Below are 121896 nucleotides of genomic sequence, written 5' to 3'. Positions count from 1 at the left end.
GAAAGGGAGATTGAAGTGCAGCTACCTTCGCATAGTTTTCGCCAGGGAATTAAACGTAAGGAAAAGAGGAGGACAAGGGGGTTGTCTCAGCTTTGGTGCTAGAGGGGAAACCGGAAGAAACCACTCTCAGAATCTGCTAGTGATTGAGGCAGACATGGATTTTGGACTTCAGCACTGTACATGGTTTTTGCAACCAATAAAACCTGTAAAAGGCAGGTCGGCTGTTTACCTCGGGAGCAACCATACTCATTCCTGACAAGAGCAAATAATTATAAACAGGCCATTTGTTAGCACCTAAAGTTGATTGTTAACAACTGGTCTTGAAATTTCTAGGAGTAAATTAAAATAAACCAATATCCTCTAGTAGTATAGGCAAAGCTGTGAAATTCTTCACAAGCATTGCAAAAACTGACTTGGGAGTTATAACTATGCAACAGCAATTCACAAAGTTTCACAAAAATGCAATTGGCTGGATCTAGATTTAGGCATATTTAACTCCCATTGAAATCAAGATGTTTGCTTTATTTTAAAAGATTTATATACATGCCTTCATCAGGATTTCCAGGGCAGTTTTAAAAGATAAGAGAGTGGTTTTTTTCTTTATTAAACAGGAATTATATACTGCTTAATTATTTTTTTAAAAAAACCCTAAGCAGTTTACAAAGAAAATGACAATGATTTATAAATCAGATGTTTAAAACAAGTCAACCTAAACATTTTTCAAAATGCAAGTAAAACCAGCAGTTATTAAAAAAATACATATTAAAATAAAATGACTGTGGGCCTTGGCAGGTGCCTAATGAAGCTTACTGCTCTCGGAATTAGCTCTCAAAATTAGGAGCATTTTCATCATGAGAGACTCTTTTATTTGTCCTTCCAAGCTAAAAACATAGAGAAAAAATAATCCTAAAAAACTCCCTACAAGACTGATGTTTTCTAAATTGGATCCCATCTCTTCCATGCATCTTACCTCCACTGCTGTGTAATCTTCCTGCAAAAAGTAAGAAAACATTTAGTCATAGGAAACGTTTAAGAACTTTGGATAAAAGTTACTTAAGTTCAGTTTCTCACGTTTGAGCTATATTGAGCCCTTCCTATTCCCCACTGAGCAATTATCTATGAAGCATCTTGGGTTTTAAAAGTTAGAAACCACAGCAGCCTTAGCCCCTGAAGACATTGTGATACCTTGTGGGATCTTACTTATCCATTCCTTTATTTATCTTTTAAACTTTTACATAAACTGTTAAATATCCTTTTACATATACAGTTTATGATGCATATCTAAACATTTCATTGGGCTGGATCCAGATTATGTTACTCCTGTGTTATGGAACATTCCCATACATGTCTACTCAGTAGTTAGCCCCACTGAATTCAAGTTAGTCCTAGGAATTAACTAATGCAGATTAACTAATAACTGAATACTTCAAAATTAATTACACCTGAAAGTGGCTTATAATTTCCTGGTGAACTGAACAAGAATTAAATTCCTTTAGCAGTGGAACTTTGGGCAATTTTTAATTCAATGCAGTTTAAGTTTTAATTTGTTAAAACTTAAGAAAATTTCATCGGATTTAGCTCTGTGTTTGATTGTGACCATTGTATTTACCATTTAATACGGCCTTGGCCCTGTATACCTGAAGGAGCGTCTCCAGCCCCATCGTTCAGTTCACTGATGTCCAGCTCCAATGGCATTCTGGCGGTTCCTTCACTGTGAAAAATGATGTTACAAGGAACGAGGGAGGGCCTTTTCGGTAGTGGTGCCTGCCCTGTGGAACACCCTCCCAAATAAACAACTATCTGACTTTTATAAGCCATCTGAAGGCAGCCCTGTATCAGGAAATGTCTGATGCTTTACAATTCTTTATATATGCTGTAAGCTGCCTAGAGTGGCTGGAGAAACCCAGCCAGATGGGTGGGGTGGTGGTATTATTATTATTATTATTATTATTATTATTATTATTATTATCTCTCTGAAAAGTGATTATTTTTAAGCTTAAAGATCAATTGTTGGGGAAAACAAATAAAACCATTGTTCACATTACACTGTGTGTGTGTGTGTGTGTGTGTGTGTGTGTGTGTGTTGATGCTTTCTTGATATTCTTAAGTATATTTTGTAATTTAGCAGAGCAGCTAGCAAAATTCTGAAGCCTGAAAAAAAAAACCTGCCAAGGACCACCTGGATGAATTGTGAATTGAATTGTGAATTGAACTGGAGCAGGATTAGTTCCTTTTTGGAGGGGGTGAACTTGAACTGGAATGAATTCCTTTTTGGAGGGAAGAATGGGAACGGGGAAAAATTCATTTTAAAAGTTAACTTTCCAAGCACTGGTTCAAAGTATGACTCAATTGGGATTCAAGTTTATCTACTTCAGCATGTGGGTCTTTTGGGGGGGAGCGGTTGGGTTTGTTTTTTCCTATGTCCATGCAGAGGTGGAGCTAGCTGCGCACCCGGGGCGGGGTAAGTGTCCCAGGAGGGGGGCGGGGCAGCGATGTCATCCCCCCTCAGTGATGACACCAGGGCTGGACCACACTCACCACACACCCCTTCCTCCGCCAGTGTGTCTGTGTGTGATTTCTGCATTGTTACTTGAGCGCCAAAGGAAAATATATGGTGACTGTGGAGATCTTCTCCACCTTAGTCTCCAATACTGCATTACCGGGCTTCATTTTTCTTCCCAAATGCTATATTATCGTTATGAGACTGGATGTAAACACCAGGCAGCTACTGAGAGGTAAAGAATTGTGCTTCTGAGCACAATTCAAAGTGTTGGTGTTGACCTTTAAAGCCCTAAACGGCCTTGGCCCAGTATACCTGAAGGAGCGTCTCCACCCCCATCATTCAGCCCAGACACTGAGGTCCACCTCTGAGGGCCTTCTGGTGGTTCCCTCACTGCAAGAAGCAGAGCTACAGGGAACCAGGCAGAGGGCCTTATCAGTAGTGGCACCCACCCTGTGGAACGCCCTCCCATCAGATGTCAAGGAAATAAACAACTACCTGACATTTAGAAGATATCTGAAGACAGCCCTGTTCAGGGAAGTTTTTAATGTGTAACATTTTAAGGTATTTTTAATCTTTGTTGGAAGCCGCCCAGAGTGGCTGGGGAAACCCAGCCAGACGGGCGGGATACAAATAATAAATTATTATTATTATTATTATTCACAAAATGATTGCAAGGTATGGTTTAAAATTTAGTTTTGTTTGTATTGTTACAAGTTAAGGTCATTCACAATGTTGCTTGTCCACTGCAACATTAGCTAAGTCCTCTCTTCCAACAAAAAATATCTTGCTCTTAGGCCACCTCCATAGTTCTAATGTCAAGATTGTGTCATGAATTCTGCTCATATTGATCCAGAGCAGAACTCCAGCGTATAGTTAGCAGAGTAAAAAAGACATAGCACTTTGCAGGATTCCCCCAAAATAGACCACAGGCAATTAATATTCCATCCAGCAGAGTTTTACTACTGCTACTGAAGGTAAATGCGCCTATTGGTCACAAATCCATACATTCAGGATTGGTACTGTCCATAAGAAATCCAGTTGCAGCAGACTTAACCTAAACTTACAACAACTTATAATAAGACTAAAACCTTAACACTAAGCATACTATGTACAGAACACCACACCAGAAGGAAAGAGAAAGATAGAAAGCAAAACTCAGGCTCTTGCTGGCCTTTTATTATATTCAGCATGACCACGAGTGGAAGAGATAATAGAATCAGTTTAAACCAGCTGTTCAGCTTCTCTGAAGGTAGAACCCAAACATCAGGAACCTTCTGCTTGTTTCTAGGCAGAATAGAAACTTACGTGTCAGCTAGAAACTTCAAGCTTGCACTAGTTTGTATCACACAGGGAAGCTTCCAGAACCCTCTTGAATCAATTAGAATAGGAAAGATCTTTACACGTCAGATCAATACTTTCTTCACCAAAAGATGCACACTGACAGATTGAAGATGCTTTTAAGACTTGGCATAAAATGGCTTCTAGAGCACATCTTTCAAATCTAGTTAGATCTCTTACAGAAAAATTAACTTGAACAAGCCCTTGCTGAAATTGTGCCTTCTGGTACCTGCGGCATTACTAAAGCAACATCCAATTCTTTAGCACAGTTGTACGTTATATTCGTTTTCAAAGTATGCCAAAATACAATTACGCTTTGTGTTCTTTTATGGCTTTAGCATTTTAATCCTCTATTTATTGGTGATGACATGTATTCATTTTGATACTTTAGTCTGGATTCTAATTTCTGTTGGTTAAAATAATAAACCAACTTATTCATTTCGTGAAGTAATAGTTGTATTTATACCATGTTGAAATGTGTTAAGTATGAAAAGCAGTTGTGATTGTGAGTTTATGTACCACTGGAAACATAATAGCAACCTCAAGCAACTGCTTGAGAAACAAAATGAATTAAATAATAATAATAATAAATGCACAGTGATTGAGGAAGACAATAATTATAGTTTTCTATAACTTGGGGTTGTCTTAAACTAAGTTATCCTCAGAGTAGACTGATTGAAAATAATGTACCTAGATTAATGATCGCCATTCATTTCAATAGGTCTATTCTGAAAATGATTAATATTGGTCACAACCTATGGTACCCAATGGGCATGATCAGAACCTTAACAAAAATGACATAATGGCTGAGAAGGTCTTTCCCAGAATGCCACTAGAACTTGTGTCATTCTGGGGCACTGGAGATAGTGGTGGCAAGCCACATACCCTACCCCAAGATAAAGCAGAATTTAATTTGATTCTGAATGAATAAAAATGCATGAAAATCCCTACTGTTATACTTTTTAAGAGGATGACTCCAATACTGTATTAGGTTTCCAATATGGCTGAAAGTATACCCCTTCTCTACTCCTCTGTGTCCTCCTCTTCATTTGTCAGTGTATTTTCTTTAAATAGTTTTTCCGTTTTACAACAAACATACAAGTTTAATTACAGAAGAAAGAAAGAAAACAAACCTACAATTTGATTATATTTCCTCTCTTTGGCTCCTTACATTTTATCTTTACTGCTACATATCCAAATTAATTCCTTATTAATTTGTTTTTCTCCTAAAAATTCTATTTCATTTATATCTTAACTGCTCAGTTTATGCTAAGCCTGCTAATGATTTAAGTTGTTCACAATAATTTTTCAAATAGTCCATAAATTTTCCCATTCTTTACTGAATTTTTTCCTTCCTGTTTCCTTATGTGAGTTTAGCCATCCCTGCATGTCCATCAATTTCATCTGCCAATCCCCTTTGGTTGGGACTGTTTCTTATTTCCATCTTTGTGCATAAATCATGCATTTGCAAACTCGGCCCTCCAGATGTTTTTGGCCTACAACTCCCATGATCCCTAGCTAGCAAGACCAGTGGTCAGGGATGATGGGAATTGTAGTCTCAAAACATCTGGAGGGCTGTGTTTGCCTGTGCCTGGCATAAATTGTCTGGGCAGCTGTTGCATAAATAAACAGTTTTTTCCTGATCTTTGGGTACATTTGTCACTGAGGAGGAAAAAAAAAATTTAATTGCTAATGTGCAAGTGCTCTCTAATGAACTACAGTACAGAGTGGATTATCTCCCTGTGGATAAGATGACAATCCTGGAAAGTGACCAAGTTAGAGAATGTTGTTATCTAAACCTTGAATGAATCATGAGTTTTTCGTCAGTTGTGAAAACTACCACAAACATGTCCTGTTCCTGGCTGCAGCTTCTTTCTTCCCTCACCCTAGATGGAGGCAATGCATTTTTTAAATTTCATTGATCTATGGGATAGTTGTGGACTTATTTAAAATGCCCAGACTATGGCACACAGTATCCTATTCTCTAATATTTGTAGGTAATTTGCATTTCTTTCATTTTTCACAAGTGATGGAAAATTTGTGAACAGGTGCCGAAAAACTCTGGAAGATTAAGGCATTGCTATGGTGAGTTACTGTCTTTCCTTTTCCTTCTAAGGATATTAAATGACAATTTAGGACAAGATGAGTTATTACTTTGTCTCCTGTAATAATATAATAAATGTCTTGATAGATCAGGCCAATGGTCCGTCTCGTCCGATACTCTTTGTTTCAAACAATGGTCACCCGTCATGGACCTCCTCCCTGATGCCACCATGAAACTGATGGCATTTCCCTTCCCTTGTAATTTGTCCTCAGCATGTGGTATACAGAGTCATACATCCTCTGCATGTTGATGTTTCATTATTATCTATTCTAGCTTATAGTTGGGGATACTTTGATCCACTGGGGGGGGCGTTTCTAATGTAATTCCCTATTATATTATTTTATTTTATTATGTATAGTTTTTATTAGATTTTTCTAATTTACATTTCAAAATATTTATTTAAACAACCTTAAATCAATGACTTCCCTTCTTCTCTTTTTGTGGTTCATTTTGCATACCGTACATCCCTGCATATTTTAAATGAACTAAACCATTCAGTAATCCATTGTTACACCATCCAAACTTGTTTACACTGTTGAAGTTATCTTAATGCTACCAGTGTTTTTAAATGTACACAATTTTCACCCATATAATCAGGAAACAGTTTCCAGTCTTCTTTCAATGAATATTCTGCTTGTTCTCTTATTTTCCAACTCCCTTTTAAAGTAGTCTAATGGCCATTGTGTCGCCTTGTGACAATAAAATTATGCACATTAATTATGTTTTTCATGGTGGTGGGGTGTTAGCGGACTTCCTTTCCTTTGTTGTAAATATACTGAGTTCAGTCTGAATTCAAGTTGCAATCCTAATTCAATCTGATCAGACAGAAGTAAATCGCTGGAGAAGTGCAGTCTGACTAAGTTGCATTTTCCAGACTTCTGCTGACATTATGATTAATATAAGTTTCATGGATTTCAGTGCTAGTTTCAGAGGTATGTATGTATGGGCTGATGATACAATGAGCTACCCACAGTGGGCTACATTAAAAAACACAATAATTGTATGTACTGTGCGTGTGTGTAATGGGTCTACTATAAGCATGACTAAATCTGGTTGTATTATTGAGTGGGAGGTGGTGGGGTTTTTTGATGCTGCCTCTCATTTTGTGTCTCCTACACAATTACTCATTGCATACCTTCTGCCTTCTGAAGCTCTTAATGAAATTTGATGGCTTCCAAGACTCATTCCCCACTCCCTGACTTCTTCAGCTCCCCCTCCTTGCAGTTTTTAGTTTGCTTCTAATATTGTGGGGTTTTCCTGATTCTTATTTTCCTCATTATTGCTTAGCAGCCTTGAGGCTTCAGCAATAATACAAGATGTAAGCCTCAATATAAATTAACACAAAACTATTGGGTCAGGTGAGGCTATTTACTTCCAATCTGTTTTCCTGTTTCAGTTCCAGCTAAGCTCTTAGAAGGAGATAACATGGGCAGAAGAGAGAATGAAACTACCATGATCGAATTCATCCTGCTGGGCCTCTCTAGTAACCCTCAGACGAAGATCGCCCTCTTTGGCCTCTTTCTCCTCATCTATCTCATCACTGTGGTGGGCAACGGTCTCCTCCTGCTGCTTGCTGTGGTGGACCCCCGCCTGCACACCCCCATGTACTTCTTCCTTGGGAACCTGTCTTTCCTTGACATCTGCTATACTACCAGCACCATCCCCCAGATGTTGGCTCATTGCCTGTCAGCCAAGACCACCATTTCCCATTCTGGCTGTTACGCCCAAATGTACATCTCCCTCTTCTTGGGGATGACAGAATGCCTCCTGCTGGCAATGATGTCCTACGACCGCTGGGTGGCTGTTTGCAACCCCCTGCGCTATAATATCATCATGAGCAATAAAGTTTGCATTGCTATGGCAACCATTTCATGGGGCAGCTCCTTCCTCCTGATCCTGGTACCTTCTGTCACCTCACAGGCCTCTCTATGTGGGCATAATGTTATCAACCACTTTTCGTGTGAGGTCCAGGCTATGCTCAAGTTGGCCTGCTCAGACACTAGTGGAAACCAGGTGACAATGTTTGCCACCAGTATCCTTACTCTGCTTCTTCCCTTCGGCTTCATCTTGGTCACCTATGCTCGTATTATCACTACCGTGTTGAAAATGCAATCCACAGAGAACAGGGCCAAGGCCTTCTCAACCTGTAGTTCACATCTCATGGTGGTCACGATATTCTATGGAACAGCCATGTCAATGTACTTACAGCCTCAAACCAAGACATCCTCAGATCTAGACAAATACATTGCTATATTCTATGGCACCATCACACCCATGCTGAATCCACTGATCTATAGCTTAAGGAACAAGGATGTGAAACAAGCTTTCCGGAAAGTGACAGGGAGGAAGAGAGACCTCTGATACCTACCAGCCCCCTCCCTTTAATATCAGAAATGCTGGCCTTTTCTTTTGATGTATATTTTTGTATAGGTGCACATTTGTACTGGTCCCCGCAAGTGTCTTTTCAACTAATACTTTTGTGTCTAGAAAAACCTATAATTTGTCACCTAAAGTCTTGCAAAATAGGAAAGCGAGGTTTAAGGATAGTGAAATAATGAAACACAAACATTTCTGATGTTGAGCACTGACTTTCTAGCTTGGGAATTCAGCTGTTGTGGAATTTTGAATGTTTGCCCTGGAGAAATGTAGTCACAGCATGAAGAACCTGAGGTAACAAATTCTAGAAGGGAACCTGTTTTAGTCTGCCACAACAAAAACATCAAAGACTCTTGTGGCACTTTAAAGTCTAGCTTATTTCTTCTTAGGTTTCCATATATTCCTTCATTTTCAGATGTCTGATGATATGGGCTAAAGTCCATTAAAGATTATGCCACAGGTCTGCACTTCCCTGGCCCATGTCCACGCAGTTTCCATTTTTTGTCCCTCCACATTCCCCAGGAAAACCCAGTCTCTACTGCTGAATTGGAACAAACAGCAATTTGGGTTTTCCTCAAATTGCCACTTGCTCCAATTCAGTGTCAAAGAGCGGGTTTTCATGGGGAAAGTGGTGGGGCAAAAATAAATACCGTATTTTTTGCTCTATAAGACTCACCTTTTCCCTCCAAAAAATTAAGGGGAAATGTGTGTGTGTCTTATGGAGCGAATGCAGGTTGCGCAGGCTATCCCAGAAGCTAGAACAGCAAGAGGTATCACTGCTTTCGCTGTGCAGCGATCCCTCTTGTTGTTCTGGCTTCTGAGATTCAGAATATTTTTTTTTCTTGTTTTCCTGCTCCAAATCTAGGTGCGTCTTATGGTCTGGTGCATCTTATACAGTGGAAAATACAGTGCATGCTTGGATATGGACTGGAAAGCCCAAATCTGTGCCTAGAAATGCAGCACAAAGGCAAGTGTTATGGAAACACAATTGTCTCAATTGAGCAGCTCCCTCAGAATCACAGAATTGTAGAGTTGGAAGGGACTCTGAGGATCACCTAGTCCAACCCCTACAATGCAGGAATAGGCAGCGGTCCCATAGGGGGATCAAACCTGCAACCTTGGCGTCATCAGCACCACGATCTAACCAACTGAGCTATGCATCTTCCACAAGCAGATGGTCCAGAATAGAGCTATGGGTGAGCCGGAGGACATGTCCCACCCAACTTTGCATGCAATGCCATTTCCTGATGTTGAAATGAAGATGGCATCCCTGGCTTATGTGCTGCCCTGTGTAACCTAAAGATCTGGAACTGGGAAGCAAGATTTTGAAATCCTGGCATGAAATCAAAACATGCTTTGAAATGTGTGGAACCAGTTGTGCACAGTCATGTTTATTAGGTTTTCAATATCTTAAATAAAAATGTTGCATGTCTCTGCAAATGTGTCAGTCTCTCCTTTTCCCTCTGAGCTCTTTTTGCCATGTGAGCAAAAAGAACCAAAGTGTAAACCAGGCATAGGCAAACTTGGCCCGCCAGATGTTTTTGACCTACAACTCCCATGATCCCTAGCTAGCAAGACCAGTGGTCAGGGATGATGGGTATTGTAGTCCCAAAACATCTGGAGGGCCGAGTTTGCCTGTGCTTAGCATAAATCATGTGGGCAGCTGTTGTTGCATACATAAACAGTTTTTTCCTGATCTTTGGGTACATTTGTCACTGAGGAGAAAGAAAAAACTATTTAATTGCTAATGTGCAAGTCCTCCCTAATGAACTACAGTACAGAGTGGATTATCTCCCTGTGGATAAGATGACAATCCTGGAAAATGACCAAGTTAGAGAATGTTGTTATCTAAACCTTCACGAATCAGGGGTTTTTCGTCAGTTGGGAAAACTACTGTAAACATGTCCTGTTCCTGGCTGCAGTTTCTCTCTCCCCCCACCCTAGATGGAGACAATGTATCTTTTTAATTTCATTGATCTATGGGATAGTTGTGGACTTATTTAAAATGCCCAGACTATGGCACACAGTATCCTATTCTCTAATATTTGTAGGTAATTTTCATGTCTTTCATTTTTCACAAGTGAGGGAAAATTTGTGAACGGGTGCCAAAAACTCTGGAAGATTAAGGCATTGCTATGGTGAGTTACTGTCTTTCCTTTTCCTTCTAAGGATGTTAAATGAGAATTTAGGACAAGATCAGTTATTACTTTGTCTCCTATAATAATATAATAAATGTCTTGATAGATCAGGCCAATGGTCCGTCTCGTCCGATACTCTTTGTTTCAAACAATGGTCGCCCCTCATGGACCTGCTCCCTGATGTCACCATGAAACTGATGGCATTTCCCTTGCCTTGTGATTTGTCCTCAGCATCTGGTATACAGAGTCATACATCCTCTGCATGTTGATGTTTCATTATTATCTATCCTGGCTTATAGTTCGGGATACTTTGATCCACTGGGGGGAGGCGGTTCCAATGTAATTCCACTTTGTTTTATTTTTTATGTATAGTTTTTATTAGATTTTTCTAATTTACATTTCAAAATATTTATTTAAACAACCTTAAATCAATGACTTCCCTTCCTCTCTTTCTGTGGTTCATTTTGCATACCATACATCCCTGTATATTTTAAATGAACTAAACCACTCAGCAATCCATTGTTACACCATCAAAACTTGTTTACACTGTTGAATTTATCTTAATGCTACCAGTGTTTTTAAATGTACACAATTTTCACCCATATAATCAGGAAACAGTTTCCAGTCTTCTTTCAAGGAATATTCTGCTTGTTCTCTTATTTTCCAACTCCCTTTTAAAGTAGTCTAATGGCCATTGTGTCGCCTTGTGACAATAAAATTATACATGTTAATTATGTTTTTCATGGTGGTGGGGTGTTAGAGGACTTCCTTTCCTTTGTTGTAAATATACTGAGTTCAGTCTGAATTCAAGTTGCAATCCTAATTCAATCTGATCAGACAGAAGTAAATCGCTGGAGAAGTGCAGTCTGACTAAGTTGCATTTTCCAGACTTCTGCTCACATTATGACTACTATAAGTTCCATGGATTTCAGTGCTAGTTTCAGATGTATGTATGCATGGGCTCATGAAACTGTGAGCTGCCCTCAGTGGACAACATTAAAAACAACAACAACAGTAATTGTATGTTGTGTGTGTGTGTGTGTGTGTGTGTGTGTGTGTATAAAATGGGTCTCCTCTAATCATGACTAAATCTGGATTGTTTTGTTGAGTGGGTGGTGGTGGGTTTTTTGATGCTGCCTCTCACTTTTGTGTCTCCTACACAATTACTCATTGCATCCCTTCAGCTCTTCTCAAGCTTTTACTGAAATTTGATGGCTTCCAAGACTCATTCCCCTCTTCCCACTCCCTCACTTCTTCAACTCCCGCTCCTTGCAGTTTTTAGTTTGCTTCTGCCAACCTAGCAGTTCGAAAGCACGTCAAAGTGCAAGTAGATAAATAGGTACCACTCCGGCGGGAAGGTAAACGGCGTTTCCATGCACTGCTCTGGTTCGCCAGAAGCAGCTTAGTCATGCTGGCCACATGACCTGGAAGCTGTACGCCGGCTCCCTTGGCCAATAAAGTGAGATGAGCGCCACAACCCCAGAGTCGGCCACGAATGGACTTAATGGTGCTTAATATTGTGAATGGTTTTCCTGATTCTTATTTTCCTCATTATTGCTTAGCAGCCTTGAAGCTTCAGCAATAATACAAGATGTAAGCCTCAATATAAATTAATGCAACACTCTTGGGTCAGGTGAGGCTATTTACTTCCAATCTGTTTTCCTGTTTCAGTTCCAGCTAAGCTCTTAGAGGGAGATAACATGGGCAGAAGAGAGAATGAGACTACCACGACAGAATTCATCCTGCTGGGCCTCTCTAGTAACCCTCAGACAAAGATCGCCCTCTTTGGCCTTTTTCTCCTCATCTACCTCATCACTGTGGTGGGCAACGGTCTCCTCCTGCTGCTTGCTGTGGTGGACCCCCGCCTGCACACCCCCATGTACTTCTTCCTTGGCAACCTGTCTTTCCTTGACATCTGCTATACTACCAGCACCATCCCCCAGATGTTGGCTCATTGCCTGTCAGCTAAGACCACCATTTCCCATTCTGGCTGTTACGCCCAAATGTACATCTCCCTCTTCTTGGGGACGACAGAATGCCTCCTGCTGGCAATGATGTCCTATGACCGCTGGGTGGCTGTTTGCAACCCCCTGCGCTATAATATCATCATGAGCAATAAGGTTTGTACTGCTATGGCAACCATTTCATGGGGCAGCTCCTTCCTACTGATCCTGGTACCTTCTCTCACCTCACAGCCCTCACTATGTGGGCATAATGTTATTAACCACTTTCTGTGTGAGGTCCAGGCTATGCTCAAGTTGGCCTGCTCAGATACTAGTGGAAACCAGGTGTCAATGTTTGCCACCAGCATCCTTACTCTGCTTCTTCCCTTTGGCTTCATCTTGGTCACCTATGCTCGTATTATCACCACCGTGTTGAAAATGCAATCCACAGAGAACAGGGCCAAGGCCTTCTCAACCTGTAGTTCACATCTCATGGTGGTCACCATATTCTATGGAACAGCCATGTCAATGTACTTACAGCCTCAAACCAAGACATCCTCAGATCTAGACAAATACATTGCCATATTCTATGGCACCATCACACCCATGTTGAATCCACTGATCTATAGCTTAAGGAACAAGGATGTGAAACAAGCTTTCAGGAAAGTGACAGGGAGGAAGAGAGACCTCTGATATCTACCAGCCTCCTCCCTTTAATATCAGAAATGCTGGCCTTTTTTTAATGTATATTTTTGTATAGGCGCACATTTGTATTGGTCCCCGCAAGTGTCTTTTCAACTAATACTTTTGTGTCTAGAAAAACCTATAATTTGTCACCTAAAGTCTTGCAAAATAGGAAATTGAGGTTTATGGATAGTGAAATAACGAAACACAAACATTTCTGATGTCGAGCACTGACTTTTGAGCTTGGGAATTCAGCTGTTGTGGAATTTTGAATGTTTGACCTGGAGAAATGTAGTCACAGCATGAAGGACCTGAGCAAACAAATTCTAGGAGGGAATCTGTTTTAGTTTGCCAGAACAAAAACATCAAATACTCCTGTGGCACTTTAGCTTATTTCTTCTTAGGTTTCCATATATTCCTTCATTTTCAGATGTCTGATGATATGGGCTAAAGTCCATTAAAGATTATGCCACAGGTCTGCACTTCCCTGGCCAATGTCCATTCACTTTCCATTTTTTGTCCCTCCACATTCCCCCGGAAAACCCAGTCTCTACTGCTGAATTGGAACAAACAGCAATTCGGGTTTTCCATGAATTGCCATTTGCTCCAATTCAGTGTCAAAGAGCGGGTTTTCATGGGGAAAGTGGTGGGGCAAAAATAAATAAATGCTTGGACATGGACTGGAAAGCCCAATTCTGTGCCTAGAAATGCAGCACAAAGGCAAGTGTTATGGAAACACAATTGTCTCAATTCAGCAGCTCCCTCAGAATCCCATAATTGTAGAGTTGGAAGGGACTCTGAGGATCACCTAGTCCAACCCCCTACAATGCAGGAACAATGCATCAAATCTGCAACCTTGGCGTCATCAGCACCACGATCTAACCAACTGAGCTGTGCAGCTTCCACAAGCAGAAGGTCCAGAATAGAGCTATGGGTGAGCCAGAGGACATGTCCCACCCAACTTTGCATGCAATGCTATTTCCTGATGTTGAAATGAAGATGGCATCCCTGGCTTATGTGCTGCCCTGTGTAACCTAAAGATCTGGAACTGGGAAGCAAGATTTTGAAATCCTGGCATGAAATCAAAACATGCTTTGAAATGTGTGGAACCAGTTGTGCACAGTCATGTTTATTTGGTTTTCAATATCTTAAATAAAATAAATAAAAATGTTGCACGTCTCTGCCACTGTATCAGTCCCTCCTTTTTCTCTCTGAGCTCTTTTTGCCATGTGAGCAGAAAGAACAAAATTGTAAACCAGGCATAGGCAAACTTGGCCCGCCAGATGTTTTTGACCTACAACTCCCATGATCCCTAGCTAGTAGCACCAGTGGTCAGGGATGATGGGAACTGTAGTCCCAAAACATCTGGAGGGCCGAGTTTGCTTGCGCCTGGCATAAATCATCTGAGCAGCTGTTGTTGCATACATAAACAGTTTTTTCCTGATCTTTGGGTACATTTGTCACTGAGGAGTGGAAAAAACTATTTAATTGCTAATGTGCAAGTGCTCGCTAATGAACTACAGTACAGAGTGGATTATCTCCCTGTGGATGAGATGGCAATCCTGGAAAATGACCAAGTTAGAGAATGTTGTTATCTAAACCTTGAATGAATCAGGAGTTTTTCGTCAGTTGTGAAAACTACCACAAACGTGTCCTGTTCCTGGCTGCAGCTTCTATGGGATAGTTGTGGACTTATTTAAAATGCCCAGACTATGGCACACAGCATCCTATTCTCTAATATTTGTAGGTATTTTGCATGTCTTTCATTTTTCACAAGTGATGGAAAATTTGTGAACAGGTGCCAAAAACTCTGGAAGATTAAGGCTTGGTATGGTGAGTTACTGTCTTTCCTTTTCCTTCTAAGGATGTTAAATGAGAATTTAGGACAAGATCAGTTATTACTTTGTCTCCTGTAATAATATAATAAATGTCTTGATAGATCAGGCCAATGGTCCATCTCGTCTGATACTCTTTGTTTCAAACAATGGTCACCCGTCATGGACCTCCTCCCTGATGCCACCATGAAACTGATGGCATTTCCCTTGCCTTGTAATTTGTCCTCAGCATGTGGTATACAGAGTCATACATCCTCTGCATGTTGATGTTTCATTATTATCTATCCTGGCTTACAGTTGGGGATACTTTGATTCACTGTGGGGGTTTATTTCCTAATTCCCTTTTATTTTATTTTTTAGATATAGTTTTTATTAGATTTTTCTAATTCACACTTCAAAATATTCATTTAAACAACCTTAAATAAATGACTTCCCTTCCTCTCTTTCTGTGGTTCATTTTGCATACCGTACATCTCTGCATATTTTAAATGAACTAAACCATTCAGCAATCCATTATTACACCATCCAAACTTGTTTACACTGTTGAAGTTATCTTAATGCTACCAGCGTTTTTAAATGTACACAATTTTCACCCATATAATCAGGAAAGAGTTTCCAGTCTTCTTTCAAGGAATATTCTTCTTGTTCTCTTATTTTCTAGCTCCCTTTTAAAGTAGTCTAATGGCCATTGTGTCGCCTTGTGACAATAAAATTATACACGTTAATTATGTTTTTCATGGTGGTGGGGTGTTAGAGGACTTCCTTTCCTTTGTTGTAAATATACTGAGTTCAGTCTGAATTCAAGTTGCAATCCTAATTCTATCTGATCAGACAGAAGTAAATCGCTGGAGAAGTGCAGTCTGACTAAGTTGCATTTTCCAGACTTCTGCTGACATTATGATTAATATAAGTTCCATGGATTTTGGTGCTAGTTTCAGAGGTATGTATGTATGGGCTGATGATACAATGAGCTACCCGCAGTGGGCTACATTAAAAAACACAATAATTGTATGTACTCTGTGTGTGTGTGTGTGTGTGTGTGTGTGTGTGTGTGTATTGGGTGTAGTATAAGCATGACTAAATATGGATTGTTTTGTTGAGTGGAGGAGGAGTTTGGATTTGATATCCCGCTTTATCACTACCTAAAGGAGTCTCAAAGCGACTAACATTTTCCTTTCCCTTCCTCCCCCCCAACAAACACTCTGTGAGGTGAGTGGGGCTGAGAGACTTCAGAGAAGTGTGAGTAGCCCAAGGTCACCCAGCAGCTGCATGTGGAGGAGTGGAGACGTGAACCGGGTCCCCAGATTACGAATCTACCACTCTTAACCACTACACCACACTGGCTCTCGAGTGGGTGGTAGTGGTTTTTTTGATGCTGCCTCTCACTTTTGTGTCTCCTACACAATTACTCATTGCATCCCTTCTGCCCTTCTCAAGCGTTTAATGAAATTTGATGGCTTCCAAGACCCATTCCCCTCTTCCCACTCCCTAACTTCTTCAACTCCCCCTTCCTTGCAGTTTTTAGTTTCCTTCTAATATTATGGGGGCTTTCCTGATTCTTATTTTCCTCATTATTGCTTAGCAGCCTTGAGGCTTCAGCAATAATACAAGATGTAAGCCTCAATATAAATTAATGCAACACTCTTGGGTTGGGTGAGGCTATTTACTTCCAATCTGTTTTCCTGTTTCAGTTCCAGCTAAGCTCTTAGAGGGAGATAACATGGGCAGAAGAGAGAATGAGACTACCACGACAGAATTCATCCTGCTGGGCCTCTCTAGTAACCCTCAGACAAAGATCGCCCTCTTTGGCCTTTTTCTCCTCATCTACCTCATCACTGTGGTGGGCAACGGTCTCCTCCTGCTGCTTGCTGTGGTGGACCCCCGCCTGCACACCCCCATGTACTTCTTCCTTGGAAACCTGTCTTTCCTTGACATCTGCTATACTACCAGCACCATCCCCCAGATGTTGGCTCATTGCCTGTCAGCTAAGACCACCATTTCCCATTCTGGCTGTTACGCCCAAATGTACATCTCCCTCTTCTTGGGGATGACAGAATGCCTCCTGCTGGCGATGATGTCCTATGACCGCTGGGTGGCTGTTTGCAACCCCCTGCGCTATAATATCATCATGAACAATAACGTTTGCATTGCTATGGCAACCATTTCATGGGGCAGCTCCTTCCTGCTGATCCTGGTACCTTCTCTCACCTCACAGGCCTCTCTATGTGGGCATAATGTTATCAACCACTTTCTGTGTGAGGTCCAGACTATGCTCAAGTTGGCCTGCTCAGATACTAGTGGAAACCAGGTGTCAATGTTTGCCACCAGCATCCTTACTCTGCTTCTTCCTTTTGGCTTCATCTTGGTCACCTATGCCCGTATTATCACCACCGTCTTGAAAATGCAATCTACAGAGAACAGGGCCAAGGCCTTCTCAACCTGTAGTTCACATCTCATGGTGGTCACCATATTCTATGGAACAGCCATGTCAATGTACTTACAGCCTCAAACCAAGACATCCTCAGATCTAGACAAATACATTGCCATATTCTATGTCACCATCACACCCATGTTGAATCCACTGATCTATAGCTTAAGGAACAAGGATGTGAAACAAGCTTTCAGGAAAGTGACAGGGAGGAAGAGAGACCTCTGATACCTACCAGCCTCCTCCCTTTAATATCAGAAATGCTGGCATTTTCTTTTTTCTTTTTTTCTGTTTTATTAAATTTGCTTAGGTGGCCTTTTCTTTTGATGTATATTTTTGTATAGGCACACATTTGTACTGGTCCCCGCAAGTGTCTTTTCAACTAATACTTTTGTGTCTACAAAAACCTATAATTTGTCACCTAAAGTCTTGAAAAATACGGGAGCGAGGTTTATGGATAGTGAAATAACGAAACACAAACATTTCTGATGTCGAGCGCTGACTTTTGAGCTTGGGAATTCAGCTGCTGTGGAATTTTGAATGTTTGCCCTGGAGAAATGTAGTCACAGCATGAAGGACCTGAGCAAACAAATTCTAGAAGGGAAACTGTTTTAGTCTGCCAGAACAAAAACATCAAAGACTCCTGTGGCACTTTAGCTTATTTCTTCTTAGGTTTCCATATATTCCTTCATTTTCAGATGTCTGATGATATGGGCTAAAGTACATTAAAGATTATGCCACAGGTCTGCACTTCCCTGGCCCGTGTCCATGCACTTTCCATTTTTTGTCCCTCCACATTCCCCAGGAAAACCCAGTCTCTGCTGCTGAATTGGAACAAACAGCAATTCAGGTTTTCCACAAATTGCCATTTGCTCCAATTCAGTGTCAAAGAGCGGGTTTTCATGGGGAAAGTGGTGGGGCAAAAATAAATAAATGCTTGGACATGGACTGGAAAGCCCAATTCTGTGCCTAGAAATGCAGCACAAAGGCAAGTGTTATGGAAACACAATTGTCTCAATTCAGCAGCTCCCTCAGAATCACAGAATTGTAGAGTTGGAAGGGACTCTGAGGATCACCTAGTCCAACCCCTACAATGCAGGAATAGGCAGTGGTCCCATAGGGGAATCGAACTTGCAACCTTGGCGTCATCAGCACCACGATCTAACCAACTGAGCTGTGCAGCTTCCACAAGCAGAAGGTCCAGAATAGAGCTATGGGTGAGCCGGAGGACATGTCCCACCCAACTTTGCATGCAATGCCATTTCCTGATGTTGAAATGAAGATGGCATCCCTGGCTTATGTGCTGACATGTGTAACCTAAAGATCTGGAACTGGGAAGCAAGATTTTGAAATCCTGGCATGAAATCAAAACATGCTTTGAAATGTGTGGAACCAGTTGTGCACAGTCATGTTTATTTGGTTTTCAATATCTTAAATAAAAATGTTGCACGCCTCTGCAAATGTGTCAGTCTCTCCTTTTCCCTCTGAGCTCTTTTTGCTATGTGAGCAGAAAGAACCAAAGTGTAAACCAGGCATTTGCAAACTTGGCCCGCCAGATGTTTTTGACCTACAACTCCCATGATCCCTAGCTAGCAGGACCAGTGGTCAGGGATGATGGGAACTGTAGTCCCAGAACAAATGGAGGGCCGAATTTTCCTATGCCTGGTGTAAACTCTTCCTAGGAGAAAAGTCTACCCTCCCAGTAACCTTTTCCTTGGGAACTGGAAAGGGAAATATTACCATTTCCCTCTCTTGTGCACACATACACAGATAAAGGGAGAAAGACATTTGAATTTAACAAGGGATTTCTCTGTGTTAAGAATATTTAAAAGGTCCCACAGACTTTTATTCTAATGCTTCACTCACTTGCTGCACAATTCTGTGTTTTTAAACTCTGCTGCAGGCTCTCTCTTGCTGGAGCGTATGTTTAGCCCCGCACTTTAGATCTAGGGATCAAGCCAATTCTCCCAACTGGAAGGTTTATATCTATTTTTCTCCCCACAAAACGGGAGTCAGATTGTCTGATATAGCCTGCTCAAAGCAGTTTATGCCCAGATGCCGATTTACATCTGTTTATCTTCCACAATGTTGCGGAATAGTCTGATGCTTTCAAGCCATTCATTGGGCAACACCAGTGGCAATGATTTTCAAAATGGATCTGATGCAGGAGCAGTGAACTGTGATGGACTTTTGGAGTACTGAAGTTGTGCCTCCACCTATGCTCATTCTGTTTATCTGTAAATAAATGCAAATATTACAAAATGGCAATAAGCCTCCTTTCAAAGGAAACCAAACTCAAGTAAGTGCTATTGCACATGGAGAAATGTAACAGTACAGCCTGTATCCTGTGCAGTCTGCTTTATTGTGTTTTTAATATTTTGGGGGGAGCTGCCCAGAGTGGCTGGGGCAACCTAGTCAGATGGCCAGCATATAAATATTATTATTATTATTATTATTCACTGTAAGAATAGGCTGTACTGGGCTGATCTTGAAGTCTTCTGGGTCCAATCAAGGAACATAATGCTCAAGGGGGACGGAATTTCTTATAGCAAGTAAACAATTCTCTAAGAGTAACAATTCCTTTGAGTTAATCAATCCCAAAGGCATTGAGATATGTTTGCTCCTCAGATCTGCAGCAAATACACTGGGATATTTTTTTAAATGCTTTGTGTATTCAAAGAACTAAGATATACATGGGCTTATTCATGGGGTGTGATTACAAGAAATGGGCGTTTACTGGAGATAATACAAAAGAGCCCCTTCTGCACTGGTAAATATATTTATGGTCCTTAATGCAACTTATTTCCCGGCTCCCTGTCCATCTGTTGGTCTACCTAGCTATTCATCTCTTGTTCTCACTCTCTGGCTTTGCATCTTCATTTTGTTGTCACTGCTTAGGATGGAGCTCAGTCTAACCACATCCCAAGGGCACCATGTTGGCTACTTCTGTAATGCAACATACTTTTGTGTTTTGAGGTGAGACTCTAGAATGTTTTGTGGGTTGTTAGGATGATCTAGGGCTGGGAGAAACGCTGGCCAGGAATCCTTGAGTGATGTTGTCTGTGTGGCAACAGTGAGCTCTGTGGCCCACGGGCCAGTCTCAGTAGAAGGCAGATTCATATGTTCCTATGTACCTGTCAGAGTAAATACTTTACTAACATGGGCCATTGACCTCACTCAACTTAAAGCAGCTTCAAGCAAGCCTGAGTCTATAAATGTGAAGGCAGTTGAAGCCAGGCAAGTCGATGGGGCAAAGATCACATAGAACTGTTTTAACTAAATTGGTTTGCAGACTCAAAAACCATTGCAACCTTGAATTCAGAGTAGCTGAAAATCACACAGGAAGATTCATCTGGAACAGTGATTGCCAGCATCTCTCTTGCTGTCAATTGCCTTGCTTCACTGGTCTTCCAACAAATTTAGTTTAGCATTGTCTTCTCTGATTTTGCTGTGATTGTAGCATCTATAAACACCAAGCAGAGGAAATGGATGGGGGAAAGGCTGGGAATTTTTTTAATATTCCTCTTTGATCCCTTAGGCAACTTTACTGTTGCCCACCAAGAACGATAGCCCGCTTCCAAAACTCTGACATGAGTCCACTGACTAAACAGGGCACTGTGGAATGTATTGACTTCACAGCTTGTTCCTCAGCTTTCCTCCCATCTCTATCTTGGAAAAAAGAAAAGAAAACCCATGAACGCTGCTTGTACTCAAAATTCAAGTGCCTGCGATTGGGTGGGGAATGGAGCTCATTCCCATCCAGTTTGCAAGCATTTCCCCACCTGAAGCAGTGCTTACTCACTACAAGAAATGCTTTTATTTTTTTAAATGGCTGTTGATAAAACTGGGCTATCCCAGTTCCCCTCAGAAAAAAACCTTTGAGGCAGCTTAGGCTGAAAGACTGCCTACGGTCACTGTTACTAAACTTCATGGTCAAACAAATATTTGAGCCAAGGTCCCAGGTGTCCAATATGACACATCCTGCATCTAAGAGAGTTGTGTTATGTTAATCCTATCCCAGTTACATTATTACAGAAATATCTGTATTTACAGGGGCAGAAACTACTTTCTCATAGCATTCTACACCCGAAACAGTCAACAACATCCAGATGTTTCTGGACTAGCACTCCTACCATTCCTGACCACTGCCCGTGTTGGCTGAGGCCGATGGGCGTTGTAGTCTAGAAACATCAGAAGGGCACCAGATTGGCTTTCCTAGCCCTGCACTGTGGGATTCATGCAGCTTTGTCAATAGAGCAGAAGTGTGAAGTGAAGCAGAGACTGCAAAGCTAACAGAGGAAGCAAAGGATGAGAAATCTCTGCTGTGATGCACACTGGTGAGGCAGCAGCAGTTGAAGTGAGGTTTAGGAAGGAGAGAGAAGAGGAAGTCACTAACAAACCGGTAGAGATGGCAGAGCAGCTTGCCTCAACCAGGCTTGCCCCACATCTGCAGATGTCATGGGACTCCAACTCCCATCAGACCCAGCCAGCATGGCCGATGGTCATTGAAGATGGGAGCTATAATCCAGCAAAATCTTCAGGGCATCTAGTGGACAAAGGCTGGGCTTGAATCACAAGCTGCAAAAGAAGAAAAAGAGGGAAAGAAAGAAACAGAAGCTGAAGGTGCAAGGGAGAGACAGAGAGACAGAAATGAATAATCGGGTATCTTATAGATCAGGAAACAAATAGGGAGGAAAGGGCAGATTACATAGAATCAGAATTGTAGAGTCAGAAGGGACCACGTGGGTCATCTAGTCCAACTCCCTGCAATACAGGATTATTATTTTTTTGCCCAAGGTGGGGCTCAATCCCAAAATGAAGAGATTAAGAGTCTCATGCTCTACCCCTTGAGCTATCCCAGCTTTTGCTGTAACTCATGGTGTGCTTGGGAGATCACAGATGAAATAAATACAACCAAGTGAATGGGGCTTTGTGTGTGCTGGGAATAAGCATGATTTTCAGTTATGGGTGTGGTCCCTCCGTTTGGTCTTCTAAATCTCTCCCACATTTCAGGTACAGGAGGTGAGGCAGATGGGAAACCAAACCGCGACAACATCATTTGTGTTCCTGGGCTTCTCCAGCTTCCCGGAACCCCAAGCCCTGTTCTTCCTCCTGTTTCTGACCATGTATATCACCACCTTGCTGGGCAATGCTCTTATCCTGGTGACCGCAGGGCTAGATTCTGGCCTTCGTACGCCCATGTACTATTTCATCCAGCACCTGTCGTTCCTGGACATTTGCTATTCCTCCGTCACTCTGCCCCACATGCTCAAGAATCTGTTGGCGGAGACAAAGACCATCTCTATCCTGGGCTGCCTGGCTCAGCTTTACTTCTTGGTGACTTTTGTAGGGGTTGAGTGCCTCCTCCTGGCCGTGATGGCGTATGACCGATACGTCGCCATCTGCCACCCACTTACGTACACCATCTTCATGAACAGAAAGCTGTGTACCCGGCTGGTGGCAGCCTCCTGGGCCTGCGGCTTCCTCAATTCAGTCCTGCACACAGCCATGACCGCTCTCCTGCCCTTCTGTGCCTCTCACAACCTGGACCATTTGTTCTGCGACGTCCCCCAGCTACTCAAGCTGTCTTGCGCGGACACATTCCCCAACCAAATCACCTTGCTGGCAGTCACCCTGCTGCTCGGCGTCAGTCCTTTCCTTTGCATCGTGGTTTCCTACGTCCACATCGTGGCGGCCATCTTGAGAATCCGTACCAACCGAGGCCGCCGCAAGGCGTTCTCCACCTGCACTTCGCACCTCACGGTGGTCACCTTATTCTATGTCACCTGCATGTTCAATTATAACAGGCCCAGTGCCAGCCGTTCTGTATATTTTGACACCTTGGCAACTGTGCTCTACAATGTTGTGACGCCAATGCTCAACCCTATCATATATTGCCTGAGGAACAAAGAAGTGAAGGATGCCATGAGGCGTTTACTGCACCCCAAGACACCGTCCTCTTTCTAGCACCAGCTATTAGCCAATATTCCTGATTTTGGAGACAACTATACAGTATATGCTTGCTGTCGACACACACACAGGGGCTCCAACTTCGGAACAAGCAAGTAGGTAGGCCACTGGCATGATCCAACAAGGATATTCTTGTGCGGTTATGGTTCAGGGGACTCCTGTCTACCAGCCTTCAGGTTCAGTCGTCTCTTGCATCACCAACATTACCTACCCTCCAACATTTCTCCAAGAAAAATAGGAGAACGTTGATGAAAATAGGAACGTCTTATCAGTGTCAGTTGGGAACTCAGGCTTCCTTCCTAGCTGATGACTCTGTAGTCTCCGACTTGCTGTCTTTGTCATTGCTGGACTCCAGGACTCCATGATGCCATATGCCAATGTGTGTATTATAATAATAATTTTATTATCTGTACCCCGCCTATCTGACTGGTTGCCCCAGCCACTTTGGGTGGCGCCCAACACATATAAAAACATAATAAAACATGACACATTAAAAGGCTTCCTTATATAGGGCTGGGAATTAGTGCTTGGTTTAGGATAAGGGTGGAATGCCATCCTAATTCTCTTCAGGAAGAGGTTCCTTTTCAGATGGATGTAACACTTCAGACCTAACCTTGCCACACCCACACACCCACACCAAAGTCATCCCACTTCCTCCCAAACCACCCTTTTGTTCTTTTACATTGAACAATGTCCTTAGTGACAAGTCAGATGTGAATAGAGCCCAACGAAAAGACTTACCGTATTTTTTGCACCATAACACTCACTTTTTTCCTCCTAGAAAGTTAGGGGAAATGTCTGTGCGTGTTATGGAGGAAATGCCTATGGGTGGCATGCCTACAGATTTTCCTCCTCTAAAAACTATGTGCGTGTTATGGTCGGGTGCGTGTTATAGAGCGAAAAATACGGTAAGTAGTGTGTGGTTGGAGGACATTGGTGGAAGATTAATTGGCCTTGATAACTGGCTGCATGCAAGATGGGGCTTACATGTTACCTGTAGTTACTGATCCCTGGCAGCATCCCTGGGTGGCCTCAATGACCAGGCACCTTTTTTGCAGAACCTTCTTGGTTATAGCTCCCTAGTAACGGAACTTCCTCCAAGGAGGCAGTGGTTTCCACATACAGTGGTACCTTGGTTTATGGACTTAATCCATTCCGGAAGTCCGTTATTAAACCAAAGCGTTCTTAAACCAAGGTGTGCTTTCCCATAGCAGCGGGGGACTCAATTTACAAATGCAACACACTCAACATGTTCTGCTTCCAAGGCAAGTTCACAAACCAAAACACCTACTTCCGGGTTTGCAGCGTTCTTAATCCAAGTTGTTCATAAACTAAGCTGGTCTTAAACGAAGGTACCACTGTAATTAGGTTTTGGGTTGTCTCACCCTTCACATACCCAACTTTGGAATTCAAGAACCTGCCTTTTCCCCCTCAAGTCTTTAGATTGCTTGATTAAACGGAAAACAAATGCATGGCTAGCCAGTGTGTGGTACTTGGACCAGAGAAACCCGAGTTCCAATCCCCACATTACCATTACGCTCACAGAGCTATCCTGAGTCATTCCAAGGACCATTAACACCTAAAGAGGGCTAGATTCTAAGGAATCATTCGCCTTAAAAACTGTGATTTGGAGTGAGGAATTAAAGCAACTCCTCTCCTTCCTCCAGCTAGTTGTGTTTCAGTCACCATGGTGCTAAGGGGTCAGAGGAGATGGCTTAATCAGAGCCCTTCCCTAGAGCAGGAGGAAGGGGCAGTGTGTTTCAATACCTTCGTTAACTTGTCTGTTATTTTTTCACAGGGAAGCTGTTGTTGTTTGTTTGTACATCTGGGGGCAGATGTCTTGCTCTTGTGGGGAGGTAGTATTACGAGTTTTAGGGTGGGGGCGAAACAGGTTGTATGTGCACTTAACATTCATCTTTATGGCAGCAACATGTTAATTCAACTTGTGCAAATGGTATGAACTGTAATGATTTTTTAAAAACAGAAAAATGCAAAATATGGAATTTTAGGAATGAAGGGAAGGGGATCTGGCTTCATTAACCTGAGCTTTACTCAACGAGTGTAGATGGCGTACACACAAATGAAACGTGTGAGTGTAACCAAGGCAGTTATATTTACAAAATAAATGCAAAACACACTGAAATGCAAAGTCCAGATCTCAGCATTCAGTATTTCCTGCCAGGTAATGTGAGATCGCATTGCGCACCTCCTCGCCTCCCGACTCACTGCTGGTTTCGTAGGAATGGCAGTCCTCGTTATATGCTGCCAACAGTACGTGCTCAGAGATGTCCACACCTTCGGGAACGGCGTGCCCCTTGGTCTCACAAATATTGTGCAGCACGACACACGCGGTGACCACCGCCAAAACGTTCTCCTCTGCCACTGGCAGCCTCGCCGTGAGGCAACGCCACCTTGCCTTGAGCCTGCCAAAGGCCTGCTGGACCACGCTGTGGCAGTGGTTGAAAGTCCTATTGTAGATGGTCTTCCTCTGGTCCAAGGGGCCTCCATAGGGCTTCATGAGCCACTTCCGCATAGGGTAGGTGCTATGGGCGAGTATTAGAGGTGGGATCTCCACACCTTGCATGTTGATAGTTGGGTTCCCCGGGACAAAGGTGCCCTCCTCCATAGCCTGGCACAGCGCAGATTTGCGGAAGATCTGCACGTCGTCGTGTTTCTTCCCGCTCCATCCCACTTCGATGTTAGTAAAACGGCCGGTGTGGTCGGTTGTCCCTTGAAGCAGAATGGAACAGAAGTTCTTTGGCTTGTTGCACTCGTCTCCCGGACCCGTAGCAGCTATTATGGACAGATGCGTCAAGTCCATTGCGCCAACGCAGTGAGGGAATCCCATCTTCCTGAAACCATCCATGATCTGTAAGCGGCAACAAAGAAGTAGTAAATTTAAAAATGGTTGTTTTGTGGTTGTGCCAACAATTTCACCCCAAAAATGTCCACGCGGCACACCCACCACGTCCAAAAAAAGTCACAGTAATATGGCATAGTAGCAAGCTGTGTTCTTTTTTGTGCTGTGTAAGTATTTTTTACTAATTTTGCATTGCAAGTGCAAAACAGAAAAAACACTGTTCAGGAAACAGGTACATTCCATATAAACTACAATGCAAATATATGTGAGTTTCTGCCCCATGTTCCCAAATTATTCTGTCCCACTGCATCAATCCATGCAGTTTCAAACAATTCAGTCGTTTTGTATGGGAAATCTCTTCCACATAATATAAAACATGGCAACAGGATTTCAGCAAGTGGTATTCTGACACCGCAACTGTTATGTTTTCATGCTTATATTAGTTTTATTAATGCACATTGAAGTTTTATCTGTATAACTATATTATCTGTAAGCTGAATTGAGTCCCAGTCTGAGGAAAAGGTGGGATGATGATGATGATGATGATAGTAAGCTGCCCAGGGAAGATTGGATGAAAATGTCAAAGAAAGCAACATTTTGCTACACTGACTACTCCATAAGTGCCCACAGATACAATGGCAATTGCCGCTTACAGTTAAAGATAAAAGGTTGGACAGATGGCAAGAATAATATCAATTAGCATATGTTCTTACGCTATCGATCTTATTCTTGCCATCTGTCTAACTTTTTAGCTATAACTATAAACATACGTTTAAAGAAGATTGGAAAACGTTTATTGAATATATGGAAAATAATAGTGTACAGTGGTACCTCGGGTTAAGTACTTAATTCGTTCCGGAGGTCCGTTCTTAACCTGAAACTGTTCTTAACTTGAAGCACCACTTTAGCTAATGGCGCCTTCTGCTGCCGTCAGAGCATAATTTCTGTTCTCATCTCGAAGCAAAGTTCTTAACTCGATGTACTATTTCTGGGTTAGCACAGTCTGTAACCTGAAGCGTATGTGTCAGGGGTTCAGAGACAGAGGCACAGGTGAGGGAGGAGACGGAGAGCGACGAGGAAGAATCCCAGGGCAGTGAGGAAGAGGATGACAATGACTTGAGATCTTCCATGAGACTCTCAAGTGAATCGGAGGATTCTCAGGAGGGGGCGCCCCTAGTCAGGACAAGGGGGGTCACAGGGGGGACCTGCCAGGAGCAGGGAAGCAGCAGGGAAGCCCCGAGCGGGAGTGGGAGATCGGGGCCGGCTTCCCAGCAGGAACAAAGGGAAGAGAGGGGGGTTCCCAGTGTGACACACGGAGCGGAGCAGGAAAGAGACAGGGGAAGGAGATCGGGGGAGAACGTCCTGCCGGAAGAGGCGGAGAGTAGTACAGGGAGTAGTGTAAGTGTCAAAAGGAAGGTCAGGGGTAGCGAGCGCGCGCCAAGTTCAAATGTGGAGGCGCGCGGAAATGGAGAAAGCCCGGAGGAGGAGCCCAGCCCCAAAGCACGAAGGAGGGGGGAACAGGGATCTGAGGGATCCGCTTCAGGAGAGAGCAGGAGGGAAGGAACCCAGGGGGGAAGAAAGACCCTGCGGAAAAGGAAAGACAGGAAGAGGTGGTCTAGCACAAGCCTCTTAAGTTGGTGTAGGGGCGGGACTGATTCAGAGGGGACTTCAAATGTCTGACGTTAGAGACTAGGGGCTGCGCGCCTCGGTTGTGGAACCAATAATGAACTGCAATAAACATCCTTGTATATAAGAAGAGCTCGGCGTTGGTCTTTTGTGAGCTGAGACCTGAGGCAGCCGATGACAGTATGTAACCTGAAGCGTATGTAATCCGAGGTACCACTGTATAGCTGAAAACGCTGGCAGCGTTAAGATAAATTCAACAGTAAGTTTTGACGGATGCAATAAATAAGTTTTGATGGATGCAGTAATGGAATACTGATTGGTATAGTTTTTGTTAAAGTATGCAGGGATTTAAGATATGTAAAATGAAGCGTGGAAAGAGAAAAAGGGAAGTCGTTGATATCTTAAGGATGTAAAATGAGTACAGTGGTGCCCCACAAGACGAATGCCTCGCAAGACGAAAAACTCGCTAGACGAAAGGGTTTTGCGGTTTTTGAGCTGCTTCACAAGACAAATTTCCCTATGGGCTTGCTTCGCAAGACTAAAACGTCTTGCGTTTTTTGCAAGTTTGTTTCCTTTATCTTAACACCGTTAATACAGTTGCGACTTGACTTCGAGGAGCAACTCATAGAACGCGGTGTGGTAGCCTTTTTTGAGGTTTTTGGTGATTTTTGAAGCTTTTCCAAAACTTTTCCGACACCGTGCTTCGCAAGACGAAAAATTCGCTAGACGAAAAAACTCGCGGAACCAATTAATTTCGTCTTGCGAGGCACCACTGTATTTGAAATTGTAAAACAGAAAAATTATCTATCTATCTATCTATAGCTATTTTTCCTTTGCAATGTGCAACTCAACACACTCACACACCCTCCAGAAAATGCAGCAGTGTGGCACAGCAGTGTTAGTTTGAACCTGTGAAACTGCAGCAACTTTTTAAAAAACACATTTTAAAAAATCTTTACCTTCCAGTAGTCGCCCAAATAGATTGTCTTCTGGACGAGCAGGTGCTTGATGGCAAAGCACACCTCCAGAACGATCTCTCCCACCGTCGACCTCCCGACTCCAAACTGAGCGGCAACTTCGCGGTAGCACTTCAGATTAGAAAGCCACCACACGGCGATAGCGACCCGCTTCTCGACGGGGATGGCTTCCCGCATGATAGTTCTCTGCCTCTGGAGCTGGGGTCGGAGGACGTCCGCAATTTCGAAGAGGGTCCCTCTGCTCATCTGGAAGCTCTCGATCCACGTTTCGTCGTCCCAGGTCCCCAGCATGGAACGCTCCCACCAATGTTGCTTGGTGGGGCAGACCCACCAGCGCCGCAATTTCGGCCCGCTTTCCAACAAGGTGACGATAGGAACCATATGTCTGCAGCTCCTCCTCCTCTGAATGATGCGCCTAGTCCTCAAGATGTGGTTCTGAATCGCTCGCCCTATCAGCACTCTCCTCCTCTGCCGCCTTCTGATACTCATAAGATAGGCGTTGCATCGGCTGATGGCTGAGTGGAGCACCGCAACCAACACCTCAAGGTGTAACTTCAGCAGCTGGAGCAACACATGAGTTTCCATGCTGCGCAAGGAGTGGAAGGGTGTTGGAAGTCACAGGAGCAATGTTGAACGAAGGAGGTTTTTGAGCAGAGGTTGGGTGACCTTCTGTCATGGATGGTTCAGTTGAGATTCCTGCATTGCAGCGGGTTAAAACAGGGGTGGATCTACACAAAGGGGAAAACCCCCCACAATATATGTCAGAAATTAAATCATTATAACAAAAAAAAAAGGGGGGGGAACCTCGCAATGGAAAATCGCTCTACAGCACCATCTAGTGTTGCATGTTTATAACGCATTCGTAGCAGTTTTTTTTACTAAAGTAGATGAGTCCTAGATGACCCAACTCTACAATTCTGTGAGTCTAAGAATTGCACACTTCTGCTGTAAAACAAATTATGTGGGCAATGGTATATCAAGGTGAAACCTGGCTACTTCTCATCCAACTTTGCCCACTGGTGTGGACAGCATATGGTAAAATGTTAGCAAAAACACATTATAAAGGAGCATATCGGTCTGTCTTAATGCTAAGCCACGGTTTGTTTCACAAACCACAAGTTGTCTCACAGATGATCAAACAAACCAGTTTGCTTCTCCAGTTTGCTTTATTTTCCAGCTACTCTTGCCCCATACCTTTGCTTTCTTAAAAATTTTTTATTCCTTGTTCACTTTTCTGAATTACAACCAAAAAACCCAAAACAAACATGCATCAAGTCATAATTAAAACAAGCCAAGATTTATAAGCCAACAAGCTGTGGCTTCGGATGATAGCTTGATGGCAATAAAGAAACCATAGTTAAGCCATAGGACATGGTTCACATTCAATGCCACACCATCATGTAATAAAACACAGTTCCACAAATTAAGGTTTAGTGTTATGTGTGAACCAGACTGACACCTTCTACACACTGATGACAAGGAGAATGAGGCCTTATGTAGCACTGTCTCCTCCAGATGTTGTTGGATTCCCTTAACCCCTGACCATTGGGCTGGGAGTGATGAGAACCGTAGCCTAGCAACATCAAGTTAGCTGCATTTGCAGAAGAGGCTTACAGTCTAATGCTTCCGGTGGACAATTCAGCATCCTTCCTGATTTGCTTTACCCTGCAGCTAACTATTTACTGTGCTTTCCTTTGGATTTACTTATGGGGCACTTACACAACAAAGAGCATTCATCCTGATTTACTCCTGGTGTGTTTACATGCCTTCCCATTCATCATTTGCTCACCCCACACTTCTCAGTGCATTACACTGTCAGTTCCCTAACTGCAGAAGATCCATTTTTATTCATTTTTAAGCGGGGTTTCTTGCACCAGGACAACAGTGTACCTAAATTTACACAGGAACCTCTCCTGTGACACACAGAGAGTCTGGAGGCACTTAAATACAGACACGGCCATCAACAGAGGAAATGGGAGCCAGCAAGTTGGTTATAAGAAGCAGGAAGAGGAAGATTGCGTGATTATTTCCGCTATGCCTACTTTTTGGCTCAGTTACAACATATAGAGTACAGGGGATGGAGCGATGATTCCAGAAGGAACAGGAAGCTGGAAACTTCCCCTTCCTATTTCTCCAGGAATGTGTCAAGGCAGGCTACAATCTCCCTCAGCGCTGGCAGGACCTTAGGCTGTTTAAAGAGCTGCCAGGGGGGAAGGTGAGGAATTGATCCTGTCCCCAGAGAGGGACTCCTCAACCCCTGCTGTCTTGTGATCAAGAAGCAATACCAAGTTCCAGTACTGGGTTTGTGTGCATGGGCGTAGTTGGGGGTGGGTGGGGGTCAGCGGCTCCCAGCCTAAATCAAGTAAATAAATAAAAGTGCTTAACTGACCAATTGCATCGCAAATAGCTTGGTTCCGCCCCCCGCCCGACATAAACCCTGCCCACCCCCCCTTAAATAAATCCTGGCTACGCCCATGGTTTTTTTTTATTTGTGTGTGTGTGTGTGTGTGTGTGTGTGTATGGGAAAATAAGAAAAATACCAAAACACAGGATTTTGGCTCTTTGGACCAGCGCTACCCCGGCGCCCTTTTCTGCTGCTGCGCGGCAACTTTCTTCCCAGTTCAGTGGCAACCGCGGCTTGACCTTCCCACTCTCCTCCATCATAATAAATTGGAAGGGAGGCGGGAGAAAGAGAGATCGAGATCAGACCCCCCCTCCCCACACTCACTGTTAGGCTTGGAGGGAGGGAGGCAGCTGCCTGACCCCCCACACTCCCCCCTCCAAATCTACACTGCTCTTCCGCCTGCGTCTGCCATCGCTGTTGCTGATCCAACGAGGGAGCATTTGCACACGCAAACGCTTGCAAAAGTTATTTCTTTTTTAATGCATTGGGTAAGGATCGCTTCAAGGATCCGGCACGCCCCCTCTCCGCTTCTCTCATCCCCCAATATCGGGATCCATTTCTCTTTTGGACAGCAGGCACCCCTTTACCCCGCCCCAGCTCGAAAAACGGGATGGCGACAACCCAAAAAAACAACCCCAGACAGAAGCATCGCAGCGGATGCCGCTCAACGCCCCAGACTGCCGCGGCGAAGGGCGGGTCTTCCGGAGGACCTTTGAAATTTGGGCTCTTCTCTAACCAAGGCTCGCCTTCGCCTAATCCCGCCGAAGGATTCGCGGGTTCCAGGAAATCCCCCCTTTCCTTACCTGCGTTCCGAGGGAAGTGCGCAAGCGCGATCCCTCCTCCTTCTCCCGAAAGGCGCCGCTTTGCGATCTGCGTGCTTTGCTCAATGAGGGCGTGGGGTGGGGATTCCTCCCCATGCTCCCTTGCTTAGGGTCGCTGCCGGGGTTCCTTTTTCTTTTTCGGTCACTCTCGTACCCTAATTGGATTGTGATCTTCTGAACCGCTTGCCTAGCTAATCTCATCAAGAGATGTAAACATGATCTAGGCCAGCGATTTGTTATTTTTTACTTTTGCAGTGCAGATTCCTGGCTTTTCTGAACCAAGCCTTCTTCAAATGGCGAAGCAAAGTGAAAACTCACAGAAGGTCTTTAGTGGGGACAGGGCACCCTGGTCCACCTAGGCGGGTAGCCTACCTGGTGTTTTCTTTACCTTGCTTCACCATTTACTTGTCTGTTAGGTTGCTTCAGGTGAGCAGAAAACAACAGAAATATTTAGGAAAGTCAACTTTCGGTTTATTTCCCCCATTTTTATTTTAATTAAGAGATTCCACACAAGTATGTACAAATAGAGAGACAGGTTTTGGAGCATCAAACAGCGTTTCAGACAAGTTTCCTGTGGAATGCAACAAAATACCAAATCACTTAAACCCTGTTTTTATTACAGTGACTAACAAGAGATATTAAATTATAAATATAAAATGTTTTTATTGATTGGATTATATTTATTATTACAAATAATAAATCAATGTATCTGTTTTGTTAGCTGCTATGATAAATACAGCACTGAGAATATCTGAAAATCATTTGAAAACACACACACACACACACACACACAACAACACCTATGCTGCCACGACAGCCAGTTAGTGGCAAAAAAAAAAGGCCAAAGAAGAAAGTTTGCTTGCTGGTGACAGGAAAGCAGACTAGGGCCAACATAGTCTCCAAACACAAAGAACAACACCTACTGAAATATACTCAAGAGTCGAGAGTGGATTTCATGCTCTTTATTCAGCTCATAGTGGTGAGGAGGAAAATGAAAGTCCCCCCAATATGCTGATGACACTCAGCTCTATCTGCTGATGGATGGCCACACCGACTCGGCCCCGAACACACTGCCCAGATGCTTGGAAGCTGTGGCTGGATGGTTTCGTGGGAGCCGATTGAAACTAAATCCTTCGAAGACAGAGGTCCTATGGCTAGGTCGGGATGGCATGGGGATGAGGGACCAACTCCCTTCTCTTGCGGGGGCCCAATTAGTGCCATTGCCTTCCGTTAAGAGTTTGGGTGTAATCCTTGACGCCTCCCTTTCCATGGAGGCGCAAGTTACAGCAACAGCCAAGGCGACATTTTTCCACCTTCGCCGCATCAAGCAGTTGGTCCCTTACCTTTCCTGCCCCGACCTGGCCACAGTGATCCATGTGACGGTCATCTCCAGGCTTGACTACTGTAATTCGCTCTACGCGGGGCTGCCCTTGAAGCTGTCCCAGAAACTCCAGCGGGTACAGAATGCTGCAGCGAGGCTCCTCACGGGGTCTCTGCCATGGGAGCATATTCACCCAGTGCTTTTCACTGGCTCCCGGTGGAGTACAGGGTCAGATTTAAGGTGCTGCTTTTGACCTTTAAAGCCCTTCACGGCCTAGGACCCTCGTACCTACGGGACCGCCTCTCCTGGTATGCCCCACGGAGAGCCTCAAGGTCCATAAATAACAACACCCTAGTGGTCCCAGGCCCTAAGGAAGTTAGATTGGCTTCAACCAGAGCCAGGGCCTTTTCAACTCTGGCTCCGGCCTGGTGGAACGCTCTGCCTCATGAGACCAGGGCTCTGCAGGATCTGATTTCTTTCCGCAGGGCCTGTAAGACAGAGTTGTTCCGCCTGGCCTTTGGCTTGGAGCCAGTTTGATTCCCTCCCTCCCTCTCTTTTTTCTTTTCCTTCTCCGCCTGCAATGAGGCTTCATTTTAATATTTTAATGTTCCATTATTTTAATGTTGTATTCTATTTTTGTTTTTAAGTTGTAATCATTCATCTTGTTTTTATTATTGCTTGTAAGCCACTCTGAGCCCGGCCTTGCCTTGGCTGGGGAGGGCGGGGTATAAATAAAAATTATTATTATTATTATTATTATTATTATTATTATTATTATTTACACAATGGGCTGCACGTGATTGGCTAATTCCGGAATTCTCCTGTAGGCCAATCAGGTTGTGGATTCACTTCCATCTGGAGCTGGATTGGGTGGCTCCTGCAGACCAATCGTACTGCTGCATTGTTCTAGGACCAATCAGACTGCTGCATTCTGAATCCTATTGTTCTGGGACCAATCAGACTGCTGTATTTTGGATCCTATTGTTCTAGGACCAATCAGACTGCTGCATTTTGGATCCTATTCAACTCCGTACATAGCACCTACCCTCAAACTTGGCCCTCCAGATGTTTTGAGACTACAGTTCTAATCATCCCTGACCACTGGTCCTACTAGCTAGGGATCATGGGAGTTGTAGGGCAAAAACATCTGAAGGGCCGAGTTTGAGGAAGCCTGCCAAAGAAAAAAGCCTGTTGGACGAAAAAAAGTTTGCTTGCTGGTGAGAACAGAGAGAGGGAGAGAAAGAGAGAGAGAGAGAGAGAGAGAGAGAGAGAGAGAGAGAGCTCAACACCGATGCTGCCCCGACAGCCATTTAGTGGCCAAAGAAAAAGGCCTGTCAGAACAAAAAAGTTTGCTTTGTGGTGACAGGAAAGCTGACTAGGGCCAGTCTAGTCTCCCTTGGAAGGTAGTTCCACAATCTGCGAACAGCCACCAAGAAGGCCCTCTCTTATCTTCACCAAAAGGAGCGGTGAGTGGGATGGGACTGAGAGAAAGACTTCCCCGGAATATCTCAAAGCCGAGAAGAATCATACAGAGAGAGATGAACGCATGAACGCAATCTGTATAGAGCTTTGTAGGTCATAACCAAAGCTTTGAATGGCACCTGGAAATGGACTGGTAGCCAGTGGGGTTTTTGAAACAAGGTGTTTCTGTTCTCCTTTATGGTACTCAATTGAGCATCAAGTCCTAGCAGGAAACAGGACTGGTTAAAGGCATGGCAATGTGGGATGAGTTCAAGGCTGCTGGATTAGCTATATGATTCGGACTAGTTGGCCCTATGGGGGGGGGAACAGTTTCCTCTTCCCTCTTGGAGGCCCCAGGGTCTCTGATTATCAACATCAGGATATATTTTTGGATTACAGCAATGCTAGGCGAAAAGGCCAGGGAAGTATGGAGTCTTTGCTGTGGGTATTCAAGAGAAGTTTAGTTATGGAATATCCATCCACAATGCTTAGTAAGGTGGAAGCTTGAAGTTCTGAAAATTATAAAAATTATGTAGTGTGTGTTTGTTTGTTGAAGGAGGATCGCTTTTTTAAATTTTTTATTAGTTTTACAACATTTTTTAAACAATACAAACAAATAAAAAGACAAACAAACATGTATAATTTCATTACCTTTTTTTCATAACCCTCGTTTCTCGGACTCCCCCATACCTCCCCTTCCTGCATCCCAATTTCCAAAATTATTTCAGCAGCTTCTAAATAATTTTATCAAATATGTGTCCTCTTAGTTTTTTCTTCAGCTTAATCTTATGTCACTGTAATCCCTTTTTCTTTCTCAACACCTCAACATTTTAAGATTCATCAATTTTATAATAGTTCTTAAGGTAAACTTTAAATTTCTTCCAATCCTCTTCGACCGTCTCTTTCCTCTGATCACGGATTCTGCCAGTCATCTCAGCCAGTGTCATGTAGTCCATCACTTTCATCTGCCATTCTTCCAGGGTGGGAGGAGGATCGCTTTTTAACACCCAGACTTAAGTTGATACTGATCTACTTGTCAAACCATTGGAGAGTTACAGCGCCAGCTGTGGCTGTAGAGACCAATATGGGAGAGACTACAGGTGCACCATGGCATTTCTTTTCTCTGAACTCTTCAGCGCATTTACTCACAAATAAACTCAGTGGGAATTACCGTACTACTCCCTGATGGGTGTGTTGTGTGAATTGCAGCCCAGAGGCTCCTGTGGTGTGTGAAAAAGAGTCAGCCTAATGTTTGGTGCCTCCAGAGTTTTTGGATCCAATTTCTTGCAGTCAAAAATCCTCCAGGTATAGTTGGACTTTAGGAGACTTTAGGAGATATTTAAATTTATACTCAATAGGGTATGTTTATTTCCTGGGGAAACAGTTTTGTTCTGAAGAATAATAAAAAACAAGGGAGTAATAATAAACAAGGGATGGCCACAGGGGTCTTGGAAAGGTATAATATTTTCCCATTGTGGACGAGGGGATTGGTACACCTAAAGGATTGTCTCATTTCTCTACACGCCGAATCAAAGTCACTGCATTCTGCAGGAGATGTTATCCTGCAGCACTGTCTGATCTTTCTGCACAATATCAGAATTGAGCCTTTGCCATTGGAGCATCTACTCCTTGGAACATTAAACATTAAACATCAGAGAGGCAGCATCACTGTTGTTTTCTCGGCACCTGCCAAAGATGTTCTTCTTTCAACAACTCTTCTAAATTAAGGTATTTGTCAATGTTGGTATTTGTATTGGATGTAATTGGTATGTTACGTAAGTCCTGTTGCTGTTTTAAATTTTCAACTTACCTAATTATCTACCTATATATCCACACACACAATATTTTATATTTACATTATTTTATGTATGTTTTTGTAACATTGTAAATCACGTTGGGATGCAATTTATGGGTGAGACATTATTAGTATTATATCTTCTGAAAGCATTGAGGAAATAATTCATCAGGCCTCCAGTCTCTGCTTCTTAATCTGGAATGTTTGAGAACTGGCTGTGGTTTGTTAGAGGTGGAAAGAAAGACAAGCTGTATACACTCAGAGGCACTGTCATCACTCCCCAGATGCTGTAGAGTCCTGGCATTTAAAGCAGAGTAAACACACAGCTCCCTTTGAAGAAAATAGATGAACCCATTTCAGTCCCAGGTATCATGTGCAATTTCTACTTTCCTGTCTCTTGTGATTGGTAGGAGGTGGCCAGCTGCGCCCCATCCTATTCTTGTGCACTACGTTTGCCTTCAGTGACTGTGCCCATCACTTTCAGCAGGGAGGGAGCACAGCAGTGCACAGCCTTTATTAACCATCGCTTCTAATACTAGGACACTGGTGGCACTGCGGTCTAAACCACTGAGCTTCTTGGGCTTGCTGATAAGAAGGTCGGCGGTTCAAATCCCTGTGACGGGGTGAGCTCACGTTGCTCTGTCCCAGCTCCTGCCAACGTAGCGGTTCGAAAGCACGCCATTGCAAGTTGAAGTGTGGCGGGAAGGTAAACGGCGTTTCCATGCACTCTGGTTTCTGTCACAGTTGTTTAGTCCTGCTGGCCACATGACACGGAAAGCACCAAGTAAAAGAAATGTTCCTTTTCTCCTCCTATCCCCAACCCACTGTTCTTTCCAATCGTATCTGAGAATGGAAGTATGTGGTTTTATGTAATTGACACACAGATCCCCCCCAAAATTCTGGAATTTTTGTTAAAAAGATTGACCCGTACTATACTATTTGTGTGGTCATAATGATCCTTGCAAGCTTCGGGGAGTGGTATCTTTCAAGTTACAGGGAAATGCAGTGAAAGTCTGAGGCATACATGAACTCCATGACCTTCCATTTGCCAGCCTCCCGTCTTCATAGATTTTATTTCCTATTCTAGATTAGCCTACCTATGATGCAGGTCAAAGCTATGAATGGCACTTCAGTATCTGAGTTTGAGCTTGATGGGTTCCTCAACTTGGGCGACTACGGCATACTCCTCTTTGCCATCTTCTTGGTGACCTACCTGCTCATCCTCAGTGCCAATGCTCTCATCTTAAGCCTCATCTCTGCCACTCCTCGTCTTCACGTCCCCATGTATTTCTTCATTGCTGTCCTGGCCACCTTGGAGATATTCTATACCACCGTTACCATGCCCAGGGTGCTGGTGGACTTTCTGAGGAGCAAGAAGTCCATTTCCTTGAGCAGCTGTCTTCTGCAAATCTATTTCTTCCACAGCTTGGGTATCTCAGAGGCCTGCTTGCTTGCAGTGATGGCTTACGACCGGTTCTTAGCCATCTGTGCCCCGTTAACTTATATGACCAAGATGACGCCCAAACTTTGTGTTCAGCTCATGCTGGGATGCTGTGCGTGTGGTTTTGTGTGTCCTTTGCCGGAGATTGTTCTGACTTCCAGGTTGCCCTTCTGTGGGCCTAGTCATATAGATCATATATTCTGTGACTTCCCCCAGGTGATTAGTCTTGCTTGCACAGACATATCAACCAGCATTGTGTTGGATTTCTCCCTCCATGCCATTGTCATCCTGGGCCCCATCTTCCTCATCCTCCTCTCATACATGAAGATACTGAAAGTCATTGTTAAGATCAATAGCTCGGAGGGGCGCCAGAAGGCTTTTTCCACCTGTGCCTCCCACCTCATTGTGGTCCTTACTTTTTTTGGAACAACTGGCTTCATGTACATGCACTTGACATGGATGGGATCGGGGCGTTATGACAAGATCGTTGCAGTCATCTATGCCTTTATTATCCCTCTCTTCAACCCCATTATCTACTCTCTGAGAAACAAAGAAATCAGGGATGTGATCAGAAAGATTGTTAGCTTCCCTGCTTTGGCATGCACCAGCAACATGTGAGTTGGTTTATGAACTTCCTGGGACATCAGGAAGTCATTCCACGATCAAAAGTCCTGCTCACCCAGCGATTGTTGCTGTAATTACGGTTTTTGAAAAGAAAAGAAAAAAGATGAACGTCTAACAAAATTTATTTCCACAGTTTCACTTGTAAAGAAAAGGGAAATTGATTCAAATAAGAAGAAACAGAATTCAAACTTTCTTATCTCCCTTTGGAGTTTTGCATTTAATGTGTATGTAATATCTAGATTTACATATGCATACATTTGCGATCATCAGCATGTAATGTTGCACCTCAGCATGCATGATCCATGATTGTTAAGCTCTTAATACTCCATTGTACCAATTTAAATGTAGCAGCGTTCCTACATAGAAACATGGCATTCTATGACAGTGTATGCATTAGTAACTTAAACTGCAGTCTGGTTGTGGGGGTGTGTGTGCCTCAATGCAGCATTTCTTAAGGGAAGCATCAATATGCTATTAGTCAGAAGACAGTGTGCTGCTAGTACACTACACATAGTGTGTATACAAGAAGGGAGTTGTGAAATGGGACTTCACTGTGCTCTAAAGTGGTAATTTGTGCACACCCTAAATCTAGAAACTGACCTAGTGACTGCAACATCAAGCCTATATTTTACTTCTTTGTTTCTCCTCACTCCTCACCCCATGACTTGCTTTGTATGATATCTTGCTTGATGAAGAGTTCTGCAGCACTCCAAAGCCTGCAACTCTTTAGTGCCGTGTTGCTTGGCCCTAATAAAGGTATTGCCTGATGGAGGACGTTAAAGGAAAAGGTGCTGTTTTGTTTTTTAATCCTATGCACTCAAGAGCATATGCATATATATGCATGCTCACACCCTGGAGTTAGCAGATAAGAAATAAACACTAGATCAGGGGCTCCCAAACCATTTTGGGCCACAGCCCCCTTGGTTCCATAAACTCATCCCCAGTGCCTTCTAATCTATAAGAAGCATTATTCAGAATAGCAGTCTGCACCACCCACTAAGGAAGATAATAACACAATAAAATTCAAAACGGTAACAATTAATTTCAGTGGTAAAGATGAATGTATTGCCAAAGATGTTGTTCTTATTTCAAGCCATACCAATTATTGATAATGTTAAGTGTTTTAAAGAATGGCAGAAAGCATTGTCTCAATTTATCTGGCAGGGGGGAAAACCCAGAATTAAATATAAGTTACTAACAGAGACTAAAGAAAGAGGGGGATTCTCCCTGCCAGACCTGAAGATATATTTTGAAGCTGCAGCTTTCTGCTGGATAAAGGAATAGATTCAGTTAGACAATGTTGATGTGCTGGATCTGAAGGGATTTGACAATGCATTTGGTTGGCATGCATATCTACAGTACAACAAGATAAAGGCCCACAAAGGTTTTAAAAATCATGTAATTAAAAAATCTCTGTATAATGTTTGAATAAGATATAAAGATCTCTTAGAAAGGAAATGTGGCTTTCACCAATGGAAGCTAAGGCCCAGAAAAAACTAAATATGAAGACTAAATGGTTGAAATATGCTGATTTATTGTTGGAAGATAATGAAGGATTTAAATTGAGACCATTTGATCAAATTAAAGATAAACTGGATGGCTGGTTACAATATTACCAGATCAATGAGTTGTATATGTTTGATAAGAAAAATGGTTTTGCAACGGAAAAAAACAAATTGGAAACAGTGTTGTTAGATATGGATGTTAAAAATCCATCTAAAATGTATAATTTGCTGTTGGAGTGGCACACAAAGGATGAACAAGTCAAATCTGTTATGATGGATTGGGCAAGAGACGTGGGACACAATATAATGTTGGAAGATTGGGAAAGGTTGTGGAAGAAAGGGGTTAAGTTCACGGCATGTACGGTACTAAAACAAAATATTATGAAAATGATTTATAGGTGGTACTTAACCCTGGTAAAACTAGCAAAAAACGGCGTTCTGTGTGCCTCTGGTTCTGGTGTCCCGCCTGCCAGACATCCCGCCTGCCAGACATCTGGAAATTAGCCCTCCCCACAAAAACCGACACCAGAACCAGAGGCACACAGAACGCCGTCACCAATCAACCACACCAGACCCAAACCCAGACCCTCTCCACAGACATATTACAGACTCCATCCAGTAGCCAAACTATAGTGGCACCTCCGGATGCTGCACCCCCCTGCAATCCCTACACAGATCTGGCTGGCACAAGGCACAAAACCACAGCTCGCCCCTATACACGAAGCCAAGCCAGAGCACAACTAAATGCAGCACAGCCATCTTCTCAGAAAAACTCTTCACAAGCTCAAGAGGTCAAGACACAAAAGCTTTAGCAACTAATCTACACTTAATGACCCACCCAGTGGTATTCAAAATATCACTCATGAAATCACTCAAGATATCCCTCAAGTAATTAAGGAACAAAAGAAGAAGAGGCACACTAATCTAGGAACTTCCTCTCTGCCCAGAACGTTGGAGGCTATACACCACACCCCTCAACAGTATTTATAGGAACTCAAACACCAGATTCTGCTCTGTTCCAGTAACAAGAAGCCGAAAGCACCAGCCTGAAGATGACGAGTGAGACCTCGTCGAAACGTCGCCCAGACACCCCGACTCTTACACGGGAAGACACCCGAAGACACCAAAACCTGCATATATATATATATATATATATATATATATATATATATATATACATATAGAGTCAGTGATTTTCCTTGTTAACCTGCTCCTTGGAGGGCTGCTACCAAAAACTCAGCTACCCCCGCCGTTACCCTTTGGTCAACGTCGGATTTGAGGAAGTCACTTAACAATGGAAATTAAAATAAGAAAGAATATGTGTCCCCCCCCCCTTTTTAGTATTGTAATGTGTTTTGTGTGTTTCATATGTTATATTTGTCATAAATGTGGAAAACTAATAAAATTTTGGGGAAATTCCCCCCACACATTTGTTCAAAATCCAATAGTCATTGACACCTCCAGGGCCACCCCCACTTGTCTCTTAGCACCCACTGTGTAATCCCTTCACCACAACCCGGGGTGGCTCACTGCCCACTTTGAGAACCATGGCACAGAGCTTTCCAAACCATGTGTCGTGACACATTTGTGTGTCGGCTGCAGTGTGTAGGTATGTCATGTGAATGCTTCCCTCGCTAACCTCTGGTTTGCTAGTAGAACTAAATTACTGTGTCATTAAATGATGCATGTCTAAAAAGTGTGTCACCAACATGAAAAGTTTGGAAAGCTCTGCCATGGCAATAGATTATCCCCTCTTTCCTAGGCAGAAGCCAAGTAGCTCAACACTATAGTTGTTCCTAGGTTGCCACTAGGGCAGTTAAGGAGACAATTGCTCCTTTTCACAGCTTCAGCTTCCTCTCTGCAATGGTGCTGAAGATCTGTGGAGTCAAGGGCATGTAACATTCTTCAGAGTCATCGAGGAAGAAGAGGGGGTCACTGATAACAGCAGGGTCAAATCCTTCCTTTACCAACTGGCTTTTGATCTGCTTGAAAGTGCCCGTGATCTCCAGGGTGTCCTGCATGGGAAAGAGCAGTGCAGTGAGTAGAGAACAACCAACGACACCCCACTCCAAGACATTCCTAGAGCAGGCCAAGGGAGTCAGTGTTTTGAGCAGTGGCAGGACAGATGTACCAGAACAGGCTCTGAGCTCTGCTAGGGGAGCTGGCATCCTAAGCATCTCATTAGAGATAACGAGAGTGGATTTCACTCTGTTCATTTACACCCGTTGCTGAAGGCCAAACAACATGGATCTATGACTCAGGGCTCATCCAGACTTCCTTTTGTGCTGTCTGTCTTTGAGTGTTGTTGTTTTTATCCTGGCACTTTCCCTGGGAAAGCTTGGAGGAAATGACAATCGGGGCTTCCAAGCATAGGAGCCAACTCCTAGGGGCCAACGTCCTTCCCTCTCATACAATACCTGCCCCCCATTTTATTCAAATTAGCACTCCTGTTTCCATGGATTAATGTTTGCTCTGATTCAGCGGTAAAATACAGGTTTTCCCGGGGGGGGGGAGGGAGCCCCCAGAGAAAATAAACAAATAAACAAAGAACTTATTGGACACAGAGTTTTAAAGCACAGACCTGTACTTGGAAAGTGTGGCACAAAAGAAAGTCCGGATGAGACTATGACCTCTGACTTGGCCTGCTTGTCTATAGGCAGGGAACACTTTTTCAGCTTGAGGGTGTCATTCTCTTGGCTGTGTGTGTGTGTGTGTGTGTGTGTGTGTGTGTGTGTGCAGAGCTGGCCATGGGTGAGGTCATTCTACACCCTTTCACACTCACACATTCATGTAACACACACACAACCTTTCCCCTCCCCTTGCTGCTCCTCTGATTAGGAAACAGCTGCAAAGTCAGGAAAGGACACTATAGAGGAATCCGTGCCCCACACTCTCTCAAACACACATGCCCATTCATGCACAGGCTCACAAAGACATATTGTACCCAGCCAGCCTCCTCTCCGCACGGTCTTGCCCCCTGGTGCTTCATTGATTGAGAAACAGCTGAGCAAGAAGGTGATGGATGGCTGATGAAGTGTGAGAGGCAGGGAAGGGAAGAATTCCCAGGGTAGGAGGCTGACCTATGGGGTTTCTCAAGGCAGCAAGCACAGGGAGGAAAGTGACAAGAAGGGATCGTACCTGGATGCGAACGAAGCGAGGTATGGCATAGGCTGGCAGGAAATCCTTGGTGTGCGCATACAGCTTCTGCCCATCAAAGGAGTGCCCCTTCTTAAGGCAGATTGCAGCCATCCCAGTCTTTCCTTCATGGCCTGGAACAAACCAGAAGGGACCGGTTGGCGGTGTGTGTGGAAAGCCATGTCACATGTAAATGAATGCACCTAAAACAGCTGTGGACTGGCTAGCTAAAAACACTCCAGTTCACACAGGCTTACCCTGCCATATGAATGATCCAGTTTCTTGTTCTTCTGATCTTTTCCTTTTCGGATTTTCTACATTGACCACTTTGGTTTTTGAGCTAGCCGTGGAGGAAAGAAAGCAAGGACCTTTCCTTCACAACCAGCACAGAAATGCAGGACTGCCTCCAGATTGTCACATTCCCAGACGGTACATTGAAAACACACTTTGGTAGAGCATGAGACTCTTCATCTCAGGGTCATGGGTTCGAGCCCCACGTTGGGCAAAAGCTTCCTGCGTTGCAGGGGGTCGGACTAGATGACTCTCGTGTTCCCTTCCAACTCTACAATTTGTTGATTCTATGATTCCTCCCCCTCCCAAGAATCCCGGGAACTACAATTCCTGGAACCCCTAACAGATTGCATTTCCCAGGATTCCTTGAGGAAGCCATGTGCTTTAAGTGTGTGTTAAATGTTTTGTTTGTTTCATTTCTAGCCCACCTTTCCTCTAAGAAGCTCAAGGCGGTGAACAAGCTTCACCTCCTCCCCAATTTATCCTCCCTCAACAACCCTTTGAGGTAAGTGAGGCTGAGAGTGAGAGACTGGCCCAAGGTCACTTCAGTGAGCTTCATGACTGAGTGGGGATTTGAACCCTGGTCTCCCAGCTCCTAGTCCAGCATTCTAGCCACTACACCACACGGACTCTTTAAACATAGGCTTCTGTAAATGTATGTTGTGGGCGTGACCACTATCTTGCAAGAGTGATTCAGTTGCAGTCTGGGAATATCCGCTACCAACCTTTCAGAAATCGGTTCAGAGAACCCAAATGACCCAAGAGCTGCAGCCGTTCGTGAGCCACTGAACCTTGTTGCTGGTGAGCGAATAATCTTGCCATATATTTGGACGCTAAATGTGGCAGCAGAAAGATGGGTTTTGATCCAATGGAATTTCAGACCCACCTGGCACTGGTACCCCATAGACATTGACTTCCTGGATGAATCTCAGTGGTGCCAGGGTGTTCTCCACTTCTGTAGTGGCCACGTTTTCCCCTTTCCAGCTGCATGGACAAAACAGATTATTCCCAGATGGGTTTGGTAAAAGTGAACATCCGTCCTTTCGTTCATAATCGGGAATTTTGTCATTGGTGCAAGCGAGGAGGCCAGTTTGTGGTTCCTTGGTGTTTTCGAACGCTGCGTCCTTGCCTGCTTAGATAAGTTGCGCTGCATTGGTTTGATTTAGCAGTTGTTTCGGGGGTGCTCCAAACACCCTTTTAATTGTATACATACTTTGTGCTCATGACGGTATCAGGGCAGTTATACATGCTCCCTCTTTCAATACTGTTTGTGCCTGCAAAAGTTTCAGGGAGGACACAGGGCTTTGTTCCCAACTGTTAAAGTTCCCGTAACTTCCTGCTTCTAATCCAGTAACCTTTAATGCCACAAATGCTTGGCAGAGTGCAGCTTTTGCTGGATCCCTTCCAGGTGGTGCATTAACGTCGGGGAAGCATCGCAGAACAACTCATAAAGCAAAATGATGTGCGGATGGTCCAGTATAAATCCACCACTAATGCGCTATTATTACACCAATGGCATTGTGCAGAATATATCCACGAAGAAACACCAGTCTAGAGGGGCCCTTACTGTATTATTGCCTTGTAACGCACCCTGGGATCTTCCTTATTTAAGTGCATCTTCCTTTCCTGCTATTTATTTAGAATAGCCCGGGCGACTAACAACAGTATCAAAACAACCAACCCTAAAATACAATGAACAAGCATCTAAAAATAAAATAAACGATCAGTAGAAAGAGCAAAAGTACGTCGATCCAGTCATATTCATTGAAGCAGTGACTAACCATTGACGAAGGATGGGCTAGATGTTTTGTTATCAATAACAAGATAAAATTACTTATTAGTTTTTGGATACTGGTTTCATTCATTCAGAGCTCTTCACTTACAAGATCTTGTTGCGATCCTTACGGCGACAATAGGGAGCTGGCTGGACCTCAATTCCCATCAACCTCAACCAGCGTGGCAAGTGGTCAGGGAAGATGGGAACTGTAGTACAGCAATCCCTGCAGGATTATAGGTTTCCCATCCCCACCTTGCAATAACAAGAAAAGTGAACCTTATTATACCCAAATTACACCTGGGGACAACAGTGGTGAGATTTGAACTAGATGCTTCATGACACTCTGAGCTACTGCCCTACACTAGCTCTTAGGTGTTTGCCAGCATTTGTGAATGCTACCTATGCTAATGAAACACTGGTGCTGACTGCCTGTTCTACATTTGTCAGAATATCAGCCGCAGAACCTGTGTGGCGGGACTCACCGGAAAGTATCTCCTACCCGGTCCTTGAAATATAGAAAGCCTTCTTGGTCTTCCATCAGAAGGTCGCCGCTATTGTAGTAGCAGTCTCCTTTGGTGAAAACATCCCGGAGAATCTTCTTCTCCGACTTCTGTCGGTCTCCTGCATAGCCATAGAATGGGGCAAGCCCAGTGATTTTGGACACAAACAAGCCTGTCTCACCTGGGAAAAGAAAAGGGAATGAAGCTGAATCAACTACCGTAATATTCATCCTCCAACAAAGAACCACGGGCAAGACTGCCTCTGGGTGTTTCCGGTGGGAGGCAGCCAATGCTACTGGGGACCAGCCTTCCTACTGTTCTCCTTGCTGCAACTGACATCTGCTACTGCTGGCATCTCTAGCAGCTGTCAGAATGCACAGCAAGGGAGCACATGCGAGTGACTCTGTTTTAGGACACTGTTTCCTCAGGCATTCATCCCGAAATTGGGTGAAGCACATCACCGCACCTGATTGCTGCAGAATACGCTGATTTGACAGGATGCTGACCTCAGTTGGGCCACCCTGTGAAATCCCTGAGCAGTAGATTCAAGACAGGCCAGAAACACATCGTGTTACAAAAAAATTACCGTATTTTTCGCTCTATAAGACGCACCAGACCATAAGATGCACCTAGTTTTGGAGGAGGAAAACAAGAGGAAAAAAATTCTGAATCTCAGAAGCCAAAACAGCAAGAGGGATCGCTGTGCAGTGAAAGCAGCAATCCCTCTTGCTGTTCTGGCTTCTGGGATAGCTGCGCAGCCTGCATTCGCTCCGTAAGACGCACACACATTTCCCCTTACTTTTTAGGAGGGTAACAGTGAGTCTTATAGAGCAAAATATACGGTACTTTCCAAAATGCGAATTAAAAAAATTAAATAAAAATTAGCTGATATAGAATCCTATTTTCAGGTAGGATTCAATCACATACCAACAAATTCAGTCTGTGGAATTATAGGAGGTCTTGTGCAACAAACCTTCTTCCCCCAAATATTGAACTTTTTGCACAAAGGAATGGAATGGGGGAAATGGACTAGAAAGTGAAGATTTAAGCTTGCTTTGATGCAATGTCATCTAACGTCCCTGCAAATAAATTAGGATGAATTAAATAACCAATGGCATCTAATCTCCCGGCAAACAAAACTGGATGAACGCTCATTAAACAGGAAGCAACCTAAGACTGGAGAAATGAGAAACTGAAGTTGAAACTGACAGATGCATCCATCCCTTCTGGTGCCCCTGAAAGGATGGATGAAGACTCTTCACATTTAACACAAAGCAGGAGTGGCTCACACTTCCTCTTTCAGTGATTCTTCTTCTGTTCTATGTGTGAAGAAGGGACTCTGCCATTTTTCTTGCTGGGAGAGATGTGAGCAATTTCCACAGTCTAGAGGCCATGTACAGTACCTTCTTGTGAGTTAGGACTCTGACAATACAAAGCCCAGTTCCTGTCTGAATGCCAACTTTATTGGCTTACCTGGAGTCACTGGGATGCAATGTCTGTTCTTGTCTCTCACAGGCTCATCCTTGTCAACGTCATATTTGATGATTTCATACTTTGCCAGTTTCTGAGGTGGAACAAGCAGGAAATGGAAACATGATCCCACAAGGCTGAAATTCAAGGCTACACATGGACTGGAATATATTTTATGAATGACCCAAGGGAACAGGGAGCTTATCAATATTATTATTATTATTATTATTATTATTATTATTATTATTATTAGCAATAATAATAGCAATAATAATAATAATATACTGCTAATTCATTTTTTTTTAAAAAAATTAAAATCAGTTTACAACAATTGTACATAAAACCATAGAAGACAAACCATAGAACTTATCTAGGAAGCACAACAATACCTGAAGCCCTAAAGGTCTCTGCGAGGTAGGCTGGACTGAGAGACAGCAGCTGAGCCAAGCTCATCTTTGCAGCTGAGCAGAGATTTGAGTCTGGCTTCCTTGATCTTTGGTCCTCCAGGTGTCACTGAATGAACTGCAGCCATCACCCCTGGCCATTGACCATGCTTGCCAGGGCTGATGGGAGTTATACTTCATCAACATCTGGAGAGCCAAAGGTCCCTCAACATTGCTGCTGTACCTCACTGGTTGGTCGACAAAATTCTTGGTACCTTTCCCTGTACTTTCCCCTGCTGTGGGCTTTTATCTTGCTTCACCTTCGTGTTGCATTCTCTCTACTGCTTTCTAGCTGTCTGAGAGGAGAGGTGGTCAGTCCTGACATGCCCTGTGAATAGAGTGCAGCAGGAATAACAAGTTCTGGATTGTGTGCTGCAAGACTTGGGCCACATCCACTCCATATATTTCAAGAGAGGGACGTGGGTGGCACTGTGGCCTAAGCCACTGAGCCTCTTGAGCTTGCGATTGGAAAGTTAGCAGTTTGAATCTGCACGATGGGGTGAGCTCCCATTGCTCTGTCGCAGCTTCTGCCAACCTAGCAGTTTGAAAGCATAGTAGTGAGAGTAGATAAATAGGTACTGCTGTGGCGGGAGGGTAAACTGCATTTCCCTGTGCACTGGCACTCATCTGTGTGCCAGTAGTGGTTTAGTCGTGCTGACCACATGACCTGGAAAGCTGTCTGCAGCCGAAACAGCGTCTCCCTCAGTCTGGAAAGCGAGGTGAGTGCTGCACCCCATAGTCGCCTTTGATTGGACTTAACCATCCAGGGGTCCTTTACCTTTACCTTTTACCTTATATATTTCAAGCATTATTATACCACTTGAACACACATGGCTTACTTCCAAAGAATCCTGGGAGAAACTCTAGCTTATTAAGGGTGCTGAGAGTTTTTAGGAGACTCCTATTTCATACGCCTCAACTGCCTTGATTAAATCAGGATATCCTGGTTTTGGTCTCCGTGCTCTCAGAATGGTGCCCAAACATGTGTGAAATTACGATTTCATGTAAGATCGTAGAGCCCCAAAACACACAGGGAGGGGGCTTCATTTGAGCTCTGCTTCGGGCAGCAAAGGGCTGGACAAACAGCTGTGATGAACATAGGCCTACTCTGAAGAAGTGACTTCATGGCTTCATCTGCAATGCACAAATTTGGACTGTACCAAACCCAGGAGAAGAGTTCTTTCTCCACTGAAACCAATCTAGATAAAAATGTGTATCTAAACAGGGTTTCAGGTACTGGTAGCTATGGGTTTGCTGAGATATTCTAGTTTAGTTCTCATTACCTTGTAGAGGAAGTGGGACCTTCCCACAGCTCCGACTTTTCCTGTGGTGTTAAAAAACCCGACGTTCCCCTCTGTCGCTCCATAGATCTCATTGATTTGGATGGGTCCAAATCGGTACAGGAACTCCTTCCAGACCTCCGCACGCAGGCCGTTGCCTATTGCCATTCGCACACAGTGGTCTCGGTCGCTGTCTGTCTGCAAAGCAGTATGTCAGAGGGGTCGCTGCTGAACTAAATAAACTTTGCTAATATTTATTATTATTATACATTTCTATGCCACCTTTATCTTCCAAGGATCTCAAGGTGATGGACATGGTTCTCTTCCTCCCCATTTAATCTTCACAACAACCCCGTGGGGTAGGTTAGGCTAAGAGATCGTGACTGGCTCAAGGTTAGCTTCATGGCTGAGTGAGGATTCGAACCCACGTCTCCCAGGTCATAGTCCAACACTCTAACAATGATGCCACACTGACCAGTGCCGGCTTCCTGTCCTCCTGATAACAAACATGTCAGGTTAATGAAATGTGCTCTGTGAATGGCTTCCTAGGAAGGCTCTTTGGAAACTTCACCTGGTTCAGACTGCAGCTGAGGGGCTGTTATTTAAACAGTATGCCATAAGAATAGCCTTGAATCAGGGCAGTGGCCCACCTGGTACACCTAAACGGCCTCAGTCCAGTATATCTGAAGGAGCGTCTCCACCCCCATCGTTCTGCCCGGACACTGAGGTCCAGCGCCGAGGGCCTTCTGGCGGTTCCCTCACTGTGAGAAGCCAAGTTACAGGGAACCAGGCAGAGGGCCTTCTCGGTAGTGGCACCTGCCCTGTGGAATGCCCTCCCACCAGATGTCAAAGACAACGACAACTACCAGACTTTTAGAAGACACCCTGTTTAGGGAAGCTTTCAATGTTTGATGCATTACTGTATTTTAATATTTTGATGGAAGCCACCCAGAGTGGCTGGGGAGGCCCAGCCAGATGGGCGAGGTATAAATAATAAATTATTATGATGATTATTATGATGATCTGTTAGATACCTGTGGGAAGCCAACAAGCAGCAAGAGAACGCAACAGCAGAATTTGCCTACCCAAGTTGGCGGCCTTCACTGGCTCTTGCAGGAACAAATCTCACAATTTACGTGCTGTGCCACAGATAGAAGGCAACCAATGTCACCAAAGGTTTCCAAACCATGGTTTCCAATTCTGGTTCTCAGGTAGCTGCCAGGGCTCATGGGCCTTCTTTTAAAAACCAAGCAAAAGAAACTGACAGGGCCATAAACTACCCTGGAAATTGATTCAGCTTCTGGAACATTTGAAGGTTTTTTTTGTTTTTGTTTTTGTTTTGTTTTTTGGAGATAGGGTGGCATTTACCAGGGGCATTGCTGCCTAGAAAAGGAGGAATATATTTTTAAGTTAAATAATAATAAAATGAGTGTCTGCAACTGTGTACCTGCTTCACCAGCTGTTCCTCGGCAATAAAAAGAATTTTTAAAAAACAATGAGAAAAGAAGATGGCTGCTCTCCAAGTGGTCATTTGCAAGCTCCCTGGGCTGTGTGGGGCTCTTGACTTTGACCTCTAGGTGCAGCCCCCATCTATATTTTTGGATTCAGCTGTGAATCCAAATGGACAATCCATCTGAATTCTTGGAAACATTTTTGCTGCAACAACAAAACTGGCCTCTCTCGCCAACGATTACCTTTTTCACATTACACAGGTAGCGCATCATTTCTCCCACATACAGGATCAGGGAGACGCGATATCGTCTGCAGTCATTCCAGAACTCAGAAACAGAGAACTTAGGTCTCAAGACACATGTAGACCCTTGTGGGAATAAAGAGAGAGAGTGGCTTAGGTGTGGCCTTGTTGTGAGCACTGGTATAGGCAGATGCAGTTCTAAGTGCCATGTATTATATTATTGCAATGTAAGTCATATGTTGGGCTGCCTCTGGAAAGTGTTTGGAAACTTTCAGCTGGGGCAAAATTCAGCAACTAAGGGATTTGCTCTAAATGTGCAGTGAACCCTCACAGATACAAAAGCCTCCTTGCTTCTTGAGCCAGACAGCAGCTGAAACAGGGCTGGAGGATTTCGTTAAGGAGGCTGGGAACTGTAGCTCTGTCAGGGGTAAACTACTGTTTCCATGATTCTTTGGCGCAGGGGAGCAGTGCGCTTTAAAATCATGTTATGTACACAGCCTGAATATGTTTGACTTTCACACATAGGTTTCCTGGTCCGCTCTTTCCCATGGGTGGATGAAAGAATGTTCAGAATTAAATGGTGGCAGGTGTTTTCAATGTATAAAGTGCAAATATGTGGTGAGGAAGGATCCTATGTGGAGAGAGGTTGTGTGGTGTAGTGGTTAGAGCATCAGACTAGGACCCGGGAGACCAGGGCTCTGGTCCCCACTCGCCCTGAAGATCACTGGGCGATCTTGGGCCAGTCTCTCAGTCTAACTTGAGAGTACATCTGCACTCATGGATGTGTGTATGTCTATGCACTTATCAACCCATCTCTGCCTATCACCCTCTGGCAGAGGAGGCGTGTGAGTGGACATTCCATACATACCAGCTTCCAGGCATCCTCCAACCCCAACTAAGAGTGCAACTGTGTGGTACAGCGGGAGCGGGATGTAGACGATGTCCTTGGCGCGGGCCCCAAGGTGGCCTGATAGGTTGGATGCTATCAGCATCTTTCTCTGGGAAAGGATAGCAGCTTTCGGTAGCCCTTGAGGAAAAAGAGAAGGGCTCATTTAACAACCACAAATGACTCCGTCCAGTGGGAAAGCGTAACATGCTGGGATCCCAATACATTCTTTCCCATGTTGACAGATTCTAGGAGCCACAGGTGAGAGCTGAGTGCAAGATGGGGACCAAAGGTGGGACAAACTACCCCAGAAGAAGCAAACAGATTCCCCATCAAAGGCACTAAGGTAAAGGTAAAGGGACCCCTGACCATTAGGTCCAGTCGTGGCCGACTCTGGGGTTGCGGCGCTCATTTTGCTTTATTGGCCGAGGGAGCCGGCGTACAGCTTCTGGGTCATGTGGCCAGCATGACTAAGCCACTTCTGGCGAACCAGAGCAGCGCATGGAAACACCGTTTACCTTCCCGCCGGAGCAGTACCTATTTATCTACTTTCACTTTGACGTGCTTTCAAACTGCTAGGTTGGCAGGAGCTGAGACCGAGCAATGGGAGCTCACCCCATCGCGGGGATTCGAACTGCTGACCTTCTGATCAGCAAGTCCTAGGCTGTGTGGTTTAACCCACAGCGCCACCCGCGTCCCTTATCAAAGGCACTACCCCTCCCTTAATGACCCCATACACAAGTAGGGCAGGTAGAAGGAAGATGGGATTTCCAGACATAATTGCCCCCCTCACCCATCACTGTGACCTTTCCCCTCCTCACCTGTAGTCCCAGAGGTGAAAATATACAGGGATGTAGATTCAGCAGTTACGTTGGCTCTGAAGGAAACGGGCACAGGCTCGCCTGAGCTGGATTGGATCTGCCCAAGCAAAGCTTCCACACCCTCGGTTGGGGAGTCTTCGCTTAGGAAGAAAACTTGGACTCCTTCATTCTTTAGAGTGGGAAGGACATCCTCAATGGCGGCCTTGAAATCTTCAAGAGAGCATGAAAAGAGGTGAGGTTTTTTATTGACACTTACTTCCTAACCTTAGGCACGGATATCTTCAAATATAGGCAACTCCCCATTTACACATGTTCAATATTGTCAAGGGCTGCCTCAGGTCTCAGCTCACAAAAGACCAACGCCAAGCTCTTCTTATATACAAGGATGTTTATTGCAGTTCATTATTGGTTCCACTACCGAGGCGCGCAGCCCCGCGTCTCTTAGCCTAGACATTTGAAGTCCCCTCTGAATCGGTCCCGCCCCTACACCAGTTTAAGAGGCTTGTGCTAGACCACCTCTTCCTGTCCTTTCTTTTCCGCAGGGTCTTTCTGCCCCCCTGGGTTCCTTCCCTCCTGCTCTCCCCTGACGCGGATTCCTCAGATGCCTGCTCCCCCCTCCTTCGTGCTTTGGGGCCAGGCTCCTCCTCCGGGCTCTCTGCATTTCCGCGCGCCTCCACATTTGAACTTGGCGCGCGTTCGCTACCCCTGACCTTCCTTTTGACAGCTACACTACTCCCTGAACTACTCTCCGCCCCTTCCGGCAGGACGTCCTGCCCCGATCTCCTTCCCCTGTCTCCTTCCTGCTCTGCTCCGTGTGTCACACTGGGAACTCCACCCTCCTCACTCCGTTCCTCCTGGGAAGCCGACCCCGATCTCCCACTCCCACTCGGGGTTTCCCTGCTGCTTCCCTTCTCCTGGCCGGTCCCCCCTGTGACCCCCCTTGGCTTGACCAGGGGCGCCCCCTTCTGGGAATCCTCCGATTCACTTGAGAGACTCATGGAAGACCTCAAGTCATTGTCATCCTCTTCCTCACTGTCCTGGGTTTCTTCCCCATCGCTCTCCGTCTCCCCCCTCACCTGTGCCTCTGTCCCTGAACCCCTGACAAATATGCATGCAACCGTATATACACACATTGCGTCAAATCCAGACGTGACCCAAAAGGTCAGCAAAAGAGGCGGAATGGGGTGTTTGCAGGCTTTCCCTGTTGTGTTTTCAATGGCGTTCTTCTGCATTTATCCTGATTTTCTTGTGAGGTGTTTTAACATTTTCCCCTTAGAATCATAGAATCATAGAGTTGGAAGAGACCACAAGGGCCATCGAGTCCAACCCCCTGCCAAGCAGGAAACACCATCAGAGCACTCCTGACATATGGTTGTCAAGCCTCTGCTTAAAGACCTCCAATGAAGGAGACTCCACCACACTCCTTGGCAGCAAATTCCACTGTCGAACAGCTCTTACTGTCAGGAAGTTCTTCCTAATGTTTAGGTGGAATCTTCTTTCTTGTAGTGGAATCTTCTTTCTTAACCATTCCCTAATTCATTCCACACTTTCCAATGTTTTTCTCCATCACTTTCCAAGCTACAAAAAGCGTGAATCTTTTTAAAAGTTGATTTGTTGCGCTTTGCGAACAGCGCCCTTTAACCCACTTTAATTGTGCAAACTTAAAAGTTCCAGTATGTTCTTGAATCCCTCCTGCCAAATATTGATGGACTGGAAGTGCCCTTTGTCTTCTTGGCTAGGTCTCCTTTCCTAAATGTCAATGACTTCTGTAACTGTTCAGCGGAAAACTGTATTGAAAGGCAGGGGCATGCTAGTTTCTCACAAAAGAAATGAGAATAGTGCCTGTATAGTGCCTGGCCTCATTTCTCAGGTTCTACAAATGCTCAAAACTTACTTTTTATTGTAAAATGAAAGCATGGACTCTTGGGATTACGGTTCATCCGCAGGATAACTGCTTCTCCTTGCCTCTTACCCCTTCCCAACATCCATGACAGATTCCATAATCTCTGATCAGTGGCCATGCTGTCTGGGGCAGATGGGATTTGGAGTCCAGAACATCTGTAGGCCAGAGCTCCCCCAGCCCTGAGGTATAGCTATGTACCTAATTGGAGCTGAGAAGCCACTGTGGATCCCTAGTCACCTGGGCAGTCAGTGAACTGGCACAAAACAGGGAGCTCTGCAAACAGCTGAAGGTTTATCCACTCTTACCTTTCCTCCACTCTTTCCAGCCAAGGCCTGTGCTTTGAAGCTCTGTGTCCAGGTGCCTCCCCACCCCATTTATTTATTCATTTTGCTCCAGAGCTTTTCCTGTGAAAGCCTGCTCTTTAGTGCTCAATGGGAGCAAATGTCAACCCACAGAAAACCCTGATTGATGCTTGCTCTGATTCAGCTTTAAAGAATGGGTTTTTGCAGGGAAGACTTGGTGGGGGTGGGAGTGTGGATCAGCCCCAAGTTAGCAAGCCTTTTTTTTGCACAGTTTGCAAAATTGAGCAATGTGACCATGCATTTTGTCTGGGACTGCAACATCAAAAGCGAGAGCAGGGAAGAAAGAGAGGATAAAAGGGGCTTATACACTTTATATACCGGTACTTTTTGCCCCACTCTTTACAGGCTCTGTGTTTGAGCCGTCCCGCCCCCCCCCCCCCAAGATTTTCCTGCAAAAACCTTCTCCTCTTTAAAGCTGAATTCGGATTTCCCCTGGATTGGCTTTGGCAAAGTTTTCACAGAGAAAACCCTGGAGCAAAAAGAAGGGCACCCAGACATGAAGCTTTAAATCACCAACCATGCCTGGAAAGAGCCAAGGAAAGGTAAGTGTGAACAAGCCCTTAGTCGCTATCTCTTCCGGATCCAGCCCAAGAAATGTTCCTGCAAGAAGAAGAGCTGCAAATGGTGCTCCCCACCGAAAACTGGCCAAGTTTTTGGGGCGCCTGAGGCAGCATATTCTACACAAACCCCTTTCCCTGGAAGCAGAAATACGATTTAAACAAATTTAACTATTCACTCCCTTTCATGACACTCAAAAGCAGCTGTCTGGGGCTGCTGCCAGGATTCCTTGCCCAGAGGAGAGCAGTGGTCAAACTGGCCTAACTGTGCAGGTCAGACATGCTTTCATTTCCCCCTGAGGTGCAGCTATTTCCCACTAGCCAACTGTCACCATCACCTGGAGTTGTCAGTAGCACTGTGGCCTTGCAGGAGCTGAGGGCATGCAAGAGAGACTTGGCTCGGATGTTATAGTTGATACACGCCATGACGCTGCCAATCTTCTCCAGTCCCATCCAGACCCAGAGATAGGCAGGGACGTTCTTGAGGAAAACAGCCACCGTTTCCCCTTCTTCCAGCCCCACGTGGTCCCGGAGCACTCTGGCCAGCTGACTGCTGCGCCTGTCGATATCTCGGTAGGAATAGGTTTCGTCTCCAAAGAGGACCAGGGGCTTCTCTGGGTGCTCCTGGACTTTGGCCAAGAAGAAGTCCAGTAAGGTGATGGGAGGTTTGCGGCTGAGACACCTGTGGCATTTGTATCCTAATTGAAGGATGCGAAAGAAGGCGACCACGTCCTGCCAAAAATAGGGGCTGTAAAATTTCCCCAGGTGGTAGAGAAGGATCAAGATCCCTGACACAACCGTGTTCACGTCGAGCATGGCTGGGGTCTGGCTTCAGAAGACCCAAGCTCCTGGAATCTGCACGCACCCACTGCCTCTGGCAGGCTCCGTCTGAGAGCTGCTGAACGAAGGCAGAAAAGCAACGAGGAACATTAAATGAGATGGAATTTAGACTCTCCCCTCCCACCAGTTCCCACAAGCTAATAGGAGGGAACACTTGACTGTCAGTCTGCAGACAGTTAATTTGCATGGACTGAGTTGTCTTTGGCTCACAGCACAGGGTTGGTGGCACACACAGCTCCTCTGACTTACGGTTAGTGATTATATTTCCTCTCGGATGAAGGCAGGGCTTTATTTCAACCGGAACTCACCGGATCTCAGTTCCAGCACCTCTTAGGTGGGCTCCATTGCCATCGTAAGAGGACGAGGGAGAGTTCCAATACCTCTTTTTCTATAAAAATAGCACTAGATGAGGACATTGGTGCTGCCCACATGTGCAGTTATGGTAAAACACTCTTCTGTTTGGGTACGGCAGAGGCGCCATCTTCTCACGACAATTGAGCAGGCCCAACACAATGTCCCAATGTCAAGCGCACGTCACGTGATGTCCTGATGATGTTCAAGGAGCCAGGGACTGGCGCCAAGCACCCTCTGAAGATTGAGGGGGCCTGGCCCCCTCCCAAAAATATTGGGGGGGCGCCAAAACTGCTTTGTCCCCTAGGAGTTGCAGCGCCTTGTGTATGGTATGCTTACAAGAACTCAGAGTTCCAAAATGTGGGTTGATAGAGAGAAAATCAAATGGACTCTCCACAGACATTTATGCGTTTATTTCATTTTTTTGTCCCACCCTTGGTACCCGTAAAGGTCAGTAAGTTAGCAAAGATGGCTGCCTCTCGTTTTATACTCCAAATAAGCTTGGGAAGCAGGTTGCACTCACAAGGAGCAGCTGAGGGGCTGGGAACCTCTGTTGTCAGGAACTGGGCAGAGGAGGAATAGTGGAGACCGCCTCCCCAGCCTGACCCTTCCAGAGAAGAAGTTCAGAGTTAAAACAGGGGGTTGAGGGAGGTAGCAGCTCAGAGGCACATGAGGGGGAAAGCTGGGAAATCATGGGACAGCCAGAACAACACCCAGCTGAAACGTTGTCCTCAGAAGGCATTCCAGACCCTCCATCTCTCAGATTCCGGTGAGCTTTAAAAGTAGGAGAGCAAAGAGCTCAAACACAGGGCACGTAGCAGCACCCATAGAGAAGACAATGAGAATGACGAGTGAGGAAGTGGGAGAGCAGAGATTCACTCAGGACAATGCCATTATCCAAGCGGCTGGGCTCTATAGCCTCTCTCTGCTGTAAAGATTGAAATAAAAAAAGAACTGTAAGAAACTTTCCCTTGTCTTTGTACTTTCCTGGGCAACCAGCTAGGAGCCACTGACAGCATCCTGGCATATGTGCAGGCCAAATGCTGCTCTCTGTAAACATTGCATACATGTACATCTGGTATATCTGGTTATAGCGATGCGGGTGGCGCTGTGGGTTAAACCACAGAGCCTAGGGCTTGCTGATCAGAAGGTCGCGGTTCGAATCCCCACAATGGGGTGAGCTCCCGTTGCTCGGTCCCTGCTCCTGCCAACCTAGCAGTTCGAAAGCACGTCAAAGTGCAAGTAGATAAATAGGTAGCGCTCCAGCGGGAAGGTAAAAGGCGTTTCTGTGTGCTGCTCTGGTTCTCCAGAAGCGGCTTAGTCATGCTGGCCACATGACCTGGAAGCTGTACGCCGGCTCCCTCGGCCAATAAAGTGAGATGAGTGCTGCAACCCCAGAGTCGGCCACAACTGGACCCAATGATCAGGGGTCCCTTTACCTTTACATCTGGTGATGGCTAGGTCAAGGGCTGTAGTGCAGTGGCAGCCTTACATACAGAAGGCCTCAGGTTTAATCCCCAGAATCTTCAGATATAGGGCTGTGAGAGACCCCTGCCTGGAACCCTGGACAGCTCCTGCAGTCAGTGTATGGTAGGCAATACTGAGCTAGATGGTCCAGTTGTCTGATTTGGTATAAAGCAGCTTCTGATCTGCTCCTTGCAAGCTCCAGCTCAGTGCAGCAGCCCCAGCTACAGCTCCTGTCACATGTACACCCCCTGAAAAAAAACCATCCAGTCCCCCTTTCAGTATATTCCTTCATCCCCCTGCCCTAAAGCCCTCCAGCCTACGTTTTTACACCCATCCTATATCTATCTTGCTCTATCTACCGATGACTGGGTGTGGCTGAAATCCTCTGTGCACTGACTCGGAAGAATGCTCTGAGATGACAGTGGCCTTTTCCAGCATCTCTGGAAAACCATCACTTTTGGACCACATTCCAAGACCATGCAATGTCTGGAACCCTACTGAAATGAAGGACCGATCCTAGTTCTTTTGTTGTTCCAGATGCGCAACGATCTGGTCGGATCATTAATATTATTTATTAAATCCATTCGAAGTTCACAAGGTGGTTCACAACATAAAAATACAAAAGGAGAACACAAACTAATGAGAAGACGACATGATGTTTCCTCCATAAGGTTCCAGCCTAGAAGCATGAAGACCACACTGTGCTTTCTGTGGCTGGTTCAGCTGAATTTAAGTGGCAGCATTTAAATGTGTTGCCATCAATTGTGGCCAATTCCAGACTGTAGCTATTTTGTGGGTGGGATTCCATCCTATACCAGCAAATTGAGGTTGTGCAATTAAAGCAGATTTGATTATCTTGTGTTTACATTAATCCCTGGACCACATCTGCACATGTATGCACAGCTACATGCAGATGTGTGATAACACGCAAAAACATTCCAGTGGGTAGGGAGCAGAGGACCCCGGTGACAACCTCATGTATGTAGTTTGCAATATATACATTGCAGAGCAAATGTGTTGTGTGAACACAGAAGGACAAAGTCTACAGGGAAAAAGAAAAACCAGGCACTCCTTTAAAAAAAACAACAAAAGGTCCTCCAAACTAACTTGTGCAGGATTCTCAAGAATTCATGGAGATGCATGCATGCCCTTCCCAGACAAAAGCCAAAGTGTTCAGTGCTCTAGTTGTTCTTGGGTTTCCTGTGCTACTAAGGACAGCTAAAGAGGCATTCACAGCTTCAGTTTCTTCTCTGCTATGGCACTGAAGATCTGCTGAGTCATTGGCACGTAACTTTTTTCCAAGTCATCTAGGAAGAAGAGAGGGTCCCTGATGATGACAGGGTCAAATCCTTCCTTCACCAGTTGACTTTTGAGCTGCTTAAAAGTGCCTGTGGTCTCCAGCATGTCCTGTGTGGAAAAAGGGCACTGGGGTGAGTACAGAAGCATGAATGACGCCCCACCTGTAATCATCTCAGGCAGGCAAGCAAGCCCTGATAAGAAGTAATGACTCTATGGCAGTTTATGTTACCTTTACTTATAAAAAAACACATCCAGAGCACAGCTTCTTGCCTGCTCGCATTGATGATAGTTGGTCAGTCTGAATCTCCACCCCTTTCACAGCAGGAAGGACGTCAAATTCCAGCCCTTCCCCTCTTGCCCATCTGTGGTCCTCTGACCTTATCCATTCTCCTAGAACGGGGACTGAGAGGCTGGCCTTCCCCCTTCCACTCGACACACTCTCAGTCTTCTGCTTATCTGCTGGTTGCCTAGCAACACTCTGGCTGCCTCCTAACTCTCCCGCTTCTTGAGAGCTAACAGGTAACAGGGTTTAGTGAGCAGGAAGAGGTGGCGGCAGAGAGAAGTCCGGAATCAGAAGCAGGAGAGGAGGGAGGCCAAGAAGCAGAGATGGGACAGGCTGGTGAAGAAGCACAGGTGTCTCCCCCTCCTGCTGCGACCCGCTCCTTTCCTCACTAGTATCTCAGAACCAGGAGAGGCATGAAGCGGGAGGAGCAGAGACAGGCAGGCAGGCACAGTCTCATATTGCTTGCTGGAAGAGGAGGTGACATAGACAGCTGTGGGAAGGCAGGGACCTTCATTCTCCACCACTGCCTCACGGAGGCAAGACCTATTGAAGAAGAGTTGGTGTGCTTATTAGGCCTGGCGCTCCTGCGCAGATCCTGTTTTTTTGTACCAAAGAGTTAATTTCACATACTCCATGTGATTTACTGAAGGCTCACTCCTGACAGCTAACAACATTTATAATACAGACTAAAGAGTGATGCAACAGAGCAGCACCTTACCCGGATGCGAATGAAGCGAGGTATAGCATAGTTTGGCAAGCAGTCCTTGGCATGGGCATACACCTCCTTCCCATCAAAGGGCAGCCCATCCTTCAGGCATATGGATGCCATCCCGATCTTTCCTTCGTGTCCTGGAACAAACCAAAAAGAGGAATATTTTAAGGGTGGAGCCACACGTTGCACACAAACGAGGATAAAAGACAACCCCAATGGGGGCTTCTTCTAGGGGGGCTTCCAGATGTGGCAGCATCCCCATCACAGCTGTTCTGTCTTAAACTGGAAGCGGAAGCAGAGCTCTGCTTCCAGAAAACTAACACTCTGTGGCCAAGTGTGCAGCCTTCATTTCCTCTGCCCCAAATGTTGGAGGGGGACAGTTTTCACTGGGACCATTATTTGTGTGAGAAAGGGTGAAATACTACGTCTCCCTGCCCCCACTGCACTTCACACACACACACACACACACACACACACACACACACACTTATTTTTGTGTGCGGAGGGAGAAAAAGAAAGGATCCAAAGGCAGTGTTAAAGAAGAGGGCTAAAGTAGGGGCAGGGGGCCCTGTGTATCTCCATATGTTGTTGGGCTGCTGCTCCTGTCATCCCTGATCACTGGCCATGCTGACTTGGGGCTGATGGGTTAGAGTCCAATAGAATCTGGAGGGCTGCAGGTTCACCATCTCAGGATTAAAGCAGTAGAATTAATTCCTAGAGAGGAAATAGACAATAGAGAAGGAAATGGTTCTACTGCCATGCCTAGCCCTGACCTGGTAAATGTAGAGTCCTCAGAGGGTGAACAAACGTAGAGTCCTCAGAGGGTGAACTCCAAGGACTTTGAGGAGTACGCAGGGTCTCTTAGAACTAGCACTGAGGATCCCCTTGAGGGATCTTCTCAGGGAAGGCCTGCTGAAAAACCCTTGGTGGTATCAAAGGAAGAGTAGGAGCCACCACCACCCCAGTCCTCAAGAACACCAGCACTGAAAGATCTGGGTCTGAGGGAACATTTTTGGTGGACTTGTAAAAGAGTAAAAGTGTATTGGGAAATGATCCATAACAAACTGAAAAATATGTTTAAAAGTACTCCCCCCCCCAAAAAAAAAAACAACAACAACAACTCCAGAGTCCTTTCTGTTGGGGATAATTCAGACTGAAATTCCCAGGTGTCAAAAAAGGTTATTTATGTAGGCCACTACTGCGGCCCATGTTTTGTTAGCCCAAAAATGGAAAATGAGCAAAGTCCCAACTAAAGAAGAGTGGCAACTTAAGTTGTCATAATATGTGCAGCTTGCAGATTTAACATACAGAAGAAGCGAACAAGAAGAACATAGAGAAGACTGGAAAACTTTTACTGAATATATGGGAAATAACTGTGTACAGCTGAAAACGCTGGCAGCATTAAGATAAATTCAACAGTGTAAATAAGTTATGATGCATGTATTAATGGAATACTGAATGGTATAGTTTCTGTAAAATATGCAGGAATTTATGATATGTAAAATGAACCATGGAAAGAGAAGAAGGGAAGTCATTGGTATGTCAAGGATGTATAAATGAGTATTTTAAATAGTAAAACAGAAAATGTGTGTGTGTGTGTGTGTGTGTGAGAGAGAGAGAGAGAGAGAGAGAGAGAGAGAGAGAGAGAGAGAGAGATCCAGGTCTGTGGCTGAAGAGCAATGACGTAGCATGTGTGTGACATAAAAATTTGGCACCCCTTCAGCTCTCTACTTCTGTTGTTTGTCGTTGTTGTGGTGTCCCCTACAGGCACCCTCTTGATTCAGCGCCCAGTGCGGGCGAACCAGTCTCGCTCCCCTAAATGCACCTCTGCTACAGACTCAGAGTCAACACACAGCTCATGAGTAAAGAGTCTCCCGAGCCTTTCAGTTGCCGGAAAAGCCACTTCTGCCCTTCGGAGGAGGTGAGGTTGCAGGCTTCAGGGCCCCACCACGCACAAGGTGGGTGGAGGCCAGCCCCCGCGCGATTGGGGGGATTGCCAGCCGCGTCACCCCCTGGTAGGCCAATCGGCTGGTTCAGGGGGCATGGCCTGCCCTATAAAGGCAGGATGCGGCCGGGGATCTCCCTCTTTGCCGCTCATCCGCTGTTTGGTTTTCCCACCCTCCCACCCTATAAGGTTTTGTTCTTTGACCTTGCTATGGACCTGGGTTGGTCGCCATTGAGGGGCCTGGTAGGAATTTTTCCACTTGGCAAATTGGCACCAGCCACTTGGTTTTCGCCTACCTCGTAGCAATTGTCATAACTTTCCAGGTATTGGCGGTTAGGCATTGGTATATTTCTGTAGATGGAAGAGGGGAGGTAATGCCATCACCTGCCCTGCATATTGAAGGGTAGTCCGGTAAAGGATTCCGGTGGGCGTGGCCCTGTCCGAAGCCTGGGGAGGTGAGGGCCTAAGGCACGCCCCCTATCGGTGACCCCCAGGGGAGTTCCTAGTTGATGTGCATCAGGCAGGACTCCTTCTACTGGTGGTTAACCCTTCCCAGACTTCAAGCGGATGGGCTGAAGTTGGATATAGTCGGTTAGGACCAATGCCTATGCCAATACCACTCATCACGTGTAACCAATAAAGCTGTGGCCTTTTTTAGCCCATTAACCTTAATAATTGTGTGGGGGGGGGGGACTCGCCACGCAACAGCACAGGTCTCTGGCTCCTGATTCTAGTTCCTGCAGCTTGCCTGAACTCCCTGCGCTATTAGCCTTGGATTGTTGCCTGATGTTGCTTCTGGTTTATACCTTGGACCTTGGCTGACTCTCCATGCTTGACCTTGGTTTGTTTGCACTGTGCTCCATCTGCAACCCTGTCCCTGCTGGGGAGTGCTTTGCTATTCGATATCTTCTAGGACTGGGCACCCACTGGAGAGTGGCATAAGCCAGGAAATGGCTACAACAATCTATACAAGCCATAACCCGCTAGAACAGCAGCAATACAGGCCATCTACACTTGGGGAAAATTGCACAGCTATTCTATGGAATTTTCTTGTTTGTTTTTAAGTCAGATTTTCTGAGATTTGAAAGAAAAATGGAAGCTGGACAGGGAACAAACAAGAGGATGTTGTTGCAGGAAACTGCAATATAAAACTTATCGCATTTAAAAAAAGTGCTTGTGTCCTGGTGCTTCACTTGTCACAACTAACTGCTCTAGACGTGCAACAGTTGCAGACATTTGTCCTGTACCCTGATGTGCAAATGGACCCTCCTTCAGCAGTAAATAATAAAACATGTTTATGTCGCTTTGGGGAAATTGTATTCTGTGAACATTGTTTCTTTACCTACTCCTAGACTATACGGAGAACCCAGTATGGCTCATTCATTTTCTTGCCAAGTGAATTTTCTCTTTCAGATTGTTTTTCTCCTTCTTCCTTCCCACCCTCCCTTAGGCATATAGATTTCGTAGTTGTGAAATTATTACTATCATCTCCTTCTGCTATTTCAGAAGCTAGCTTAGACACCTGCTTTCCAGGCTGCTTTTCTTTTATTGCATTTATAGGGAGGCTGGAAGTTATGGTTTTATCGTATGCTTGGGATTCATGTTCGGTTTTATGATGAATTTTTCATTGTACTTTATGTGGCTGATCTTTACATACACCGCTTAGAAATGATTTTTTTTAAAAGCACAATATACATGCCATGAAATAATTAATTAAATAGGCTTCTAAATAGCCACTGGCCTGGGCTTGCCGGTGGGACATTAAAAATTGCTTGTTGGCAACCAAGTAGAGAACATGTTGTAAACAGCAAAGAAGTTGGTTCTGGTCTTTCTGGCTTTTTGCTATGTCACAAATAACCACATTCTCTACATTAGAGGGGAAATGATCAGTCCATCTTGCACCCTGGGAGGTGAATGGATTTTTGCTCCCGCAAACATTTTCATTGTCCACAGTACAACTCAGAATAGATAAAAGGGTTACATCTGAATATGTCTGCCTGTAGCACAAGGCAGTATGGGGACTAGAGAGAAAGATTAACCTAACTGGCATCTTGATCTCAAATATTTGTGCTAGCATATCTGCCAGTGGCGCAATGTCATGGTTTGTGACTTTGCTCTGATCGTTGTGGGAGCCCTTCTAAGTAGTGGAGTAGGAAAGCTGGAAATAGTGCCAACATATTTCACATCTGGCAACCAATGCGCCCCTTTGGTTTCAGATAATACAGGGGTAGATGAATCTAAAAAGCCCAGGACACAAATTTTCACAGCCCTCTAGTGGCTATGGTGGCTCATTTACCAGAAGTGAGGTATTTCGTGTTAACTCTGGAAGAGTAGACTCAATTCTGACCAGACTAAGCCTTCTGATCTATATTTTGCCCTAGGAGGCTTAGTTTGGTCAGAATTGAGTCTGCGTTTCCAGAGTTAACACAAAATGCATTACTTTTGGCAAATGAGCCATCATAGCCGCTAGAGGGCCGTGAAAATTCGTGTCGCGGGCTTTGTAGATTTCTCTACCCATGTGCTATCTGAAACCAAAGGGGCCCATTAGTTGCCAGATGTGTGTTTTTTCCAGCTCTCCTTCCCACTGTAGCTAGCAAAACATATATTAGCTAGCAAAACACATTTCACACATGTCACCAGAGACATGCTTTCCAGCTTCTCTTGCACTCTTTGCGCCACTGACGGTATTAATGTGGGACTAATAGAAAGGGAGAAGGGCCATTAGGAAGAGGAAGAAGTAGTGGCATAGTTTGTGGCCAGGGCAGGTTTTCTGTTCGTGTTACAAGCTGATGCAATTTATCGATGTGAAAGTGTTGCATATTACATTCACTGTCTTGTATCTCTTCAGTGGAGAAGCAGCATATAAAAATAAAGCAGCATTTCAAAATAAACACTGTTGACCTAATGGATCTAACTGTGATTCCTGCATTGCAGAGGTTTGGACTAGATGACCGCTGGGGTCCTTTCCAACTCTGCAATTCTAAATCTCTGTTCAGCACGTTCTGCAGATCCATCATAAGGAGAGTGAACAAAGTGTGGCTATTCCACGATGAATGCCCAGTGTGGAAGCATTGTGGATGAAGGACATTTTTTCAGTGGAGGGGGAGCAGAGGCGAGCTGCCGGCCATACCTTCCGGGGCAGATGGGAGCTGGAGTTCAGTGACATTTGGGGCAGCATAGGTTCCCCACCTCTGGTTTAGACACCTTGTGCTCTATAGACCGTGGGACTCACAGGCACTTCAAAACATGACTGGAAATGGTGCCAGTGTGCAAAGATGGCGGGTACAATGGACTATCCTCAATACCTCTTCCCTTAGTCTGCTGCTGTGGAGCAGATCTCTTGATGCCACAGATGCTAACTCTGGCTGCCCAAAGTTGCAATTAAGAATGGCACTTCAGGACCCACCTGGCACCGGCACACCATAGACACTGGCCTCCTGAACCGACTCCAGCGTTGCCAAGGTCGTCTCAACCTCCGTGGTGGCCACATTCTCCCCTTTCCAGCTGCAGAGAGAGGGGAACAGTTACCATTTGGGGAGAAGAGCATGCCTATTATGTTAAGAGCAACTACCACAGCATTTCTTTCCCGCTCTTGAGTGTTCAAAGTACTTTGTGTACAATATTGTGCCATAATCTTTAAATCTGTGGAGGGTGGCAGGAAGGTGGGGACAGAGTTGGCACACTCCTGTGTGCTCACCCCTCAATGTCTGTCCATTTAAGCCCCACAATAAAACAGTGAAATAAACCAAAGCAGGCACACATCCCTGCTTCTTCCTACACCTTCTGCTAGCTCAGAGTCAGAAAGAGAGCAAGCAGCAACAGCAAGAAGGGGGAAGAATAGGACCAGGTAGTGGGGTAGGAGAGCTGGGGTGGGGGTGGGGAATTCACATCCAGCAACTACTGTGCCCCTTTGGTTTCAGATACGACATGGGCAGATGAGTCAAAAATCCAGGACCCAAATTTCCACAGCCATCTCGTAGCTGCGGCGGCTCATTTACCAGAACTGATGTATTTAATGTTCACTCTGAAAGTTTATACTTGATTTGGACCAAACTAAATCTCCTGGTGTGTATTTTGCTAATGCTAAATACATTACTTCTGGTAACCAAGCCACCATAGTTGCTAGAGGGCTGTGAAAATTTGTGTCCCAGGCATTTTAGATTTGTCTACCCATGTACTATCTGAAACCAAAGCAGTGCATTGGTTGCCAGATGTGAGATATATTGGCATTCTTTTCAGCTCTCCTTCCCCACTAAGGAGGCTCCCAGGATCAGCAGTGGGGCTTTCACATGAGGTGTGGGTCTGAGCAACAATCTGACAGTGTTCATTGCAGATCAGAACCAGAAACTTCCTGGCACATTGCTTGTTTTCCTGCCTCCTTTCAACATCACAATATGAATGATCTCTGTACAGAATAAGGACATTTACAGTACATGTGTTTCTGTCATCTTTCTTCCTGAGGTGTTTGCTAAGGGCTCGTCCACACTTCCACTTGAAAGCACAGGGCTCAGCAGTTTTCCACTTGTGTCATGCTTTCTAGGCATGGGTTTGAGTGATTTTGCCTTTGCCCTGTCATTTCACCTGGAAAACCCACTCTTTAGTGATAAATCGGAACAAACAGCAATCGTGGAAAATCCAGTTGCATTTGGTGCTAAAGATCGAGTTTCCATAAGGAGTGGAAGGGGGCAGAAGTGGGGCAAACGGAGGCAAGGACAAACCCTGAGAATCAAATTGTGGGTCTTTTTGCACCAACAGCCAGATCTCCTGTTGTTTTCCCCTCAACCATTTGCTTTTAGGGCTGCTGGGTATATTGCAAAGCAAAGGGGCAGTGAGACGGCAGCCAAGCAGAAATTTGACTCTATGAATATAAATGAGCAAATGCAAATCTCATGCAAGCTTGTGTCAGGGGCCTGTCCCCCGAGACATTTCAGTACTTCCCCTGTTTCTAAATATACCTTGCATAGATTCTAAATATACCTTGCATAGATTTGCACTGTGTTATATGCTATACCTGCCATAGTGCCAACAACACATATACCGTATTTTTCCGTGTATAAGACTAGGGTTTTTTAACCAAAAAATTAGGTTTAAAATTGGGGCTCGTCTCATACATGGGTGGTGCTGAGGGGTTTTTTCTTAATTTGGAGTCCCCCCCCCAAAAAAGGGGGCATCTTATACATGGGGGCGTCTTATACACAGAAAAATACGGTGTATATCATCTGAAACTGCAACCTTGGCAGACCAAGTGCAGCAGATCCCACCCCACCTGGAGAGGTGGGACTCACCGGAAAGTGTCTCCTACCCGGTCCTGAAAATACAGAAAGCCATCATGGTCTTGCATCAGGAGGTCACCACTGTTGAAGTAGCAGTCTCCTTTGGTAAAAACATCCCGGAGAATCTTCTTCTCCGACTTCTGTCGGTCTCCTGCGTAGCCAGAGAATGGGGTATGGCTAGTGATCTTGGCCACCAGTAAACCTGTCTCACCTTGGAAGGGAAGGAAGGAGAACCTTGGTAATTCTGTCCTATTTCCCCATGCCCCATAACAAATCAACACAGTGGTGAAATTGACTGGACCAGACTACTCTAAACAATTACACTCATAAAGGACAATGTTTTTAGAATACAGGAGCTGAATGGAAAAGGTAGCTTTGCATGCCTTCCCCTTGAAGTTTACCCCTCACAGAGCTACCATTCCCAGCATCCCCCAACTAACTACAATACCCAGAATTCTCAAAGGGAAAGAATGCATTTTGAATGTTCCTTAAAGTATAGTGCGTACACAAAAGTGCTTTTAACCCTTTGGAACATTACTGGTCTTAAAATAAACTGGATAGTTCCTTAAAAAGAACAAAACCCTTTAAATCTTCATTTGTTTCTGAGTTGGTTCAGAATATTATTATTAATTTATATATAATTTATTTATACCCCATCCATCTAGCTGGTTTTCCCCAGCCACTCTGGGCGGCTCCCAGCAGAATATTAAAAACACGATAAAACATCAAACATTGAAAACTTCCCTAAACAGTGCTGCCTTCAGATTTCTTCTAAAAGTCAGATAGTTGTTTATTTCCTTGACATCTGATGGGAGGGCATTCCACAGGTCAGGTGCCACTACCAAGAAGGCTCTCTGCCTGGTTCCCTGTAACCTTACTTCTCGCAGTGAGGGAACCACCAGAAGGCCCTCAGCACTGGACCTCAGTGTCCGGGCTGAATGATGTGGGTGGAGTTGCTCCTTCAGGTATACTGGGCCGAGGCTGTTTAAGGCATTAAAGGTCAGCACCAACACTTTGAATTGCGCTCGGAAACGTCCTGGGAGCCAATTTAGGTCTTTCAGGACCGGTGTTATATGGCCTCAGCAGCCACTCCCAGTCACCAGTCTAGCTGCTGCATTCTGGATTAATTGTAGTTTCTGGGTCACTTTCAAAAGTATCCCCACGTATTTTATATTTAATCATTTGTAATTCACTTTGAGTTCTCTTGGGAAAAAGACATTCAAGAAACTCTATAGACAATCTTAAAAAAGAAAAATCTTCCTGTAATGCGCCTAAGAGTTTTGTGGACTGGGCAATTCATATGTAAAATTAGTGCTTGTATGTGATGCTGGACCCAAACACACACACACACACGCTGAAGTGAGAAACCAAAATTCTGAAGTCAAGAGTGCTGAGAGATGTTAGGAGTCCCCATACAGAGCTACAGTTCTCAGCACCCTTGCAAAACTACAGTTCCCGCGATTCTTTGGGGGCAAGCCATGGCTTTTAAAGTGGCATAAGAGTGCTTTAAACCTATGGTGTGGATGTAAATGTACGCTTGTTTTATTACCTGTGGCCACTGGGATGCAATATCCTTTCTCGTCCCTCACCGGCTCATCCTGGTCAATGTTATATTGAACCAGTTCGAATTTTGCCAGTTTCTGAAGTGGAACAGATAGAAAGGGAAACATGAGATGATAAGGCATAAATTCAAGGCAAGCATGTTATAACACCAGGATCATAAAGCATTTTATGGAACCATAGAACTACAGGAAGGGACCCAAAGGGTCATTGAGTCCAACGCCCTGGAACCACAGCTAGGATCATTGACCTCAAGCAAAGATAACCAGTGGCCCACCTGGACTGTGGCTTCTCCTCCTTGGCACCGCTGCTCTCCTCAGCACTGCCCCTAGAAAGCGAGGGTTGCACAGATCCGGACAGAGCCACCTCAAGCTCCTTCGACCAGCAACAGCAACTTCCCCCAAAGAGTGTGGTAGGAGAGCTTAGTTTGTGTCCTGCGCTTTTTAGACTTGTCTACCCATGAACTTTCTGAAACCAAAAGGGCATATTGGTTGCCAGATGTGAAACACCGTACTTTCCCATGTATAAGACTTTTCGTTCTGTAAAATAAGGTGTAAAAATGGGGTGCGTCTTATACACCGATAGTGCATAGGGGGGGATGAGTGATTGGTTGCAGCCGTGTACTGCAGCTTGTCAGTGGCAATTTGGTGGGTGATTGGTGGCTGCAGCAAGGGCTGCTTTGGATTGGCTGGTGCTGCATTAATTGGGCAGGAGATTGGTTGCTGCGGCAAGGGCTGCTTTGGATTGGCTGGTGCTGCGGCAATTGGGCGTTTGAATGCCGGCTGCTGTTTGCAAGCGGGCAGATGCTTGCAGGCTTCTGCGATGAGAGTGATTTTCTGGGTTAATGATTTACTGCATTCCCCACCCCCAAAAAAGCTCCACAACTCTGGTCAATCCTCCCCCATTTTCTTAATTTTGAGCCTCCCAAAATAGTGTCTTATACACAGGGGCATGTCATACACAGAAAAATATGGTATGTTGGCATTATTTTCTGAAACCAAGAGGCCAGAGGGAGAGTAACTGCTTCTGCTAAACTGGGCAAAGTTGCGCTCAACATCTCTGGCCGGTGTTGGGTAAAGCTGCCTTTTCTGCCCTTCTCTCAAAAACATCCCTCAAGATGCCATCTGGGAAAGCTCTTGGAACTTTCTACAAGCCTACGTCACTTTAGCTATCATGACTCCCCTCCCCTCCTCTGGGAATTCTAGTTTGGTGAGAGTGCTGGGGATTATTCGTTAAGAGGAACCTAGCTGCATGCCGCCACTCACAGAACTACAGTTCCCAGAGTTCCTCTTGGGAGGGGTGATTATTAAACTAAGTCACCTTATGCACATTTATTTGCTTTTCAATCGAGGTAATAAATCACTATAAGGTTTTCAATTGAAAATAGTTCAAAGTTCAGGACTGAATGGATTAACTTTACACAGTTGTGTGAAGCTTGTGGGTGTCGGCAGATTTTCATTCCATTGCCCTGGACTTTGGAACCTGCTCTTTGATTTTAGTTTATCTAAGCAGGTGCTCCAGCAAAATGTTACAACATGAAGTTTAGGACTCCAGCCAGCCATGCCCTTTTTCAGGGCATTCCATTCCATTCCCTCTCCCTGCTGGTTTACGATTCTCCCCACTCCACTCTCAAAAACAACCTGTCATAATTCTCTGCCCAAAGTGTATGCAGAGCCCTCATTGGACTCTTTCCCCCAAAAAAATGTTTCTCTTTTTTTGTACTTCTACAAACCTTGGAGTTCCTGGGTACCTGCTGATACATCTTCCTTGTTTGTGTGAGTACTGCCACTTTGGCTTCAAAAGCAACCACACTTAGAAAACTGAGTTTACTATTACTACAGCCGTACCTTGGAAGTTGAACAGAATCCGTTCCGGAATGGAAACCAAGGCGCAACTTCCGATTGGCTGCAGAAAGCTCCAATCAGAAGCTGTGGAAGCCCCATTGGATATTCGCCTTCCAGAAATAGTTCGCAAACCAGAACAGTCACTTCTGGGTTTGCGTCGTTTGGGAGCTAAAATGTTCGAGAACTAAGCTGTTTGAAAACCAAGGTACGACTGTGTAGACAAGTAGGATCCACAACAAAATGTTGCAGCACGGGTTGCTCCCTGTTCAGGATTCCAGTCACTGCGCTCCATTTCCCCAAGATAGTGACATCTTCCCTCTTCTATGTGGGGGGTGACATTTTAGCAACATAACCAATGGCACTGGCAGCCTGAACATCAGCAATAGAGGGAATTATGATGGCAGCATTTACAATACATGATATAATGTAATAGAGAAAAGAGTTCGCTAACTTTGCGGCTGTCTTGCATTATCTCCCCCCCACCCTCGATCCATCCATATTGAATTGGCTGGCATTTTCCTGTTGCTAAATTCATATACAGTGGTACCTCTGTTGCGAACGGGATCCGTTCCGGAGGCCCATTCGCAACATTAACAGAATGCAATCCGCAGCGGCGCGTCTGCACACATGCAGGTTGCGATTCACCACTTCTGTGCATGCACGTGACATCATTTTGCGTGTCTGCACATGCACGAGTGGCGAAACCTGGAACTACCCTTTCCGGTACTTCCGGGTTGCCGCAGGACGCAACCTGAAGAAACATGTCATGAAGCAAACATAACATGAAGTATGACTGTATTAATTAAGAATATTTGCTGGCACACTTTGAAACGCTTTATTGTGAAATGTGCTTGATCAAAATAAAAAAAATGCACTTAGAAATCCCAGGTGCCAAAACATGATTTAGCAACATCATGATGCAGGGCCAAGTTTGGCTCAATGGCTATTTTCCTCTCTCTCTCTCTCTCATAGGACTCCTGTGACTTAAGCCCTGCATCTCAAACAGACATGACAAGGGGTTAAATTTTTCCCATCCCTGTATCAGACGTGCCAGGAACAGCTTCACCTCCAAGGCTTCTTGTTTACTGCACAACTCTTCAAAGGACAAAAGCCCTCATCTCGAAATACCTTGTGGGACTCTTACCTTTGCACATGAGGCTGCATTCCAGCTAGGCAAAGATCAAAGGTTTTTAGAAGCAGCCCCCACCCCCCATTTAAAAAATACCCATATCTCTCCATCCTCCATCCATGAAAAGAGCAGGCATTATCATAGTACAGTAAGGACACTCCAGTGGGGTAAAACCACATGAGGAGGCTGAAGCCCTTGAACCAGAATAACAATAAAGGAAAGGAACAGAAGAAAGTCTCTCATCCCTAGCCAAAAGGTGATTAAGACTAAGCAGGCACCATTGGTGCCAGGATCCCTGCAAACAATAAAGGTAAGAAAATGGTGAAGGACCCCTGGACAGTTAAGACCAGTCAAAGGTGACTATGGGGTTGCGGCACTCATCTCGCTTTCAGGCCGAGGGACCCAGTGTTTGTCCACAGACAGCTTTCCGGGTCATGTAGCCAGCAGGACTAAACCGCTTCTGGCACAATGGAACACCGTGATGGAAACCAGAGTGCATGGAAACGCCATTTACCTTCCCACCACAACAGTACCTATTTATTCACTTGCACTGGCATGCTTTTGAACTGTTAAGTAGGCAGGAGCTGAGACAGAGCAATGGGTGCTCACTCCGTTGCGGGGATTCAAACCACCAACCTTCCAATTGGCAAACCCAAGAGGCTCAGTGGTTTAGACCATAGCACCACCCACATCTAGCAAACAGTACGGACAGTGCTTTCCTCCCTAGAAAAATATTTGCCGGTACTCAGCATGAAATTGTTACATAGGTGCCACACTTTTCAACAAAAAACCCCCAAGAGCTGCTGGTACTGTGTACCCTTGAGTACCCCCTGAAAAAAGCACTAAGTAGGGTTAACCTCAGAGCCGTCTTTCCCATACGGCTTAGTGGTTCGTTGCGCCAGGGCGCTGGCCTCTCAGGGGTGCCCCAGTGAGTGGGGGAGCTGCACGGCTTTGTGGCAGTCTCCCCTTTCCCTGCACACCCACCAGCTGCACCCCATCAAACATATGGCTGGCGGGAGTGCAGCTTGCCTCCCAAGCCTCCTTGGGAGGAGAGTGATCCTAAGCCTCCGCAGAAACAGCCAGAGGAGGGAGCGAGGGAACCCGGAAGGTGACAGGGAGGTGGGGGGGGAGAAGGACAAGGGACGCACCAAAATGTGTCGCCCCCGCCTGCTGGGGGAGGAGGTGTTCCTGGAGAAGAAGTGGCCCCTTTCTTGCAGTGCGAGGTGGCAAAGGCAGCCAGGGAAGGAACCAGAATAGACGCAATGGGATCTCTCGACTTTTATTCTTTTTAAAAAACTTTGAAGCAGCCGCAGGGGAAGTCTAGAATCATAGAAGTCCGACTTCGATCACAGAATTGTAGAGTTGAAAAGGCTCCCAAGGGCTATGTAGTCCAACCCACTGCAATGCTAGGGGATTCTATTAGCAGTGTTTATATACCCAGGGAGTATATAGCAGGACAATGGGTGATGTAAAAAGACAGAGATCTTCCTTACTATCAAGCTGGCCAGCCGCCAGTACATCCCTCCAAAGGGAGCTATGCTCACCCAAAGGTTGGCCCAAGGGGAACAGAGTTATGGTATCCTCAGTGTGGTCTCCCACAACAACCAGTAGGCCAGCACAAAGGACCCCTACGCCAAGATGTGCCGCCCTCCCCACCTCAAGGCCTTATCATAAAATGGGCAGACTCGCTCATTGCCGAGCCAGCCCGGATCAGTACCAATACAGGCATCAAGGTCCTAGGCAGAAGGACCCCATGACTGCGGCTGTATAGCCTAAAGATGGACTCCTGTCAATATCTCACCTTGCAGCTCTTACCACTGACCTTGCCTACCCCAGGGGAGGTATGTCATTTGAGCCTGCCCAGTTTGCACCCAGGACACATTCGTGAACATAACTGCAAGCTCGCAAAAAGCAGTACAGTGACTTTTGGTTACCACCAGTGTAAAGCAGCGTTTATGGGGAAATTTCTCTCTTTTTAAGCCCGTGAGTGTGGATTTAATTCCTGCTCCCCACATGGTCCTTTTCCTTCCTCTTTGCAGCCCCAGGCACCTGTTTGCTGTTTCCTTTTCCAGAGCAGAGATAAGCGCATGGTGTCAGCTCCCTAAGTTGACAACTCTGGGGAACCTTTCCTAAAAAAAAAGATCAACAACTCTGGGCAACCTAGGTGGATAAAAGGTTGCCAACTCTGATTTGCCGCACTTATGGGGAGAACACTATAGCTGCTCTCACGGTGCCTCGGGAACATGGAAAGACTCCTCCACTCATGACTTTCTTGCTTGTATTCCACAACCTGCCCTGAGGAAAGAGGTTCTTCTTCGCATAGATTGAGGGACATTGTGTGCCAGATGTACCTAGGCAGCTGCCAAATTATCCCGCTCCATATCATTGTGCTGCACAAGTCAGCCACGCCAAATGCACATAGCGTCTCAACCATTACATATCTGTCAGCTTTATTTTCATGAAAGACGCCTGTGGCTGTCACAAATGACTATTGTTGAGAATTGGCAAGTGGGGTGGGTGGGTGGGGCAGGCTGTATGCCTGTGTCCCTTCTAATTCCTGGATCTATCAAGGATTCAACTGCTGGAATAGCCAGGCAAGTTTCCTGGTAATGGCAACCTAAACATGGGCCATTACGGTAAGTGGCTCTGTGCCAGAGAGAAAATAGGTGGATTGCTCTCCCTCAACTAGTCGTTAGTTAAAAAAACAAAAAGCCCAGGCTGAGGTGTGTGTGAGCTAGAAGCAGCTGGGCAGCTGTGAGACAGAGCCATGCTTGATTTCTGCTGGAATCCAAACCTGGAGCCATTGGGGAAGAAAGACCTTCTTGGGGTATTAATGCTGTGAGCCTCTCCATTGTAGGCGCAGGTTGTGTATATGTGTAAATAAACTATATATCCTAAAGACTTTTCTGGAGTACAAGAAGATGGGTCCCTCTCTGCAAGTGATAACCATCTCAAATTTGACACAGGGGAGTTAAGGGAGGGAGGGGAAGGTGATGGAGGCCAGATATATCAGGAAGAACACACACTTGTTTTCTCTACATTTGTTTAGGTTTAGTTTCAGTAGGAAAGGGGGAATAAGGCAGGTGTGGCCAAATTGGGGGGCCTCCACAGCTGTCATTACCAATGGTCAGGAATAGGGCCAGGTGATATATCAATATATTGTCCAAAACTGGTTTGAAGTCCATATTGTGATATTGGCTTTGTAATTTTTGACCTGACAATATATTATTATTATTTATTGAAGTTATATACCACCCTACACCCGGGGGTGTCAGGGCGGTTCACAGAATAAAATCAAGTTATAAAACAACAAAATACCTAATAAAAATAAAAACAGCAACCCAATAACACCCCCCCAAAAAAAACCACAAATTGTGTGTGTGTGTGCTATGCAAGAATCACAATGTGGGCAAAACAGTGAAGCCAGCCAATGCCTCTCCTGATTCCTACAGCTCCTATTAACTCTGTTAACTCAACTCTCCCCACCTCATGCAGGAGGCAGCGAATCACAAGAGCAGGTGCCAGCAAAAATCACGATGAAGGCAAAACCGTGAAGCAAATGCCTCTACATAGTTCCATCCTTATTTCGGACATTGTGATATATCGGTATATCGCTATTTGTTTAGCTGTTGATATATAACAATGTTGAAAACCAGCTATCGCTCAGCCCTAGTCAGGAATCCAGTCCAATATCTGGAGAATACCACTTTGGTTATTCCTAGACTGAAGTATAGTGCCAAAGTCTACACAGAAAAGGTGGCTATTGAAGAGAGAACTGAAGGCAGCTTTAAGAGACCAGAAGATGAGGTGTGCAATTAGAATGGAGTGTTTGGAGATGTTTAACTGGGACCTTGGAATTCTATAAGACATTCTTTGTCTAGCTCCTTCCCTTTGATTTTACCGCCTTGGGTGACCCTTTTGCGAGTACGAGATTCCCGACGGCTTCGCTCACAAGGGTCATAGGAATGTGCAAACCCACTCACCACCACAAGGTGATGATTCAGCGAGTGAGACAAAGAATGACCCAAGAAGTCCTCAACGGCAGAACAGGCAGGTGATAACAAGCGGTATGTTACAACGGCTGTGAAGGCGGATGAAAGCTGCAGCAGATAGGATCTACCGGTTCATCGTGACTACTCATGCCATCGGAACAGAGCCCTATTGCAAAGACTGTGCGTTGATCAGCGTGCACTGATCTACACACATAAAACAAATTCATGCACATGCGTCTTCCAAAAATCCAACCCAACACTGTGGAAGGACGTGTGGGTCCAGAATTGGCCTCCACAGTCACTTATGGACTCACTGTTAAAACTGAAGAAGAAGATAAGACATTATTTATTTAGACATTCATGATCAACACACCCTGGAAACTCCTGCTTAGCCCTCATTACCTTGTGGAGGAAGTTTGTCTTTCCCATGGCTCCAACCTTCCCGATGTAGTTAATAAATCCAACATTCCCCTCTGTGGCACCATAGAATTCGTGGATTTGGATAGGTTTGAATCGACGCAGGAACTCCTTCCAGACTTCCACACGCATGCCATTACCTATTGCCAGTCGCACGCAGTGGTCTCGGTCACGGTCTGTCTACAAAGAAACACACTGAGGTGATCACTGTGGTTATAAGCTGTATGGATAGCCATTTCACTGGCAATGAGTAGGAATTGCTCCAAGTGGTTACACTAACGAACTTTCACAAATAGAATGCCTTGTCATGCCCTGTAAGTTTCTGACTAGATTGCTGCAATGTGGGGCTGCCTAGCAAGACGGGTCAGAAACTTCAGCCAGATCAGAAGATACAACGGAGAGGTGCAACTTGTAGAGAATAGGATAAAGGGCTCACCCACACTTTCGACTGAGCCGTCGCTTGATCATATTGTGTACTGGTTAATTGCCCAGGGTCAGAGAGCTTTTCTCACTGATCCATGGTGGTGCCTTGCGAAAATCCGATCCTACCCACTGAATTTCATTAGATGTGCAGAAAATCTGAAGAGAGGTTTTGCTTAACCAAACTTCAATTCAACAGATAAGATTCAATTATTATTTTTTTTGCAAAGCACGGCTGCAGAACAACCAATAAATCTCTCCATCCAACCTGGAGAAATTGATTGGTGCACAATATGATCAAAATATGGGTCAAGCAAAAGTGGATGAGTCCAAGCTGTATCTTGTGGGTACCTAAAGAGCTTCCCTATCCTACTCTAGTCTATCCTATCTTATTCAGATTATTTGATTTACATCACACACCCTCGTCACACATGATTTTGCGGCAACACAAGACACAGTAAAACAAAGGCGGAATCTAGACACATATAAAAAATGCTGTGAAAATGTTTTTTTAAAAAGTTTTCAAAAATATATTGAATTTGCCATAAGCTCACCATCGTCATCTAGTGTTATATTTGTAAAGTGAACTTAAAATGAGCTTAAATGTTATATTTGCAGCTGTATAACAGTCCAAAAGCAACATACTTTAAATTACAATCACCCTCCATTATTATTATTATTATTATTATTATTATTATTTGAATTTATATACCGCCCTATACCCGGAGGTCCATGAAACCTTTTGGTCTCAATAGCCTTGTAATTCAATGCACAAATATCACACCAACTGACACTTTCTGCAGGGTTTTTGGCTCACCAAAAACTAAGCATGGCAACTGACTGACACATTCAAACCGAAAAGGATTGAACTCCCTGCTTTCTGCAGCATCAGGTGTACGGCAGGTGGACATGCACCCACCTGCTGTAAGGGATTCAGTACTGAGCAGGAGAACCCATTTTGCTTCTTGGCAACATTCTCCCTCCCTCCCAACCTCTCTCTCATTTACCTTTGGTGCATTACAGAGGTAGCGCATCATTTCTCCAACATATTGGATCACAGTGACGCCGTATCGCCTGCAGTCATCCCAGAAATGGGTAACAGAAAACTTAGACCTCAAGGCAATTGTGCATCCTGTTTGGAGGCGGGGAGAAAGAAAGAAAGAAAGAAAGAAAGAAAGAAAGAAAGAAAGAAAGAAAGAAAGAAAGAAAGAAAGAGATTCTGCTTTCATTACTGTTTGGACCTGCAAAAGTTTTATAAGACAGTTGTGCGGCTTTGGTTCCAGTGTATGCACTTCTCTTGTAACTTCCTGCTGAAGTCCTTCAACTTTTCATACCACAAATATTTGGGGCAGAGGAGAGGTTGTCCCAGTTTGCTGCCCTAGACAGCAATAATATGGCAGCATTGGGGAAATGTCACAAAGCAACCAAAAAAGCAGAATAAATCCACTAGTGCACTAATATCACATAGAGAACATGATGTGGAATGCACCTGCAATAAAACAGTGCCCTGCATTCACATTCCCCTATTTTAGCACTCCGCTCGGACATTTCTGACAATGTGGTTCAGAGCCTAACAGTACAAGATTCAGTGCTGCCCCCCAAACTTTGTTTTGTTTCAAAATATATTTGTTTCAAGAAAATGGGAGTGGTGGGAGAAGAGCTCAGGCTTTGCAACCAATAGCATAACTCTGCACCCACCACACATGTCATGACTAAATTCAATTCTCACGTTTCAGATTTCCATACACCTGGAATTTCCTGGACATAGCCGGAATACTGCAGTCTGGGCAAAAATCTCAAAAATGTCCAGGAAAATCCATACGCATGGCAACCCATGCCTGCAGTGTCGTTTTGGGTGATTTTCCTAAAAATTCATTTCATTTTTTTTCCTCCCCCAAAAGTTGAACAATTTTTGTGTCCAGGTCTTCAGTTTTTGAAACATGGCAACCCTAGCAACCCCATATTTGTGCTGCGTTGTCTATTTCTACAAGCACAGGAACTGGATCAGGCCTGTGACCCATCTAGTCCAGCATCCTGTTCTCACAGAGGCCAACCAAATGTCTCAAGGGGGAACCTACAAAAGGAGCTGCGCACAACAGGACTCTCCCTTCGTACAGGAGAACAATCCTGAACCCATTTTGACTCTCCCAAATTGACCTCAAATATTTCTCTGCAAGGAGGAAGGAAATGGGAAAAGCTTTCCAATTGTCTTTGGACTGTAAGGGTTTACACCTCCCTGTAAATACAGTCTGGCAAGTATCTGTTAAGCTGAGCACACTGTCAACAGGAGTAAGAGATTCAGGAACTAAGTATTTACCATCTCAAAGGAATGGCCAGGCTACCCAGAAAAGGCAATCAGATAAGGCATTATCAGGCATCCTGACAGACAGGAGAGAAGCAACACATTCTAATTTCTGCTGGGTCCCACCTCTTTCTGTGATGAATGTATGATGTTTTTTTGGGGGGGTGGTCTTGAACTACAGGGTAGGCAATTTCAAATGTCTGTATAAGAGCTTGCACACCAATGTTCTGGGTTCCTCTCCTCCCTCCCTGCGTGGGGGAATGGGGGACCCTGTTGCAACAGTTTAATAAAGATCAGGCTTCATAGCTGCTTTGCTTCTCAATAGTCTCTGGTTGGCTTCTGTTATTTTCTCCTACCGATAGAGAACCTACTTAAATACTCTATACGGGGTCTTGGATACCCCATAAGGTAAAAAGGAGCAGTTTTTTCTTATAACAGTAGCCATCCAAGTTTGCTCTTGTGAGAGCGAATTCCAAAGTTTAACTATGCACTGAGCGATTAAGTGCTTTCTTTTATCTGCCCTGAATCTTCCAACATTCAGCTCCGTTGCTTGTCTATGAGTTCTAGCATTATGAGAGAGGGATTAAAAAAATTCTCTATCCCCTTTCTGCATGCCAAGCAGAGAGGTCCATCTCTCCTGCAGCAGCCCACTACATTTCTATGCTGAATGGGAAAGGGGGGTGCCCATCTGTTACTTGCCTGCATAGAAATTATCACCAATTAGTAACAGGCAAGTGCCTATATGTGCAATGATGGATTTTGCAGAATCATAGGACTGTAGAGTTGGAAGGGATCCTGAGGATCATATGATCCATATTCATAGACTGAGGATCTGAGTGCAGATTCTGACCTCCCCCCACAAAAAAACCTTATGCACCCATTCATGCCAGCTCACTGAAAAACATTCTGTACATACCAACCTCCAGGCACCCTCCTGTCCCAAGAAGAAGGGCAGCTGAGTGGTACATCGGCAGCGGGAGGTAGATGATATCCTTAGGAGTGACCCCGCACATGCGAAACATATGGGACACTTTGAGCAGCTTCGACTGGGTGATGATAGCCGCTTTCGGCAGCCCTTGAAGCAGGCAGAAATTAAAAAGAAGGAAGATGATCCGAAATGACTCCATCAAGCGAGAAACAACAATTTGCAGGGGTCATATTTCTTTCTGTCCCTGTCCCCCCAATATAACGCTATCCACATTCTCAACCACAAAATAGCAAAGGGCAGACACAGAAAAGGAATTCTTTTTCTACCAGCTTTTAGATCCGCCTATAGCCTATTTTGTTGTGTGCTGGATCCCCCCACCACGCTGGGCGCCACGCCCCCACAGGCGGCACAACACACCCCCAGGATGCGCACCATGCCCCTGAGACGTGTGCCAGCCATGCCCCCGCCTGCTCTCTGCTCCCCGGTGCTGGACCACTGCTGATGTGACCTGATGAGATCTTGCGCTGTCTCAATCCTGAGTCAACATAAATTTGGTCCGGGACCTGAGACTGGTCGGAGTGGTTCCACGGGAATAAAGCACAACATCCCTGATTGTGTACACTGTCTACTGCAATTCCGCCTTTAAGTTATAGCAGAAGTGTCGTGACTGGGGGAGTGCCAGGAGCCCTTCTTCTGCAAATGCCCCTAGTCACAGTCTTCCCCGCTGTTGTGAAATGGATTGCATATGCTAAGTCTTTCTAAATTTGCATTGACACAGATAAATGAGCTATGGGGATTTTATGCAGCTCTGTGTGCTCTTTTGCCCTCTTTATAGATGTTGTGCCATTGGCCAGCCTACTGGTGACGGTCTCACAGCCAAAACGGCCTGACACTTGCATGGCAATGGAGGCTGTGTGGACTGAATCAGAGATACCGTATTGGCCCAAATATAAGCCACACCCGAATATAAGCCACACCTTTAAAATTCAAGGGGGGGAGGGGAAAAGACAATACCCGAATACAAGCCACTACCTTAAAATTCTGCAGGCAGTCACACCCGTTCTGTTTTACTGTATGTCTGTTTAAGCAGTGATACCATAAAAGCCCATTTTTGTAAGGTTGCAAATTTAAGCTGCGCTTGAACTTTTCACGGTCAGAATTTGGAAAAATAAGTGCAGCTTATATTCGGGCCAGTACGGCATATCTAAAGTTGTTTTACACATGCCCGGCAGTGGCTCTCTGAGGTCTCAGGCAGGGATCTACACTGAGATCCACTTTGGGCTGGATCAAAGTGATGTGCATCCCCTTGATGTTTGAGCTATGGCCTCTCCTGAATGGGCAAACCCCATCCGTCCTCAAAAGTGCCCAGGAGGAGGGCAGATGGGAAACAAGATATTTCCAGGCACGCAAGCCAAGTTTCCCCTCCCCTTGGTCCCTCACCAACTTCTTTGACGTTCTCCTCCTCACCTGTGGTCCCAGAGGTGTAAATATACAGGGATGATGACTGAGGGGTCACTTTGGCTCTGAAGGAAATGGGCACAGGCTCGGCTGAGCTGGATTGGATCTGCCCCAGCAAAGCTTCCACACCCTCGGTTGGGGAGTCTTCGCTCAGGAAGAAAACCCGGACTCCTTCTTTCTTTAGAGCAGGAAGGACATCCTCAATGGCGGCCTTGAAATCTTCAAGAGAGCATGAAAAGAGGTGAGATTGGCCCTTGATTGGCCCTTGGTTTTGGAAATCCCGCTAGACAGTAAGGCAGCCGCCTGCCCAGATTCTGCAATAAAGAATGGTTTTGTTTGCGTATGAATAACCAGAATTGCAGTTGTATACCAGACAGTAGCATTTGGGACAGGAGTGTGTATTAGTTTTGGAACCCATTTGGTTTAATTTTCATTTGTTGCTATGAGTGATGAAAGGATACTTCAGTATTTTTCAGCAACAAAAAGTACCCATTTGTTCTTGCTCAGATTTAAATGCTTTCATGGGATGGGCCGATTTTTATTCTCCAGTAGCAGCCTTAGAGAAGATGATGGTGATGCTGCTGCTAATTATTATTTGCAGAATGAACTGGACCACCTTTCACGATGTTTTGGACTACGACTCCCATCGTTCTTGGCCGTTCTGACTGGGTTTAATGGAAGTCCAAGGCTGGATACACATTACTGCTTACTCCAGCTCCAACACACAATCCCACCACTGGTGTTTGAAGCCCAGAGCACATGACATTGGCTACAATCCATTGGTTTCCTGTAGCTTCTTGAGAAATACCCCTGTTTGAGGCAGTTTCCCTCAAACTAACTTCCATCCGATTTGAAATTGGAAGGTGTGGCTAAGCTGAGGTGTGTACATCCAGGCAGCTATTGAGCATGTGCAGATGAAGTGAAGTTCAGCACAGGGAAAGAATTCAGGTAATGAGCCTCAGGTGATAACACCCTCACCCCCTTCTCTGGTGTGTGAACAGCAACATACAAAAGCTATGTGAAAATGCACCAGTAGTGGTGGTGGAATGATTTTCCTGCATTTCAAACCACTAATGTATACATAGCCCAAGGCTTCCAGAGGGCACCAGGTTGGGGAAAGGGTGTCTTGGACCCTATGTTGCCAGAGGGAACTCAAATTTTTAAACTGGTGGTCCCAGCTGGAATTGTCTTGTGGGGGTCAGCTTTTAATTCTTTTATTACAGGGATGCCCTGGAACAATGCAACCATTTCGAGAGAGACAGAGCAGCAGCTGTCAGGAGCAGCCACCAAAATACCTCTGCCAGCAGAGCCGCAGCAACAAAAATCTGCTTAGTCAGGGAAGGATTCAATGAACACAAATGCAATAATGAAACCAGTGCACAGCTAACAAATGGATTTCCCTGTTCCTAGGCACTAAAAGTGTGTTTCTTTTTAAAAAGTGGAACTCATTGGGGTGAAAGGCAGAGTATTTTCGGTTGTGTACACATTATATCTTTAAAGCACATTCAAAGGACCCGCCCGCAAAGAATTCTCCTAACTGTAGTTCACCTTTCTCAGAGTTACAATTTCCATCAACCCTTAACCAACTACAGTGCCCTGAATTCTTTGAAGGGGGAGATGTGTGTCAAATGTACTTTAAAGGTATAGTGTTTATGCAGCCTGAATCCACCTAAATTTCCAGGTATCTGCTAGAATCCCCCTGACAAAATATTGACAGTCTGGGGGCACCCTTAAAAAATCATGTTTGTTTGTGTGTGTGTGTGTGTGTGTTTTTAAAAGGATGCTGTACAAATATATAATTTGCTAACACCTGAGGGAGCGGCAAGGCAAACGTAATATCAGATAGGGAGGAGCGAGGCAAAGTGGAAGAGTTATTCAACTTTCACCTTCAAAAGGCTGTACATGTGTCATTTGAGAAGTGAAAGCAAGGGGAAAACAGTGCTTAGGGCACAGCAGAAAAACCTGCACCCACTCCTGTTGAAAATATGTATTATTTATTTCTTAAATTTGCATCCTGCCTTTCCATCAAACTGTGCCTGTTTTCAGGTCCGCCTATGATTGTGTAACCTTTGGTGTAGTTTTTGGCACGTACAAATTCAGAATATTTGAGGTTACCGCATGGTCACCAGTCAAACTGGTTTTGCAGGTGTTCCTAGGAAAATGGGGAACTACCCCACAGAACTGTGGCTGCAACTGCTAATATAAATGTCTGCCTTTTATTGGATAATGCCTAGGATACTTAAAACAGATTCTCCACCATCGTTCCCCCTCCCAGCTGTTTTCAAAACAGAAAGATTAAGTGCATGAAAAGATGGGAGGAAGGGGTGCTTATTCATATATCTCTGCACAACTGTGAATTTTGCCCATAAAAAGAAAAAGACCGATGAATGAAATAGCCTAGACCAGAAACAGCTTATATTGTATTATGGTATAGTTAATTTCCATCTCAGGGGAGCAGCTGCATTTAGGAACTAGGGCTCTTCTGCACAAATCCAAAGATGTGAGTTCATAAGAATATAAGAAGAGTCCTTGTTCTAGCTCCTGCTGAGAGCACAATGACAGAGACTCCTTCCTGAGAGGAAGGAAGGGCATTTTATTGACGCCAAGAAGACTTACAAGCTCAGCAACAGGGAATGAGTCAGAGCGGTTGCTATGCTCAGGCTAGATGAAAACAAAAGCGAGGCTAGCCAGGCTGGTAGCAAGATCCAAGAGTCCAAGATCAGGGCTTGGAGTTCAGAAAAACTGTCCCAACGGACTGGGATGCCACCTGCCAAACCTTTAAAGACAAGGCCAAGCAAACATAGCTGTGAGAGTCTCATGCCTGGTGAGACTGCATCAGGGAGGATGCATCTGCTCCCAGTGGTGGAAGCACTTCCGGGGCCTGGGCGAACGGGCTGAACCCTCCCCTTCGGATCCTGGTTCTGCCAGCACAGCAGCGGGCTGGCACCTTCCATGGATTCCATTGCTGTGTTCTGCTCCCTGGGAGGGAAGAGAGAAGATGGGGTCCTGCATCTGCAGCTAGGGCAGCCACCTCCAAGAGACAGAAGTACAGTGGTACCTTGGTTTAAGAACAGCTTGGTTTATGAACAACTTGGACTAAGAACGCTGCAAACCCGGAAGTAGGTGTTTTGGTTTGTGAACTTTGCCTTGGATTAAGAACATGTTCCGCTTCCTGTTGAGTGTGTTCCGCTTGTAAATTGAGTCCCCCACTGCTATGGGAAAGCACGCCTTGGTTAAAGAATGCTTTGGTTTAAGAATGGACTTCCGGAATGGATTAAGTTTGTAAACCAAGGTACCGCTGTACCATCCTCTGTTCCCAGGTCTCAGCCTCACCTAGGGTTGCCATATTCCCAAAAGTGAAAATCCGGACAAAGTTGTTGAGCTTTTTTGTTTGTTTGACGTCTCCTCCCAAAAATTAACTCTTGGGGCTTTTGGGGGGAAATCCAGACGTATGGCGGCCCTAACCCCACCTCCATGTCTCCCTCCTATTCCCCTTCCTGGACCGTCTCAGCCTTCCTGTCTAATGACAGGGATGGAGAGCCAATTGGCGTTCCCAATCCGAGGTCTCTCTGTTGGGCACACCTCCAGGAAGGTTGTAAACGTAGAAGCAGGCTTAAGCGTTTCGGGCACGGATCTTGCTGGAAGCAAAATAGGGAGGAGGTGTCTGATTAGATCAGGATGTGTGATGGGTGTGTGCGAGAGCAGCTCTGTGAATATGCTTGCAAATTGAACTGATAACCAAATCCCCGTGCTTGCTGGACTGTTGGCTGCTAACGATCATTATATTCTGAGCCTGTTAATGCCTCAGAACTCATGGCATTTTATTTTTATTTTATTTGCTGCTTTCATATCCCACCTTTACTCCAAAGAGTTCCAGGTGGTGTATGGGTTTCTTCCCCCTTCCTCATTTAATCCCCCAAGCAACCCTGTAAGGTAAATCAGGCTGAGAGGCAGTGACTGGCTCAAGGTCGCTCAGTGAGCTTCATGGTGGAGTGGGGACTTGAACTCTGGTTTCCCAGGCCCTAGTCCGGCACTCTAACCACTACACCACGCTGGCTGTCCTATTGGGTCAGGCCAACAGCCAATTTGGCCCAGTGTCCTGCTGTCTCGGTGGCCAGCTGAAGCTCAAGAAGCAGGACCTGAACACAACGGCAGTCTCCTCACTTGTGATTCCTAGCAGAGGCCGCCTGCCTCTGACAGTAAGAGGGAGAACATAGGCATCATGACTAGGAGTCCCTGAAAACAGAGGGAACCAGCTACCCCTTCCCTTCCCGCCCCCATGCACTCTCCCTGCCTCCCCAGACCTTGTTATCAAGCTCTTGATGTTGAGTCAGGATCAGTGTGCTGGTCTAAACAGGGAGAGTCTCTTCCACTCTGCTTCAGAGAAACAATTGTTTGTACACAAGAGTGTTTACTTTGGCTCTGGTGCCATGGATTAAAATCTCACCTGGTCCAGATTCATTAACCCGGGGAGAGTCAGACACTCTTGACATCCAGGCATCATTTGTAAGATACCATTTTATTCTGGAAAAAGAGTGTGATACCCTATCATTCAGACTTTCTTCTTGTTACATATTAGACAGGCAGGTCTTTGTTGTCTTATTGGTGCCAAATGAAGACCTTCCTCTTTCTAGAAGCCTTCCAAATTATCCCAGCCTGCATCAGTATTGGATCGATTTAAATTGCGGGTCCCCCCCCCCATGAAATTGTTCTTTAACATTTGTACTGTTTTTTAGATATGGAATGTTTAGTAATTTCTTTATTTTTTAACCTTCGTTTTTTATTTGTTGCATAATGGCATATTTTATTATAACCCGCTTTGGCCCTTTGTGGAGAAAGGCAGGTAAGAAATCTAATCAATCCATAATAACACTGACACAGCTTGCCTAGTTGTTGCAAAGGGGCAATTCAGGTGGGAATGGCAAAGCACCCTCAACTTTGCCTGGCCAGTTACACTGATGTCATCACAGAAACCACTGGAGTCGATAATGTAATATTACTCCCGCTGGATATCCATTCCTTCTCTCTTCCCTCCTTTCCTTTCCCTCAAACATCAGCAGCTATTGCTGTTATTTTCTTGTTGGAGCACTGCTTCATTAAACTAACCCGTTTTTTGGGAGGTCACACTGAAGGCAGTCCAACAAGGAAAACACACACCCTGCGTGGTGAAGACTCAGAGATGCTTTGTTTTCTTTTAGGGCTAAAGCAACTGAAATAATGACTACTTACTCAAGGAATGCTTTCTCCAGCTCTTTTCCCTTTGCACTCTGCCTAACTCTCATACACCCATGCTCAAAGAAAGATTGTTATTTCTACTAGCTAAGAAATATTGATTTCTTTTCAACTTAAGAGATTTATTATCCCATACCCTCCAACATTTTTCCGATGAAAATAGGGACATCCTATTCCATATCCTCCAACATTTCTCCGATGAAAATAGGAACGTCATAAGAGAAAGCAGGATATTCCAGGATCAAATCAGAAACCGGGATGACTTCTGTAAATCCAGGACTGTCCCTGGAAAATAGGGACACTTGGACGTTCTGTTATCCATGTGCCAAAATGCCAAACAACAGTGCTTCAAGGAGGAAGAAAATGGCTTTTAAAGTAAAGCTTTTCCTTTAATAATAAAAAAAAGTGAATGGAAGCCATGCCACAGTCAGAGAAAGGTAAAACCATTAGCCAATGGCAACTGAAAGTTTGCATCAAGAGCAATGCCTGACTTGAACAGGCAAAGATCCTGCATTCTCCAAGCTACAGCAAAGTAACTGAATCCCAAAACTTTGATCTGGGGACGGGAAGGTGTCCAGAGCTGGCCACTGGCTAATAAGACAGTGGATTCATCAACAAATGGTGTGATCTCAAAGTAAGCCATACTCAGAGTAGATCCACTTAAACGAATGGCCTTAAGTTACTATATGCATTTTCCCAATCAAGCTTTGCATTTGTGTTGGGTTCAACCCAGAATCCCCCTTCTCTTTTCCCTTGGAGAAGCCGAACTCTGAGGGATGCCTGCATTTAGAACTCTGCTGGGTATTAACTCTGCTAATCAGACTTGCTAAAGCACCTGGATGGAGATCAGTAGTCAAAGTTCAAGTGCTTGTCCACAATGTGGATTTGCGCCAGCCTGTCTCTTTATTAATGTCAGGGAATCTGCATGTCATCACTGTCTCAGATCTCCCCTCCTTTAAATGTAGTTGTTGTTTTCTTCCCTTGGAAAGTCTGAAACTGCTCAGGTGCAGACGAGCTGAGACAACACACAGACTGTGCTATTTTGTCAGGGATGGAAAAAGACATGTCAAACCTCTTTTAAAAGGGGGGTGGGAGGAGAAACAGTTCAAGAGAATTCCCCAAGGTTCTCTCGATTGTGACTATATGGCCTGACAAGTGTAGCACAAACAGGCTTTCCGGTGCCCCCTTGGGTGTAAATGCACACGGGGTACCTTTACCTTTTTAACTCACCTGGAGTTGTCAGTAGCACTGTGGCCTTGCAGGAGCTGAGGGCATGCAAGAGAGACTTGGCTCGGATGTTATAGTTGATACACGCCATGACGCTGCCAATCTTCTCCAGTCCCATCCAGACCCAGAGATAGGCAGGGACGTTCTTGAGGAAAACAGCCACCGTTTCCCCTTCTTCCAGCCCCACGTGGTCCCGGAGCACTCTGGCCAGCTGACTGCTGCGCCTGTCGATATCTCGGTAGGAATAGGTTTCGTCTCCAAAGAGGACCAGGGGCTTCTCTGGGTGCTCCTGGACTTTGGCCAAGAAGAAGTCCAGTAAGGTGATGGGAGGCTTGCGGCTGAGACACCTGTGGCATTTGTATCCTGTATGAAGGACGGTGAAGAAGAAAACCAAGTCCAGCCAAAGGTAGGGGAAGAAAACATTCCCCAGGAGGAGCAGAAGGATCAGGAGCCCTATCACGGTTGTGTAGAAGTCCAGCATGCCTGGGATCTCACCTCAAAAGACCCAGAGCCCTGCAAGCCGCAGGCACACACTACCTCCTATAGCCTCCGTCTGAGCCGTGCTGAATGGAAGGCAAAAGCGTATTGAGCAACAAGTGAATGAGACGAAGTTTCCAACCCTCCCCGCCCATCTGTCCCTGCAGGCTGATTCGAGGAAGCTCTTGGCTCTCAGACAGAAAACTTTAACTCTTGAGAGCCCCCACCTCTTGCCGCCTCCCTCCCCTATCTGCAACACTGGCATTCGCTTGCAGCTGGAGGCAGGTCCCAAGCCCAGTTCGGAGTCTGCCTCGCGAGTTGACCCCAGTCCACTCTCAGAGAGGCAAAGTTCACATTTCAAAAGCGCTGGAGGAAATTGGCAATTGCCTGAGCTGCTTGCTTTCCCCCCCCCCCTCTTTTTTTAAATGAAAAGGCCTTGCAGAATAGATTATTTCCGCTGTCCCAAAAAGCAGCCTTACTGAGGAGAAAGGGAACAGGAACAGAAGGAAGCGCTTTGCAAGCTTGGCAGCTCCATGCCTAGGGGAGTTCAGATCCACCAGGGCATGAGCAAGTTGTGTGTCCATCCCTCTGCATTTCTGTGCAGATGAACAAACTTGATGTTACAACTCGAAGTGCAACAGAGCCATTGCACTTCTGATTTCTGCCATTTTGCTGAGATGTTCAAAAATCTTCACACGGCTAAACAGAGCCTGTGGGTCCTTCCACATGCTCCTGTTTTTGAGAATTCATTGTCGCAGTCCTCTCCAACCTCCGCCACCAGAAGCAGTCCCTGCAGCAGCAACTCCTAGGGGCCGAGGGGTCTTTGGACACCCCCAATAAAATATCTGAGCCCCCCCCCAAGTTGATGGACATTGCCATTCAAATAGTACGTGTGCACCATGACATGTGAGTGATTATGTGGGCGGGGTTTGCCTGTCCCCCCAAAAAAAAATATTTATTCAAGTTGGCACCCCTGGCTGAGGCAGGGAGAGACTGCCAAACCAAGAAAGCGCACTGTTACCGCCACCAGCAGTGGATGCGCCAGCAGCCATGTGCCTCCTGGGCTCTGTCCACCCTCCGTGTGGGCCCAGTGAGCCCCCCACAGCTGTCCAGTCCTTCAGGGGGGCACAACACTTGCCCCGCCCTGGGAGCCAACAACCCACACTACACCACTGCCTTGGGCAAAAAAACAACCACAAAACCTTTAAGAGGGGGAAAACCTATAAAGGGGCTGAACTTTCACCCGGAAGTAAATCAATGTGGTCATCAGAGGTAGGGGGAGAGAAATAGGTGGAAGGGAGGAATGGGAAGCACACGAGCGATTTCCTGGAGCAGCAGCAGTCTGCATTACAACACACTGCTGCATGTTCCACTTACACAGATTTTTATCCTCAGGAGATGCTGTATATGACTGGTCCACTGATTCTACACTCTGACTAGTGTTATAAAAGGGAGCTGCAACAAAAAAGAATTGAGATTTGCTGTAGGCTTGTTTTCTGGAAGGGGTAGGGTTTTTTGTGTTTGCAATTTAACCTTCAACATATTCAAAAGTGGGCCACTAAATCTCAATGTGAACCTTGTCCCCCTCTTCAAAATATCTACACACACAGACACACACAGTGGTACCTCAGCTTAATAACTTAATTTGTTCTGGAGGTCCGTTCTTAACCTGAGGTACCACTTTAGCTAATGGGGCCTCCCACTGCCACCATGCCGCTGGCACACGATTTTGTTAGTTTCAGCTCTCTTCACTGTGCAGCGAAGTGCTTGTCACAAGACAATGTTTACATTCCACAGTCAGAGCACTGTTGGGTTTTCCCACGGGAATGGGAAGCTGGATGTGACGTACACTGGTTTCCTGTTTTTCACTTTTCTCTCGGTGTTCGTTATTCCGAGGAGAAGGACGGTTGCTTCTCTGCTCCAGCAGAGGCAAGATGCATGTTTGTAATTTCTCAACAATGAACTGAAAATAAAGCAACTTTAAGCATGTGGCACGTACTGTTCATCATTCCGTTGTGCAAAGGACTCTGCAATAACAACATTATGGTTATCGGGCCCAGAAAGACGTAAATCAAACTGAGGATTAAAGACTCCAGCAGCCGAGTCGGAATGCCGGCAGAGGTTCAGAGGACCGGATCGCGTTATCTGCTCTGCGCGTCAAGTTTGATTGATGAAGGTATGTGCTCATGCTGCCCGGAGCAGCCTAGCAGCCTGCCAGTTTCTAGTTTATGGTTTTATGGCTGGACTTTGAACTTTTAAAGCCGTTTTGCCGCGATACAGTTTAAGGCATAAGCTCACAGGCTTGGTGGCTGAGAAAGCGAAAGTACTTTTTACAAGTGCTTTTGGAAGCTGCAGTACTGTGACGCAGCTTGTTTAAAGCAAAAAAAAATGGATAATGCAAAGCTGGTTGAAGCTTTTGGGATTCCTAAGCTCAATAAGAAAAATTACACGGAGTGGGTGCAGTATGCAGAGGCAATTCTGCGGAAAGAAGGTCTGTTTAATGTTATTACAGACAACCCCCCAGCTCCAATTACAGCTCAATGGGCTGCTAAGGATTCCAAAGCAAGGGGAACGCTTACATTGATAGTATCCCCAGAAGAGCTCTGTCTGTTGCGTGGAAAGACCACAGCCAAAGAAATTTGGAACTCTTTAAGAGAGGCTCACTTGAGGACAGAAGCTGGTTCCTCAATGTACTACTATGCCAAGCTGCATGGTATGGCTCTTGCTGAAGGTGGAGATGTGCGTAAACACCTGATGGAGATGCAGAATCTGAGACATGAGTTGCAACAGAGAGGACTCAACTTTCCAGAGGCTGTGTATTCCTTCATGATACTACATTCTTTGGGACCAAGTTGGGAGTCCGTTGCCACTCAGATTGCTGTTCAACCAACTGCTCAGCTCACAGTAGCCTATGTTACTGCCGTGATCCAGAATGAAGCAGATCGCCGGGGTGCTAGCTGCATGGGTAAGGGGGAGTCTTCACAGACGTCATCCCCGAGTGCAGTGGAACCACCAGAGGGCGCCAAAGCTTTGAAGGCAGTGAAATGCTACTCGTGTGGACGTCTAGGCCATATGAAGAGGGAATGCAAATATCCCAGGGCCAAGACAGAGCAGCGCAGCGAAAGCTCATCGCGTGGAAAAGGCCAAAGCAAAGGCAAAGGTCCGGTGTCCAGGACAACGCAGCACAAGGCAATGGTCTCACGTTTCACTCCAAAGGTTGCAAAGGTCCAGAAGACGTCTAGATCTTTCTTCGTTATTGATTCAGCAGCTACCCACCACATGTGCAATGACAAGAGACTGTTCGTGTCTTTTACACCGCAGGAAGGTGCGATTCACCAGGCGGATGACCACACGATCCCCAGTCAAGGCTACGGAACTGTTGTTCTTCACAGTTTGGACTTAGAGATACATGATGTACTTTATGTTCCAGATGCCACACACAATCTTCTAAGTGTAATGCAGCTGAATGAACGGAACATTGACGTTTCCTTCAAGAACAAGAAATGCACCATCACAAAGAAAGACGATTATGTATTGCATGCTGAATGTGTTGATCGTTTGTTTGTTTTGTATTATGATGATGTTGTGCAGAATGAGACTTGTTGCATTGCAGGTTCTAACAAAAGTTTGCATGCAGGATGTATTCATGATTTTCACAGGAAATTTGGTCATTTGCATTTTGAGGCAGTATCTAAGATGCCTACCTTGGTTGAAGGTATGACTATTAAACCCTGCAGGTACCACATGAAGTGCAAAGCATGCGCAGCAAACAAGGTGAAAATGGCTGCAAAAGGTAAGATGTCTAGTAGGCAAGCTACAGAACCATACCAGATTGTTCATGCTGATTTAGTTGGTCCACTATCGCCCTCTTTGGGTGAAAATAGGTTCTTCATGGTTCTCATTGATGCATTTTCCAGGTATATTTATGTGTACAATCTCAAGCAGAAATCAGAGGCTTTTCTAAGGTTCAAGGAATTCTGTGCTTGGTTGGAAAATGTGCATAGTAAGAAGATAAAAATTCTTTTCACAGATCGCGGGGGAGAATTCACTTCTCAGCAGTTTGAAGCTTTTCTGACTGAGAAAGGAATTCAACACGATTTGTCCAGTCCTCGCTCGCCATGGCAGAATGGACTTTGCGAAAGGGCAAATCAAACATTGCTTCAAGGGTTAAAAACCTTGCTGCATGATGCTAATCTTCCAGAGAGTTATTGGGCCGAAGCTCTCTCGTGTTTTGTTTACAGTTACAATCGCAGGTTATCTTCAGCGATTGGTTGTACCCCCTATGAGAAGATGTTTGGCAAGAAACCATACATCAAACACATGAAAATTTTTGGATCTGACATGTGGATTCACTCACCACAAAGCTCCAAGTTAGGCAAACGTGGTTTGCATGGTATCTTTCTAGGTTATCAGAAAGGTTCTTACAGAATAATGATGACTGACTCTAAGACAATTAAGCTCACAAGAAGTGTTGAGTACAATGCCAAGTGGGGGGAGAACGTGGGAATTTTTCAATGTTATCCTGATGACAGTGATGAGACTGAGGATAAGCAACAGCAACCCACACCCACTGATGAAGGTTCTGATTCTGAGTCTGAAACTGAATCGGATAATTCAGAGGATTTCAAGAGTGCGAAAGCCTCTATGCGACCCTCTGAAAGCTCTGATCAGGAATTGGAAGAACCATTGTTCACAATAGGTCACTTTTCTCCTAAGAAGGAAGAGGAAAGTGTTGAAGACCAAAGGCTGATTCGCAGGTCACAAAGAGCCACAAAAGGCAGACCTCCAAAGAGATTTGCTGATGAATTTGCTAAGACAGCAGTAGCAGCTGTTAAAAGCTCCAAGAAGGTATTTGAACCTTCAAGTTTCCAAGAAATCCAGGATTTGGATTCAAAGGAAGCTGAGCCATGGTTAAATGCAATGAAGGCTGAGCTTGATTCCTTGGAAAGGAACAAAACTTGGGAGCTAGTTCCAGTAGTTCCAGGAATGAAACTGCTTGGAAGTAAATGGGTCTTCAAAGCGAAGACTGATCAAAATGGCAAGATAGTCAGACACAAAGCCAGATTGGTAGCCAGAGGTTTTGCACAGGTACCAGGTGAAGACTATCACGAGACCTACTCACCCACGGTGAGATATGAGAGCATTAGGCTTATGCTCAAGCTAGCTGCAGAGGAGAATCTACACATTAGTCACCATGATGTAAATACAGCGTTTTTGTACGGATCTCTAGGTGAATCACTTTATATGCTTCCACCTGATGGCGTACAGGTAAAACAGGGATTTGTTTGTGCTCTGAAAAAGTCCCTTTATGGTCTCAAACAAAGTGCATGGTGTTGGCACACAAAACTCACTGAAGCATTGTTTTCTCTAGGTTTTCAGCAAGGGAAAGCTGATCCATGTGTGTTTGTCAAAGAGGAAGGGCAAAAGAAGCTGTATTGTTTGTTTTATGTTGATGATATTTTATTCTTTTGGAAAGATGTCTCAATGTACAATAACGCCCTAGCTCAACTGAAAGAGCACTTTGACATGAAAGATCTTGGTGAGGTAAACAACTACCTATCTCTGGAAATAGAGAAAGATCAAAGTGGTAACATTCTAGTACACCAGTCACGGAAAATTGCTGATGTATTAAGCAAACTGAACCTGATGGATGCTAACCCTGTAGACACACCGATGACAACAGGTTATCAGGTAGAAGACACTGAAGAAGCATTTTCTGACACTACACTGTACAGAAGTGTGCTAGGTAAGCTAAACTTCATTGCCAGATGTTCAAGACCTGACATTGCTGTTAGCTGTAATTTGCTAAGCAGACAAGTCAACAATCCTACTGTTAAGGATTGGAAAGCTTTAAAACGCATAGCACGCTATTTGAAAGGCACTATGCATTACAGACTGAGATTTAACAATCAGAAGTCTGGTGGTCTTGAGATTTTTGCAGATGCAAGTTTTGGAAGTGACACTACAGACAGGAAAAGTACGTCTGGAGTTTGCTACATGTACAATAAGGGTCTATTTGATTGGTCATGCAAGAAGCAAACAACAATTAGCTTAAGTACTTGTGAAGCTGAACTGAATGCACTGTCTTATTCACTTAAGGATTGTGAATGGTTGTTACAATTGTGCAAAGACATGAAAATTCCTGTCAAATGTCCAATCCAGGTTTACCAGGACAACAAAGCATGTTTGGCTTTGCTGAATTCGGAAGGTTGTAAGCAAAGCACGAAGCACTTGCAATTGAAGTTGCAACATGCTAGGGAACATATTCAGAAGGGACTCGTAACGGTGTCCTATATGCCAGGTAATGAAATTCCTGCTGATGTATTGTCTAAGATTGTATCAAGGGATCAACACTGTACCTATGTACAGAAGTTGGGTTTGTACTGATATTGTACGAACACGCTGCCCAGTGATGTTCACAGAAAGGGGGAGGATGTTAGTTTCAGCTCTCTTCACTGTGCAGCGAAGTGCTTGTCACAAGACAATGTTTACATTCCACAGTCAGAGCACTGTTGGGTTTTCCCACGGGAATGGGAAGCTGGATGTGACGTACACTGGTTTCCTGTTTTTCACTTTTCTCTCGGTGTTCGTTATTCCGAGGAGAAGGACGGTTGCTTCTCTGCTCCAGCAGAGGCAAGATGCATGTTTGTAATTTCTCAACAATGAACTGAAAATAAAGCAACTTTAAGCATGTGGCACGTACTGTTCATCATTCCGTTGTGCAAAGGACTCTGCAATAACAACAGATTTCTGTTCTCATCCTGAAGCAAAGTTCTTAACCCGAGGTACTTTTTCTGCATTAGCGGAGTCTATAACCTGAAGCATCTGTAACCCGAGGTACCACTGTACCAAAATGGCACCCTTGATACCAAACTGTTGGTCACCTGGATCTGCAGTCCAATCTTTGCTGCTCTCTCATAAACTGCGTGAGTGACCTTACAGAAGTCTCCATCTGAAAGACATCCCTGTTTGAAATGCATGACAGATGCTTGCTGCTAGGGGAGCTTCCAGGTGACCTGTTTAGTGAGCATTCATCCTGATTTGTTTGTGGGGAGGTTAGCTGAAGTTGCTTCCAAATAAGTGTGATCACTTACTGAGCAGTGTATCTGCGACCACTTTCCTTATCACAAAAGTCCTATCTCTGAGGGAAGTTTGGTTTGTTGAGCAAGCACTTCCAATGAACTGCAGTTGTGCAACCTGAATTTCCTGATATGCAGTGGTTTTTTTCCTGGGGGCGACATAGGGGGATGCATACCCCTAAAAAAAATTGTGAATCTAAGTTTGGCCTCATTGAAGGGCAGTATTTCACTATGAGTAGGAAAATCTGGGATGGGGTGGCCAAACAAACCATGATTAAAGATGGGTGCTGCTGGGCTCACACACAGGGGCGCCGACTTATAAAAAATATTGGGGGAGCCCGCGAAAGCTCATGAATAATAAATAAGCTCATGAATATGCAAATAAAGTGGCGCCGCCTCCTCGTGAGCGAATAGGGGAGAGCGTGCTGCGCCTATTAATCAGCTCCAAAGGAAATTGGGTGGAGCTTTTGCTCGGGAGGGAGGGCAGGAGGCATGCAGCCCGACCCTGTGCATTTTGGGCTGGGGGAGGGGCGGCGTCTGCTGGAGGGGCGCCCGAGATTATTGGGGGGCAGAGCCCCCCCAAACGAATTTTTGAGGGGGCTCGGGCCCCCTCAGGCCCCATGGAGTCGGCGCCTATGCTCACACATAACACCAAGCCATAGTTAAAACAAACCAGTTTGTAATCCAGTAACAAACTAGGGCTTCAGATCATGGTTTATTGACATTAGTTGTTGGCCTGTGTGTGGGGCTCACACATAACACTAAGGGTGTATTCAAAGGTGGGGAATATTTCACTAGTTTCCTTGATTATAATGCTAGTGCTTCTGTCCTGTTCTCTAACATTCCTTTCACATTGCAGTACCTGCTGCATTATGGAACTGTGGCTTTCTGACGATTATGCCAGCATATCATTTCATTCACACACATGACACAACAATGAATATAATTGGACAAATGTCGCTACTGTACTCCCCTACCTTTTCTACGCATGTGGGCTTCTATTCCCCCATGACTTACCCATGAAAATGGCAGGAAAGAGCTGTATTTAGGTGTGTGTGCTTTATATAGCGTGTACACAACCCAAACCTGGCAAGGATCCCCACAATGAAAGCACTTGTCAGAATGATTTCCCCCAAGCAAAAACGGTTATTGTGGCCCCAAACCACCCTTAGAATTGGGATGATCAGCCAGGAGACTGAAGGAACCTTGCTTCAAGGCTGATTGGCTTGATTCAGTAGTAAATAAATAAAACTTGTCTTCTCTTGTACGCTTTTTTTAATTGCATGGGGATGTTTATCCTAATGCTATAGAGCAAAGAACATGCTTTAGGGTTTAACCACTTTTAAGCGTTTTGGGGCATGCAGAGGGAACACTGGCCAAAAGCCAGGAGGATAACAGAAGCCCAAGGAAAAGATACAGCATGTTTGGGAGAACTAGCCAAGCCTGCAACGCTCATCTACCACCCACAAACGCAACCCCATTAAGATCTTATTGTTCCATTTCACTCTGAGATTTTGCTTGAGGTTTTCTTCATGCCTCTGGATTCTTAGCCTGTTGCGCTGTAGAAACGAAGAGCCTTCACTCAGGAATGTAGGTCAGGCGTGCTATACAAGACAAAGAGTCTTGTGTATTTGATTCCCCTGGCGGTCCATACTGAATGGGATGGGGCCAGGCACAAAGGCAGTTCTATCATTTACCTTGGGAAGACAAGAATGATTTGCGCGCTGGCTCCGGGCAGCTTGGGAACAGAGCCCAGTCGTATCAGGGGAAGGGTGCTCAGATTCAGTTTTGAGGCCAGAGGCAATCCAAGATTACAAGTTACAAGGATTAAATTATTGTTTCAGTAGAAGCAGCCAGTAAAAATAAAGGCATTCACTTGGTGGCAGAAGTGAAGGCTCCAGGAGGGATTAAGCTAGCTGATTTATTTGCCTTCCCTTCCACTCATGGTGCATGCTGCTGTCTGCATTGTCGCAGAGAGTATGAAAGCATTATACACACACACACACACACACACACACACATTTCCTGTTTTACACTTTATAATATTCATTTAAACAACCTTAAAATGACTTCCCTTCTTCTCTTTCCATGGTTCATTTTGCATATTATAAACCCCTGCATATTTTACATAAGCTAAACCATTCAGTATTCCATTATTACACCCGTCAAAACTTGTTTAGACTTTTTTACAATTCCCCCCCCATATATTTAATTAACATCTTCCAATATTCTTTTGAGGTATGATCTTCTTGTTCTCTTATTCTATATGTTAGGTCCGCAAGCTGCGCATATTCCATCAGTTTAAGCTGCCATTCTTCTTTAGTTGGGACCTCGCTCGTTTTCCAAAGGCATCCCTTATTATAGGAGCCTCCATCTTACCCCAAAACATGCTTGGATATTTTTTTGCAGCGCTTGTTCCAAAGAATAGCAAGGCTGGGTATTTGTCAGGATTCCACAACCAGCAGAGGGCCCACCACCCCAACTCATTTTATATAAAGAATCCAAGAAAGGTGATGGTTATTTAATTGATAGAGTGCCATCAGAGTACCAGAGGACAGGATTCTTTCCTCCTCCAGATTGGGAGGCTACCTGAGGATGTAGTGCCCACCAAAAAATGCTGGAGCCAGCACCGTTCAGGTTTTTTTCTTTCTCACACCAGCATCTGCAGAGTGCGTAAGCCAGGCGTCTTCTTTCTATGAGTTTGGCAGCAATGAGGGCGGAAGTAGGCTAGAAAAGGAACTAGTGCCAATGCCCAATTAGTGCTCAGACAGCTTTTGTTTGCTGGAGGCCTGAGAATGAACAGGGCATGGAAGCAGCTATTGCAGGAGAGCAGCGGGGGTAGGAATGGGCAAGGGTCATAGCAGAAAAACATAGGTTCAAAGCAGGACATAGCCTGCAATTATCACACCACTGCGGCTGCCCTTATTACGTCACGCATCAAAGGGTGGCGAGATTTAGTACTGGGTAAAATAGGACAGAATGCAACCAGGAGATGTCAAAGGCGAAGTTGAAAGGCCACTTAAAATTGTGTCACATGTTGCACCCACTTCTCTTGTGATACGGACCGAGGGGGGGGTACCTATTTCCCCCTTCTTCTTGGCTGTCCGAGGCGATGACCTCAAGGGTACCACCGCACACCCACCCTCGAACCCCCTTCACCGTTGCACAAGCACCACACGTTTCCCAGACCTTTTCCCGAGCGAAATAAGCTCGAATATATATATATTCCCTATCCTTTCCTATGCCTATCTGCGCTCCATACTTAGAATGAGTAGACCGAGTGTTTCCCTTCTCCGCTTATTCCTATGGCCGCGCTTTGGCCAATCACAGCCATGCATTCGTCCTGCAGGAGCTAGCTCAGGGAGCTCTTGCACGCCTCATTTAACCTCCTGACGAGCTGCTGACGGCCCCCCACGGCGAGAACAATAGAACCGAAACTCCCGACCTCGTAAAACTGTCAAACCCTTGTTACAATGTATCCATTTCTGCAAGAATGGATACATTCTGCTTCCGCTTTTGATCTAGGCTACGGAACGGACTGAAAGTCATCGGAACCTTTCAAAATTCATATAAAATCAACCACAGCTCCAATTTTCTTGCTCTTGGTGTCATTCGACTCAGTTTCCCCAGGACTCCATGATGTTGGCCGACTCCATAATCCTCGAGACGGCAAGTCACGTACACAGGAACTCCTTAATCCTGTCAGATCGCTCTGCCCAGCCCGTCCCCCGGGCAATACCAGGTGGCAGACAGTGCATATCAGTAACCCATTGTCCCACCGCCACCGGTACTCATGAAATGTGTATTTGTGTATGACCCTCGCTCTGCATATTCCCCCCTCCCTTCCCTCAAATGTAAATTAGTGTAACCCCACCTTTCTCTGAGATATGTAATCCATGAAACCCAACCTTCCCATAATGTATTCATGACGTTCCGCGCACTGTGTTATGGGACTTGGAGGGAACTTTTAAAAGTTTATGTCGCCCCATTCTCGGGGTTCAATCTCGCCTTGAACCTGTTGCGCAATAAACTTGGATCTTCGCATTTTGCTCCTGCGTCTGGCTGAGCTTCCTTTTCTTCCGCTAGAATCCACGGACTTGGTCCGATTGGCTGGGTGGCAGGGTAAATACGCACCCAGATTTTCCGTAACAGCTTGGCACCCAACGTGGGAATCGATAGGTGCCACCGAACAACAAGGTATCTGGGTCCTCCCCGATGGAAGAACCGTCCTTCCAAAGGCCTGGACTCCAAAAGTAGTGAGGTTTCTTCACCAGCGGACACATTGGGGAAAAGGGAGATTAATGGAACATGTAATTAGATTGAGGGATGACCCGGACAAATGCCACCGCCAGGTCAGCGCTATCTTCTCCACACACAATCCCACCTGGCCCGATGTCCACGTCCTTCTGAATGCCCTCTTCAACGAGGCGGAGAAAGCGGACATTCTAACTAAAGCTGGGGAAGCCATAGAACTACCTGACTACCAAAGGGGACGGCCTCAGGGATTGCAAGCGCTCACAGCACAATGTCTCAGAGTAGAACCAGAATGGGACTATAATACCACTAACGGTATTTGGTGCTTAAACCTATTTAAAAAGGCCATTTTGGATGGTGTAAAGGCCGCCGGACAACGCACCGTTAATTGGACCAAAGTCCAGTCGGTCATGCAGGGACCAAATGAACACCCGTCCGATTATTACACTAGATTGGTCTCTGCCATTAAAACATGGGGAGGAATAGACCCCAACAACCCACAGCATGAAGTAATCATTAAAGGGTTCTTCAAGGATCAGGCTTGCCCAGATATCAGGAAAGCTCTGAATCTCCAAATTGGATACGATGGAAAGAGCGTAAGTGAAATCTTGTCCATCGCAAAATCTGTCTACAACTCTCGGGATGAAAGAAAGAAGAAAGAAACGAAGCCCGAGGTCGAACAAATACTAGCCTTAAGCATGGAAACTGCCTATGGTCCTAATCGAGGCAGGGGATTCCCTCGAGGAAAGGGAATCCGTGGAGGAGGAACCCCAAATCCCTATAGGCAATGGGGACCGGGGACTGGAGGATGCTATTACTGCCAGGAAGAGGGACACATAAAAAGATTCTGCCCCTACCTAAATGCGACACCCTACGGGGGACAGGAGCCTAAGCCTTTCCCTGTACGGATCACCCACCCCCCTTTCTCCCCGCAAGCCAACGTAACTCCAGGCTACAGCAACCACAACCCAGCGGCTTATACCCCACCGGCGGTCTCGAACCCGATCCCTCAATCCCGACCACAACCGGGACCCCGGACCCAAATGCCGGCCACCCAACTGCCAGCCATAGACCAGCCTGCCCACCCTTGGGCGAATGCTACTGCTCCTCCCTTGCACCCTCCAAACCAACCACCTCCCGATGATCAGAACACTTATTGACAATTAGAAGGGGATCCCAGTCAGATCCAAACCATCTGCCCTGTCCTTACATTGTCACCCGAAGACCCGGTCTGTACTATCGAGATAGACGGCCACCCTTACCAATGTCTACTGGACACAGGGGCCACCTATTCCACCCTAACCGACAGTCACCTGGAACCAGGGACAGTAACCAAGAAAGTAATGGGACTGGATGGGATACCCCGCACTTGCCCGCTCTCGCGACCGGCCAAGGTCACCCTCGGACCATTACTAGCGGAACACACTTTCCTTTTGACAAGCAGCCCAGTCAACCTCCTCGGCAGAGACCTCCTCTGCAAACTTAATGCCACCATAAAATGCTCCCCGGATGGCATTTACCTACATATGCCAGGGAACTCCATTCCCATTTTCCAGGGTATCGTTCAGGAATCTAAAGCGGACCGACAGTTTCCCGAACTCCCTTTAGAACTCGAAAACGACTTGCCCCCCTCCCTATGGGGGACTGAATCAACCTCAGTAGGACTCTTACTCTCCGCCACTCCGGTCAAGATCACTTACCGAAGCGACCTACCCTTCCCATGCACCAAGCAATACCCTCTGCCCAAAGAAGCCATAGAAGGCCTAACACCCATGATTGAGGACTTCCTCGAAAAGGGGATTCTAGTCCCATGCGCTTCGCCCTGTAATACCCCAGTTCTCCCGGTCAAGAAGCCCGCTAAGGAGGGGGCACCTATACGGTACCGTTTTGTGCAGGACTTGAGATTAGTGAACCAATTCGTGATCCCCCGACACCCGGTAGTTGGCAACCCGAACTCCCTCCTAAACGCCATTCCAGCAGGGACGACTTGGTACTCCGCTGCGGACCTGTGTTCTGCCTTCTTCAGCATACCCCTAGATCCGGCCAGCCAATTCCTTTTTGCATTTACCTGGGGGCCCAGCCAATTAACGTGGACCAGACTGCCCCAAGGCTACGTAGAGTCACCCGCCATTTTTTCGGCCGTGTTACATCAGGACTTAGAGGACATCCACTTACCGGCCAGTTCCACCTTGCTTCTCTACGTGGACGATATTTTATTATGTTCTACCAGTGAGGAGGCGTGTAAGATAGATACTAAATGCCTCCTATCAGAATTAGCAAAGAAGGGACATAAAGTGTCTCCTAAGAAACTCCAATATTGTAAGCAAGAAGTCAAGTATCTCGGACACATCTTGGGAGTAGGGACCAGAAGTCTAGCCACTGACAGGATTGAGGCAGTCACTAAAATTCCCCTCCCAAGAACAAAGCGACAGCTCCGCGGCTTCCTTGGCATGGCCGGCTTCTGCCGGGCATGGATCGCTGGTTACAGTGAAATAACGAAGCCCTTAACTGCCATGACGCGCCAGGACCACCCAGACACCTTAGTCTGGGAAGATGAAGCTTACAGCTCTTTTGAACGACTAAAACGGGAACTCAGATCTGCTCCTGCCCTAGGATTACCCGACTACCGAATCCCTTTCAACTTGTTCATCCACGAGCAAATGGGGGTAGCCTCTGGGGTCCTAACCCAACCATTCCGCGACCAAGAGAGGCCAGTAGCATATTATAGTCTACAACTTGACAATACTGCCAAAGGGGCTGTCAGTTGCCTCAGAGCCATTGCGGCCGCCGCTGTCCTCCTCGAGAAAGCCCAAGAGACGGTTCTAGGCCACGAAATCACCCTCCACGTTCCCCATTCAGTCTCAACCCTCCTAACCCTAAAAGGATGTCACCATTTCTCAAACTCCCGCCTCAACCGCTACGAAGCCCTCCTACTAACCCCAACCAATGTCACCATTAAACGTGTCAACTCGCTAAACCCCGCTACCCTACTACCCCTTCCCGATGATGGCACCCCGCATCATGACTGCACCACTATAGTACGGCAAGCCGAAAAGCCCCGTGAAGACTTAGATCATCTTCCCCTGGAGAACCCGGACCTAATATTATATACTGATGGTAGCTCTAAAGTGATCGACGGGGTTAGGAAGACCGGGTACGCGGTGGTCTCCGACTTCGAAATACTAGACTCAAATCCAATTAACTCTCAGTACAGTGCCCAAGCCGCCGAGCTAATTGCGCTGCTGCGTGCCTGCGAGATTGGTGAAGGGAAGCGGATAACCATTTATACGGATAGTAAATACTGTTTCGGCTTGGTGCACACAACTGGCCAAATTTGGCTCCAAAGAGGCTTTCTAACCGCTGCCGGGTCTCAAATCTCGCACGCCGCCCTGGTTGAGCGACTTCTCACAGCGATCCACCTACCTGCCGCCATAGCCGTTGTCCACTGCAAGGCCCATACCAAGGGCAGGGACTCAGTTTCTAAAGGAAACAGACGAGCCGACAAAGCCGCACAGATGGCAGCCTTACGCACCCCTAACAACGAATCCGAGTTCCAAGCCCTCCAACTGCCAGCAGACCTAGACCTCACAGAAATTTACAAATCTGCCCCAGGGGATGAGAAGGCTACGTGGGAATCGATAGGTGCCACCGAACAACAAGGTATCTGGGTCCTCCCCGATGGAAGAACCGTCCTTCCAAAGGCCTGGACTCCAAAAGTAGTGAGGTTTCTTCACCAGCAGACACATTGGGGAAAAGGGAGATTAATGGAACATGTAATTAGATTTTGGTACGCACCCGGGATAGCTGCTGCTGCAGCAGCAGCATCAAAGAATTGCATTACCTGCCAGCGGTTCAATCCTAAGCGTGAACCAAGGAGGCCGCCGGGAGCCAGACCATGGGCCTTTGTCCCCTTTGAGAACTTGCAGCTTGATTTCATTGATCTGCCCCAATGCCAAGGCTTTAAGCATGCTTTGATTATAGTTGACCAATTTTCCTCGTGGGTGGAGGGATTCCCTTGCAGAAAGGCCACCGCATCCGTAGTTGCCAGGGCCCTCCTACAGGACATTATTCCCCGCTATGGCATACCCCGTCGCCTAGACAGCGATAGGGGGACCCACTTTACTGCAGAAGTGGTGCAATTAGTGGCCAAATCACTCCAAATCAAATGGGACCTCCACACCCCATACCACCCACAATCTTCTGGCCAAGTGGAACGTATGAACCAGGAAATAAAGATACAGTTGGGCAAACTTTGCGAGCTCACTGGCCTAAAATGGGTCAATGCACTCCCACTGGTTCTTCATAACATCCGCAGCGCCCCAACCGGACGTTTGAAACTCTCCCCATTCGAACTCTTATTCGGGAGACCTCCTCCCGTCTACAACACTCTATTCCCACTATCGGAACTGGAGCTCGGGGAGGCAGAACTTACTAATTATGTTATTCAGCTCCAGACACAGCTACAGCGTCTCCACCACTACGCGGCCATCGAGGGACAGAATCTTCCCATCGACGTCCACGCTCACTCCTTCCACCCGGGCGACTGGATCCTCGTCAAGGTCTACCAGAAAGAACCACTCCAACCCGCGTGGGAAGGTCCCTACCAAGTACTCTTGACATCGCCAACCGCCGTGAAAGTAGGTGAGAAGAATTCCTGGTTACATCACACTAGGTGCAAGTCCTCACCCCCTCCACAGGAGACGGAAGAAAGCAACGGCGAGGACTTCACCTTTTCGACTCCACCGGCCTTACCGACCTCATATATTGACGACGACGACCAACAGACCGGACCAGCGGATCGGGGCCAAGGTCGGGCTCAACAGACCGGACCAGCTGATCGGGGCCAAGGTCGGGCTCAACAGACCGGACCAGCCGATCGGGGCCAAAGTCGGGCCCAACAGACCGGACCAGACACCGCGACACCCAACTGGACGTCCGAAATCATCCCAGATACCAACACCATCAAGCTACGTTTCAGACGCGCCGACAACCACGCTTGACAGCTCCATTGACAGCTTGCTTCGTTTGACAGCTCCATTGACAGCTTGCTTCGTTTGACAGCTCCATTGACAGCTTGCTTCGTTTGACAGCTCCATTGACAGCTTGCTTCGTTTGACAGCTCCATTGACACCTTGCTTCGCTTGACAGCTCCATTCACTACTTCCTTCGTTGACAGCTTCGCCTTTGACAGTTCATCTGACAGCTCCGTTCAACAGCGCTATTTGATACCTTCGCTTTACAGCCTCACCCTGTCAGGCGCCTTCGTTCGTTCACGCATCCGAGCCATGCGCCTGGTCACCACCGCCCTTCTCCTCGCCACCTTATCCTGGGTCACGTCTACCTCATCAGACCACTGCACAGGATTACGAACAAACTACCACTTCTTGGACTATCATGAGGTCGAGACGGGAAGGTCTAACCCTGATCGAATGGGGGACTTTGATTTCTGCCTTCCCGAGTCCCGGACCTTGCTGCGCCATTCCCTAGTTCCCCAACTCGCCGAAAACGAATATTGGGAACTTTTCATTCGAAACAAGGATTTACATCGTATCGGCTCTGCGGCTCTCACTCTTGACCACTCCTCTTACCGGCTGACCTGCAGAAATGGGACTTACCTTCTTTACGAGAGTGGAGAGGTCTCGCAAACCCCAAACTGGACCGAAGTCGAGACAGGAGGGGCTACTCACGCTTATACGGAATCAAGCCACCCCTCTGGAAACTTGATTTTCGGCTTCCAGTGCCTCCGCTCCACCCCAGAAACCCGGAAGCCCCAACTCCAAGGACTCTGCCTACGGCGGTTCTGCTGTCTATGGGACTTAGGGGTCACTCATGAGTGGAGAGGGGCTGAATATCTCGAAGGGTGGCACCATTCTTTACACCCCTCGCGCTCCCCCTCGTGGGACCACGTCGGACCCCTGCGATGCGGCGGTATCGCCAGGGATAGGCGACTACTGAACACCACCGACCCCCTCCATCCGGTTGGCACAGCACCCCGACAATTCGGCGCCGACCCGGCACTCCCGGGAGAAGACCTCCTGTCATCCTGGGAGCAAAACTCCTACATTAAGCTTCTCAGCCAGGTGGCGAAGGAGTCACCCTACCCGGACTGCTGGATTTGCGCTCACGCACCCAGCCATCTCCAACAGAGCCTCCCACTGGTCCCTGTACCAGTGACCTTAGAACAGTTCCGTTCCGGAAATGTTACCTCCTGGAACCTGACCGCACTCAACTTAACACATCAATACCTCTACCTCACCGGCCCTACGAAGGGACCCCTTTGCCGCAGCTTCTCAGGGGAAGGAACCTTCATCGGATCCAGTACATGCACCAACACTCTGGAAATCCTACCAACTGGACTGGTCACTGTCTCTAACACAAGGGACTCCCGAACTTTTCCTAACCTTACTGTTGCCTGGGCCGCTGCGGTTGGACACCCCTTGGACTGGAAGCCACAACCCGCAGACACCATGCTACTACAAACCTTTGCTTCAGGCCGAATGGAATCTTACCTCAGCGGCCTATTCTGGGTGTGTGGGCACCGCGCCTATACATGGGTGAGCCCACACATGTCCGGATCCTGCTTCATCGGCTACATCGTTCCCGGAATTAGAATATTACCACACCTACCGCCTGGAAGACAACGGAACAAAAGGGAGCAAAAGGAGCTGTCAGACCTGTCAGACGTTGCTGCGAATGGAGAGACCGTAGGCCGAGCACTCTTCCCCGCCTACGGTGCCGGTTCAAACCACGTGGATATTCTCCGACTCACCGACATCCTCCTTAAGTTCATGCAGGAGGCGACCCAGATCACAGACTCTCTCATGTCGGAACTATCCGAGGTAAGACAATTGAGCCTACAGACGAGAATCGCGACAGACTTCCTCTTGTCCAGTCAGGGAGGCACCTGCGCATTAATAGGCACAGAGTGCTGCACATACGTGACTGACCAGACCTTAAATATAACTGGACATTTGAATAATATCCATGAACTAGCAGGGAAGCTCCACGACATCCAGCATGAGGGGCTATCCGATGTGGACTTATGGGGATGGTTGCCCAAGCTGGGATGGCTCAGACAACTATTGAAAGTCGTGTTGTTTATCATTTTAACTGTCTTCCTTTGTGTCTCTATCCTGTGTTGCACTATGCATTGTATTACCCCTTGCTGCTCTCTCCTCCGACATTCTGCTTCTCCTAGCTCCTTTCCTCTTCGAGCCTATGCCCGCTCCCGACATGCTCCCACTTTCCCAGACTATGTACAGATGAGGCATTTAGGAGAAGGTGAATACGAGATCACCGAAATTTAGCGCTCAAATGGTGCGGAGAAAGGATTTGCAAGTTCTTACAGAACTTTAATGCAAATCTATCTCCGAATGGGGGACTGATACGGACCGAGGGGGGGGTACCTATTTCCCCCTTCTTCTTGGCTGTCCGAGGCGATGACCTCAAGGGTACCACCGCACACCCACCCTCGAACCCCCTTCACCGTTGCACAAGCACCACACGTTTCCCAGACCTTTTCCCGAGCGAAATAAGCTCGAATATATATATATTCCCTATCCTTTCCTATGCCTATCTGCGCTCCATACTTAGAATGAGTAGACCGAGTGTTTCCCTTCTCCGCTTATTCCTATGGCCGCGCTTTGGCCAATCACAGCCATGCATTCGTCCTGCAGGAGCTAGCTCAGGGAGCTCTTGCACGCCTCATTTAACCTCCTGACGAGCTGCTGACGGCCCCCCACGGCGAGAACAATAGAACCGAAACTCCCGACCTCGTAAAACTGTCAAACCCTTGTTACAATGTATCCATTTCTGCAAGAATGGATACATTCTGCTTCCGCTTTTGATCTAGGCTACGGAACGGACTGAAAGTCATCGGAACCTTTCAAAATTCATATAAAATCAACCACAGCTCCAATTTTCTTGCTCTTGGTGTCATTCGACTCAGTTTCCCCAGGACTCCATGATGTTGGCCGACTCCATAATCCTCGAGACGGCAAGTCACGTACACAGGAACTCCTTAATCCTGTCAGATCGCTCTGCCCAGCCCGTCCCCCGGGCAATACCAGGTGGCAGACAGTGCATATCAGTAACCCATTGTCCCACCGCCACCGGTACTCATGAAATGTGTATTTGTGTATGACCCTCGCTCTGCATATTCCCCCCTCCCTTCCCTCAAATGTAAATTAGTGTAACCCCACCTTTCTCTGAGATATGTAATCCATGAAACCCAACCTTCCCATAATGTATTCATGACGTTCCGCGCACTGTGTTATGGGACTTGGAGGGAACTTTTAAAAGTTTATGTCGCCCCATTCTCGGGGTTCAATCTCGCCTTGAACCTGTTGCGCAATAAACTTGGATCTTCGCATTTTGCTCCTGCGTCTGGCTGAGCTTCCTTTTCTTCCGCTAGAATCCACGGACTTGGTCCGATTGGCTGGGTGGCAGGGTAAATACGCACCCAGATTTTCCGTAACACTTGTTTCCTGTAAAAAGGAAGAGGTCTTATTCAGTTCAATAACCACCTATCTCCGTACCAGATGACTTAAAAATTCCAGAAAGCAAGCAAGGTCTCTCACTTCTGTCCCCTGTATGATGAAAAAAAGTAGCTTTAATATTAATCTAATTCATATCTTATTTGTAATGTGTGATTTATACTGTATGGCTTATACTGTAGTTTATACTCATTGAAATTAATGGAGATGACTAGTTAGGTCCATCAATTTTAAGGGACCTACTCTAAGTAGAACTTAGTTGAAGCCAGCCCACTGCTCTTTTTCTTTCTCTTTCCCATTATAATTATAAATGCCCTGAAAAATGAGCTGAATTTTAGGACAGCAATGATTGAACCAGCACAGCTACAAACAAACCAACCAGGATGTCCTGCTCTTTGTAGTGTAAATTTTACATCGTGTAAAATTGTTAAAAGGTGGTGGGTAGTTTTTTAGACGTAACTGCATGCAAGTTAAATAAGCTGAAATCTTCTACCTGCAGCTGAGTGCTGGGTTGGGGCTGGCTGGGAGATCTAAGTCGTCCATTTAAGTATCCTGGCTTTGCTGCAACCTGGGGAGTGTTTTGTACGTAGTGTATTTGGCTGCAAAATAATCCAAACCACTCGACTATATTACAAGGTTGTTGTAAATGTGTCTTTGCAATGCTGACATTGGGCTAGATTGCCATCAGGCACGAGCTCCTCTCTAACTTCAGTTTCCCCAACATATAACATGGGGATGCTTGGAATTTGCATCTGGTGGGTTAATTTCTAAAATTGTTAGAAAACGCCTCCAAATGCATGCATTCAACACATTTAAGTGTCGAGGGTTAAAAAGAGCAGAAGCGTTTCTCTTGACTGCTACCTTGCTAGTGCCCAATCGGAACTAATGAATGTAAAAATCTTGCTTGGAAGGGATACGCTAACGCTGCTCCGGAAGACATAGTCTTCGAGGAGAACCCGGATATTGTCTAAAAGACAATGATGCCCCTCTATATTTCTCCCCCTTATTTGCTACGGATTTGACCGGCGAACACATAGACTTTTAAAAAGGAGAAGAGTGATACTTCCCCTGCTTAACACCAGGACTTCCGGAATACTTCCCTTTTACTCTTTGCTAGCGGGATGGAAACAGCATTGATCTGCCCGCAAGGAAAATAAGTCAGAATCCGAGACTGTTTCCAGCTCACTGCGGGGGGAGGGGGGGGAATGTGGCAGACAGTGACTTTACGACAACCCTGCAGTGTAGTCTCATTATCACGAGATTGTGTGTATGCTATGTGCGCCTATAGCAACATCGCCCTGCACTGCGGAATTTGGCAGGTTGCGCGGGAGGAAGGGGGAAATTGGGGGGCGTTTTACGACGGCCCTGTAACTAATCCAGCGCAAATAGCGGAGGTGGGGCTTCAGCCGAGGGGAAATGCCGCCTTATTTAGGGATAAAGTAAGGCGGTGCAGGCCAGATGGTGCACCACCAGGACTAAGCCCCACCAGCCCCAAGTAAGGCGGCCAGGGGTTGCCAGCTGCTGGGAACCACGGGAGGGGAGAGAGAGAGTGCCCCTGGGCGCGGATCGTACTCACTAGTTCCCCCCAAGGTCGGCCGCGGTAAGAAAGGGGCCGCCGGCCTGACCCAGCCGGGTTCTCCTTCTGTTCTTAATGGTCAGCGGTGGTCTGAGCTGCCGGCCCTCCAACCTGGCCAGGGATCCCCGCGCCGCTTTCGTTGGACCTCAGGCCCGCTGCGCGCTATCCCGAGTTTCAGGGGATTGCCAATGGGTAGGGCATGGCAGTGGCGTAGCGTGGGGGGTGCAGGGGGGGCCGGCCGCACCGGGCGCAACATCTGGGGGTTAGGGTTAGGGGGCGCAAATTACTTGCCTTGCCCCGGGTGCTGACAACCCACGCTACGCCACTGGGGCATGGCAGTGCGGAAAGTACGGGCAAAGAGATCGCCACGCTGCTTTCCGTTCTCTTCCTTTCTGCGTCTACGTTGGGCTCCCGCCAGGCGGAGCACCGCCGCTCCCCGTGCGCACCCCCGAATGAGCGCAGCCAAGCCGAGGTACTCAAAACCGTAGGATTGCAGAACGTAACACTAATGTCTCGCAACAAATGAAACTTGGATCTGTAGAAAACGCAACCTGAAAAATAAGACGTTGCACATACTTTTGTAAATCAAGAAATCTTTAATGAAAATATATTTAAAATAAAATCGTATGTTTGTAGAGTTGGAAGGGACCCCCGACGGCCATCTAGTCCAACCCCCTGCAATGCAAGAATATGCAGGTGGATTGAACCTCGCCGTTATCAGCCACTGAGTTCAATCTTCTGTGCTTTTCCCCGCCTCGCCCCGCAGCCACAGCGCGCGTGTGCCTCTAGATTTTCTCTCTCTATGGGCGGCGCGGAAGCGGCGGGAGGAAAGGGACGTGCGCGGAAGGAGGCCGCGGGGAGGGAAGCCAGGAAGCAGCGGAGGCGGCACGGCCAGTCCTGGCGGGAGACCGAGGCGGCAGGTGAGAAGGGCCCCGCCCCCAACCCGGGCGCAAGCCACGCCCACCTGGCCTTTGCCCCGCCCCTCCCTCCCTCTGCTTCCCAAGTATCGGCGCATCCTTCGGCTCCCAGGTAGCGGAGGGGAGCCCGGACTCCTGGGTCTGATCCGAATAGGAGAGCCCGGGTTCTGGAGCAGGAGGAGAGGCGCGACTCAGGGCGCACGAGGAAGGCGAGGGCCCCTCTGAGCATGGACAGAGTGCATTTCGCCACCGATTAACCTTTGCACACCTGGAGGGAGGCGGGGCTTCTGCATGTGCTGCGATCTGGCCGGATTTGAAGCCCAGCAGCTCCCGATTTCTTTCCTCGGGTGGGTGGGGAGAGTTCATTGCTGCTGGTGGAGCTATCCGGGTGTCAAAGCTCCTGGACTCAGAGGTGTTTTGTTGTTCTGGGAAATGATTCCCGGTGAAAGGAGGGTGGAGGCGCCCAGCTGCAGCTTCCAGAGAATAGCATTTTCTTCCTGTCGAATCAGGACCTTTTTACTGGGTCCCAGACCCCCTGGATCCATTCCCCTGCCTATCATTGGGAGCTGCTAGTGGTCGGATGCACAACACTTAGTTGTATCTCTCCTTCTGTGTAGGATCAAGTGGTTTATCTCCCTGTTTCTCAAAAGAGAAAAAAATAGTAGAGGTGCAGTCATTTTAATTTTAATTTTTTCCCATGGATTCTCCTCCATTAGAGAAATTTGGAAGGCAATTTGGCTGTCTTGTTATGTCAGCCACTCTGCAGCGCCTGAAACCAGCTGTACCTTCTATTACAATTTCTTCTCTGCCTTTTTGGTGAAACTCTGCTTTAAAACCCTGGCACATCTCGCTTTTGCAAAATAGCTCTGCGCACGAATCCGTAACATTCTTGCTACCTACTAATTCAAAACAAACTGCATTGCGTATTGACACTGACTTACTTGATCAAACTATCAAATCAACCACTTGCTTGGATGGCTTGCTCCACTAGTCCCAGGTGTGTTGCTGGTTGGGGTGCATTTCCCTGAGCTCCTTAGAGGGCAGCCTGGTTTATACGCACTCCGTGTCCGAGTGTGTGCTGTTGCTGTTTTGCCCCAAGCTTTCCCCATTCTCTGTGGCAGCCCTTAAGTTGTGGGATTCCTTTCCCACAGAGCTGCATCTGGCTTCTTTGATGTACAGCTGTCACCAAATACCAAAGGCCTTCGATGCCTGAGGTGTGTGTTTTCAGGGCCCACCCTTCTAAATTTAATACGCTTACACTGCTTTTAAAATAATTTTTAAATTGTTTTTACAAGTTCATTCACACAAATAATGTTATTACAAATATTAGAATTTTGCACAAAATTCTTCTGAATCCCAAAACTTCCCTCCTCCCCTCCGTGGGTTCTTAAATAACTTTTTAACTGCACATTACAAGTCCATCTAATTTGCCATCCTCCATTATATCCAAAGTCTATGTATCATTGCAGGGGTTATTTAAAGCCTGCTAAAGTTCAAGTGTTTACAGTGGTCCTTCTGATTTTCCCAGTTAATCTTGCCATCTCTGCGTCATCCAATAATTTCCTCTGCCAGTCCACCCTAGTAGGTATCTTGTTGTCTTTCCAGCTCTGGGCAAGCAACATCTTTGCAGCTGTCGTGGTGTACATAAACAGTCTTTTCGGTTCCTTCGGTATTTCTGCACCTACAATTACTAACAGAAAGGCTTCTGGTTTTTTAACAAATGTTATTTTAAACATTTTTTTTCAATTCATTGTATATCATTTCCCAGAATTCCTTTATCGCTTTGCAGTTCCACCAGATAGGATAAAAGGTGCTTTCCTTTTCCTTACACTCCCAACAAACATTTGAACTATACATTTTTGCTAATTTACTCAGGGTTAAATACCAGCGAGCGTGTACACTGGGTTTTTTTAAATTCTGGGGGAGGGCAGGTAATAACAACAATTCATGATAATGTTGTGTTTCAGGCTTTGTGCGAGAAGAGTCTGCCGTTCAACTGTCCCGCGTGGGATGCATGCTGCTCCTCGGAAGGATCTCGAGCTCCGGCTACCCCGGTGAGGGAGGCGGGACAGCATGGCTGAAGCCGTCCATTACATCCATCTCCAGAACTTCAGCAAGTCCCTCCTAGAGACGCTGAATGGGCAGCGCCTGGGAGGGCATTTCTGCGATGTGACAGTGCACATCCAGGAGGCCACGCTGCGTGCTCACCGCTGTGTCTTGGCCGCCGGCAGCCCCTTCTTCCACGACAAGCTGCTGCTGGGCTACTCGGAGATCGAGGTCCCGCCCGTGGTCCCCAGCCAAGTGGTCCGCCAGCTGGTGGAGTTCATGTACAGCGGCTCTCTGGTGGTGGCCCAATCAGAAGCGCTGCAGATCCTCACGGCCGCCTCCATCCTGCAGATCAAGACGGTCATTGACGAATGCACCCAAATCATCTCTCAAAGCCGCAGCCCCAAGCCTCCCACTGCCCCGCCTCCGGTGCCCCTCTCCCTTCCCAGGGTCCTCCCGGCGAAGCCCCAAGAACAGCCGCCCAAGGAGGCCCTTGGCAGCGTCTCGCGGCCCGGGGACCTCGACGCTTCCCACCTGGAGCCCCCCAAACTGCTCTGCGCTTCAGAGGTGCGCTACAAGCTGCGCGACCTCCTCTCCTCCTCCCAGCACAGGGAGGCGAGGGTGGCCGCCTGCGAGGGGGGCATAAGCGATGGGGAGGCGGGGGGCCCGTACCTCCACCCCGCCGAGGCCACGCCCAGCTGCCACAGCCGCAAGCAGCGCCAGCCGGTGAGGCTTCAGCTGTCCGAGACGATGCCTGTCATCATCAAGGATGAGGAGGAGGGTGTTGGTGGGGAAGGCCCGGAGGGGGTGGTGGTGGAAGAAAGGGAGGCCAAGCTTAGCTGCTTCCCCGAGTGTGGCGGGAGCGGAAGTTTCCCTGCCGGCTTCAGCGATGAGGCGGAAGCAAAGGATTCTGGGAGTGCCGGCGGGGCCGGCAGGAAGGAGAGCCTCCACTTGGATTACACCACTGCCGAGGGCCAGGATTTCTTTGGGAACCAGGATGTCTTTTCGGAGTCCTTCATCCCATCCTGGCAGGGGGAGGAAAGCGGCGAAGAGGCGGCAGCTTCCGCAGCGCGGGACAGGGAGAAGTTCCACTCGGACTGCAGCTTGGAGGCTTCCAACCTGAGGAGCTTGGCGGGAGAGTTCAAACAGGACTTGGGCGGGCCCTCTGGCGGCGCCGCAGCCTTCCCACCCCGCAGCAATAGCAGTAGCGGGGGCTTGACTTTCGTCTCCTCCCTGGGCATCCAACGGGAGCTCAAGGCAGAGGTCAGCAGCGCCAGCACGGCCACCAGCACCACCAGCATCTTCCAGTTCCACATGCCCCAGCCGGCTGCGGTGGCCCAGGGCTTTTACAGCATCCAGGCGCAGCCGCCGCCGCAGCAGCAGCAAGACGCCGGTGCCAGCAACATGGTGCAGCTCAGCCCTGGTGCCATGGTCACAGGCCCCCTGCATGGCGCTGGAGAGCAGCAGAGCCAACAGCCCGGCCCCTCGCGCTGCTCAGAGCCCTCCTACCAGTGTAGCCACTGCCAGAAAACCTTCAGTTCCCGCAAAAACTACACCAAACACATGTTCATCCATTCTGGTAATGGACACCATGGGGTGGGGCTTCCTGGGAGGGTGTTGCTGGGGGTACGGTGGGGGTGAGAAACCCTTTTCCATCTAGAGGGGAGTATTCCCTTCCAGGAGAAACCTTCCAGGGGTTGGTTGGGCCAGAGGCCACTGTGGGTGGAGCCATGGATGCAAATTGCACTTTGTACAGTAGGCTAGCTTGTACACACACCTGGCCCTCTCTGGCTTGCCCTGGGTTGAGAACAGAGGCAATAGGGTACAAAGACACCTGCCAACACCAAGGTTGCAGAAATACAATATTCAAGGAAACTGCCTTAAGGAGGGAGGCAGCCCCTTCCTGCACAAAAGCTCAGAGAGGACTGAGTAGGCTCAGTGACTACAGAACACTAACTGTTGGGAGTCTGGAATAAGTAGAAAATGGGAGGGTATGTCACGAATCCTGAACAGCAGCCACCTACGCTGCAGCATTTTGTTGCAAGCCTGGCTTGCAATAACTATGTACCCAAGAGAGAGAAATACAGACCTACACTTAGATGCCAGATATAAATTCACAGCAAGGCTAGCTTACAATGTTTGGGCCATTCGATTCATTAATAATAATAATAATAATAATAATAATAATAATAATAATGTATTTCTTGTATCCTGCCCATCTGACTGGATTGTCCCAGCCACTCTGGGAGATTCCAACATAATACATAAGATACACAATAGAACATCACTTACGTATTAAAATCTTCCAGATACAGGCAGAGCCGGATTTAGGTTTGATGAGGCCCTAAGCTACTGAAGGTAATGGGGCCCTTTATATGTCCAGCTGTCCTTCGTCAACAACAAATTGTCACTGTTTTTTGTGTTGAATATTTGCTATATGGTAATTTATGGACCTAATAGTTATCTAAAGCCATTTGCCACTGTTGCTGTATGTAGGGTTTTTTTTATCTTATATTTTGTTTTTTTTTATAATTTTTTTTATTGGATTTTTTTTTTTATCTTATATTTTGGAAATGTACATCCAGGTTGTTTTTCCTTTAATTTTTTTTGGGGCTCCCAAAGAGAGTGGGGGCCTGAGCTATGGCTTGTTTAGCTTATATGTAAATCCAGCACTGGGCTGCCTTCAGATGTCTTCTAAGTTAGATAGTTGTTCATTTCCTTGACATTTGACAGGAGGGCATTCCACAGGGCGGGTGCCACTGCCGAGAAGGCCATCTGCCTGGTTTCCTGTACCTTCACTTCTTGCAATGAGGGAACTGCCAAAGGCCCTCGGAGCTGGACCGCAGGGTCCTGGCTGAACGATGGGGGTGGAGACACTCTTTCAGGTATACCAGGACCAAAGCCGTTCAGGGCATCATCCCCAAAGGAGGGATGTCCCCCTCAGTCGTGCCACGGGGCAGTTTCCGGGTTCCAGCATTGGGGGTTCTGTGTCCTCTTGGCTGACCCGTTGTGCTTTTCCCTCCCCGTGACAGGCGAGAAGCCCCACCAGTGCAGCATCTGCTGGCGCTCCTTCTCCCTGCGGGACTACCTGCTGAAGCACATGGTGACACACACGGGGGTCCGGGCCTTCCAGTGCTCCATCTGCTGCAAGCGCTTCACCCAGAAGAGCTCGCTCAATGTCCATATGCGCACACACCGCCCAGAGCGCTTCCAGTGCTGCATCTGCAACAAGTACTTCTCCCACCGCACGCTGCTGGAGCGCCACATGACCACCCACACGGCCTGGAAGGGCGGGCAGACCGACGCCCCTGGAGTCATTGGGGTGGCCGCGACCGCCACCGACTGGAAAGAGAAGCCAAGCATTGCCACCGCTGCCTCCTCTGCTGCCGAGGGGACTATTGCCGTCACCGCCGCGGCATGGAAAGCGGGGGAACCGTCTGCTGAAACGGCCATTGCTGTGTGGAAAGCAGGGGATCCGGTCCCTGGGGAAGGCAGTATGGGGGCCTGGAAAGGGGAAGCGGCTGGCGAAGGACCAGCTGCAGCCTGGAAAGGCGACCCGGCTTCAGAGGCAGCCATGCAGCCTCACACAGCCTAAGGCTTTTTCTCCCCAGGCTCCGTTTATGAATTTTTCTTTTGTCTAGCAGTTGTCTTTGACTTTGGCTCCAGCATCTTGAAAACTAAAAAGGCTGTCCCACATAGGGTGTAGCTTTCTCCTACTGACAGGGGCAGCCATGTGCACGTCCTTAGCATGAAAGGAAGGGCAGAGCTCCTATTGCTGGCAACTCCAGCCACAAGGAGCAGAACTGGGAAAGAGCTTTGCCAGTGCGTAGACCAGGGATGGGAAAACCTGTGGTCCTCCAGGTGTTGGAACTCGCAGCTACTGACAGTCCCAGCCAGGACGTCCTTTGGCCAGGGATGATGGGAGGTGGGAGAATAGATTTTGCTATTATGGGCAGATTTGTTGCAATTAAGGATGATGGAAGTTTGGAGTCCCGCAACATTTGAAGTACCACAGGTTCCCTGTCCCTGGAGTATATTGTACTGGGCTCATTGGGCCAGTGATATGATTTAGTGCAAGGCCGCTTAAAAAGAAGAGGAGGAGGAGGAGTTTGGATTTGATATCCCGCTTTATCACTACCCTAAGGAGTCTCAAAGCGGCTAACATTCTCCCTTCCCTTCCTCCCCCACAACAAACACTCTGTGAGGTGAGTGAGGCTGAGAGACTTCCGAGAAGTGTGACTAGCCCAAGGTCACCCAGCAGCTGCATGTGGAGGAGTGGGGAATACAAACCTGGTTCACCAGATTACAAGTCCACTGCTCTTAACCACTACACCACGCTGGCTTAACAGCTCCATATTTAGCCTCAATAGCTAAATGCCTATGGTCAAAAGCAGGTTGCTAGGGAATACCAGCAAAAGAAGCCTTGTTTGTGAGCATCCCAGAGGTATTTGGCTGGTGACAGCAGAAAGGTAGATGCTGGATGGATCACTGGCCTGATCCAACTTGGCTGTTCTTATAAAAAGATAATTCTTATAAAAAGAATGAGAATGTTCCTATAAAAAGAATGAGAAACACAATTTATTTTTATTTTTGTTTGGTTATGCCATGCTTACAGCTTATACTCTTACTGTCTTGCATTTCCAAAGCAGTTGGGTTCTGGGGCTGTTTTATTTGTAATGGATCAACTTATCCAAGCTGTTTCTCCCCTTCTTCATAGGAAATAAAGCAGTGTGTGTGTGTCTGTGTATATTTCTCAAGGCGGTGGAACTTCTGATGAGATGGTTGAAGAGGGAGCCTAGCTCGGTGGCTGCAGATGATTCCTGGTTCAGCCCCTGGCATCTCTGTGGAGGCGGGAGGCGGGGAATCAGATAATAAGTGATGGGAAAGTCCTATCTCTGTCTGAGACCCTGGATAGCCAGAGTAGACCACATTGGGCAGGGTGGACAAAGAGTCTGAGCTGGGATCAGGCAGTTTCCTATGTCCATAGAATCGCAGCCTCATTCTCAGTGGAGGCTGGCCCATTGGGGCAAACAGGGCACTGCCCCACCAGCCTCAGCCAGCTCCCATGTGCCTGCCTTCTTACTTACAGCTAGTGGTACAGGCTATTGCCTTCATCCTCCTGAGGCCACATTCACACTATAGGTTTAAAGCACTATGATAACATCATGGCACCCCCCTCCAAGAATCCAGGAAACTGCAGTTTGTTACAGGTTGCTGAGAGCTGTCGTTGGCCTCTCAACTTGCGTCAACTGCAGCCTTCTTAGTCCATGATCAAGGATGATAGGAGCTACAGTCCAAGAAAAAAAATATATTTGGAAGGCCACAGGTTTCCCACCTCCGGATTTAAGTGTTTTCCTGGTAGCCACAGGTGACAAGGCTTTGCATTGCAGACGAGTGGGTGGGCTGGAAGATAGAGAAGACCTCCCTCCTCTGCCCTTAGTATAGAAATCAAGCAGGATTCCAGAAAAAGGACTGCCACCACCCTGCCCTGCATCAAAATGTAGTGGGATGCTAGAAGAGTTCTCTGCCACTCTTCTGGACAACTCCCTGCAATGTAGTTATTCCTCTTTTCCAGACTGGTAGCTTTTGTGGGCTTATTTACAAGGTTGGAGTAGTTCTTGCCCGATCCTTAGTCTGGTCCTCCAGTTCTTATTTGCTTAGCCTATGCAAATTAAACCCCAGTTATCTAAAAGCTGTTCCAGAGTGAATGTATACTACTACTTTTATTTCCCTGGAGGACATACGGTATCTACTGGAGGGAAGCTGCTGTCTGCTATTCCTTTGGACACCAGGATGGGTCTGTTTGTATGAGGTGGGTTTCTCCTTCCTTGCCACCACTGAGAATAGTGGCTTGCTTAACATTGTCTACTGAGCTCAGGGCAGAACCATGTTTGGTACCAGTGCTTGCCATACATTGCAGCACCTTGTATCTAAAAGATCAGGCTATTCAACAGCTGAAGCTAACAGAACTAGCACCTGTTCCTTGAAAATGTCCATAGAAATTTAGTAGATGCTCTTGGTATAAGCCAGAGGGGCAGGGTATTATTATTATTATTATTATTATTATTATTATTATTATTAGATTCATACCTGTTTTACAAAAGCACAAAAAATGGGCCATATCTCCCTTGTTGGGAATGAGATCTGCCTATCTCAGCACCATGTTTCCTCTGTCTATTGTAAGTATGGTTGCCCAGTGTTAAATGTCCGGAAGAAGTCAGAAGCCCAAGGCAGTATAAGTTCCTCAACTACGTTGATTTAACATTTGTCAGTGACAACAGCTCACCCATAGGAAAACAAGAACCGAACTGACTGGACAATACAATAATATACCGAGCAAGAACTGACAGTTGAAAGTGCATGCACTTACTTGCCATTAGAACGTTCGTCTACCAACGCTTATATGATTGGTTAGAACACGCCTTGTAACATAAAATGTGTTAAACCCAATACATAACACTCCTCCCCCCAACTTCCTAACAAAAGAAACAAACAGTCATCAAGGTGTGCCAGCCTTTTCCGCTCCTGCTGGGACCGTTGCGGTTCCTGTGCCTGAGTCGGTGACCCAGGAGGTTCCTCTGGTACACACGGTCTGAGTGGGGTGGTCTGGGAGGCCGGCTCTGAAGGGGTCACTGCTGATGGAGCCACTGAGGATTCCGGCCTGATGTCACCCTGCTGAAGTCCCAAGAAGGCTTGTAACTCTACCTTGCTCTTTGGGTCTGGGGCGTCGCAAATGGCGTGCACTTTGTCCTCTGCTGGATGGAGGCCGTCTGTGTCAACCCGGAACCCCATGAAATCCACACTGCTCACTCCCAATAGGCACTTTTTCTGTTTTACCTTAAGTCTTGCAGCCTGGAAGCATTGGAGCGCTATCCATAATCTAGCGGTGATCAGCACATCGTAGAAAAACAGCGTGACTCCAGGGATGCCTTTAAGGAGATGGTCCATTAGGCTCTGAAATAACCCTGGGGCCATGCTAACTCCAAACTGTAGGCGTTCGACCCTGAAAGCACCCCTATGAGTCACGATTGTCTGGGCGTCTGCAGTGGCCTCGTCAATAGCTGCTGATGAGCTTGCGCTAAATCAAGCTTTCCAAAGATCTTGGCTCCAGCCAGAGTTGCTAACATGGTTCACCACCGGAACTGGGTATGCGTGGTTCTGTAAGGCCCGGTTCAGGGTGCATTTGTAATTGCCACAGATATGGACTGAGCCGTCTGGCTTAACCGGTGTGACAATCTGGGTTTCCCAGGTTCCCGAAGCTACTGGCTCTAAGACCCCTTGGGCGACTAAGCAATCAAGCTCCTCATTGATCTTGGGTTTAAGCGCAAACGGGACTCTACGGGCCTTGACCTGAATGGGTTGCACTGTGCGGTTGAGCCCTAGGGAAATTGGGGGTCCGTTGTACAGGCCCAGGGTTGCATCAAAGACTGATGGAAACTCCTGGCAGATTGATTCAAAATCTGCCCCTGGGGAAATCTGAGTAAGCCCTGAAATACCTAAGCCTAACGGTCTGAACCATACTAGGCCTAGAAGGCTAGTAAATGGGCCTTCAGTTATGATGAGGTTCAAATTCTTGGTGTACTTCTTAAACTGGACCTTGAAGGTGCCCATCCCCTTTAGCTGGATTCTTTTTCTCTGGAAGTTCCGCAGCACTATGGGGGCCGGGTGGAGAGGAGGACCACCGTTAGGGTAAAGCTCTTTCAGAGTCTTAGCAGATATTATGGAGTAGGATGAGCCAGTATCCAGCTCCATAGTGTACGGGGTTCCCTCTATCTTGAGTTGTAAGGTAAGGGTAAAGGTACCCCTGCCCGTACGGGCCAGTCTTGACAGACTCTAGGGTTGTGCGCTCATCTCACTCTAGAGGCCGGGAGCCAGCGCTATCCACAGACACTTCTGGGTCACGTGGCCAGCGTGACAAAGCTGCTCTGGCGAGCCAGTGCAGCACACACGGAAACGCCGCTTACCTTCCTGCTAGTAAGCGGTCCCTATTTATCTACTTGCACCCGGGGGTGCTTTCGAACTGCTAGGTTGGCAGGCGCTGGGACCGAGCAGCGGGAGCGCACCCCGCCGCGGGGATTCGAACCGCTGACCATGCGATCGGCAAGTCCTAGGCGCTGAGGTTTTACCCACAGCACCACCCGCGTCCCATCTTGAGTTGTACCCTAAGCTTATTGGGCCCTGGGACAGAAGTTGAAGTACCCTGGCTGGAGAGATGGACTGTAACTCCTCCTCTATGTAGGCCTCGTGGACACGTTGCTTGTGTCGTGCTCCGGAGGCCTTGGAACAGCAGACTCGACCAATGTGTCCAGTCTTCCCACATTGGCTACATGTGGTGTCCCAAAACCTGCATGTCCGACACTCATGGTTTTCTCCACAGCTGGCCCAGGTCCCTTGAGGTGTGTCAGATGATCGCTGGTTCAATGATGCGCTCATAGCTTGGGAGCAGTGGTGTCGGTCAGATCGGTCCGAAGCTTGGTGGACATCCTCATTGTGGGAATCTACAGAAGACAACCGGTCTCACTGGATGCGGTGAGTTCTCCTTTTGGTATGTGGGCTGTGGGCCGCCTCGTCGGCGTTATCCTTCTCAAAGATTGTGACCATATTCATTGCTTCCATCATCGTGATGTTGTCTTTTGCCAACAGCTTGCGGCAGAGACAGCTGTCTCACATGCCACTGATGAACCGTTCGAGAAGTCGTTCCTTGATGTCAGCGAATTGGCAATACATCGCAATCGCCTGGAGCGCTGTGATGTATTCACTCGCTGACTCTTGCGCTTTTTGCTCTCTGTGTGCAAAGTCGTAGCAGTGTTGTTTCTTAGTTGGCTGAGGTGCGAGGTGTCTTGTCATAGCCTGTGTCAGCTCATTGAAAGTGCATGTCTCTATGTCCCTGGAAGCCATCAGACCTTCCAGTAGAGTGATGGCGGAACTTCCCAGCACCATCAGTAGCACATCCACCTTGTCTGCCTCCCTAGTGAAGCCTTGTAGTCAGACGTAGCTCCTTATTCGGCGGAGCCACTGCAGCCATTCTGCAGGATGGCTCATATTGAAGTCCGGTGGTGGCCAACTATGACTGGTGGCCATCCTCAGACCTGGAGCAGTCG

The 121896-nt window shown here is 46.3% G+C and overlaps 7 protein-coding genes and 1 long non-coding RNA gene across 10 annotated transcripts; 6 read left to right on the top strand and 2 right to left on the bottom strand.

The window, feature by feature from the left end:
* Positions 1–7370: 7370 nt before the first annotated feature.
* Positions 7371–9049, top strand: LOC309515931 (olfactory receptor 13H1-like; the record flags this gene model as incomplete). The annotated part of the gene is made up of 1 exon (XM_082194246.1): positions 7371–9049. One exon carries the CDS (start codon positions 7371–7373, stop codon positions 8304–8306), a length of 936 nt encoding a protein of 311 aa, XP_082050372.1. The 3' UTR covers positions 8307–9049.
* A 1325-nt stretch (positions 9050–10374) lies between these two features.
* LOC309516960 (olfactory receptor 13H1-like) lies at positions 10375–13126 on the top strand. The gene is made up of 2 exons (XM_082195913.1): positions 10375–10459; positions 12131–13126. The coding sequence occupies exon 2, from the start codon at positions 12160–12162 to the stop codon at positions 13093–13095; it is 936 nt and encodes a 311-aa protein (XP_082052039.1). The 5' UTR covers positions 10375–10459; positions 12131–12159; the 3' UTR covers positions 13096–13126.
* A 3491-nt stretch (positions 13127–16617) lies between these two features.
* LOC309516611 (uncharacterized protein) lies at positions 16618–23316 on the top strand (the record flags this gene model as incomplete). The annotated part of the gene is made up of 2 exons (XM_082195371.1): positions 16618–17562; positions 22363–23316. The coding sequence occupies exons 1-2, from the start codon at positions 16642–16644 to the stop codon at positions 23314–23316; spliced, it is 1875 nt and encodes a 624-aa protein (XP_082051497.1). The 5' UTR covers positions 16618–16641.
* A 2099-nt stretch (positions 23317–25415) lies between these two features.
* On the bottom strand, positions 25416–32060 carry LOC309517218 (uncharacterized protein). Its single transcript, XM_082196353.1, has 3 exons — positions 31990–32060; positions 28765–29510; positions 25416–26188 (listed from the first exon to the last, which is right to left on the bottom strand). The coding sequence occupies exons 2-3, from the start codon at positions 29365–29367 to the stop codon at positions 25478–25480; spliced, it is 1314 nt and encodes a 437-aa protein (XP_082052479.1). The 5' UTR covers positions 29368–29510; positions 31990–32060; the 3' UTR covers positions 25416–25477.
* Positions 32061–35842: 3782 nt separating this feature from the next.
* On the top strand, positions 35843–39178 carry LOC309516813 (olfactory receptor 6N2-like). Of its 2 annotated transcripts, none has more exons than XM_082195726.1 (2): positions 35843–35889; positions 37672–39178. In XM_082195726.1, the coding sequence occupies exon 2, from the start codon at positions 37684–37686 to the stop codon at positions 38641–38643; it is 960 nt and encodes a 319-aa protein (XP_082051852.1). In that variant the 5' UTR covers positions 35843–35889; positions 37672–37683; the 3' UTR covers positions 38644–39178. The 2 variants fall into 2 exon arrangements, with proteins under 2 accessions (XP_082051852.1, XP_082051851.1); XM_082195725.1 differs by lacking the exon at positions 35843–35889 and adding an exon at positions 35915–36094.
* A 2310-nt stretch (positions 39179–41488) lies between these two features.
* LOC309516610 (uncharacterized protein) lies at positions 41489–88537 on the bottom strand. Its single transcript, XM_082195370.1, has 20 exons — positions 87955–88537; positions 81502–81711; positions 80023–80181; positions 77812–77936; positions 76370–76564; positions 68992–69082; positions 67455–67653; positions 65576–65673; positions 60231–60361; positions 59162–59337; positions 55611–56101; positions 52451–52660; positions 51612–51770; positions 50745–50869; positions 49054–49248; positions 47331–47421; positions 45840–46038; positions 44467–44564; positions 43293–43423; positions 41489–42169 (listed from the first exon to the last, which is right to left on the bottom strand). Exons 1-20 carry the CDS (start codon positions 88430–88432, stop codon positions 41993–41995), a joined length of 3738 nt encoding a protein of 1245 aa, XP_082051496.1. The 5' UTR covers positions 88433–88537; the 3' UTR covers positions 41489–41992.
* Positions 69283–76286, top strand: LOC309517320. Its single transcript, XR_014213185.1, has 3 exons — positions 69283–69653; positions 69714–72331; positions 75040–76286. It is a non-coding gene; the product is annotated as an uncharacterized lncRNA (long non-coding RNA).
* Positions 88538–109020: 20483 nt separating the features above from the next.
* ZBTB45 (zinc finger and BTB domain containing 45) lies at positions 109021–116537 on the top strand. 2 transcript variants are annotated; one of them, XM_082195908.1, is made up of 4 exons: positions 109021–110047; positions 110181–110752; positions 112717–114374; positions 115828–116537. In XM_082195908.1, the coding sequence occupies exons 3-4, from the start codon at positions 112823–112825 to the stop codon at positions 116388–116390; spliced, it is 2115 nt and encodes a 704-aa protein (XP_082052034.1). In that variant the 5' UTR covers positions 109021–110047; positions 110181–110752; positions 112717–112822; the 3' UTR covers positions 116391–116537. The 2 variants fall into 2 exon arrangements, with proteins under 2 accessions (XP_082052034.1, XP_082052035.1); XM_082195909.1 differs by lacking the exons at positions 109021–110047; positions 110181–110752 and adding an exon at positions 110852–111096.
* The last annotated feature ends 5359 nt before the right edge of the window (positions 116538–121896 follow it).

The sequence above is a fragment of the Podarcis vaucheri genome, assembly GCF_965113315.1.
Source record: "Podarcis vaucheri genome assembly, chromosome: 13".
NCBI lineage: Eukaryota > Metazoa > Chordata > Lepidosauria > Squamata > Lacertidae > Podarcis > Podarcis vaucheri.
Note: the sequence above shows the minus strand (reverse complement) of the source record. Positions and strands in the feature narration are given on the sequence as shown.

Coding starts and splice junctions, on each gene's coding strand:
- ZBTB45 (XM_082195908.1), top strand. CDS start 112,823: ATGGCTGAAGCCGTCCATTACATCCATCTCCAGAACTTCAGCAAGTCC. Junction 114,375..115,827: donor ACACATGTTCATCCATTCTG/GTAATGGACACC, acceptor TCCCCGTGACAG/GCGAGAAGCCCCACCAGTGC.
- LOC309516813 (XM_082195725.1), top strand. CDS start 36,038: ATGTTTGGTGCCTCCAGAGTTTTTGGATCCAATTTCTTGCAGTCAAAA. Junction 36,095..37,671: donor TGCAGTCAAAAATCCTCCAG/GTATAGTTGGAC, acceptor TTCCTATTCTAG/ATTAGCCTACCTATGATGCA.
- LOC309516610 (XM_082195370.1), bottom strand. CDS start 88,432: ATGCTGGACTTCTACACAACCGTGATAGGGCTCCTGATCCTTCTGCTC. Junction 69,083..76,369: donor AGACAAACTTCCTCCACAAG/GTAATGAGGGCT, acceptor GTTCCACTTCAG/AAACTGGCAAAATTCGAACT. Junction 42,170..43,292: donor CTCGCTTCGTTCGCATCCAG/GTACGATCCCTT, acceptor TTTCCCATGCAG/GACACCCTGGAGATCACGGG.
- LOC309516960 (XM_082195913.1), top strand. CDS start 12,160: ATGGGCAGAAGAGAGAATGAGACTACCACGACAGAATTCATCCTGCTG.
- LOC309517218 (XM_082196353.1), bottom strand. CDS start 29,367: ATGGAAACTCATGTGTTGCTCCAGCTGCTGAAGTTACACCTTGAGGTG. Junction 26,189..28,764: donor ATTTGGGCGACTACTGGAAG/GTAAAGATTTTT, acceptor TGCCGCTTACAG/ATCATGGATGGTTTCAGGAA.